At 40.6% G+C, this 144,179-nt stretch overlaps 3 protein-coding genes and 3 non-coding genes across 7 annotated transcripts; 4 read left to right on the forward strand and 2 right to left on the reverse strand.

Moving 5' to 3' along the window:
• The first annotated feature begins 11,926 nt into the window (after positions 1-11,926).
• LOC114913677 (small nucleolar RNA R71) lies at positions 11,927-12,032 on the forward strand. Its single transcript, XR_003799593.1, has one exon. It is a non-coding gene; the product is annotated as a small nucleolar RNA R71 (small nucleolar RNA).
• Positions 12,033-25,475: 13,443 nt separating this feature from the next.
• Positions 25,476-94,696, reverse strand: LOC105045508 (COP9 signalosome complex subunit 2-like). Its single transcript, XM_010923817.1, has 12 exons — positions 94,687-94,696; positions 94,264-94,356; positions 91,442-91,520; positions 90,670-90,910; positions 90,467-90,541; positions 90,247-90,381; positions 27,003-27,190; positions 26,821-26,889; positions 26,631-26,721; positions 26,405-26,538; positions 25,588-25,721; positions 25,476-25,534 (listed from the first exon to the last, which is right to left on the reverse strand). The coding sequence occupies exons 1-12, from the start codon at positions 94,694-94,696 to the stop codon at positions 25,476-25,478; spliced, it is 1,308 nt and encodes a 435-aa protein (XP_010922119.1).
• On the forward strand, positions 56,004-56,109 carry LOC140858316 (small nucleolar RNA R71). The gene has a single exon (XR_012141882.1). It is a non-coding gene; the product is annotated as a small nucleolar RNA R71 (small nucleolar RNA).
• On the reverse strand, positions 64,744-64,849 carry LOC114914254 (small nucleolar RNA R71). Its single transcript, XR_003801041.1, has one exon. It is a non-coding gene; the product is annotated as a small nucleolar RNA R71 (small nucleolar RNA).
• Positions 94,697-98,456: 3,760 nt separating the features above from the next.
• Positions 98,457-105,684, forward strand: LOC105045509 (uncharacterized). 2 transcript variants are annotated; one of them, XM_019850704.3, is made up of 3 exons: positions 98,457-98,615; positions 102,908-105,036; positions 105,194-105,684. In XM_019850704.3, exon 2 carries the CDS (start codon positions 103,045-103,047, stop codon positions 105,025-105,027), a length of 1,983 nt encoding a protein of 660 aa, XP_019706263.1. In that variant the 5' UTR covers positions 98,457-98,615; positions 102,908-103,044; the 3' UTR covers positions 105,028-105,036; positions 105,194-105,684. The 2 variants fall into 2 exon arrangements, with proteins under 2 accessions (XP_019706263.1, XP_073114415.1); XM_073258314.1 differs by having other exon boundaries at positions 98,458-98,615; positions 102,908-105,684.
• Positions 105,685-118,679: 12,995 nt separating this feature from the next.
• On the forward strand, positions 118,680-130,338 carry LOC105045510 (uncharacterized). The gene is made up of 2 exons (XM_010923820.4): positions 118,680-118,922; positions 127,488-130,338. The coding sequence occupies exons 1-2, from the start codon at positions 118,916-118,918 to the stop codon at positions 129,590-129,592; spliced, it is 2,112 nt and encodes a 703-aa protein (XP_010922122.1). The 5' UTR covers positions 118,680-118,915; the 3' UTR covers positions 129,593-130,338.
• The last annotated feature ends 13,841 nt before the right edge of the window (positions 130,339-144,179 follow it).

Raw genomic sequence — 144,179 nt, forward strand, 5'->3', positions numbered from 1 at the left:
TCACAGATCGATAATGATTCATTAATTTCAAGGACATCCTCCTTGATTAACCATCTATCCTGTTCTTATTCACATGATCCTGGCTATAATGCCAAAGGTAGGAATCAATGATATTATCTATCCTAAGGTGTTTGTTTGATGTGTATATTACACCAACAGATTGTAATAATATATATATGTCATATTTTTATTATCAACATATTATTGTAGTATCATTTATAATGATATTACAAAAATTATCTTTTATTAAAAATTTAAAATCAAGTTTGGCCAAAAGACCTACAGAGATGATATTCATAAAAAAAAAGGACAATAATGACACTCATCTAACATGATATTATTAGACTGAAAAATAAGTTACATAGTTTCTAAAGCTAGAACTAGAATAAGGCTTCCATCTCCAACATTCAGGAACCGCTTATCTTCTCTAAATTTTTTACTGATCTACAGTCCCTACAACGAATTACAAATATTAATCAAATTTTCAGTATCCAATACCCAGATAGTAGTATCACAAATAAAAAAATTATAAGAAGTTATCATACAAGTACCTTGTGGAGTAACTGATTACTTGTTTCTCTTGTTCTTTGGTCTTTTTGGATCAAAAGAAGCTATATATACAGGATAATTTTTTTTTCAATGACCTAGCTTCTTACAAAAAAAGCATTCTGTCTAGCTCCTATTGACTTTCAACTTTTTGCTCTGCTTTGACTTTGGATCGATGGTATAATTCTTCTACATCTTTTTCTTCTTTTCTCTCTTAAAGGATTGACAACTTACAGATGAACCCCCCACTACATGCATCGGCTCCTTCTGGAGCTGATAGTCCTTCTCGAATGTCTGCAGTAATCCTTGTTTCTCTTGTTCTTTGGTCTTTTTGGATCAAAAGAAGCTATATATACAGGATAATTTTTTTTTCAATGACCTAGCTTCTTACAAAAAAAGCATTCTGTCTAGCTCCTATTGACTTTCAACTTTTTGCTCTGCTTTGACTTTGGATCGATGGTATAATTCTTCTACATCTTTTTCTTCTTTTCTCTCTTAAAGGATTGACAACTTACAGATGAACCCCCCACTACATGCATCGGCTCCTTCTGGAGCTGATAGTCCTTCTCGAATGTCTGCAGTAATCCTAGCAAATCATAGTAGTTTACTGCAGGATTGATCATTCTATAATGACTCAAAAAGGATAGGTAGGATTTTGATAGTGAGTTTAGGATAGTATCCTTGTCCAACTGTTCATGTAATGAAAAATCAAGTTTGCTTAAGTGTTCAATCTGCTCGATCATGTATAATGCATGATCGATGACTGACATCCCCTATCGTATGTGGGCATTGAATACAGTATAGGAGATTTTATGTCTCTCCACATCCTTAAGGGTGCCGAAGGACTTATTCAATATTTGAATCATATCCCCTGATTGTGCATCCTCAAACTTATGGCTAAGTTCATCATTCATTACTGCCCTCATGATGCAACGCATAATCATGTGGTCACTGAGACACTTCAAATAAGTATCTTTCGCAGCACGAGATGCAGTGGCAGCAGGTTCTTTGGGTGCTAGATTCGTAAGCACGTATAAGATCCTTTTGTGCTCTAGAATGATCTTCAACTTTCGATACCAGCTATTGAAGTTAGATCCGGTAAGCTTGTCACTATCCAGCAACGAATGGAGCGATAGTGTATTAGCCATAGTAGAAAAAAAATATAAACCTATTAGTATATAAATTATTTTAATACTAAATATATTAACATTAGTTTAAAGATTTTTTCACTATTTTATACGAATTGGTAGCCTCTACCTTCAATTCAAAGAATTACATTAATTTCTTAGCAGATACTAAAATCCACACAGATTGTATTTGGACCTGAGTGTGGCTCAACCAACCGTAGTGCACCATGGGTAGGTTTCTAACCAATTGTTTCTCCAAACAACTTTTAGCAAATAAATTTTGCCCCAGGTATCTCTTCAGTAGGTGTGTGGTGCCTCAACTGAAAATTCTGGTTAAGTCCAACTATTAACATGACTACATCAAGCACATCCAATAAATGAATATTCAGATCTGAGTGTGGCTCGATCAACCTGAGCATTGATTTGAAGGATACAACAAGATGGTCATATGATGAATGATAATTCTAATGCCTAATAGACACCAGGCATGTGGCACCTCCAATATCTATTTAGAATATTAAACTCATTATCACGTACCTTAATGGGAGGCTATGAACTAGTAATCTCCATAATTGTATCATTTTAAGAACCTAATAATTTAGAAGATTTAATTTGATGATTTGAGAATGAGAGAAGAAATTGATCTACAAGTCGTAAATCCTCTCGTTGACTTTACCAAGTCATAAAGAAGACTATATACAAGTTGGTCTAAAGATATCTAAATCAGTCACACTGATTTATCTTAATGGCATGGGTCAGTCCGAATCGATTAGTGACCTAATCAAAATATAATATACTATGTCGGCCAGATTATTGAGATCGGTGGGAGGGATATGTCATTAAATCATCATAGACGCCAAACTTAAAACTGTCAAACTTACCTTAGACACCAACTGGTTAATTAGTTTTAATTTGATCCATCAGAAGATTCAGGCTCAACCATTAGGCCATGATCATAGTCCATTTAGTATGGTCAAAAATATTGACTTGATCAAACTACAACTATTGAGGTTGATCTAAAAAAATTCTGATCTAATTTAATTCAACTCTTAATTAGATTCAATCAATTTTTTTATTTAGTCTATATTTGTTTCTAACCCTAGATCTAATCCAGTAGGAGGATCTGATTCATGCTAACTCATTGCCCATCAATTTATGTGGTGTCTTAAAAAATCTTCAATTCTCAAATGTAGATCATTTTAAACTTAATTCTAAATTAAGTATGTAAAATATATATTTCAGTTTGTAGAACTATTCTACTAAGGATTCAAGTGAAGCATACCACATATTTCATATCATGAAAATTAATTTTCATATATATGTTTAACAATTAAATATACATAATTATGATCTAAACTTCATATATACATCATATGTATCATGACTACTTTTAGATCACTATCAATTATATCTAATGTAATATGCTATTCAGATTTTAAAATAATTTTATATTTAAATTTATCTTATTGAAATTGTATTGAGTCATAAATCACTTTAGATCTAATCTAAATATATTCATGATCAAAATAATTTATAAAAATCTGTTTACTATTTTTTTATGAAACAAGATCATAATGACACCTCTACACATCATAAGAGAACACATCGAATGGGCAAGAGAGGGACATTAATCCCTACTTTCTCTTATGATCGGACGGTCAGATGATCTTATCAATCCAAATATTGGGCTACTAGGATCTGAAATCTAATTTCAAATCAAAATCACATCTATATATAATTTTTGAAACAAAGTAGGCATGTACATGATTTTGATCATATCAACCATGTTCTTCATCTAATCTAATCAGATCTAATGCATCATATATATCATATCAAATCTGAAACTTAATTTATAAAGAATATAAAATATTAAATTCAGATCTGAAATCATATAGAAAAATATTTAGATGCATATATGAACATATAAAGATTAAATTTTTGGTTAAATCTATTTCGATGTTGTGTAGAATTTTGTTAAAAATTAGATCTGAAAATCTATCAAAATAGATTCAATTTATATCTGAGATAAGTCTAACTTTTAATCCAAAATAATAACATAAAAATTCTATAAAAATTAGTTTAAAATAGATTTTAAAACAGATTGTTATTCTAATAAAAATCTGCAAAAAAAAATCTGTTATAATAGATTTATAACAAATCTTAACCAACCATTGATTAGGATAATGAAATCTAATCAAAATCAGATCATAAATTTTATTTAAACAGATCTAAATTAGATTTAATATCTAACATAAAATTTCAATTACATATCATATATAAAACTATTAAAAAAAATCAGTTATCCATCCATATATCAAAGTCTGGCTCTGATACCAGTTGAAGTAAAAAAATCTGATTCGGGATCGGATCGCTAGAGAGTATCTCAAAATATTTCTATAATAAGCTAACATAGATTTTGTCTTTTACCTGATACGCAGTAGAACAGGGATCAAATCCCTAAAGAATTCTTAAATCTAAAGCCTCGCAAAGGTTTGAACGTACAAACCCTCTACTTCACACACACGCCAAGCTTCGTAGGAAAGCAGAATGAAACTTCAGATCATCATACTTTCTCAAGACAGTAAGGAGGGGAGGAAGAAGATTTTTGCTGTGATGCCTCACACTTGGAATTGGAATGCTTAGAGCTCTTTACACGTGGAGGAGATCAGCCCCAAAATCCACACGCCAAGGAGAGGAGATGCTTCTCTTCTCTTGGATGCCACCTTTCTCTCTTTCTCACCTTAGCATACAATCTAATTGTTATATTTTGATAGTTAGAGGTCCTTTCTATTTATAGATGATTCCTCATGACCCAATAGACTAAGAGTCCTAATTCAAATCAGCTTTGAATTATTCCATCCCTTATCTAAGGAGTCCTATTTGAGATAGGATAGGCACTAAACTTGGTGCCCCCATGCACCCATGCCTAGACCTAAGAAAGGACGACAAAACTAGCACCCCCACCCTTCTTTGGTCAACCATGAAGAGAGAGAATCTCAGTAAAATTAGACTCTAAGGATCTAATCTAAATATGGATCAAAACGAATCCAATTCGAACCTGATTCAAACCAATTTCGAATATGCCATCAATCCTAAATTGTTTAGGATTTAGGATCAAGTTTAACTTGAATTTTTAATCCAATTAAGTCTAATTAAATCAGATCTAATTTAAAATTAATTAGCACTTAAAACCAATCTCTTATAGACTTCTTGGATCATAGATCAAATCTTATTCATCCCTGAAATTGAACCTAAACCTCATGTCTAGTGCTAGCTAGACATAGTGATACATATCGTAGCACACCAAAATTAACCTACTCACTACTATATAGATAGGGTGAGTCGGATCATATCCGCAGAGATCTTAGTTGATTGTTTTGAAAACATAAAGAAAAAAATAATAAATTATAAAAAAAACTAAGAAAGAAGTAGAAAAATAAAATTACTTTTCATTAATCTAATAAAGAAGTATACATAAAGAAAAGAAATAAAATTATGATATAAGACAACTAAATCAAGTTGATCTTCTTATTGCACCTGATGGTGGATGTGTCTCTTGAATCCTTCATCTTCCTCCATGCAGACAGCGACAGGATGGTTGGAAGGCTTGGTACAGGAACTCCAAAGAAGAAAGATTGATGGAAGCGGATATGTAACAGAGAAAGGGTAGCGGCACTAGGATAAGAACCTCTCTATATTTGATAGGATGTGAAAAGAGATCTATAGAAGAATATGTTGTGCTAGGGTTAGTACCTCCCCTAGACTTATGAAGAAGAGGAAGAGGGAGAGAGAAAGAGAGAAGCTTGAAGAGAACTTAGATTGGCTTCTTGAAAAAGAGGAGGTCTTGGGATTCTATTTATAGAGTGAGGAGGCAGGGTTTCATGAAAAAGAGATGGAGTGTGAATAAAGATCTTGGATCTTCATATTGATTCTCCTCCGTTGATCAATAAGTTGTGTTCACACTTAATTCTATTTATCTTTTAATCTGGGCTTTGATTGGAGAGGTTGCTTTTTGACCATTGATTTTAAGTTGCGTTCACATGAAATAAGAGCTGATTGCTTGGTTCACTCAAATTGAACCAATTTGAGTCCAAATTGAATCGTATGAACCAAACTCTCAATTACTGAAAATAGACTAGATAGCGTTAAATTTTAATAAAATAATATTAATGATTACAATATTTAGTGCCTCTAGCATCTAAATTAAGTATTCATCACATCTCCAATTTGAACTTTATTCGTCCTCGAGTAAAATAGATATATTAGCATTGTACACCAAATTATCCTTGAATTGAAAGTCATCCTAGATATTCCTAACTATAGTTGATATCCGGCTAGATCATTAAAGAGGTACTTCATTGGATTATCTATTCGACCCAATTAATGGTTGAGTATTAGCCATAAAATTTTTAGAGATCTTCTTTCACCGACTTCCCACTCTACTCTTTAAGTCCTCAAACTTGATGTGAGCATGGTTTATTATCTTCTTATAATTTAGTCCCTTATTCTTTTTTTTTAAAAATATTTACATGTATAGTCAGTGTAATGTCCTAACCCCTTAACTTTCTAATTGACTCTTATAGTGAGCTTTAGGCCAATGACTCCCAAACCAGTTGGCTTTAGGACATTAGGTGTAAGGCATCCCTCAGGCTTACTAACTTAAGTCAAAAAGGTACGAGTTAAAACTGACTATACAAAGGTTTCTTCATATTCTCACTTTTGACGTGAACAGCAATGCTTACTTAGGCGAAGGCTGGTACTTAGTGAAATGTTAATTTTTTTTTTTTTATCTCTTTTTTTTATTTTTTTTTTTTTAAATAATATTTTTTTGCATATCTGACTTTCCACCATACCCCATAAAGCAGATTCTTCATTGAGATGGTGGAAAAGGGTTCTAGAATCACTTCAAAATTTAGTCTGGTCTAAATTCTTCCATTAATTAGATGTCCTTAATAATTTTTTCTCGATATCTCTAAAATTATCTAGACGTTAATCATTTATTGATTAGAGTGCCTAGTTAACTTCAAATTGAGATAAAATTTAGATGTACAAAACTAATTTTTTCTGACCATACTCGAAGACTTAATTAGTTATTCTCCCTCCAACTTAATTTTCATTGTCCCCAATAGAAGAAGAGAATCATAACAAAGCAAAAATAAAGTGTAACAAAGAAGGACACCACCTGAGTTCGATGTGTGTAATGTTGATTAAGATGTCATTCATTGCTGGGCTAGTGTGTTCTTGACTCCATTGATCATGGTGCTCTCCCCAACTTGGCTAATTATCCTTTTCAAAAATTTTATAAAATAAAAAGAAACTGGATAGCTGTAAAATAAAATATTGGGTTGCCTTCCAACAAGCACTAAGTTTAAGGTCTTTAGTCAGACCAAGCCAAAGTTCTATTATAAACTGGATCCTGTAATTCAATAGAGTCAACTTGCTCGCCATCTCTAATTTCATCCACATAATGTTTCAATCGTTGGTCATTTACTTTGAAGGTGTTTTCCTATTTAGGATCTTTGATTTTAATTGCTCCATGAGGGAACATCTGAGTTACGATATATGGTCCATCCAACATGAATGGAGTTTTCTAGGAAATAGTCGCAACCTCGAATTATAAAGCCACACCTTTTGATGAGGTTCGAATATTTTTTGTGAAATGTATTTATCATGATAAGCCTTAGTTCGAGCTTTATAAATTCGTGAACTCTCATATGCTTCATTGCATAGCTCTTCTAATTCATTCAATTGTAGTCTCCTATTACTATTCATATTTTTTATATCAAAATTAAATTACTTTATGGCCCAAAATGCACGATATTCTAGCTCTACCGATAGATGACAGGCTTTTCCAAAATAAGTCGGTAAGGAGATATTCCTATCGGGTCCTGTATGCAGTACGGTAGGTCCATAATGCATCGTCTAATCATCCAGATCAATCTTTTCGATCAGACCTAACCGTCTTCTCAAGAATTCGTTTGATCTCTCTGTTGGAGACTTCCACTTGGCCACTAGTTTGAGGGTGATATGGTATGGCAACTTTGTGAGTGATTCCATATTTCTTCATTAAACTTTTAAAGTGACTATTCGTGAAGTATGTACCTCCATCACTAATAATAGCTCTTGGGCAATCAAATCGACTGAAGATATTCTGTTGGATGAATTTGATTATCACCTTGTGATCATTCGTTCTAGTTGCCATAGCCTCAACCCATTTAGATACGTAATCTACCGCAACCAAAATATATTCATATCCATAGGATGGAGGAAAGGGGCCCATAAAATTGATTCTCCAAATATCAAAAACTTTCACGGCTAAAATGGGAGATAGGGGCATTATATTTTTTCTAGAAATATTTTTCGTTTGGTGACAGTGCAAGTACTCAAAGCAAAATTTATATGCATCTTTAAATAATGTCAGCCAGTAAAACTCACTTTGTAACACTTTTGTGGTCGTTTTCTTCCCACTGAAATGGATCCCGCATGCATGAGAGTGACAAAAGGTAAGTATACTTTGATACTCACCCTCAGGGACACAGCGTCGAATCACTTGGTCAGGGCAATGTTTGAACAATTTGGATTCCTCCCAATAATAATGTTTGACCTGTGAGAAGAATCGATCCTTCTCTTGTTTTGTCCAATGGAGAGGAACTTGCCCTGTTGCCAAGTAGTTAATGATGTGGGCAAACCATGGATTTGGTCAGAGAATGTTGCAAAAAGTTGTTTGTCAGAAAATTTTTTCTTGACTTCATCTATACCCATCGTATGATCAACTAAGATTCTAGAAATGTGATCAGCGATCACATTTTTAGAACCCTTCTTGTCTCAGATTTCTAGATCAAATTCTTGAAGCAGAAGGATCCATCTGATCAATCATGGTTTAGTATCTTTCTTTGAGAGCAGATGTTTCAAAACCGCGTGATCAGAATACACTAGAATCTTAGATCCTAACAGATATGAACAAAATTTATCAAGGGCAAATACCACCGCTAGTAGCTCTTTTTCTGTCGTAGTGTAGTTCAATTAAGCATCGGATAGAGTTTTGCTAGCATAATAGATCACATGTGGCTTCTTATTGATTCTTTGACCTAAGATGGCCCCTATTGCAAAATCGAAAGCATCACACACGATTTCAAATGGGAAGGACCAATCAGGAGGTTTTATTATGGGTACTGTTGTCAGGGCTGTTCGTAACGTGTAGAAGGCTTGTAGACATTCTTCATTAAAGACAAATGGTGTATCCTTGGCCAGCAGATTGCACAAGGATCTCGATATTTTGTTAAAATTTTTAATGAAGCATTTGTAAAATCCAGCGTGATCTAAAAAAGATCGTATTTATCGAACCGAAGTGGGGAGTGGTAGTTTTGAGATGACCTCAATTTTTGCTTTATCTACCTCAATCCTCCTTTCGAAAATAATATGTTCCAATATGATTCTTTTCCGAACCATGAAATGGCTCTTTTTCCAACTTAAAATCAAATTTATCTCCGTACAGCGCTTAAGGATTTTGGAGAGGTTATGAAGACAATCCTCAAAAGTGATTTCAAATACGAAAAAATCATCTATAAATACTTCAAGATATTTATCCACCATATCTGAAAAAATGATCAAAATGCACCGTTGAAATATAGCGGATGCATTGCAGAGTCTGAACGGCATACGTCGAAAAGCAAAAGTGCCATAGGGGCAAGTGAAGGTTGTCTTCTCTTGGTCATCCGAAAATATAGGTATCTGATTGTACCTCAAATAACCATCTAGGAAATAAAAAAAATATTGACCTGCTAGCCGTTCTAGGATTTGATCGATGAAGGGTAATGAAAAATGATCCTTTCTAGTAACGACATTGAGTTTCTTATAGTCAATGCACACTCGCCAATCAAATGGTGTGCTAGTGGGAAGCAATTCACCTTCTTCATTTTTCACCATAGTAATACCTGCTTTTTTAGGTACTACTTGAGTAGGACTGACCCATTTACTATCAAATATGGGATAGATAATTTCATTGTCTAACCATTTTACCACATCTTTCTTCACTACTTCCCGCATATTTGGGTTCAGTCTCCTTTGCATGTTTCGATGGGGTTTGGCATCTGCCTCGCAATAAATATGGTGCATACAGATGGAGGGATTAATTCCTTTTAGATCAGCAATGGACCAGCCGATAGTCTCTTTATTTTTCTTCAGAACACCAACCAATTGTGCTTCTTGATCCAGGATCAAGTCTGATGCAATGATCATCGGAAGGGTGTCATTAGGTCCTAGAAATGCATACTTGAGTGTGGCCGAAAGTGGCTTTAATTCTAGAACAGGTGGTGATTCTAATGATGGGGCTGTAGGTGTATTGACTAATGCAGGCAATGGCTCATACTTGATTGTCCAATGGGGAGTAGTTTCATCACTTGATGTATCAACTAAAATGTTTACTTCTTCACTACCTCCCTCTATATCACAATCGTCCACTCCAAAGTACGTCAAATGGGTGTCTCGAAAATCATGTGCAAAAATCATTGATGTTGCTTCCTCTATAATATCCTCGAATGTATCTATCTCGAAGCAACTATCCATTGATGGTCCCTGAGATGTACTAAACACATTTAATCTAAGTTTCTTATTCCCAAATGATACGTTCATGACTCCTGTCCTACAATTGATGCACGCATTTGCCGTAGCTAGGAAGGGTCTGCCTAAGATAATGAAAATTTATCTTAGATTGCCACTCAGTTCCATATCAAGGACTAAAAAATTAACTAAAAAATAGAACTCATCTACCTTGACCAAAACATCCTTGATCATCCCACGTGATGTTTTAATTGATCTATCAGCTAACTGTAAAGTGACCGATGTGGGTTTCAATTCTCCGCATCTAAAAAGTTCATAAATCGAGCTAGATAAAAGGTTCACACTCCCCCCTAGATCTAAGAGAGCTTGTTCGATGTGAAGGTCTCCTATAATGCAAGAAATGGTAGGGGTACTTGGATCTTTAAGCTTTGGAGGGGTAGCGTGTTGGAATACAGAGCTAGCTTATTCGGTGAGGCATACTTTCTTCGAAAGTTGTGATCGAGATTTATATTTCTGAGTGCATAATTCTTTCAAAAATTTTGCATAAGCTGGGACCTATTTGATTGCATCTAGAAGGGAGAGATTAATTTGGACTTGCTTAAATAATTCCAACATCTCATCAAGTCTTCCTCCTTTCTTATCCACAAGAGTGGGGGCTTTTAGGACACTCAGAAATGGGGCTTTAGGCAAGTAAGGTGATTCCGGTGTGGTTGGTCTCTTTTTTACTTTTGTGTCCTCGTTGCTTTTAGGTGATTTGGGCTTAGTCAGAGGTCTAGGATCGGTCTCATTGATTTTACTCGTGTGTTCAATGACCTTTTCACTTTTGAGAGTCATGATTGATTTGGAGTGTTCAGAAAAGATATCTGGAGTATTGGAGCTCTCAACCATGAATTATCCTCTCGGATTGCTCTCAGATTGGCTAGGTAATTTTTCTCCTCTCCTCTAACTGCGGTTGCTAGTTGACCTATTTGAGTCTCTAGCTTAGCAATGGATTGTGTGTGGGAGTTAAGGGTCTGGGTATTGACTTCTAATCGTTCTAGCACTTTTAGAACCTTATCCTCAAAAGCTGAGCTATGACCAGTGATAGATGGTTGAGGAGTATTTTGAAACTGGTGGTATGGTCCATGCCTATATGTCGGATCCTTATAATTTGGTCTAGGTACAGCAGGGCCAACCACTGGCTGTGATCTTTAAAAAAAAATTGGGTGGTTTCTCCAGCCGAGGTTATAAGTGTTCGAATATGGATTATTTTTTGATCTACGAGCTTGTTGGGCTTGAGCTTGCTGGACCTGCTCATGCACAAATTCAAAAAATTGAGGTACGATTGGACATTCACTAACAAAATGAGTCGGGCTTGCACACAATACACAAAGATCTTGCACTGGATTAGGTAGAATTGAAGAGTGTCCGGTATTCAGAAGATGATCTAATTTTTGGGACAACTCATCTACCTTACTGTGGATATCCATAACATTTCCAATCTGATAGATTCCACCTCTTTTCTGTTGAGACATGGGTTGTTCTCTAGAGGTGGCAAACATGTGATGTAGGGAGTTCTCACTAATGTTTCAAAGAGCTGCCAAGCCTCATCCTCACTCTTTAGCATGAATGTCCCACCACACGATGCATCGATCATTTATCAGTGTTTCTTCGATAGACCATCATAGAAACACTAAACAAGTTATCATTTGGGGACAGCATGGTGGGGGCATTTACGATTAAGATCTCTTAACCTTTTCCATGTCTCATGAAAAAGTTCATCATCCAATTGAGAAAAACTAGTGATGGCTTTTCTAATTTGATTCATTTTTTCATTTGAAAAGTATTTCTTGAGGAATTCTCTTTGAAAATGGTCCCAAGTTGAAATGATTATGGAATCTAGGGAGTTTAACCAATGATTGATTTTGTCCTTAAGTGAAAAAGAGAACAGTTTCAACCTGAGGGCATCATCGGAGAAGTTTTGGATTTTTACTGTGGAGCATATCTTAAGAAATTCATCCAAGTGTTTATACGGATCCTCATTCGTCAGTCCATAGAATGATAGAAGCATTTGAATAATGATGGAAGCATTTGAATAATGCTAGACTTGATTTCGTATTATACCACCTCCACAGGAGGAGGTTAGATACATGACGAGTAAGTGTAAGATGAGGGAGTAAAATACTCTCTCAATTATCGTGGTGGATCAGTCTCTTGTTTTGGATCCATGGTTTTGATTTGGTTTATTCAAATCATTTTTTCTAGCTCTAGATCTAATGGGTGTAAATTAGGTTATAATGATCGGCGTCCTAGCATGCACCCAAAAGATCTCACGAGTTTTAATTTCAACAAATTTTTTTTTTGAAAGAGAAGAGGAGAGTAGGAGGAGGGAAAAGAATTTTAAAGAAGAGAACCTAGGAGTTCTAATGCTAAGAAGATAGAGAAGAATTAATTAGATTTGATATTTTTAGTCAATAATCAAGTGATTCAATCAATCCTATCTATGGGTTATTCTAGATCTAGACAGCTCCTAACTATCAAGGTCACCTTCAAGTACTCCAAGTAGCAGACTAGCCGCTCAACTAACCAGGTAAGTATAAGGTTGGTGGGGGTCCCCCCGTTGCTTTCCTTAGACACCAATTGTATTGGCCAGATTAGCGAACGGAACCAATTAATGAACCACCTTCCTTCAGGATGTAATCCCTGAACCACTTTTCTAGACACCAATTAAACTGACTAACTTGAATCCGGTCTAACTTTTAGGGTTCCTTGTCCTACTGAGCTCGAGAATTCTTAAGGGTCAATGTTTAATCGATTTTAAATTAGAAGTTTAGATTAATGTAATTACAATGTGGTGATTTATGGATCAAGAAAGGGTGATGAAATCTCCACCTTATGTTGATTAGGATTTTGCTCTTAAGATTTTTTTTTTTATGAAAATATGCAATGCAAAAGGAAAAGATGTCCAAACATGTTAAGTAGATTTTAAAATTTAATTGATTTATTTATATTAGTCAAATGTTATGTATTATCATTGTATTCCTTTTATATTATGTTATCTTTTAGCAAGAAAAAATAAAAAGTAAGTTTTTAAATTAGGTTAATTAGATATTAGAAAATTAAATGAATCTAACTAAATGAAAAGTAAATCATACTAAGATTAAAAGGCAAGTAGGTATTCTACAAATAAAGCAATAAATCAAATCTACTTTTAGAGTAATAAATTTTTCTAAACTATAGAAAGCAGTAAATCACTAGGAATAATAGGCAATAATAAATAAGATAACTACTTAACTATGCAAATAAGGTAATCTCACAATTAAGAATAAAAAGTAACTACGTAATCCAAATAAAAGACTAAGAGTCTAATCTACTTATGAAGTAGAAAATCACTAATTATATAAAACAGTAAATTATTCTAATCTATAGAAAATAGTAAATTGCTAGATTATAGGAAGTAAAAAATATTTCTATGCATGCAAATAAAGAAATTTAAATATAAAATAGTAAATCTATCATATACGAAGAGTAATATGAGGCAGAAATTTTGAAAAAGAATACATAAAAGAAAATCAAGCAATCTAAAATAAGAAATAAAAATCTAAAAAGTAGTAAAATATTTTTTTTATTTTATAGATTTTTTTTTTCAAAATAATCACACCAAAATCTCCGGCAATGGTGCCAAAATTTGATGCGTATCGTAGCACACCAAAATTAACCCTACTCACTACTATGTAGATAGGGTGAGTCGGGATCGATCCGCAGGAATCTTAGTTGATTGTTTTGAAAATATAAAAAAATAATAAATTATAAAAAAACTAAGAAAGAAAAGAAATATGAAAAATAAAATTATTTTTTATTAATCTAATAAAGAAGTATACATAAAGAAAAGAAATAAAATTACGATACAAGACAAATAAACCAAGTTGATCTTCTTACTGCGCCCCATGATGGATGTGTCTCCTTGAATCTTTTGTCTTTCTCCGTGCAGACAGTGACAGGATGGCTGGAAGGCTAGGTACAGAAACTCCAAGGAAGAAAGGTTGATGGAAGCGGATATGTAATAGAGAAAGGGTAGCGGCACTAGGATTAGAACCTCTCTTAGATTTGATAGGATGTGAAAAAGGGATCTATGGAGGAATATGTTGTGCTAGGGTTAGTACCTCCCTTAGACTTATGAAGAAGAGAAAGAGGGAGAGAGAAAGAGAGAAGCTTGAAGAGAACTTAGGGGTTGGCTTGATTAAAAAAGAGGGAGACCTTGGGGTTCTATTTATAGAGTGAGGAGGCTAGAGTTTCATGAAAAGAGAGATGGGAGTGTGAATAAGGACCCTTGGATCTTCATATTGATTCTGCTCCATTGATCAATAAGTCATATTCACACTTAGTTTCATTTATCTTTTAATCTGAGCCTTTGATTGGAGAGGTTGCTTCTTGACCCTTGATCTTTAAGTTGCGTTCACACTGAAATAAGAGCTGATTGCTTGGTTCACTCAAATCTGAACCAATTTGAGTCCAAATTGAATCGTATGAACCCAAACTCCCAATTACCTGCAAAATAGACTAGATAGCATTAAATTCTTAATAAAATAACATTAGTGATTACAATATTTAGTGCCTCTAGCATCCTAACTTAAGTATTCATCAACGGTCCTACTTCCAGGCCCATTCAATAAAAGTTCTTACCAACCTCCCCTTAAGGTCTATACTTCACAGATCGGATACCTCGAGAAGAATGGCAAAGTGGGCAGTCGAGTTCACCGAGTTTGACCTTTCTTTTATCCCAAGAATGTCAATAAAATCTCAAATTCTCGCCGACTTCATCGTTGAATGTACCCCGACAAACAATGATCAAGTCGAAGGCAACTCCACAGAAAGCACTTAAGAGCCCGTCTAGATTTTGCACGTTGATGGAGCTTCAAACACTCAAGGGTGTGGCACGGGCCTGATCTTGACCAATATTGACAGAATGGTGACCAAATATGCTCTTCGATTCAACTTCAAAGCTTCAAACAACCAAGCGGAGTATGAGGTCCAAATAGTCGGACTCAAGATTGCTAAGGATCTCAGTGTCAAGCACCTACAGATATTCACCAATTTGCAACTCATCGCCAGACAATTCCGAAAAGAATATGCAGCCCGAGACTCTATTTCTCTCTAGATATTTACAAAGGCTTAAGTCTCTACAATCATATTTTGATTATTTTAAAATTTCTCACATCTCTTGCTCTGAGAATGTCCGAGCCAACTCTCTATCCTATCTCGCCACCTCTGATTGTGCAGACCTTGAAAAAATCTTCATCGAGTATTTAAAAAATTCGAGCATTGACTCAGGAAAAAAAATTCATGAGATTGAAATCGGACAAAAATTAAATTGGATTCATCTATTCATCAATTTTTGGACGGATGAGGTTTTGCCGACTGATCCTTCCGAGGCCATGAACCAAATTACATTCTAAAAATATCTCACTTGGTAAAACCGTTGAAGGACATGAGCCACAAGTTGTCCGAGTTCATGGACCTCTGTTTGGCTGTTAGACACTCAAGAAAAGGCACTTGGATTGGGATTTCGGAGTCCTCTAACTTGTCAGGGCTTGTCCTTCACACAAACAGGAGATATGTCTTCAAGGGAAAGAGCATGACAGAGGATTTGTCTGGAGTGGCATGGCGTGTTTCACGGAGGACAAATCATTGCCTATTATACAAGCAATCTGCTTCCCAATGCCATTTACTTCTCTGATCACTGCATCAATCTCCTATAGCATTTGGGGACACACTGGTGCTGTGACCCGGGAAATAAATATTCCTCTGTCCCTGTCGTGTATGGTCTAGATCATGGAGTCTAAATGAGATTTTTCACTTCCTCCATGTGTTCTTCAACACGTGGAGAGCCCAACTGAGGGTCTATCCTTCTAATTGCACTGAAACTCTAGAATACACTTGCTCAATGATTGACCTCATATAAATTTCATTTGATTTTTTACATCTTATTTGATTCACATGATTTGTATTTGATGTATTTAGAGGCTCATTTAGGATTGATAGTGTTGGAGGAGCTTCCCATCACCTATCTGACTACTCTATCTATCCGTCTTTGAACCGACTATAAAAACTGCATCGACTAATCAACAATTAACCCAGCTCGGATATACAAAGTTCTCCCCCAGCAGAGCAGACGTCAAACGCTGTCACTAACATACAGCCGATTGAAGGCTGCTCGTCCCTGGTCGGCACCATCCCGACTAACATGCCTCCCACAGCTGCTCGTTCTATAACCGACCTAATAGTCGGTTGACAGCCGACTACGCCAAACGAAGATAAGGCACCTCGACAATCCCATCATCCCTACTCAGACAATATGGATCTCTACCGACTATGGCCATCATATGACTCGAAGAAGCCACATCAAGGTTATGTCACTCAGATACCATACTCTAACCGGCTCGTTGTACGCCATGATGAAATACTACAATCTCATTAAATGCACCCCAGGGGTCATTTATTACGCCCCACGTCCTATGACGTCCGCCGTCGTGTGCGCACCGAATATAAGGCATGCTCGTCGCCAGCATTTAAAGACGCTCACACGGTACCGTGCAACGTCATACGACATGATATAAATGATATGATCGTCTATCCTATCATCATTCATTTTGCTCCTTCTATAAATAAAGGTAAGCGGAGACCCCTCCAGATATACAAAAACACACTATCTCATAACCCAGAAACTCTGTTACTCTCTCCTCTTAAGCCATTCACTCACTGACTTGAGCATCAGAGGATCTTCGTCGAAGTCATCTCCGATGAGATTTATTTTGTAGGTCTTTTTTTCTTGACATCGAGCGGAGCCCAGCACCACTTCTCCTAAACTCAGTCATCATCCTTTATCTTGATCTTGACTGTGTGCACTTTCTCCGGCGATGATACTTCATCCATCGGCAATCTCCCCATCAATTGACAGGCACAACTCCTAGTCGGCTCCTGACCGACTACCAACTATCCATCGGAGTAAGGCTGCAATAAATAGCACGGTAATTTGACAGCGATCATATTTTTCAGATTAATAAAGTAAATAGAACCGGTACCGACAAATATGCCGGTTGGCAAATCATCATCGTCCGCGGAGTAATGGAATTAGAAGGAGGGAGGGAGAGATTTACCAAGTATGGGGTCAGCTTGCTTACTTTGCTTTAGATTATAAACTTCTTATGTGCTATCAAATATCCTTTCATTGGTTGTAATGATAATCCAGACTGCTATGAAGAAATACATTTTTGTTCATGAATCATTGAGCAGCTCTCCAAGTATAGGAATCATTCGCATGTTCTAACAAAATATTCAGGAAATATTCAAGGACTTTATAAACTAATATATCGATTTGTAGTAGTGATGGTGTTAATAATGTTCTTTTTTGTCCAAGACGTTGTTTTTCTGTGTGTGTGTGTGATTATTCAGATATATAATACCTCTCTTTTCCTACCATTTTAACTCAAACATCTCATTGACTGAACTCTAGATCACTCAATATGTGGTTGCCATTTAGACTATATGACCACAATGACATGGGGCCATTGGAATCGATTCATGAGCCTTGCGGCATGTAGAATGCAATTGTTGTTTAGATTACAGCTGACAACGAGCTTGCAAATGTAGTTTGCTCCAAACTTACTTCTCTCGTTGGTAAACATGATTTGGGATTTTCTATAATATTTTTTAGAAAATTCTTGAATGTATTGAAAAAAAATTGTCAATTCATGGACCAAATATGGATATCAAATGAACTAGAAAACAAAGACAAACCATGGGCCACTGCTGAAGAAGTTCCATATCAAAATAAGTGGAGAGATGCAGCCACAAAATATCCATTTCATGCTTTTAATCCGACATTAAATGCCCTGCCCCAAAACGTACACCTAGCTAACAACAATTCCTGCAAAAGCCTAAAGGTCTTGCAAATATACAAAACCATCATTTTCATAGCTTTTCTTCAACGTTAAATCTTTATAGTTTTGTCTACCACAAAAAAAAATGTGGAGTTTCCAATAATAGATCCATCCTTCCAAAAGAAAAGCATGTGTTAGTAAAGCTAGCCATTCTCATAATTATTGTCTCAAGTTTGACCATGTATTGAAAAGAAAGTTAGATTGGGATTGTATCTTTCACATGATAGATGGATTCACCTTCCTTCATATAATCCACCATTGGATCACCCACCATCCATATCTCAAAAAACTCCAAACTTCGCCAATCATCTGCCTGTAGAGATCTCAAAGTGATTAATGAGTAATCCAAAGGTGGATTCGTCTTCCGTGTGAATGATGCAAACCTTCTCCAAAGGAGCTGAGAGGGGGACAGAAGAAGAGGATTTGAAATAAAGACTGTATTAGTCCAAAATCTGAACGAAAGAAAACAGATATTTGTTTGATAATAAATGACCAAAAAGAAGCTTAAAGTGTAGAATTATAGTGTCTAAGATGCTGTTTTACTAGATTCAAGTGAGCAAGACAAAAATTGTTCAAGCCCGCATGCTATGAGAAATTATTTCTCATGTCCAGTGGAGTCAATTTAAGAACCTCATATTGAGTATAACGTTATGCAATATAAGGTGATGCATGCGCAAAAATAGTTTTCCAAGGGCAGGGATATGGTGTTCAAGTTAAGTTAAAAACAAATCATTAAAGAAGAAGAAGAAGAAGAAGAAGAAGAAGAAGAAGAAGAAGAAGAAGAAGCGCTCATTTCTGTGAATTTGAAAGTAAGGTTGTTGGGTGGATGTCTGGCCAGGACACCACCTCCCAAGATCCTTTCAGTACCACGCGATGCAGCAGGAAGAAAGAAGAAACAAAACAAAAGGAAAAACAATCAAAATACGTGGATCAGCCACAAAAGGGCTCGCCTCCACGGGGCATGCAAACTTCACTATGAAAAGAAAATTTTATAAGAGGAGACCTCACCCTCAACCCTTGTACACCCAATTCTCTCTCACATGAAGTTCCCCTCACAAAAGCTCTCTCTCTCTTGGAGACCCCCTGAACCCCTGAAGAGCCTGGCGACCGCTGTCCAGGAGCCTCCTGCTCCTTCTCTCACAGCGCCTCACGCCTCTCTCTCTCTCCTCGGTTCGTACGGCGGCGAGAAACCAAACCGCTCGTTCTCTGTTGTGTCTCAGGCCTTTTAAAACCTTAAACATAGGTTAGAGGGTGATTAGGAATCCTTAATCAAGCCAAATCACGTCCCAAGCCGTCCGATCAACACCGGGAGCTCTCTGGACCCTTAGATCGCGCTCCGGTCCACGGAATAGGGCCGTGGACCGCGAGAATCGAGTGGGAAACGTCCACGCGGTCCACAGGCCGCGCCGTGGACCACCCGGTCCACGGTGGACCGGGGCAAGGGCCAGCAGGCCGCTGGGTCGCGCGTCCCGCGCGGGCCTGGGCCTGGGTCGCGCGTCCCGCGTGGGCCTGGGCCTGGGACGCGCGTCCCGCGCGGGCCTGGGTCCCGCGTCCCGCCCGGGCCTGGGTCCCGCGTCCCACGCGGGCCAGCGGGCCTGGGACGCGCGTCCCGCGCGCCGCCGCCTGCGGCCGCGCCGCTGCCGCCCGCCGCCGGTCGCCGGCGGTCCTCCGCCGCCTCGGTTTTCGTGCTATCTTCGAAAGCTCGTATCTTCTCCATCCGAGCTCCGATTCAGGTGATCTTGGTCTCGTTGGACTCCGTTTTTCGCCGCGAACCTCACTGTGGGCTCAATGTGGGCTGAATCTCGAGGCGTCAAATCCTAACAATCTCCACCTCGACTCGATATTCGGCCTCCTCCAAACTTCAAGAGCATCTGGATCTCCTCGCCCCCATGCCCTGGGGCAATCGCCTGCTGATCATGGATGGGCAAACATGGGAGTCGAGCCAGGCTGCTCGATCCCATCTCCGTCGTATGCTGTGCTCCTCCTGACCTGAGACCTGCTCGGGGCATCATCCTGCGGCAATAGGAATCTTACCTTGCGACGTCGCCTCTCGTCCTCCCGAGTCTCCTGTCTCGTGCCCGATCCGCCTCCTGGAGCTCCACCTCGCTCTGGGCTCCACCTGGCTCCCGATGCTCCACCTCGCACTGGACTCCCTGCCAGGTAATAATGTCCTCTGCTCCCCTTCTTCCCCTCCAGCACAATCCTATCGCCGCGTAGCACCCTCAGGATTCCTCCACCAGCTACCGTCCTGTAGCCTCTCGAATCCAGTCTGCTAAGTGAGATAAGATTCCGCCTGAAATTGGGTATGTATCGGACCTCCCCCAATCTCCTCACTACACCGTCATGTGTCCTCCAGCTGACCGTCCCAATGCCTCTGATCGCACAGCTCGATCCATCCGGCAGATATACAGTGCTCTCACTGTTCTCCAGGGAGTCAAACTGCTCCTCTCTGCAACACACATGATAGGGGCATGCAGAATCTAATATCCACTGCTGGGAAGAAGTAGATACCTCGTCAGATATCTCCAGGACATCTCCATCTGAATCGCTGCCGGCCGTCGCTACAGCAGCCACCGTCCGATTTTTCAGTTGAGGGCAATCTCTGGCTAGATGCCCCAACTCTTCACACCGGTAACACCTGGTTTTGCTCAAGTCCCTCCTGGACTTAGACCGCCCTCGATGCGATCTCCTGTCGCTCCGTCTACCGCCTCCTGCACCTCCAGAAGCCACCAAAGCTGAGCTATCGCCACCTGAGCTCGAAGCTGGGTTCTCCCTCCTGAGAACCTCGTTCTGGAGTATCGCCGCGGTGACCTCGTCCATCTTGATAGTGCTCTTCCCCACTAGAAGAGCAGTCACCAAGGACTCGTACGAAGAAGGAAGCGACGCCAGCAAAACCAGCGCCCTGGTCTTCTCCTCAACGTTCTCGCCAACGCTGAGAAGGTCGGTGAGGATCTTCTGGAAGTGGCTCAGATGCTCCTGCACGCTCTGTCCCTCAGTCATCCGCAGTTGGTAAAACTGCCTCCAGAGGAAAAGAGTGTTGGTGAGAGACTTCGCCATGTACAACTCCTCGAGCTTCGACCACAGCACCGTCGGGGAAGTCTCGCTCAGCACATGGATCACCACCTCATCCGCCAGGTACATGCGGATGGTACTCACCGCCTGCATCTGTAGCCGTTTCCAATCCCGCACCTCCATGGTGGTCGGTTTCTCATCGCACAAGAGAGCTTCGATCAACCCCTGTTGGATGAGCACGTCCTTCACCCTTGCCTGCCACAAGGAGAAATTGCTCTTACCATCAAACTTGTTGATCTCCATCCTGATTGTTCCTGTTTTCTCCATCTTCAGTCTTGCTCACCACCACTGCAATCTGCGTCCTTGTACCGCCTTGCTCTGATACCACTTGTTGGGTGGATGTCTGGCCAGGACACCACCTCCCAAGATCCTTTCAGTACCACGCGATGCAGCAGGAAGAAAGAAGAAACAAAACAAAAGGAAAAACAATCAAAATACGTGGATCAGCCACAAAAGGGCTCGCCTCCACGGGGCATGCAAACTTCACTATGAAAAGAAAATTTTATAAGAGGAGACCTCACCCTCAACCCTTGTACACCCAATTCTCTCTCACATGAAGTTCCCCTCACAAAAGCTCTCTCTCTCTTGGAGACCCCCTGAACCCCTGAAGAGCCTGGCGACCGCTGTCCAGGAGCCTCCTGCTCCTTCTCTCACAGCGCCTCACGCCTCTCTCTCTCTCCTCGGTTCGTACGGCGGCGAGAAACCAAACCGCTCGTTCTCTGTTGTGTCTCAGGCCTTTTAAAACCTTAAACATAGGTTAGAGGGTGATTAGGAATCCTTAATCAAGCCAAATCACGTCCCAAGCCGTCCGATCAACACCGGGAGCTCTCTGGACCCTTAGATCGCGCTCCGGTCCACGGAATAGGGCCGTGGACCGCGAGAATCGAGTGGGAAACGTCCACGCGGTCCACAGGCCGCGCCGTGGACCACCCGGTCCACGGTGGACCGGGGCAAGGGCCAGCAGGCCGCGCGTTCCGCGCGGGCCTGGGCCTGGGTCGCGCGTCCCGCGTGGGCCTGGGCCTGGGACGCGCGTCCCGCGCGGGCCTGGGTCCCGCGTCCCGCCCGGGCCTGGGTCCCGCGTCCCACGCGGGCCAGCGGGCCTGGGACGCGCGTCCCGCGCGCCGCCGCCTGCGGCTGCGCCGCTGCCGCCCGCCGCCGGTCGCCGGCGGTCCTCCGCCGCCTCGGTTTTCGTGCTATCTTCGAAAGCTCGTATCTTCTCCATCCGAGCTCCGATTCAGGTGATCTTGGTCTCGTTGGACTCCGTTTTTCGCCGCGAACCTCACTGTGGGCTCAATGTGGGCTGAATCTCGAGGCGTCAAATCCTAACAAAGGTGAACCTTGGACCCCAAAAAAAAATTAAAAAAAAAAAAAACAAATCTTTAGTGATTCAAACTGTTGACATTTCTCTACATGTTTTCAAAACGGGCACTCTCGTGGCTGGTCACGTCACTTTTTGCCACCTACACCTAATTATTGCAGCCAACATGGGCATGTCATGAAACAGTTGCCATGTGAAAATGGTGATCGAGGCGATCGGATAATTGGAAATTAATTTTTTTCTGATAAAACAGATAATTAATTAATTAAAATAAGTATATATAAATCCATGAAACTTAAAAAATAAAATATTCAAAAATTAGTACGGAAGGTGGGCCGAAGAATCCTATGGATTAAGTGGGATTGGCCATGGAGCAAAATTGAGAACTGTCTTAAGTGCGTGATAATGACCGTACGTATGGAAGACATTAAATACGTTGTCCTTTTGTACCAATCTGCTCTGGTTTTGTAACTTTTTGACCGAGTTTACTGGACATATCCTCGCATGGCCTGGATTAAAATAAAAGGAATTTGCGGAGGCTGTACTCACGAAGTTGAATTACTAGCTCTAGCTTTTTCTTTTTTTTTTTTTGGTGGGATAATTACTAGCTCTGGTTACTCCAATTAAATACAAGCCTTCTTCAGGGGGCAAGCCGGAAGAAACAACGGCATAATTCACCCCGTAGATTCTCTCTCTGTTGATGAAACCATATCTGTTACTCAAGTTCCACCATGGAATACGTAGCAAATAAAACTAATTATTAATAAAAATATAATTTTGTTTTTATATTATAATCATATTTTATTAGCAAAGAATATGTTGCAAATTTAGGATTTGAGCAAAAATAAATTTTTTTAAAAAATATATAGTGAACTTCAATTTTAGTGATACTCTTGTATATCTCATGTGTTTTTCGTCGCCGACAATTTGATGCATCTGCTTCTAAATAAATGCTTACCTGCAATGTCTGACGACTTTTCATTAGATTGAGTAGCATCTGCTTCTAAATAAATGCTTACCTGCAATGTCTGACGACTTTTCATTAGATTGAGTACAAGTAGTTGTGTGTGTGAACAATTGAGACTGCAGCCCTTTGTTTCTTTTCTCCTTCTTTTCCCCCGTAGCTTAGCTGGCTTTGATGTGAATCCTCAACCAAGCTAAGCTTGCTTGCAAGTATGCCACTCCAGGTCAATCATTTAATGGGGCTTTGAAGCATCATTTTTCCGGCCCACAAAAAGTGGGACATTCTACCAACTTTAGTATTTCAGGATCCTACATCAATCGGTTGGTTTCAAGGTCTACAAAAAAATAAAATAAAACAAAAAATCAGTTGGTCTCAGGGGAAGTTCTCTTGCCCGAATAAATGTACGTTAGGACTGTTTCTAACCATCTCCATTCTATTTTAATTTGGCTTTGACAGCTGCTCTGCTTCGACTTGTGTCCCACAACAATCTCAATTGTATTTTACCTGAACACACACAAATGTAACCTCCGCTTTCATGAGATGAATAAGATTATGGGTTTTGGGAAGGATCAATTGAAATGTGGCAAAGAAATCATATCCGAAGCTGAATGATTCAGGTCCCATAAGAGCCCATAATTACAAATGTCCATGCGAATTTAGACCTACCTTGGACACAGATTTTGAAAATCCAGCTTTAGTTTGGCGAACACGAACCCAGTAGAGCGATTAAACTATGATGATTCAGGCCAGTCACCAAACATATAGTGAATTACTGTGGCTTAAATTAAGTAAACCTGAAACCAACCTTTTTTGGACCTCATTTTTAAAGCTCAGAAGTCATTAGTAAAAGGCCAGTCTCTTAGATTTACACATTCAAACGCATGTCCATTGTGACCTGATGCACCACAGAAAGACTATCTGAACTTATGGATAAATGTGATTCTGACCCAGCCACAAAGCCCTGCAATAAGGATCTGGATTATCCAAACTTGCAGACCTCCAAAAATTTTTCTCTTGACCTGTTTTTGAGACAAGACCAGGCAGAAATTTGCATCCTTTACCACCAATCTGAAGCAAAATGCACTACCAGAAACATTTCAAAATGCATGTGAGACTCTATAATAAGAGTGCAGATCACACCTTAAAGAAATCTAATCAGCCTATGCTGTGTCATTCCATAACAAAATGTGAACCTTAACTAAACAAGAAATGCAGCAGCATGTCGCTCAGACTTTCCAGGAGGATCTTGAGAGCATGCATCATCTTGTTAACATGGTCAAACATGAATGCTATTTAGCCTGCGTGCCTCCAGCATCTCTCAAGGTGGAGTCACTGTCAAGCGGTGGATACATGTGACAAACGAATGCTCCACCACAAATAGGTTCAGCATTATTGGATAGCATCAAGCAAATCAGAGCAACCCCACCTAAGGAAGGAAATGGTTCAGAAGCCAGGCTGGCTGAACATGCACAGAGAACAGGCATCAACCATGTTGGTCGTGTGACCATCAGGCCCAGATGGTTGAATTTGACATGGCATCCAACATCACAAGCCAACAACATGCTGATCAACTTAACCACAAAAATATTTTGAAAAAACAGAGAATAGCCAGTCACCCAAACACTAGATTAAGAAGCTCCAAAACACTTCAACAATACTAGCTAAAAATTGCCGCCATCTCCTTATTACACTCAAAACCAGGAAAAGTAGGGTGGCACTTGAGGAGCGCACACTGTTGAGAATGGCATCATATCACTAGAAAAATGGTGTCTGATAACCATTTAAACAGCTGCACATGAACGTGACAAGAAGCTTTGGATGTGAAAATCTTGCCTGCTATCCACATTTGGTGAACTCAAGAAACCAGAGATGGCAGATAGCATTCGAAGCAAGGTTTCTGCATTGAGAAAATTAAATCCAAGAACGTTAGGCTGCTTTCTTGACATTAAAAACTCCTGGGTCTCGGCCACTCAGTTGCTTATGGTTTGGTACAGGGACTGGAGTTGAGTATTCCATTTGTCCATAGCAGATAATGCATTCGCACAATGTTAAGTTTAAGACTCCATGGATAGGAGTCTAAAATATAGCTACACAATGATGACCTGTCACTACGCTGTAATAGCTTGTTGACTTGGTCAACGTGACCCTGAATACGGTTGTCGAGAATCAAGGAGACCAAGAGCTGCTCAACATCTTTCTCTGGCACATTCAGTTCCGGGACACATTCAAATTTAACGTTAATCTGAGACAACTTTTGTTTGGAGAAAATTTCAGGCATGGTAAAACTCTTAAACCATACCAGAGAACAAACTATGGAAATCGTGCATTAATCATTGAAAGCATTACTGGTGCCTCCTAAGGATTATTAGTAACTCAACAACCTGTCCTATGTCACCCTGGAACACAATCTAAATCCAACACAAGATGGCCTGATCCAACCTTATCATATAACCTGATGGTTCAGCTTCATTTACAAACTTGAATATCTTGGGGGAATGAGGTCGATCAAAGGTGAAAAGCTTCACCATAACCAGTCACAAAAGGAGGAGAGGAAGGATTTTTACCAAGCCAACCAAAACCTTGGAAAACCAGACCCAGTCTGATCTGTGGGTTTGGAATAATATTAAGATGTCTTCAGCTTTATACTCTGTAGATCTAGTTTGATATGTTCCAAGTGACACATAAAAAGAGCAGTATGGCTGGCAGCTCATTGCAAATCTACATCAAGCCTTGCATGTTTTTTGAGGCCCAAAAACAATACAAACTCTATCAGCACATAAACCATCAATTTTTTTCAAAACCAGGAAAGCATATGTATAGTTAGCAGAAAATAACAGAAGGGCGAAATAATTAATTATGCAAGCAAAACGGAGAAATAAAATGGATTAAGAGAATCGCCTTTGAAATGAAAGGGATTCGTATTCTGGTATATGGCTTAATGAGCTTGAGCAGAACTTGAGTTCTGATGTTCTTCAATAGATCCTCAATGTAGTTGTGGATGAAAGGATCATCCATAATAGTTCTTCTATTAGTCTGCAAAACAACAATGGCCATTTGAGGGTACATAAAACATCATAACACTGAAATCTAACTAGTAGAGAACTAAAATTATAATGGATATCAACATTCAAGATCTTTTCAAACTCAAGTATCTCATTTCGCTGATATGCTGCCATGAGATTTGTCATTGCTAAGATTTCAGGGTCATTTTTGTAGCTGTTAAATAGGACAAAGTATTAGTAACAGGGTAAAAGAGCAACTGCTCAGATATTTTTATATAGGCAAAGTAAAACGGCGTACTAGTGGTAGACTTACGGCTTTGCCTCCTGCCCGTCAAATGGATTCACTTCAGATTCCATTAACATCTTGGCTAGAACCAAGTATCTGACATTAGAAGACAAACAGCATACGTGAAAAGAAAGAGAGCAAAGTCCAAACAACTGGTAAATTATATATAATATCAAGTAAATGAAGAAGGGATTTCTGTGTCTACATACTTAAGGCATTGGATACGATGCTGATTCCCAGCCTTATCATAGTTCTTGAATGCATCAAAGAAATCAGTGGCTGCTGCCGCCCACTGTCGTTCAGCCATATGCATTTTCCCACCACATGCATGGATTATGCCCATGATTCGCGGATGTGGCATTGCTGATTTTATTGAAAGGGCGTTCTGGTACAATTGCTGTCATAGACTATAACATGAGCCTAGCTCATATGAACTGGTTGTTTGAAAGTAATATTTAGATAATGAAAAGTCATAAAGAGTACAAAAACAGATTTTTACAATGAACAAATTCCACTTGAGAACAGAGCTATTGACCATTTTTTATATATTTGTCTTTGATCACCTAAGATAAAGCAGCACCCATGCATACCTCCAGCCACCTACATGTCTGCAAGTGGTGTCTGTGCTTACCTATGCACTTTGCAATTATTTTCAACTGAAACATTTGGTTCTAATTGCCATAGAAGGAAATTAGATTTGGGTCCAGGAAACATGCTATCTGTTCTAAATTTCAAATGCATGAAGAAGATAAATGATTGCTACAAATGCTACATATTATAGTCCTGATTGATGTACAAGGAAATTGATTTAGAAGAGTCTAGGAGCTCCTCCAACCGCTCCTTGCTTACCTGTCTCTGATTTCTGGCATGGACGATTCTTGTTCCCTTCCCACTGAAGGATTGGTGGAAGAGATGTCTAAAGACAGCAATGGGTAACGATGTAAACGGGCCAGGCCTGACCAGGTGTTTCAAAAATGTTCCACAAGGTTGGCCCGAGTGAGACTAGGCAGGAGGAGAGGAAGAAGATAAGGGAGAGACTCTGTTTAATGCACAAACATGGCCACCACACCACCCCCCCTCCTCCCCCACTCCCCCCCACCCCCACCCAACACACGCACACAACAACAACAAAAAGAAAGAAAAACCCTTTCTTCACTGAAAGCAAAGATCAGGCATCATTAATTTGATGGTAAATTAGCAATGTAATAATCTTTCTTTTTCTTTAGGAATAAAATAATGTAATAATCTATTGATCGATTGAAATCACTAAAGAAAAGGGAAAACTCCTAGTTTAATTCTTTACAAAGAATATGGATGTGTTGCGGCCAATCCCCTCGTCGCCTGATCGTCGGGAACGAGCGTCTGTAAAAAAAAGTCCACACTGACCGGAGGTGGCTCCGACGGGGACCCTCCGACGGTCAAGTCAGAGAGGAGACTAGGCAACAGTAAAAAGGAGACAAGGAGCTCTACGGGGAGAGGGAGAGAGAGAGAGAAAGAGAGAGAGAGCCTGAGCCTTTTTTCTTCTCTTGAGCCCCCCTAGCACTGTTGCCTTCCCTGATTTATAGTAGGAGGCGGTATGGCCTCGCCGTCGGTGATGTAGACAACTGGAGAGTTGTCAAATCGCCGGAGGTTGTCACGCCGTTGACAAAATTGACAGGTCCTAGAAATTAATTCTCGTCCTTAGCAGGACAGCGCCCCAGGCTTCCTGGCAGGGTAATGCCCCCTGGCGTTCGTACGGCATTTACTTGATGGGACTGCAGCCCACGTCGCTCATCCGGCGTCTAGGAGGGCCTATAGAGGTGGGACGTCAGTCATCCAAACTGACGGCGAGTCGTCGGTGTCCCATCCGATAGGAAGTCGGTGGCGGGGGGTCGGCCCTTAGGCGATCGGAGGCGGTGCGGGGTCGTTAGGCTGATCCGCTCCGGTCGGGCACGATCGGTAGTTACTGTCGATGTTGCCCACCGTCGGTCGGGCGAAGTCGGTTGGTCCATCCTCACATATGGGTGGGCATCAGGACCCGTCGGTGAGTCGGCGTTGCGGACGAGTCGGTGTTGGTGAGTCGGCATTAGGGTCGGTCGGTACATCCCAATAGTTGCCCCCCCCACTCCTGAGCCTGATGTCACATCGGCTCGTGCTTCCACACGGGTGGGGCGTTGGGCGAAAGGCGTGGATTCTTTATTGCATCCTGCCTTGATTTTGCTGATCTCACCAACGGACGATCCGGACAAATCGATGTCAGGTGTTCCGTCGTTCGATGATTCGACGTCAGACGATCCGGTGTCAGACGATCTAATGTCGGACGATCCGGTGTCAGACGACTGGGTGTCGGACGATCCGGTGTCAGACGACGGGGTGTCGGACGATCCGGTGTCAGAGGAGCCGGTGTCCGGCGCCTTCTGGGGAACGCAAATCGCCGCCTGGCGTCTGCTTTGGGAGCGTGGGCCACCGTCAGGCATCCCATCGGGGATGCGAATCGCCGCGGGCGATTTAATTCCGAATCGCGGCCCTTCCACCACGCGTCAGGGGTTGTTGGACCGGCGTCCTTCGCATTTAATGAAGGCGGCGTGGCCCTTCCGGGATGGGTGCGCCGAACCGTCGGACCGAAAGAGGGCCTGGATGCCCCCACGTGTCGCTCATCCAAGCAGTCTTGGTCGGCGCGGCGTCATCTCGACCGTCGAACAGCCCTATATAAATGGGGCTACTTGTGCTTGAAGCTCCATTTCTGCCGGTTTTGCTGCGGAGACTCTGCTCGAGCGGTCTCTCCATCGTCGACGGCAGCTGCGCCCACCCCCACTCTCGCAAGGGTTCGCTCGGGGTTCGTCCCCTCTGTTTTGCTCTAGTTTTCCTTAAAACCCTTTCTTTTCCTTCTCCTTCCTCTTCGGTCTTGTCTTCTTTTTGGTTCTGGTGTTATGGCCAGAACCTCACCTCAGGAGGCTCGGTCGGAAAATCCGACCGATGACCTTCGGTCGACTCCGGAAGTTGAGGCTTCCTCGCTTTCGGGGCCGAATGTCGATCGGCTTCGGGATCAGTATCGTATCCCGGAGCAGTTCCGACTTTCCGCCCCTGGGGCCGGGGGTCGGGTTAACAACCCGTCCGCGGGTCAGGTGGCTTTGTACGTCGAGGACCTCCGGGCTGGTCTTCGGCTTCCGATTTCGGAGTTCGTTCGGAATCTGTTAGATTATTACGGACTTTGTCCGGTGCAGCTGGCGCCGAACTCAGTTCGGCTAATAATCAGCTTCGCCCTGTTGTGTCAGCTCCTGCCGACCAACCCTCGGATCTCTCTCTTCCGGGCATTTTTGGTCCTCCGACCCCACCCTAAGGCCCGAGGGTGGTGGCTCTTCAACCCCCGGAAGGGACTTTCCTTCATCACTGGCCTTCCATCGTCCATCCATGGGTGGAAGAACCGGTTTTTCTTTGTTTCCTCTTCTTCTCCCTGGGGCTTTCCTTCTCATTGGGGCGTGCCTCGAACCGAGGCAAACGAGAACAGCCGAGTGGAGGCGGACGACCGGGAGGACTTCCACCGACTCAAAGACAAGTCGGTCCCGAAGCAGAGGGAGCTTGTTACCGAACAAGCCCTTTATGATGCTGGCCTGAGCCTGGTCCCCCGTCTAGGTACCGCCCGACCCATCGGTTGTCTTTTCATTTTACATCGTCCCCGAACATACATCTTTCTCTTGTCGAAATCGCAGAGACGCCGCCGAGGATGAGGCCGACTGATGCCAAAATCAGACAGTACGCGGCGAGGAAGAGGCCGGCATCCGGAGCCGGACCCTCATGATCGCCGAAGAAACCCTCAACCGCAGCGCCGACCGTCGTCGCATCGGCGGCCGAGCAGTCGGAGCCGGTAATCGCACTTTCGGCTCCGACAGTGCAACAGGAGGAGCTGCCAGCGGAGGAAGCGGCCGAAGGAACATCGGTGATTTCACCGACTGAAGAGGCCGTTCGGGAACCCGAACGTCATCCGTCGGTGCCTGCTACTGCGACGGGGGGTGCTCAGTCAAGCTCGAGCATCCCCTCTTTGCCCGATCTTCGGGCCTGGGCGGCCGATCGGGGGAAAGCCCCGATGGCTCCTGCTGACGACCCAAGGCCGGGAAGTCGCGCTGCAACATCTGATGCTCGGGCCCCTGAAGGAGCGTCAGCCCTGGCCGACCACAACTTGGCCAGGAGGCTATGTCAGGGGATCCTCCTCCCAGCCGATGTGAGGTTCTGAAGGCTCGGCAGGTGACCGAGATGTTGTCTTCATTTTATCCGACCATGGTCGGGGTAAGTTCCGCTCCGTTCCTTTCCTTCTTACTATCTTCATTATTTTCGCCTTCCTGACGGCTAGTCCATGCTTGCAGCTGATTTACACTATGTCCGAACTGGAGGCCGGGTACCGGAGGTTCGGAGATATCCGGGCGGCCTGGAAGGACAGGGCGACGACCGCCGAAGCTGACAAGGCGGCGCTGGTCGAACATCTGAAGCAGTCGACCGACCGGGAGGCAAGGCTGGAGGAAGAAATTTCTCATCTCGGGTCCGAACTTAAGTCGGCCAGGAAGGAAGCCAAGCGCAAGGGTCGGGCCGCGCACCGACTGCGGCGCGAACGAGATGGCGTCGCCACCGAGCTCGAGGCCGAACGCGAGCAGCTCCGGGTCAGCCTGGAGAATCTCGCCAAGGCCGAGGAGGACTTGTCGATTGCCCAAGCTGATGCCGACATAGCGAAGGCGGAGGCAGAGTCGGCGAAGGGCTCCCTTGATCGGGCGGAGGCGGAGGCGAGGTCGGCGAAGGAGTCCCTAAGTCGGGCGGTGGACGACTTCCGCGGCTCGCACAGGTATCGGGAGGAACTGTTAGAGACCGGCTTTGCGTCGTATCGGGTGGGGTACGAAGACGGTCGGGACGCAGTCCAGGCCTTGTACCCGGAGCTGGACCTTAGCGGTGTCATTCCACCAGGAGCCGAGGACCAAGCCACGAAAGAGATGGCCGACCCTTCGTCAGGAGACGCCGTTGCGGTGGAGGAGGCCGTCCCAGAGCAGACCGTCGAAGGAGAGACGGTCCCGACTCCTGACCCGGCTCCGACCACCGACCCAGTGCCGACCTCCGATCTGGCGCCGACCTTCGATCCAGTGGCGACCGTCGATCCAGCGCCGACAGTCGACCCAGTGCCGATCATGGTGGATACACCGGTCATCCCCGAGCATTCATCAGTCGAAGAGATTGACTCCGAAGGATGATCGCAGCCTTATCTTCTTCTGTTTTTTCTTTGCGCACTTGTAACCGGGCTTCGACCCGATTTTGTAGACTTGAATGAACTTAAGGAATTCCTGATTTCCATTTTGACTTCTTTTTCTTGCCTGTCCGAATGTATTTGTAGTCGTAGGGTCATAAGGTCGGAGAGTCGCAGTCCCGACATACCATATTAGGTCATTCAACGACATCCCGAGTTGTTAGTCGAGATAGTCGGTAGCGCGCCGTAGGGTAAGCAAGACGAACTCCGACCATTAATCGCCCGTCCTTAGACCTGGACCGAACGTCCATCGTTAGGTCGTAAACCGAATGCCAGAGTCGAACGTACGTCGTCCTGGCATGAGTCGGGGGTCGACCGTCCTCCGGGCACGAGCCCGCTGAGTCGGGCGCGCCGGCGGGGTCGAAGGTCGTTCGTGGGGACGGAAGTCAACCGACCTTCGGGTGCACCCCGATGAATGTTGTCTGATGCGATCGACCGGACTGCGTCTGGTACATCGTCGTACGCAGTCAACGTGCTAGGTCGGGAAAGCGATGGCAAGTCGAGTTCCCGCCTCCCAGACTTAGGTCGGGCACTTGCGTCGCACCGTGTGATAAACGGTGGTAAGCCGAATACCCTTCGACCGATCTCGCCCCGGTCGGTAAGTCGCGAACGCGACGTCGGTTGCGTTGGCATTTTGCCATTCCCGGCCGGAGTGGGGTCGGCGAGTCGGCCTATCGCTCCACTCGATCGTTTTGGCCGAGAGTTTTAGATGTAGGAGTGTAACTCCCGTCGTCGCAGTTGTGTCGGTCCTTTACGCGCCCGATGCATCGTTGGTGGTCGGTCCACCGGGTCGCAGCGGATTGTCAAATTCGAGTTGTGACACCGGAGACCCGCATCCCTTGGTGAGCACCGGATAACAGTTGAAGAGTTGACATTCTAGACTCCGAAGTTCAAAACCAGGTTCGCATTCCAAGAGAGGGGGGTACAAAGTTCACTGATAGTACATCCTCAGATTGTCGGCGTTCCAAGTCCGTGGGATGGCCGTCCCTTCTAGGGTCTCCAGTCGGTAAGCTCTTGGTCCGCAAGTGTCGGCTACCTTGTAGGGCCCCTCCCAGTTTGGGGACAGCTTTCTCCGGTCCAGGGGTTTCGAGACCTCCGCCTTTCTCAAAACCAAGTCTCCAGGCCGGAAGAGCTTCGGCTTCACCCTGGCGTTGTAATATCGGGCTACCTTTTGTCGGTAGGAAGCCATACGAAGTTGTGCCGCGCATCGGAGCTCGGGTAAGAGGTCCAAGTCGGCTCTCCGACACTCGGAGTTGTCTGGCTCACGGTACTGCTCAACCCTAGTCGATGGCAACCCGATTTCCAGCGGGATCATGGCTTCCATTCCATACGCCAAGCTGAAAGGTGATTCCCCCGTCGGGACCCGGGGTGTCGTCCGGTACGCCCACAGGACGGAGTTCAGCTCCTCGACCTAGAGGCCCTTGGCTTCGTTCAGTCGGGTTTTGAGCCCATGCAGTATAGTTCGGTTGGTCACCTCGACCTCACCGTTGGACTGCGGATGCCCGACCGAGGTTAGTCGGTGCATGATTTGAAACCTTGCACAGAAGTTTCGGAAGTCCTGGTTGTCGAACTGTCGCCTGTTGTCGGTAATGATTGTGTTTGGCAGTCCGAACCTGAAAATGATGGACTTCTGCACGAAGTCCTTCATTTTTCGCTCGGTGATTTGCGCTAGGGGTTCGGCTTCCACCCATTTAGTAAAGTAGTCGATCGCGACGACGATGAACTTCCGTTGCCCGGATGCTGGAGGGAAAGGTCCGAGTATGTCGATTCCCCACTGGGTGAAGGGCCACGGGGCGACGACTGGAGCAAGCCGGCTGGCGGGTCGGTGTTGTATGCTGGCGTACCTTTGGCATGGTTCGCACCTCCGAACCAACTCAGCCGCGTCCTTCTTCATAGTGGGCCAGTAGTAGCCCTGTCGCAGGACTTTGTAAGCCAAGGACTTGCCCCCCAAGTGATCGCCGCAGATCCCTTCATGTACCTCTCTGAGGGCATAGTCCGCGTCGGTCGGCCCTAGGCACTTCAGCAAGGGAAGGAAAAACGACCTTTTGTATAGTCGGCCGTCCATCATCACATATTGGGAAGCCGCCCATCGGAGTCGTTTGGCTTCCACGGGTTCTTCGGGGGTAGATCCGTCGGTCAGGTACTGAGCGATCGGGTCCATCCAGCTCGGCTCCGCCGCCAATTGCAGCACCTCTTCGACCTTGTCGATGCTCGATCGTTCGAGACTTTCCACGAACGTGCGACCCAAGGTGCCGTAGTCGGATGTCGCGAGCCTGGAGAGCGCGTCGGCCCGAGAATTTTCTGCCCTGGGGATGTGGAAGATTTCGAAGTGCTTGAGAGGTGCCACGAGATCTTTTACTTTTTGGTGGTACTTGGTCATGGTCAGATCCCGTGCCTCGAACTCGCCTCGGATTTATCCAACGATCAATTGAGAGTCGGAGAAAACTTTGAGTCGGTCGACCCCGAGCTCCAATGCCAACCTCAAGCCGACGACGAGCGCCTCATATTCGGCCTGATTGTTGGAGGCCTTGAAGTCGAATCGGAGGGCGTGTTCCGTAACCACTCCCTCCGAGTTGGTGAGCAGGAAACCGGCCCCACTCCCTCGAGCGTTGGAGGCTCCGTCGATGTGCAATACCCAGGCCGAATCGGGGTCACAATCGGGAGTCCCGACCTCCGCGGGGGTCCCGACCCCCGACTGCAGGTCGGTCGTCGGGCATTCGGCAATGAAGTCGGCCAGAACCTGAGCTTTGAGAGCAGGTCGCGGCCGGTATTGGATGTCGAATTCGCTCAGTCTCACGGCCCATTTCGCCAGTCGTCCCGACGTGTCAGGACGGTGCAGGATCGCTCTCAGGGATTGGTCGGTGAGGACCACGATAGTATGTGTCTGGAAGTACGGACGAAGCCGCTGTGACGAAATGACAAGAGCGAAAATTATTTTCTCGGCCTTCGAGTACTGAGTCTCAGCTTCGTGAAGCACTTTGCTGACATAATATATCGGTTGGTGAACCCGGTCCTCGTTCTCTCGGACGAGCACCGAACTAACCGCCTCCGGAGAGGTAGCCAGGTAAAGGTACAGGATCTCCCCGATCTCCGATCTTACGAGGAGCGGCGGAGAGGCCAGGTATTTCTTCAGTTCCTCGAAGGCTTGCCGGCACTCGTCCGGCCAAGAGAAATGCTTGGCTTGTCGTAAGGTTTTGAAGAACGGAAGGCATCTCTCAGCCGACCGAGAAATGAATTGGCTGAGCGCGATGATCCTTCCGTTGAGTTGCTGTACCTCCTTCTTGGTGTCCGGATGTCGCATATCGACGATGGCCTTGATCTTCTCGGGGTTAGCCTCGATCCCCCGTTGGGAGATGAGGAATCCGAGGAACTTCCCCGAGGTTACTCCGAAGGCGCACTTGATCGAGTTCAGCTTCATCCGGTGTCGTCGTAGAGTGTGGAAGGTTTCTTCGAGGTCCTGGACATGATCCAAAATTCGTGCACTCTTTACCAGCATGTCGTCGACATACACTTCCATGTTGCGCCCGATCTGGTCTTTAAAGACCTTGTTAACAAGTCGTTGGTAAGTGGCGCCAGCGTTCTTCAGTCCTAATGGCATCACTCTGTAGCAGTAGAGGCCCTTGGCGGTCACGAAGGCAGTGCGTTCCTCGTCTTCGGGCACCATTCGGATCTAGTTGTACCCTGCGAAGGCATCCATGAAACTAAGCAGTCGATAACCGGATGTCGCATCCACCAGCTGGTCGATCTTTGGAAGTGGGAAGCTGTCCTTTGGACAGGCCCGATTCAAGTCGGTGTAGTCGATGCAAATCCTCCACTTTCCGTTGGCTTTCTTCACCATGACAACATTGGCGAGCCAATCGGGGTAGGTGGCCTCTCTGATGAAGCCTGCGTCGAGCAGCTTATCCACCTCCTTGTCGATGGCCTTCTATCTTTCTGGGGCAAAAGACCTCTTCTTCTGCCTTACCGGCCTCACTGCTGGATCGATGTTGAGTCGGTGTGTCATCGTTTCCGACGGAATTCCCGGCATATCCACCGCCGACCAGGCGAATACGTCGGTGTTTGCCTTCAGTAGCTCCGCCAAATGTCGTCGCTCGGGGTCGGGTAATTGAGACCCGACCCATACTTTTCTGTCGGGGTTTTCCGCTATCGTGATGGGAACGAGCTGTTCGACCGGCTCGCTCCGCTCTTCTTCTTCCCTTGGGTCCAGCTTGTCGGCCGTCAGGGGACCCTTTGATTCGTCGCTTCGAGCAGAGATCTGGAAGCATCGTCGAGCGAGGCTTTGATCTCCGCGCATCTCTCCGATGCCGTTTTTGGTCAGAAACCGAACCAGGAGATGATACGTGGAAACTATCGCTTTGAGGGCATTTAGCCTGGGTCTTCCAAGTATGGTGTTGTAGGCCGAGGGCACTTGGACGACTGCAAAAGTCAGATGGACCGTGCTTTGTCGCGGTTCGGCTCCGACCATCACGGGCAGGGTGACCTCTCCTTCCACCGCGACAACGTCTCCAGCAAAGCCTATGAGGGGCGTAGAGACTCTCTTGAGTCGGTCGGCCGATAGTCGCATCCGGGAGAAGGTCGAGTAAAACAAAACGTTCGTTGAACTTTCATTATCTACAAAGATTCTTTTTACATCGTAATTCGCTATTGTTGTCGAGACAACAACAGCGTCATCATGGGGGGTTTGGATGCCCCGAACATCTTCTTCTGTAAAAGTGATTACATCGTCCGGGCGTGGCTTCTTCACCGGCTCCCCTCCAGCGGACGTCCCTGGGCCCATTCATTTGGAAATCATATTGATGACCCCGGCCGTAGGTCGGTTATCAGTCGCTTCTTCGGTCGGCTGGGGTCGTCGGTCGGCAATAGGTTGGGTTGGCGGGTTCCTCCGAAATTTACCGAGATATCCCCGATGGATGAGAGCTTCGATCTCATCCTTAAGTTGGATACATTGTTCGGTATTGTGTCCGTGGCCCCGGTGGAATCGGCAGTATTTTCGCCGGTCGAGGCCCTTTGCCTTCAAAGGCGGAGGCCGTCGCAGGTACTCTTCCCCTTCGATCTCCATCAAAATCTGCGCGCGAGGAGCGGAGAGGGGAGTGTAGGAATCGTACCTGGGGCGTGTCGGCCTCGGGCTCCGCCGTTGGGGCGATCTCTGGTCCCGTCGCGGGGGCGAGACCCGACTGACGGTCGGGGGCCTGCTAGGCACAGCAGGGTCCCGACCCTTCCTCCGCTTCTCCTTCGGGCCTTTGGGCTCGGCCAGACATCGGTCGGAAGCTCCCTAGTCCGCACGCATGTACTTGTACGCGCGCTCCAGCAGCTCAGCATACGTTCGGGGGAGGGTTTTGTCCAGGGAGTAGGTGAACCGGGATGCCCTCAGCCCGCGCTTCATGGCCGAGACGGCCATGTCCTCATTGAGGTCCCGAACCTCGAGCGTGACCGCGTTGAATCGCGCCACGAAGTGTCGGAGCGTCTTATTCTCCCCTTGTTTAAGAGAGAAAAGGCTGTCCGATGTTCGGGGCGGCTTTCGGCTGGTGCTGAAGTGGGCCGCGAAGGAGTGCTCAAGCTGCCCGAAGGAGTGGATACTTTCTGATCGAAGACTGGAGTACCAGGCCCTGGCAGCTTTGCGTAGCGTGACGGGGAAGCCGATGCAAAGGAGAGCGTCGGTTGCCCCCTGGATCGTCATGAGAGCTCTGTAGCTCTCCAGGTGGTCGATCGGATCGGTGGAGCCGTCGTAAGGCTCCACGTGTGGCATTTTGAACCGACTGGGGATCGGTTCGTCCAGAATGAGTCGGGAGAGGGGTTGGGCTGTCTGGAAGTCAACGTCATTTGAAGACTTCTGCCTGTCCACCTGCAGCTGTGCGAGCCGACGGTCGATTTTCTCGAACCTGCGTTCGTAGTCGTCGGTCCGTCGGTGCTGGGAGACCCCCGGAGTGGAGTCTCCCGAGGAGTCCGAGAGAGAGGCGGACGGCATTCACGGTCGCTTCTCCTTCCTTGCTCGTTCCAGCTGGGAAGGGGAGGGCCGTCGAGACCGACGGGCGTCACGCCGTGGGCGCTCCTCCTTCCGGTGGGAGCGGCGTGACAGGGGCTCCGGAGAAGGCGACGGCGATCGGTGCGGGCGTCGGCGACTGCTCCTGGAGGGTATCGGACGTGCCGTCGGTTGCTTGCCCGAGGAAGGCGGCAGCCAGATCGGTTGTTGCTGAAGGCTTTTGACCGCGTCCGTCAGCACGGTCATCTGCCGAACTATTGCAGCGATCTGTGCCTCCGTGGTCACTGCGGGGCGCGGAGAGCTGGGCTCCGCCATGGAGGGTGGAGGGGAGGCCTCTTCCCGGCAGGAAGAGCGCCTCGCCGATCCAGTGACCCTCGATCGTTGAGCTCTTGTCTTTGTCATCCCGAATTTCGTGAGGATAGCGTACCGTTACGAGAACCCGTAGCATCCTGTACGTCGACTTAGTGTACCGCCCCCCTTCCTGGCGCGCCAATCTGTTGCGGCCAATCCCCTCGTCGCCTGGTCGCTGGGAACGAGCGCCTGCAAAAGAAAGTCCATGCTGACCGGAGGCGGCTCCAGCGGGGACCCTCCGATGGTCAAGTCAGAGAGGAGACTAGGCAACAGTAAAAAGGAGGCAAGGAGCTCTATAGGGAGAGGGAGAGAGAGAGCCTGAGCCTTTTTTCTTCTCTTGAGCCCCCTAGCACTGTTGCCTTCCCTGATTTATAGTAGGAGGCGATATGGCCTCGCCATCGGTGATGTAGACAACTGGAGAGTTGTCAAATCGTCGGAGGTTGTCACGCCGTTGACAAAGTTGACAGGTCCTAGGAATTAATTCTCGTCCTTAGCAGGACAGCGCCCCAGAATTCCTGGCAGGGTAATGCCCCCTGGCGTTCGTACGGCGTTTACTTGATGGGACTGCAGCCCACGTCGCTCATCCGGCGTCTAGGAGGGCCTGTAGAGGTGGGACGTCAGTCATCCAAACTGACGGCGAGTCGTCGGTGTCCCATCCGATAGGAAGTCGGTGGCGGGGGGTCGGCCCTTAGGCGATCGGAGGCGGTGCGGGGTCGTTAGGCCGATCCGCTTCGGTCGGGCACGATCGGTAGTTACTGTCAGTGTTGCCCACCGTCGGTCGGGCGAAGTCGGTCGGTCCATCCTCACATATGGGTCAGCATCAGGACCCGTCGGTGAGTCGGCGTTGCGGACGAGTCGGTGTTGGTGAGTCGGCATTAGGGTCGGTCGGTACATTCCAACAGGATGCTTAATACTCATCTTTTTAATTAAGGAAATTGAACGAATGCATGTTATAGTTTTGTGATTAGGGGTGTAGACGAGCTAAACATGAGCAAGCTAGAACTTGAAATCATAAAGAATGGGCTCCAACTTGGCTCGGATATAGTTGAGCCAAGCTCAAGCTTGCTCAACTCATCTAAGTTCATAGCCCACAGTTGCTCCTCCTCGAAAGCACTAAGCATTGCTATGAGGACCTGTGCAGGTATGTATTTAGTCCCACATCAATTATTCGCTGAAAAGATCTTAGGTACTTATACAAGACCAAGGAACCCAAATAATACATTCTGACTAGCCTTTTTGGATGAGATTCTGGGTTGTTACAAATGGTATCAAAGCTAATTCAGCCCATAGCCTATGTGAACTAGGGGATACTGCAGCATGGGTTTATTAGGGTTGACCACAGACCGATCATGGAGTTTATGAATGAATGCATAGATTTAGATCCTTGGCCTAGCGACGACACCAGGGCTTGAAAAAAGGGAGTATGTGAGGACCTATGCAAGTGTGTATTTATTCCCACATCAATTATTTGTTGGAGAAATCTTAGGTACTCATACAAGGCCAAAGAACTAAAATAATATCTTCCAAGTAGCTTCTTTGGGTGAGGTACTGGGTTGTTGCAATTGCACGAAACCACCTTCATTGTGCTTGATGAGGTCTCGTCATGCTTCATAAGGTAAATAGATCTTATGGTCAACGGCATCAAGGAAAAGCTGAAGCCTTGACTAGTGGCAGAGTCCATGAAATAGCATGGGAACAACAGTGGAGGAGAACATAAAATCCATGAAACAGCTTGGGGACAAAGGTAGACAAGAAGCCATAAGGAGATCTCTAGGAGATCCCTCAAGGATACTAATAAACACTTAAATTAAGTCACTAGAAGCACTCAATTTTATTTAATTGCTCTTTATTTATTAAGAATTTGATGCTCCCTAGTTTATTTTGCAGGTAATTGACATATTGGACTTAATTTGATTATGTGATGCGAGCATGGAATGGCATCCAAAATTGTGAAGAAAGAGAGGACACACCAGGAATTTAAGCAAAAGAAAAAGTTGTTTTTGAGATTTTCTTTGGGAGCATTAAATGGGAGTGGGACCCATGGTGTATTTAAAACAAAAGGGTGGTGAGCTGGTGCATTGGCTGGGTGGTGATAAATTAAGAAAGATCAGAGCAAAGAGAGAATAAGAGCCATATGTTCATGGGCCACCCGCTATATATGTAAAGCGATGGGGCCAACGAACATTAAATGCACGAAGGTGATCTTTTTGGCTAAGTTTTTGGCGTGTGGGCTGTGGACTCGATCAAAGCAACAATATGAATTGAATTTTGGATGAGATCATGGGCTTGTCTGGGTGCTGGCATGCACACGGAGGCAAAAACGGCAAGCGGACGCACGTTGCAAGTGGGCTTCTTCATGCGGAAATAAACACGGCATTAGACAGGCATTGAGAATAAAATGAAATAGAGTGTGGGAGCGACGCAGTGCGCAGTTTTGTGAAGGAAAAAAATACAGAAAAGGGAGCGAGTGCGATGGGTTGTTGAGATGCGAAGCAAATGCAATCTGAATGCATGATATGAAGTCTTTAAAAGGAAGGCCGCAGAGAATGAGAAGGGAGTATCGAATATTTTTCTCCTTCCACGCCACAAACAACTAGCCACCCAAATACTCTCCAAGCCGCCTCCTCTTCCTCTCATCCTCACGCCACTTTTCCTCCAAACTCGAGCTGGCCACCATCCTTCTCCACGCCTCCACCATCTTTCTCCACGCCTCTCACCTACCCATTTCTTCCACCTAAAAACCCTAGAACCGTAGTCCTTTCTCTCTAGCGCCATCTTCCCTCCTTCTGCTACTTTCAACCATCTTCCAGTTGCTGCCCAGGAGTCTTCTCAACCCCAGGATGTCAGCGAGCAAAAGTTCCATGGCCGGCTAAGCTTCTCTATCTCGAAAAATTCTTGAAGTGCTTGTAACAGGCAGTGTTGTTCTTGCTTTATCTTTTGTACTTCTTCTTTCTATGAAATAAAAGATCTGCTTTCAATTCTCTATTTTTTATGTCTCATATCCGAAATCATATTTAGAATAGTCTATACTTTTAGGACGAGCCGTGATCTATAGATACGATTCATGCTCTTGGGGTAGATTATCTTTAAGTACGATTCTTTTTTACCTTGTATGCATCTCATCTTGACTAGCCTATACTCCAGAGAGATGGATCGTGATCTAACAAGTACGGGCCGTGCTCTTACCAGATAGGTTATATCTTGATAGGTGGCATATAGATTCATTGCATAGTAGGAGGGTATTAACTGTCTACCAGGTAACCAGGCGAAATCCCAAGATATCTCTCTGATTCTTGAACTACTTTTCCGTTAGCATTCGATTTACTTTGCTTTTGTTAGTATTATTTTAGTCGATCAATCAATTTTAATTCCTCTTTAATTCTAAATACTCGATCATAACTCAACCCACGATCCTCGTGGATACGAACCTGACTCACATTATCTATATAGTTAAAGTCAGTGATTTATTTTTGACCACTTACGACAATGATCAAATTTTGATACCGTTGTCGGGGATCGTTGGTACGGTTGCTTTGAGTTCAAATCAAAAAAGTATTTGCTTTATTTGCTTTCTACCTTTTATTCTGAGTCTATTTTTTGTTTTTAGTGCTTTCTAACTTGCTTGGTCAAACTTACATTCTTGCAAAATCAATAAAAAAATCTCTACATTGACATCTCATAAGCCATTTAGGGAACTAGAGATCTAACCACAAAACCTAAAAATAAAAACAAACTAATCTTGATTGTGTGCTAATTACAAGCTTGGACATCTTGGTTTGCTGCATTGCATAGTCATACTATATCTTAAGGGCTAACCCATTAATCAGATAAGATAGAGATTTCATCACTCTTCCTTAGTCCATAAACCACTATCTTCATCTTGCATATCCAAGTCTAACTTAAAATTAATTAGACATTGACCACTAAGGTATTCGAGCTCACTAGGACAAGGCATCCAGAAGAGTTGGACTGGGTCAGGATTGGCTAGTTGACTGGTGTCTAGGAAAAGGGTTCAGGGACAAGAGCCCGAAGAAAGGTGGTTATTTAATTATGTTAGACGACTGTGTATTAGTTGTCAAGATACACCTAACTAGCTTTCCTCTTCAGTAAGATTTGGATGAGTTGTACATGGGTGTCAAAATACACCTAGCTAGCTTTCCTTTCTAGTAAGATTTGGGTGAGATGTACATAGGTTGTGTATAAGTTGTACATAAGTAGGCATAGGTTGGCACTTGCCTGACTTGGTTTACCGCTTGTGTATATAAGGAGGCATCCTATAACATATTTGTGCATCAAGTAATATAGCAAGTCTATCCCTTCTATCATGGTATCAGAGCATTAGGGCTCACGCCTTAGATCCCTGCTGTGCCGCCGCACCGCACTCACCCCGAGACGTGCCGTTTCGTCCCGACCATGGCTTCTAGTTTCACTACTACGGCTCTTCCGATCGTCAACATCAAAAATTGTCACCATCGAGCTGACTGATAACAACTTCTTACTTTGGAAGAAGATCTTTTCTAATGTTCTTTCTACCTTTAAGGTGTTAGGATATGTGAACAGTACCAACCTCCCACCTCCTGCACTTATTGAAGATGATTCAAAAAAATCATCTTCCTAATCCGGCATTTGAGACCTAGTAGGAGAAGGATAGCACTATTCAGCTATGGCTCGCTGCCACCATGTCCCCTACTATGCTTCAACACATTCTTTCTGGTACTGAGAACACTGCTAGGGACATTTGGCTTGCCATTGAGAAGCACTTTGGTGACAAGACCACCACTATGGAGTTTCAGTTGGAGAGTGAGCTTCGCCTTTTGAAGAAGGGCACCATATATGTCTCTGACTATATCCTAAAAATTAAGGATATTGGTCAGAGTCTTCACTCCATTGGTAGTCATGGGACAGGTCATGAGCTTGTGATGGCTGCTATTCATGGTCTTCCCGAGGAGTACAAAAGTTTCATCACTACTGTTACTATGCGGGTAATCTTCCTAAACTTGAGGAGCTTCGCTTGCTACTTCTTCAAGAGGAACAGCAGGATCAGTGCTTTAGTGCTCTTTGCAATTCCACTCCTCCCACTAGCCATTCTACTGCCTTTGTAGCTGCACACGGTGATGGTCGGCCAGGCAATCAAGGTGGCCATGGAGATCGATCTCGTGGAGGACGACGCCAGAGACTAGGACAGATGACTAACTATCAATATGGTGTTCAGCCCAACTAGTACCAGCAGCAACATCCACACTATTGAGCCACACTACCTCCCAGACCTCCTCCTAACCCTTCCCTCTTTTAGAAGCAATCTGACCCCACATGCCAGATATGTAGTAAATTTAATCACACAGTACTTCAGTGTAGACAGCGCTTTAATCATAATAATATATCCTATGATATATGACAGTCCTTTGCTACCATGAGTATTTCACAGGATGAGTCTGACCAGGAGGTGTGGTACCCTGACACGAGGGTGACGAACCACATGACTGCCCTTCAGGTATACTTTCGCACTCTCAACCTTATCACAGTAGTGATCATGTTCTAGTAGAAAATGGAGAACAAATTGCTATTCATGCTGTTGGTGAATCTAGACTGCATACACCTCATACTAACTTTTTTTTGCATAATATTTTAGTTGTTCCTTCCATTAAGAAAAATTTGTTATTTGTTCGACAATTTTGTCGTAATATAATTGTTCTATGGAATTGGATTCATCTGGTTTTTCCCTGAAGGATCTGAGAACAAGGAGCTTCTTCGATGCAATAGTCCTGGCTCGTCACTTTATCCTATTGCTTCTCAAGTTTCCACTATCGGTGTTAGGCATAAGACAGCATTAGTAGCTATCGAGTTGAGTCCTAAACTTTGGCATAGGAGATTTCATCCTAGTAGTGATGATTTGCTTCATTTCTTGAAAGATATTAATAATGTTTCACATGCATCTGTTAAGTCTGTTCAATTCAATAATTGTAATGCTTGTCATCTTGGAAAGCATGTCAAATTATCATTTAGTGTTTCTCAATCAAAATCTTCTTATCCATTTGAACAAATTTACTCTAATGTTTGGCAATCACCTGTTCTTTCTCCCTCTAGATATTGATATTATGTATTGTTTGTTGATGATTTTTCTTGATATGTCAGGATATATACTCTTAGATTTAAACATGAAGTTTATGATAAATTTATGGAATTTCATGCCATGTTAAAAAATATTTACAAAGTAAATATTTGTTACTTTCATTCTGATGGGGGAAAAGAGAGTTTGTTAATAAGGCTTTTACTGATTTTCTGAGTGCCAATGATATTTTTTATCGATTATCGTGTCCCCATACACCTCAGCAGAATGGCATTGTTGAGCGTAAAAATAGACACATAACAAACGCTATTCGCATTCTTTTATTTCAATCTGCCATGCCAGTGCGGTTTTGGGCTGAAGTCCTACACTATGCTGTATTTCTTTTAAATCGCATTCCATCATTGACTATTTTGAATGGCTGCACTGCTTATCAAAAATTACATGGATATTCTCCTCCTAATATAAATGTTATTAGAGTTTTTGGATGTCTTTGTTATCCGAGCATTCAGGATATTGCATCACATAAGCTCCATCCACAGTCTCTGCCTTGTGTTTTTCTTGGCCCTTCTAAGCATCATAAGGGATTTCGCTGTTTATATCCTCCATCTGGTAAAGTTCTCATTTTCCGTCATGTTGTGTTTGTTGAGTCTGTATTTTCCTACACTTGTTTTTAGTCCTTTTCAAAGCAATCACATGACATGCCTACCGCTGGTGACTTAAATAAACTGAATTTGTTTGTCTGTCTCACATCCACAACATGATTTAGATCCCTTTACTGCTCGCTCCATTTCTGAGCTGGTATTTCACGTCACAGTTTGATATCAGTGACAACATCACTGCATCTACATCTGGTCTAGCCCTAGATTCACCCAGTGCTGATGCTACTTGTTCTCCTACTCCTACTGTGGATACTAACAGTTCTGCATAAGTTCCTGTTGGTAGTCGTGTGGATCGGCCGTCGGTTTGGATTGTGTATCAATGCACTCAGGTACAGACTCCTAAATCTACTCTGATTCCCACACCCCCTAGGTAAATTCTACCCAATCCAATATTGCTGCTGACCCTAAACCTCCTAGAGAACCTCATCCTATTCTACAACATTCGCACCATATAATTCTTAGACATCAGTCCTCTTCTCAGGCTGACCCCTCTGCATTGCTTGTATCTTCTAGTTCTGATTTTCTGCAGGAACCATCGACGTTCAAGGAGGCTTCTCAACACCCTGGTTGGATCGCTGCTATGCAGGAAGAATATGATGCTTTGATATCAAACTATACTTAGGATCTTGTTCCTCCTCCATCCCATACCAACATTATTGGATGCAAATGGGTATATAAAGTCAAAACTCATGCTGATGGTTCACTTGAGCACCTTAAAGCTCGCCTTGTGGCACAAGAATATAAGCAGCAACAAGGTATTGACTTTGAAGAAATCTTCTCTCCTGTTGTTAAGGCCGCTACTGTTCGTACAATTCTCTCTGTGGCATTATCGCAAGGTTGGCCCCTTCGGCAACTTGATGTGAAGAATGCCTTCATGGCATTCTTCAGGAGGAGGTCTATATGAGACAGTCTCCAGGATTTATTGTGCTGCTAATCCGAATTACCTTTGTAGACTCAAGAAAGCCTTATATGGTCTCAAGCAAGCTCCTCGAGCCTAGTTTCAAAGGTTTACCTCATTTCTTGCTGAGCTTGGCTTTCGTTCTAGTGCTGTAGATGCGTCTCTGTTTGTTCATTCCAATACTCATGGCACCTTGATACTACTCTTGTATGTGGATGATATTATAGTCACAAACAGTTCTGGCTCTCTTTTGGCATCTCTCATTGCCACTCTTTAATCTGAGTTTGCTATGAAGGACCTTGGGTCACTTCACTACTTCTTGGGAATTGAAGCTAAGTCTAGTTCCTCAGGTCTTCATCTCTCACAAGGCAAGTATGCTATGGAGTTACTTTCTCGTCATGGTATGAAGGATTGCAAATCTGTCAGCACACCACTCTTGTAGCACACATCTATCCATTCATGAAGGACAACCTCTCTTAGATGCATATGAATATCGTCAAATTGTTGGGAACTTATAGTACCTTACCTTCACCTGGCTTGACTTATCTTATGCTATGAATTTGGTAGCTCAATTTCTTCATGTGCCACGTGAACCACATCTTCAGGCTATGAAGCGGATCCTCCGTTATGTTCATGGTACACTCAGCTATGGATTACATTTCTCTCGATGTCAAAATCCATCGCTTATTCATTGTTCAGAAGCCGATTGGGCTAGGTGTCCTGATACCCGTTCCACTGTTGGATTTTGCCTTTTTCTCGAGCCCAATCTCATTTCTTGATTTGCCAAGAAACAACCCACTATTTTCAGATCCAATTTTGAGGACGAATATCGTGCCATGGCTTTGGCACTTGCTGAAACTGTTTGGGTCCGTCGTCTTCTTTGTGATTTGGGATACTTTCTGTCACGCCCAATCCAGTTATATTATGACAACCTCAGTGCAACCTACCTTATCGCCAACTTTGTTCTCCATGCTCGCACTAAACACGTTGAACTTGATCATCATGTTTTTCGAGAGAAACTGCAGTGTGGCGAGCTGTCCATGTTTCATATTTCCTCTAACAAGCAATTGGCTGATATCTTCACTAAACCACTATCTACATTGCACTTTCATACTCTCTACACCAATCTTCACATCCATCCACCAGATGCTCAGCTTGCAGGGGAATGTTAAACAGCTGTGTATTAGTTGTCAAGATACACCTCGCTAGCTTTCCTCTTCAGTAAGATTGGGGTGAGTTGTACATGAGTGTCAAGATACGCCTAGCTAGCTTTCCTTTCTAGTAAGATTTGGGTGAGATGTACATGGGTTGTGTATAAGTTGTATATGAGTAGGCGTAGGTTGGCACTTGCCTGATTTGATTTATCTCGTGTATACAAGGAGGCATCCTATAACATATTTGTGCATCAAGTAATATAACAAATTTATCCGTTCTATCAAATTAGATCCGTTGTGAAAGCACGGGGAGCCTCCCACCGATCTTACCCTCACCTAGCTAGTTAGCTAGCTAATTTCTGACTTAGAGGACTCCAAGATGATCTTGACAGTTAGGAGCTATCTAGATTTAGGATAACTTGAGTAAGTGTTTGACAAATCAAAAAAAAAAAAAACCTTAACTCTTCTCTCTTCTTGGATTAAGGGCTCTTAGGCTCTTCTCTTTAGACTTCTTTCACTCTTCTCTCACTTCTAACAAAATTTAAAAAAAAATCCTATAAAAACTGAAATTTACTGCGTTTGCTCTAAGGTATAATTGTAAGGTTTATGCTTGGGCGCCATTCATTACGACCTGAGATTCAACCCCTAGATCCTGAAATTGAAAGAATCCTTAGAGCCAACAGACCTAGAAACATGGATCGAAATCAGAAAAATGATCCACCTAGGCAGTTGAAGGAGTACTTTACTCCTTCCACATATACCTACTCTCCTTGCATTCAGGTGCCTCCAATTGAGACAGTTCAATATGAAATCAAGTCTAGTGTCATCCAAATGCTCCCATCTTTCTATGGACTAGCTAATGAGGACCCATACAAACATCTTGATGAATTTCTTGAAATTTGTTCAACAATTAAAATCCAAAATTTTCTTGATGATGCTCTTGGGCTGAAATTGTTTCCCTTTTCATTGAAGGATAGGCCAAATATTGGCTGAACTCCTTAGATACTATAACTATTTCAACCTGGGATCAACTTCAGAGGAAATTTCTCAAAAAGTGATTCCCAATAGGAAAAACTAATCAAATAAGAAAAGCAATAACTAATTTTTTCCAGTTGGATGGGGAGATGTTTCATGAGATCTGGAAGAGGTTGAAAGAATTGATTAGAAAATGCTCCCACCATGCTGTACCCAAATGGCAACTGGTCTAATGCTTCTATGATGGTCTGTCAGAGAAGCACCGACAAATGGTTGATGCCTCCTATGGTGGAACTTCATGCTAAAAAATGAGCATGAAAACTGGCAACTTTTTGAAACCTTGAGTGAAAATTCATTGCACCACATGTCTGCTACCAGGAGAGACCCTCCGATGACTGAACCTAAACGTGGTGGGATTTATGAAATTGAAAGTTTAATGAACATCCATAGTAGAGTGGATGAATTATCTCAAAAATTAGATCGGTTGCTGCAAGTAGTACCCACCAGCACCTCACCCACACCTTTGATAGATGTTTGTTCTATATATTCGAGTTCTGCTCATGCTGTTTTTGATTGTCCTACTGCACCTTAATTTTCTGAGTTTATGCATGAATAAGTAAACCAAGCACAAGCTCAGAATAATTTTAGACCAGGATATAACCCTTACTTCAACACCTATAATCTGGGTTGGAGAAATGATGCGTAGTCGTTGATAGCACCAAAAATAACTCTATTCACTACGTAGGTAGGATGAGTCGAGATCGTATCCTCAGGGACCTTGGGCTAAGTTGAGATTGCAAAATAAAAGAAAGAAGCGTTGTTTTTTATTTAGAAAATAAATTACCTTAAAATTGATGTTATTAGAAAAATAAAGAGCTCAGGAGTTTTGAATTAATTTTGCACTAGCAGAGTTGTATCTCTTTTTTTTAATTAAATAGATACGATTAATCTTAGGAAAAATACCTATCTTTCCTCGACACGCTCCGTATCCGTAGATCACGGCGCGTCTCCGAAAAGTACTAGGTAAACAACTCTTCTTTTCTCGGCACGCCCCGTATCCGTAGATCACGGCGCGTCTCCAGAAAGTAAAAGTTGTTCCTAATATTAATCTAACAAGAAAGCATAAATAAAAGCATATGAAAGGGAGCAAATAAAGAACTCATGACGATTTAAATAAAAAGCATAATCTTTATTGCATATAAAGAAATACAGGAAAGTTTAGAACAATAAACCATCTCTGTGTCGTTACAAAATTTTTTCTCCACTCCCGAGACTGCTAGCCTAGCTGCTCATGAAGTAGTCCCTTTCTATTCCTCTATGCAAGGCTCTAGAAGAATTTCTGGGCTCCCCCTCCAATGGGAGTACAAAAGCCTTTTTATAGGTGTTAGGAGGGAGGAGTTTTACATGATTTTTCGATATGGGACTAAAGAAAATACTAATGACTAAAAAATGGATGGATGAGATGAAAAGATCACAAACAGATAAAGAAAATACCAATTTTTCCACATGAAGCATTTCCAAATAATTTTTTTTTTCCTTTAATTTGCTCGCCGCTGTGTCTGCCATGCCAAATTCTCCTCGCGAACCCGCCGTCCCGCGTGCCCGCTGCCGCGCCCGCCGTGCGCGCGCCTGCTCGCGTCCGCCCGCGCTCACGCCGCGCACTCACCAGCGTGCTCGCCCGCTGTCACGCCGCGTCCAGGAACAGCATGAACTTCACGCTACCTTTTTTATTCCACTTCCAAAAAGAAACTTTTGTTTCTTCACAATGACATCTATATCCTTTTTGGATTCCTTGCATAGTATCTTCATTTTCTATAATACCGGATACATCTTTCTTTTATTTTAATTTTATTTTAAGTCTAATTTTCTTCAAACTTGAGTCTTTTTGATCTATGAATCGGACTCTTTGTATCGACGAGTATCTTTCCTGTAAAACATAAAAAGAAGCATCAAATTCTTAATAAATAAAATAAATTAAATATAATTTTCTGCTTTAAATGACTTAAATTAAGTATTTATCACACCCCCCAACTTGAATTTTGCTCGTCCTCGAGTATAATAGATATATCAGAATTGTGTACCGACTCGGTCTTAAAACAAAAGTTAGGTTAGGCATCCCAAAAGGTAGATGATACCTGATCAGACCATTAAAGAGATATTTCATTGGATTATCAATTTGACCCAATTAGTGGCTGAGTATTAACTAAAGAAATTTCAAGAGCTTTTCTTTCACCAACTCCCCACTTTACTCTTTAAATCATCTAACTTAATGGGAAAGAGGTTTATTATCTTCTTGCAATTTAGTCCCCTTAATATATATATATATATATATATATATATATATATATATTTTTTTTTTTTTTTTTTTTTTTTTAACATTGCCTACCTTTTTATGCGAACCACAACGCTTACCTAGGCGAAAGGGCCCGGTTACTCAGTAGGAAACTAATGTTGTTGTTGTTGTTTTTTTTTTTTAAATAAAATTTTAAGGAGAATTTTTGCATACCTCGACCTTTCCATCCAATTTCTCATGAAGCAGATTCTTTATTGAGATCAGTAAGAAGAGGGTTGTAGAATCACTCCTAAAATTTGGTCTAGTCTAAACCCTACCATTCCTTGGGTTTTCTTAATAATTTATTCCTCAGTATCTCTAAAATTATCTTGACCATTAATCATTCATTGTTTAGGATGCCTAATTGACTCTTAATCAAAATAAAATTTGGATACACAAAACTCATTATTTCTGACCATACTCGAGGATTTGATTAATTTCTTTCCCCCCCAACTTAATCTACATTGTCCTCAATGGAGTAGGAAAGCAAAGAAAATAAAAGGAGAGAGTACACCTGGGATAATTTTGCTTCGGAAGTTGAAGATAGCTTCATTGATTAATAGGCTCTTGTTCTAAATTCCTGCAGCTGCGGTAAAGTAAAAAAATATGAAATCGTTGGGTTGCCTCCCAACAAGCGCTAAGTTTTACGTCTTCAGCCAGACTGAATTGAGTATTATGACGGTTTTGGATCCACTAAATCAACAGATTCAATTAATTCTCCATCACTAATTCCATCTATTTAAGGTTTCAATCGCTAACCGTTCACTTTAAAAGTGTTCCCCTGTTTAGGATTTTTGAGTTCTATAGCTCCATGAGGAAATACCTGAGTTACAATGAAAGGTCCGTCCCAACGTGAGCGAAGTTTTCCAGGAAACAGATGCAACCTAGAATTGAAAAGCCAAACTTTTTGATTGGGCTCGAACATTTTTCGTGCAATAAATTTATTATGGTATGCTTTAGTTCGAGCCTTATAAATTTTGACACTCTCATACGCTTCATTGCGTAGCTCTTCAAGTTCATTTAATTGGAGTCCCCTATTGGAACCTGCATTTTTCATATCAAAGTTAAATTGCCGTACGGCCCAAAATGCACGATGTTCCAATTCCACTGGCAAATGACAAGCTTTTCCGAATACAAATCGATAAGGAGACATTCCTATGGGTGTTTTAAAAGCAGTACGGTAAGCCCATAATGCATCGTCTAAGCGAAGAGACCAATCCTTTCTATCAGGCCTAACCGTCTTTTCTAGGATATGTTTAATCTCCCTATTTGACACCTCTACCTGACCATTAGTTTAGGGGTGATATGGTGTGGCCACTTTGTGTGAAATATTATATTTTTTCATAAGTACTTCAAAATGTTTATTTGTAAAATGAGTCCCCCCATCACTAATGATCACCCTTGGGAAGCCAAATCGACTAATGATGTTTCGTTGGATAAAACTAATTACAATTTTATTATCATTAGTCTGTGTAGCTATTGCCTCCACCCATTTTGATATGTAATCAACTGCCACCAGAATATATTCAAATCCAAATGATGCTGGAAAAGGTTCCATGAAATCAATCCCCCAAACATCGAAGATTTCTACTACTAAAATGGGGGTCAGCGGCATCATATCCTTCTTGAATAAATTTTCTGTTTGCTGACATCGCAGACAACTTCGACCAAATTCATATGCATCCTTGAAAAGCGTTGGCCAATAAAACCCACTCTGTAGCACTTTTGCTGCAGTTTTTCTTCTACTAAAATGTCCCCCACATACCGAAGAATGGCAAAAAGTGAGAATGCTTTGAAATTCACTCTCGGAGACACAACGGCGAATAACTTGGTCAGGACAGTATTTGAATAGTTCAAGTTCTTCCCAAAAATAATGTTTAATTTGCGAGAAAAATTGATCCTTTTCTTGTTTTGTCCAATGAGAAGGTACTTGTCCTGTTGACAAGTAATTGACAATATGGGCAAACCATGGAGGACGGTTAGAGGAGATTGCGAAAAGTTGTTCGTCAGAAAATTTTTCTTTGACCTCATCTATGCCTATCGTGTGTTCAACTAAGATCCTGGAGATGTGATTAGCTACCACATTCTCAGAACCCTTCTATCTCGGATTTCCAGATTAAATTCGTGTAAAAGAAGGATCCATCTGATCAAATGCGATTTAGTATCTTTCTTTGAGAGGAGATGTTTCAGAGCCGCATGATCAGAGTAAACTAGAACCTTAGACCCAAACAGATATGAGCGAAATTTTTCAAGGGCGAACACTACTGCTAGTAGCTCTTTTATTGTTGTGGTGTAGTTTAATTGGGCATCGGAAAGAGTCTTGCTAGCATAATAGATCACATGTGGCTCCTTATTGATTTTTTGGCCTAAGACGGCACCTATTGCAAAGTCAGAGGCATCACACATAATCTCAAATGGAATGGACCAGTCAGGGGGTTTTATTATGGGTGTTGTTGTCAGGACTGTTCGTAATGTGTTGAACGCTTTCAAACAGTCTTCATCAAAGACAAATGGTGTATCCTTGGCCAACAGATTGCACAAGGGTCTTGAAATCTTGCTAAAGTCTTTGATGAAGCGTCTATAAAATCCGGCATGACCTAAGAAGGATCGTATTTGTCGGACCGAAGTAGGGGGTGGTAGTTTTAAAATGACCTCAACTTTGGCTTTATCTACCTCGATCCCTCTTTCAGAAATAATATGTCCTAATACAATTCTTTTCCGCACTATGAAATGGCTCTTTTCCCAACTTAGGACAAGATTTGTCTCCATACACCATTTAAGAACTTTGGAAAGATTATAGAGACAATCCTCAAAGGTGGTTCCAAACACAGAAAAATCATCCATAAAAACTTCAAGACATTTGTCCACCATATCCGAAAAAATGGCCAGTATGCACCGTTGAAATGTAGCGGGTGCATTGCAAAGCCCGAACGGCATACGCCGAAAAGCGAAGGTGCCATAGGGGCAGGTGAAAGTAGTCTTTTCTTGGTCATCCGAAAATACAGGTACTTGATTGTACCCTGAATAACCATCAAGAAAATAGAAAAAACTTTGTCCTGCTAACCGTTCTAAGATTTGGTCGATGAAGGGCAATGGAAAATGGTCTTTCCTAGTAACGGCATTCAGTTTTCTATAATCTATGCATACTTGCCATCCAGATGATATGCGAGTGGGAAGCAGTTCACCTTCTTCGTTCTCAACCACAGTAATACCTGATTTCTTAGGTACTACTTGAGTGGGACTGACCCATTTACTATCGGATATGGGGTAGATGATTCCAGCATCTAACCACTTTACCACCTCTTTCTTTACTACCTCACGCATGTTTGGATTCAATCTCCTCTGCATATCTCGATGGGGTTTGGCATGTTCCTCAAAATGAATATGGTGCATGCAAATGGAGGGGTCAATTCCTTTTAAATCGGCAATGGACCAACCGATAGCCTCTTTGTGTTCCTTCAGAATACCAACCAATTGTGCTTCCTGATTAGGGATCAAGTCTGATGCAATGATTGCCGGGAGGGTGTCATTGAGTCCTAGAAATACATACTTGAGCGTAGCAGGAAGGGGTTTCAATTCTAACGTAGGTGGTGATTCTAAAGATGGGACTATTGGTGTACTGGCTAATGTAGGCAATGGCTCATACTTGATTATCCATGGAGGAGTGGTTTTATCGTGTGGTGTATCCAACAAGATGTTAACTTCTTTCATATATTCCTCAAAGTCACACACTCCAAAGTGAGCCAAGCAAGTATCTAAGGGGTCTGGTGCTAGAATTATGGGTGTTGCATCTTCTATAATATCTTTTAGTGTATCTACTTCGAAGCAACTATCCATCGATGGTCCTTGGGAAGCACCAAACACATTCAGTCTTAGTTTCTTATTCCCAAACGATACGTCCATGACTCCTGTCCTACAATTAATGCATGCATTTGCCGTAGCTAGGAAGGGTTGTCCTAAGATAATGGAAATTTGTCTGGGGTTGCCACTTAATTCCATATCGAGAACCAGAAAATCAACTGAAAAGTAAAACTCATCTACCTTGACCAAGACATCCTCAAGCATTCCACGTGGTTCCTTAATTGATCTGTCGGCTAACTGCAGTGTGACTGATGTGGGTTTCAGTTCTCCGAATCCAAAAAGTTCATACACCGAACTAGGTAAAAGATTCACACTTGCCCCTAAATCCAGAAGAGCTTTTTCAATGTGATAATCTCCTATAACACAGGAAATGATGGGGGCTCCTGGGTCCTTAAGCTTTGGAGGAGTGGCATGCTGGAAGACAGAACTAGCCTGTTCAATGAAACGTACTTTTTTTGGGATTTGTGATCTAGATTTACGTTTTTGGGTGCACAAATCCTTCAAAAATTTGGCATAAGCAGGGACCTGTTTGATTGCGTCTAGAAGGGGAAGATTAATTTGGACTTGCTTAAACAATTCCAACATCTCATCGAGTTTTCCTTCCTTCTTATCTGCATGAATAGGGGCTTTCAGGGCATCCGAAAATGGGGCTTTAGGCAAGTAAGATGATTCCGGTGCAGTTGGTTCCTTCTCTATTTTCAGGTCCTCCTTGTTCTTGGGTGATTTGGATTCGGTTAGAGGTTTAGGGTCGGTCTCATTGGTTTTACTAGTATGTTCAATGACCTTCCCACTTCTCAGAGTCATGATTGATTTGGCATGTTCAGAAAAAGCTTCTGGGATATTAAAACTCTCAATCACAAATTGTCCTCTTGGGTTGCTCTCGGGTTGGCTAGGTAATTTTCCTCCTTTCCTCCTACTGAATGCAGTCACTAGTTGACCTATTTGGGTCTCTAGCTTAGCAATGGATTGTGTGTGGGAGTTAAGGGTCTGAGTGTTGACTTCTAATCGTTCTAGTGCTTTCAGAACTTTTTCCTCAAAAGCTGAGCTTTGACCAGTAGTAGACGATTGAGGAACATTTTGAAATTGATGGTATGGTCCATGCCTATATGTTGGTTCTTGATATTGAGGTCGAGGTGTGGCAGGACCAACCACTGGTTGTGGTCTCCAGAAAAAATTTGGATGGTTTCTCCAGCCGGGGTTATAAGTGTTCGAATATGGATCATTTTCTGGTCTGCGAGCTTGTTGGACTTGAGCTTGCTGAACCTGCTCGTGCATAAACTCAGGAAATTGAGGTGCGGCTGGACATTCACTAACAAAATGGTTCGGACTTGCACACAATGCACAAACTTCTTGGATTGGGTTAGGTGGAATCGGGGATTGTCCAGTATTTAGAAGACGATCTAATTTTTGGGACAGTTCATCTACCTTATGATGAATATCTATGGCATTTCCTACTTCATATATTCTACCTCTCTTTGGGTTTAACATGGGTTTATCTCTAATAGAGGCAGACATATGATGTAATGAATTTTCACTTAAAATTTCAAACAGTTGCCATGCCTCATCCTCATTTTTCAGCATGAATGTCCCACCGCATGATGCATCGACCATTTGTCGATGTCTTTCCGATAGCCCATCATAAAAATATTGGATTAACTGCCACTTGGGTACAGCATGATGGGGATATTTTCTAATAAGGTCCTTTAATCTCTCCCATGTTTCATGAAACATTTCTCCATCTAATTGGGAAAAACTAGTTATGACTTTTCTTATTTGATTAGTTTTTCCTATGGAAAAATATTTTTTGAGAAACTCTCCTTGCAACTGGTCCCAGGTTGATATAGTCATGGAATCCAAAGTATGTAGCCAGTATTTGGCTTTGTCCTTAAGTGAGAAAGGGAATAATTTTAACCTAAGAGCATCATTGGAGAAGTTGTGAATTTTGACAGTTGAGCATATCTCAAGAAATTCTTCAAGATGTTTATAAAGGTCCTCATTACTAAGTCCATAAAATGAAGGTAACATTTGGATTATACTGGACTTAATTTCATATTGAGTGGCCTCCACAGGGGGCACTTGAATACAAGGAGAGTAGGTATATGTGGAAGGAGTAAAGTACTCCTTCAGTTGCTTGGGTGGATCATTCTCCTGATTTCGGTCCATATTTTTACGTCTGTTGGCTCTAAAGGTTCTTTCTATTTCTGGATCAAAAGGTTGGATTTTCGGTCGTAACGATCTACGGCCAAGCATACACCTTACAATTATACTGTAGAGCAAACACAGAAAATTTTTCTTTTTATAATATATATTTTTTTATAATAAAGTGAGAAAAGAATGAAGAAAATCTAAAGAGAAGAACCTAAGAATCTTAAATCTATGAAAAGGAAGAAATTAGTTAATGTTTAGATGTTAATTGCAATCAACTTAAACAAGCATAGACTCTCTATCCTAAGGTTAACTTAGATCTAGACAGCTCCTAACTTTCAAGACTGCCTTTGAGCACTCCAAGCTCAAGACTGACTAACTGACTCGGCCAGGTAAGCGTAAGATGTGGAAGGTTCCCTGCTCGTTGCTTTCCTTAGACACCAACTGAGTTGGCCAGGTCAGTCAACGGAACCAATTAAAAATCACTTTCTTTAACCACTTGCCTTAGACACCAAGCAATTAACCAATCTGCACTCGGTTCAACTCTAGAGCTTTCTTGTCCTATTGAGCTCGAAATTTCTAGGGCTGACGTCTAGTTGATTTTAAAATTAAGGCTTGGTTTAATGCAAAATGAAGGATATAATTTTTGGGCCAAGGAAGGGTGATCAAATCTCCACCTTATCTGGTTAATGGGTTATTGCCCTTAAGATTAATTATGGAGATGCAATGCAAAGAAACAAGGTGTCCAATCAAGTTAGAAATTTTTATATTTGAGGTTACGCTATTTTAATTAAGTGTTATGAAATGTCAGTAGCTTCTCTTTTTTTTTAAAAAAAAAGATTTATAGTTTTATCTTTTTATATATATATATTTTTTTTATTTTTTATTTTTTTTAGTTTTGCAAGAAAATAGTTTAAGTGATTAAGTCTAAAAAGCAATAAATCACTAGGCTATAAAAAGTAGCAAATTATTCTAAGCAGAAAAATTCTTAAGATTAAAAAGTAGTAAATTAGTTATGCAAGGTAATTATGTAATTATGCAAATAAGATTATCTAGCTAGAAAGCACTGAAAAAAAATTAAAGCGAGAAATAAAAACTGAAAAGCATTTTTTTTTTAAAAAAATTTCAATTTTTTAATTCAACCGTGCCAAGATCTCCGACAACGGCGCCAAAATTTGATGCGTAGTCGTTGATAGCACCAAAAATAACTCTACTCACTACGTAGATAGGATGAGTCGAGATCGTATCCTCAGGGATCTTGGGCTAAGTTGAGATTGCAAAATAAAAGAAAGAAGCGTTGTTTTTTATTTAAAAAATAAATTACCTTAAAATTAATGTTATTAGAAAAATAAAGAGCTCAGGAGTTTTGAATTAATTTTGCACTAGCAGAGTTGTATCTCTTTTTTTTAATTAAATAGATACGATTAATCTTAGAAAAAATACCTATCTTTCCTCGGCACACTCCGTATCCGTAGATCATGGCGCGTCTCCGAAAAGTACTAGGTAAACAACTCTTCTTTCCTCGGCACGCCCCGTATCCGTAGATCACGGCGCGTCTCCGGAAAGTAAAAGTTGTTCCTAATATTAATCTAACAAGAAAGCATAAATAAAAGCATATAAAAGGGAGCAAATAAAGAACTCATGACGATTTAAATAAAAAGCATAATCTTTATTGCATATAAAGAAATACAGGAAAGTTTAGAACAATAAACCATCTCTGTGTCGTTACAAAATTTTTTCTCCACTCCCGAGACTGCTAGCCTAGCTGCTCATGAAGTAGTCCCTTTCTATTCCTCTATGCAAGGCTCTAGAAGAATTTCTGGGCTCCTCCTCCAATGGGAGTACAAAAGCCTTTTTATAGGTGTTAGGAGGGAGGAGTTTTACATGATTTTCCGATGTGGGACTAAAGAAAATACTAATGACTAAAAAATGGATGGATGAGATGAAAAGATCACAAACAGATAAAGAAAATACAAATTTTTCCACTTGAAGCATTTCCAAATAATTTTTTTTTTCCTTTAATTTGCTCGCCGCTGTGTCTGCCATGCCAAATTCTCCTCGCGAACCCGCCGTCCCGCGTGCCCGCTGCCGCGCCCGCCGTGCGCGCGCCTGCTCGCATCCGCCCGCTGTGTGTCCGCCCGCGCTCACGCCGCGTCCGCGCCGCGCACTCACCCGCGCGCTTGCCCGCGCGCTCGCCCACTGTCACGCCGCGTCCAGGAACAGCATGAACTTCACGCTACCTTTTTTATTCCACTTCCAAAAAGAAACTTTTGTTTCTTCACAATGACATCTATATCTTTTTTGGATTCCTTGCATAGTATCTTCATTTTCTATAATACCGGATGCGTCTTTCTTTTATTTTAATTTTATTTTAAGTCCAATTTTCTTCAAACTTTAGTCTTTTTGATCTATGAATCAGACTCTTTGTATCGACGAGTATCTTTCCTGTAAAACATAAAAAGAAGCATCAAATTCTTAATAAATAAAATAAATTAAATATAATTTTCTGCTTTAAATGACTTAAATTAAGTATTTATCAAGAAACCATCCTAATTTTTTTTGGGCCCAACAACCTGCTGCTAGGCTCCTAATGCCAAGACCAAGTTATTCTGAGGGAGCCTATAAACCGGCTCCATACCCACAATATGCATAGAACCCACAACCTTCGTCAAACAATACCTTTGGGGAGAAGGTTCTGCAAGCACTACAGATTTTGCACTCCCACACACAGTCAATTACAAAGCTAAAAACCCAGATAAGTCAGCTAGCAACAGCCTTTAGTAGAAGTGAGAAAGGCAAATTACCTCATTAGCTCGTCAGTAACCCAAAAGGACAATATATGGCTGAGAGCTCTACTGGCCCAGAGACTTTCCGAACATGTCAAGTCTGTCATTACCCTTAGAAGTGGAAAAATCATAAATCAGCCTGAGATAACCCAACAACTAGAACAACTAATGCAGGCCAAGCCAGAAAAGAAAAAATCTATAGAGAGAGAAAAACCTACTGACCCAGCACCTGCATCTAAGGCCCCATTCCCATGTACTTTAGAATCCCCTCTACCTCTCAACAAGGACATAAAAATGAATGAAATGCTTGAACTGTTCAAACAAGTCCAAATAAATTTATCCCTTCTTGATGCTATTAAACAAGTCCCAACCTATGCCAAATTCCTAAAAAATCTGTGCACACAGAAATGAAGAACTAAGGCACACACACCAAAGAAGGTCCACTTGACTAAACAAGTCAGCTCAATCTTTCAACAAATAATCCCACCCAAACTTAAGGATCCTGATACCCAATAATATCCTGTGTCATAAGAGACCTAACGATTAAGAAAGTATTGTTAGATTTAGGTGCGAGTGTTAACCTTCTCTCGAGCTCTGTCTATGATCTATTCAGATTTGGAGAGTTGAAACCTATGACAGTAACCTTAAAATTAGCAGACCGATCAATTAAAGTACCCCATGGAATGTTGGAAGATGTGTTGGTAAAAGTAGATGAATTTTACTTCCCTGTAGATTTTCTAGTGTTAGATAAGGAACCTGGTAGCAACCCTAGCCAAATACCAATCATCCTAGGTAGACCCTTCCTAGCAACCGCTAATGCTTGCATAAACTATAGGATTGGGGTCATGGATGTGTCTTTCGGAAACAAGACGCTGAGATTGAATATTTTTAATGCAGCACAGAAACCACCTACTTTCGACCATAGTGAAATCAACCTGCTAAAGGAAATTGTAGAAGATAAAATCCCTACCTTGCTCAACTCAGACCCTTTACAGGCATGCTTAGCACACTTTGGAGTGGATGATTTTGACATTGATGGGTATACCAGAGAAGTAAATGCACTATTAGAACCACCAAATTTTAGCACCACCCCCTTTTGGACTATAAAATATGAACAATTACTGACCCAATCGAGCCCTCTAGTACCATCTCTAAAAGCGCCACCTATCCTAGAGTTAAAGCCTCTTCCTGACACAATGAAATATTCATTTCTCGGATCCAATGAGACTCTTCCAATAATCATTTCCTCTGACCTAACCACTGATCAGGAAGACCAACTTGTAGGTGTGCTCAAAGAGCACAAAGAGGCCATAGGATGGACAATTGCTGATTTGAAAGGCATAGATCCTTCCATTTGCATGCATCACATTCATTGCAAGGCCAAGGCCAAACCACATAGGGACATGTAACGTAAATTGAATCCAAACATGCGGGAGGTAGTAAAGAAAGTGATAGTAAAATGGCTAGATATAGGTATTATCTATCCAATTTTTGACAGCAAATGGATCAGCCCGACCCAAGTAGTACCGAAGAAGTCAGAAATCACCATTGTAGAAAATGAGAAAGGTGAGCTATTACCTACTCGCACAGCAACCGATTGGTGAGTATATGTGGACGATAAGCAACTTAATGCCGTAACTAAGAAAGACCACTTCCCATTGCCTCTTATTGACCAAATCCTATAACGGTTAGCGGATCAAAGTTACTTCTACTTCTTGGATAGATATTCAGGATATAATCAAGTACCTGTATTCCTAGAAGACCAAGAGAAAACCGCCTTTATCTGTCTTTATGGTACTTTTGCCTTTCGTAGGATGCCTTTTGGACTATACAATGCACCGACCACTTTTCAGCGGTGCATTATAGCTATTTTTTCTGATATGGTCGATAAATTTTTGACAATTTTCATGCATGATTTTTCTATTTTTGGCCCTACCTTTGATGACTGTCTCCAAAATTTAACTAATGTACTTAAATGATGTGTGAAGACAAATCTGGTGTTGAGTTGGAAAAAGAACCATTTTATGGTTCGCAAGAGAATCATGCTCGGACATATTGTATCCAAGTGGAGGATCGAAGTAGATAAAGTAACAGTTGAAGTAATCTTGAAACTAACCACCCCCAACCTCAGTTAAGCAAGTATGATCCTTCCTAGGACACGCAGGATTTTATAGGTGCTTTATTAAGGACTTTAGCAAAATTTCACGACCTTTGTGTTATCCTCTAGCTAAAGAAAATTCTTTTGATTTTAATGAAGACTGTCTAGCCGCCTATAATACACTTAAAATAGCCTTGACTACTGCACCAATTATTAAACCTTCAGATTGGACCCTACCATTTAAAATTATGTGTGACGCTTCTGATTATGCTGTAGGGACAGTTTTAGGGTAAAAATTTAATAAGGAACCACATGTGATTTACTATGCAAGAAACTCGGATGCTCAATTGAACTACACCATGATCGAAAAAGAATTGCTTGCAGTTGTGTTTGCCCTAGATAAATTTAGGTCATACCTTTTGGGCTTCAAGGTCTTAGTTTATTCTGATCATGCAGCATTGAAATATCTGCTATCCAAGAAGGATACAAAGCTTGGGCTGATTAGATGGATCCTTTTGCTATAAGAATTTGATTTAAAAATTTTAGATAAGGATTCCCAAAATGCGGTAGCAGATCATATCTCTAGGATCTTGATAGAACACAATAATTGATCAATACATGAATTATAATGTTGGAAGTATTAAATATTATATTATTTAATCTTTATTAGTCGGTATTTAATGCTTCTTAATCTCTTTTGCAGGTAATTAGGAGATTGAGTCCAAACCCAAGAAATGCTCAAAATCAAGCCTAACTCAAGCTCAGAATAAAATTCAAAAGCCCAAAATGATGGAAGGCCCAAAACCTCTTCATGCAGCCCACACAATGTACATAAGCTTTGGTATACAAGAGTTGGTTGCATGGTCTAGTCCACAGCACATGAAGTTTGAAAAGGGAATAGTTTAAAAAGTCAACAACAAGTTTCACGTAATGGGTGATTTAAAGTAGAGACCTACACGGGAATATTAAATGAAGAAGATATTGGCTGGGCTTGGCGTGTGATCACTAAGGCATTTAAAAAGTATGTGGGATCCAGCAACTTGAATGCATGGGATGGACGTGCATTGGCAAACGGTGAGCGTGGTTTAAATTTCGTGGAAGCTATCAGAGAAAGAATGGCTAAACAGAAAATAAACATGGAAAGACGCACGATTTTATGAAAAAAATATGGATAAGAAGAGGCTGTTGAGATGCGAAACAAATACGGCTTGAACGCATAAAATAAAGTCTATAAAAAGAAGATCGCAGAAGACGTCGTGGGATTGACACCTTCATCATTCTTCTCCACATCAAAATCCATGTCTCTCCCTCTGTTGCCATCAAACATTTTCCAGCTGTTGTCCAAGAGTCTCCTCAGCAATAGAATGTCAGTGCGTAAGAGGTCCATAAAAGGCTAGATTTCTCCAACTCAGGAAGACGATGAAGCCGGCAACATAAATTTATTTTCTTTTTCTTGTATTTATTTTTCTTTGCAATGAAATAAAGAATTATTTTGTGCTTCATGTTTATTTGATATTCTTTCTTCTTTAGAGGTTTGGATTCAGCGTGCACAACCTATACTCTTCACAGGCACACCGTGATCTACAAGTACGGTGCGTACTTAAGAGAGATAAATTATTGTATTTTTAATTCAAATTTTTAACTTGTAGTTGAGATAAGGTAATCTATACTCTAGACGGATGAGCTACAATCCAAGGATATGGTTCATACCTATCCGAGGTAAATTACACTCCATCTCAATTACATCTCAATTACAAATCTCATCATTGCTACATAAAATATATATATATATATATATAATCTATTTTGCATGGTGGATTCTGAATTTTTGAGACTTCTTTCCTATTTGATTTTCTTTTGTGAATTAAATTAAAATTACTGCTTTCTTAATAATTAATTAAAATTTATCTTCTCTTTTTCTTCTAATAATTATTAAACAATTGTCCGAGATCCCTGTGGATATGATCCCAATTCACCCTAGCTATGTGATAAGTTAGAATTGGGTTTTTTTTTTTGATGCCCTGATGACATGCATCAAATTTTGACGCCATTGCTGGGGATCTTGGCACAGTTAATTTGAAAAAAAAAACATATATTTTTCAGCTTTTCAGTTTTTATTTCTTACTTTAACTTTTTTTATTGCTTCCTAACTAGATTACCTTATTTGCATAATTAATTTAATGCCTTTTAATTTTAGAGATTTTTTTTTATAACTTAGTGATTTATTGCTTAATTATTTAAATTTATTTTTTTTGCAAAACCCAAAAATATATATATATATATATATATAAATATCTATAAAAAAAAGATAAAACCATAAATCCTAAAAAAAAAAAGAGACATTTCATAACACTTAATTAATGTAGCGTAATCGAAAATATAAAAATTTTAACTCGATTGGACACCTTATTTGTTTTGCATTGTATATCCATAATTAACTTTAAGGGCACTTAACCCATTAATCAAATAAGATGGAGATTTGATCACCCTTCCTTAGCCCACAAACCATAATCTTCATTTTGCATATCTAAGCCTAACTTAAAATTAATTAGACGTTGACCACTTAGGTGTTCGAGCTCACTAGGACAAGGCACTCGACAGAGTTGGACCGGATCAGGATTGATTAGTTGACTGGTGTCTAGGAAAGGGGTTCAAGGACAAGAGCCCGAAGAAAGGTGGTTCTCTAATTAGGTCCGTTATGAAAGCACAGGGAGCCTCCCACCGATCTTACCCTTACCTGGCTAGTTACTTAGTCAGTTTCTGACTTGGAGGGCTCCAAGATAGCTTTGGCAGTTAGGAGTTGTCTAGATTTAAGATAACCTAGGATAGAAATAAATTATTTGAGTAAGTGTTTGAAAATTTTAAAATTAAAAAAAAAATCCTATAAAAATTGAAAAATTTTTATTTTAAGGTGTATGCTTGGTCGTAGATCGTTACGACCAGAAATCCTACCTTTTGATCCAGAAATAGAAAGAACCTTTAGAGCTAACAAACGAGAAATATGGACCGAAATCAGGAGAATGATCTGCCTAGACAATTGAAGGAGTATTTTACTCCTTCCACATATACCTACTCTCCTTGTATTCAAGTGCCCTCTGTAGATCCAATATGAAATTAAGTCCAGTATAATCCAAATATTACCCTCATTTTATTAACTTAGTAACAAGGATCCTTATAAGCATCTTGACGAATTTCTTGAGACATGCTCAACAGTCAAGATTCACAAATTCTCCGATGATGCCCTTATGTTGAAATTATTTTCTTTCTCACTCAAGGACAAAACCAAATATTGGCTACATACTTTGGATTCCTTGACTATATCAACCTAGGACCAGCTCCAAAGAGAATTTCTTAAGAAAATTTCTCATAGGAAAAACTAATCAAATAAGAAAAGCCATAACTAATTTTTTCCAACTAGATGGAGAAATGTTTCATGAAACATGGGAGAGGTTAAAGGAACTTATTAGAAAATATCCCCATCATGTTGTACCCAAGTGGCAGTTAGTCCAATGTTTTTATGATGGACTATCTGAAAGACACCGACAAATGGTTGATGCATCATGCGGTGGGACATTCATGCTCAAAAGTGAAGATGAGGCATGGCAACTGTTTGAAACTTTAAGTGAAAATTCATTACATCATATGTCTGCCTCTGTTAGAGACAAACCCATGTTAAACCCAAAGAGGGGTGGAATCTATGAAGTAGGAAATGCCATAGATATCCATCATAAGATAGATGAATTATCCCAAAAATTATATCGATTATTAAGTATAGGACATTCCCCTTCTCCATCTAATCAGAAGCAAGATATATGTGCACTACGTTCAAGCCGCACTCACTTTGTGAGTGAGTGTCCAACTGCACCACAGTTTCCTGAATATATACAAGAGCAAGTCCATCAAACCCAAACCACTCATAGACTAGGGAACAATCTTTATTCTAGCACGAACAATCCCTATTCTAGTACATACAACCCAGGATGGAAGAACCATCCGAATTTTTTATGAAAATCACAACCAATGATTCCTCCGATACAACAAGGATCAGGTTATCTGGGTACGACTTCTAGGCATCCACCCCAGTCACAATACCAGAACCCTCCTCAATCCACCCCAAATACCCATAGCTCAGCTTTTGAAGAAAAGGTGCTGCAAGTACTTAAAGGACTAGAAATGAACACCCAACTCCACTCCCATACACAATCAATAGCAAAGCTAGAAACCCAAATAGGATAGTTAGCAACAGCTTTTAGTAGAAGGGAGGAAGGTAAATTACCAAGTCAGCCCATCAATAACCCAAAAGGACAATACATGGCTGAGAGCTCCACCAGTCTCGAAATTTTTTTCGAACATGCCCAATCGATTATGACCCTTAGAAGTGGAAAAATCTTAAATCAATCTGAAGTAACCTAGCAACCGGAGCCACCAATACCGACCACACCAAAAAAGAAGAAACCAAAAGAGAGGGAAGAATCTGTTAACCTAGCACCTGCACTTAAGGCTCCATTTCCCAGTGCTTTAGAATCTCCTCTGTTTTTCGACAAAAAGGGTATTAAGATGAATGAAATGTTAAAACTTTTCAAACAGGTTCAAATAAACTTACCACTTCTTGATGCTATTAAGCAAGTTCCTGCATACGCCAAATTCTTTAAGGATCTGTTCACACAAAAACGAAAATTTAAGGCACAGATACCAAGAAAAATACACCTAATTGAGCAGGCCAGCTCAATTTTTCAACAAAGTACCCCATCCAAACTAAAGGATCCAGGTACCCCAATTATATCCTGTGTCATAAGGGATCTCACGATTAAAAAGGCATTATTAGATTTGGGTGCAAGTGTCAACCTTCTCCCAAGCTCTATTTATGACCTATTTGGATTTGGAGAGTTAAAACCTACAACGGTAACTTTACAACTAGCAGATCGATCTATTAAGGTATCCATGAAATACTAGAAGATGTGTTGGTGAAAGTAGATGAATTTTACTTTCCTGTTGACTTTCTTGTGCTGGATATGAAATCTGGCAGCAATCCCAGCCAAATACCAATCATTCTAGGAAGACCCTTCCTAGCAACCGCTAATGCTTGTATAAATTGTAGGATGGGGGTTATGGATGCATCTTTCGAAAACAAGAAGCTGAGATTAAATATTTTCAATGCATTTCAAGGACCACCCACATACGACCATAACGAGATCAACATGCTAGAGGAAGTTGTAGAAGATAACGCCCTTGCCTTGCTCAACTCAGATCCTTTACGGGCATGCCTAACATATCTTAGAGTAGATAATTTGGATATTGATGGGTACACTGAAGAAGTACATGCTTTGCTAGAACCTCTCAAGTTTGATACCATTCTCCCTTGGACTGTAAAATATGAGCAATTACCGACTCAATCAAGTCCTCTAGTACCATCCTTAGAAGCACCACCTATCCTAGAGCTAAAATCTCTTCCTGTCATGCTGAAATATTCTTTTCTCGGACCAATGATACTCTACCAGTGATCATTGCATCCGACCTAACCACTGACTAGGAGAAACAACTTGTAAGGGTGCTCAAAAAGCATAAAGAAGTCATAGGATGGACAATTGCTGATCTAAAGGGTATAGGTCCTCCTGTTTGCATGCATCGCATTCACTGTGAGGCTGAGGCCAAACCACATAGGGACATGCAACGAAGATTGAATCCGAATATGCGAAAAGTTGTGAAAAAGAAAGTAGTAAAATGGCTTGATGCTGGTATCATCTATCCGATTTCGGATAGCCAATGGGTTAGTCCAACCCAGGTAGTACCTAAGAAATCAGGTATTACTGTAGTAGAGAACGACAAGGGTGAGTTAATTCCTACTCGTACAACAACTGATTGGCGAGTATGTGTGGACTACCGCAAGCTGAATGCCGTCACTAGAAAAGATCATTTTCCTTTGCATTTTATTGACCAAATCTTAGAATGGCTAGCAGGACAAAGTTTCTTCTATTTTCTAGATGGATATTCAGGATATAATCAGGTTCCGGTGTTCCCTATCGATCAAGAAAAAATCACCTTCACATACCCATTTGGAATGTTCGCATTCAGACGTATGCCGTTCGATCTCTGTAATGCACCAGCCACTTTTCAATGATGTATTTTGGCCATCTTTTCTGATATGGTTGACAAATTCCTAGAGGTCTTCATGGATGATTTTTTGATATTCGGCCCTACTTTTGATGACTATCTTTAGAACCTAACCAAGATCCTTCAACAATGTGTGGAAACAAATCTGATTTTAAGTTGGGAGAAGAGCTATTTTATGGTTCGTGAGGAAATCGTGCTCGGACATATTGTATCCGAGCGAAGGATCGAAGTAGATAAAGCCAAGATTGAAGTAATTTCGAAATTACCTCCCCTAACCTCGATTAAACAAGTACGATCCTTTTTAGGCCATGCGGGTTTCTATAGGCATTTCATTAAAAATTTTAGCAAAATCACATGACCCTTGTGCAATCTCCTAGCCAAGAAAAATTCTTTCGATTTTAATGAAGATTGCATGGCTGCTTACAATACGCTCAGAACTGCCTTAACCACTGCACCAATCATAAAACCTCCAGATTGGATCCTACCGTTCGAAATTATGTGTGATGCTTCTGATAATGCTATAGGGGCAGTATTAGGGCAAAGATTTAATCGAGAACCATATGTAATATATTATGCAAGCAAAACTCTTTCAGATACCCAATTGAACTATACCACGATCGAAAAAGAGTTGCTCGCAGTTGTGTTTGCCTTAGAAAAATTTAGATCATATCTTCTGGGCTCCAAGGTCCTGGTATACTCTGATCATGCAGCACTGAAACATCTGCTATCAAAAAGGGATACAAAACCAAGGCTGATTAGATGGATCCTTCTATTAGAAGAATTTGATTTAGAAATTTAGACAAAAAGGGTTCCGAAAACTTGGTAGCAGATCATATTTCTAAGATCTTGATAGAACACAATAAAGAAGCGATCAAAGATAGGTTTCCGGACGAACAACTCTTTTCAATCTCTTCCACTGTTCTTCTTTGGTTTGCTCATATAATCAATTACTTGGCAGTGGGATAGATCCCATCTCACTGGACCCAACAAGAGAAAAAAAGATTTCTTTCCCAAGTAAAATACTATTTCTGGGAAGAACCAGAGTTGTTCAAATATTGCTCAGATCAAGTGATCCAACGTTGTGTCCCCGAGTGTGAAGTCCAAAATATTCTTACCTTCTGTCACTCGCTGGCATGTGGGGGACATTTTAGTGGAAGAAAAACTGCAGCAAAGGTGTTGCAGAGTAAATTTTACTGGCCGACACTATTCAGAGATGCACATGAATTCAGCCATAATTGCATGCGATGCCAACAAACAGGAAATATTTCAAGAAAAGATATGATGCCCCTGTCCCCTATTCTTATCGTAGAAATTTTCGATGTTTGGGAGATTGATTTCATGGGACCCTTTCCTTCCTCATTTGGATTTGAGTATATTTTGGTCGCAGTAGACTATGTTTCAAAATGGATAAAGGCAATAGCAACCAGAACCAATGATCATAAAGTTGTAATCAAGTTCATTCAACATAACATCTTTAGTCGGTTTGGATGCCCAAGAGCCATCATAAGTGACGGGGGTACACACTTCATGAATAAGCACTTTGAAAATTTAATGAAAAAATATGGAATAACCCATAAAGTTGCCACACCTTATCACCCCCTGACAAGTGGCCAAATTGAAGTCTCCAATAGGGAGATCAAACATATTCTTGAAAAAATGGTAAGACCTGATGGAAAGGATTGGTCAGCATGCTTGGATGATGCGCTATGGGCTTACCGTACGGCTTTTAAAACACCCATAGGAATGTCTTCGTATCGACTTGTCTTTGGAAAGGCTTGTCACTTACCAGTCAAATTAGAACATCGTACATTTTGGGCCATACAGAAATTTAATTTTGATATGAAAACTACAGGTTCTAATAGAAGACTCCAATTGAATGAGTTAGAAGAGCTACGCAATGAAGCGTAAGAAAGTGCTAAAATTTATAAAGCCCAAACTAAAACATACCATGATAAATTCATTGCACGAAAAACATTTGAGCCCAATCAGAAAGTATGGCTCTTCAATTCTAGGTTGCATCTTTTTCCTGAAAAACTTCGCTCATGCTGGGATGGACCCTTCATCGTGACCCAAGTATTTTCCCATGGAGCTGTAGAACTCAGAGAACCTAAACAGGGAAACACTTTTAAGGTAAATGGCCAGCGTCTGAAATCATATCTGGAAGGAATCAATGATGGACAGCTAATTGAATCTGTTGATCTAGTGGATCCAATAGAATGATACTAAGCACAATCTGACTGAAGATTTTAAACTTAACGCTCCTAGGAGGCAACCCAGCTTATGCATTTCATCTATTTTCTTTTCTTTTGCTAAGAAAACCTGAGAACGACAATCAAACAAGTTGGAGGGAGCATCCCATCTAAAACCCAAATGGAGTCACGAACAAACCACACCCGCAAAGGAAGAACCTCTTATCCGATAATAAACGAGCACATCGAACTCAGGTGGTATCTTTCCTTATAATTTTTTTTTCTATTCTATTTTTTTTCTTTTCTTCCATTAAGGACAATAGAAATAAAGACAGGGGGAAGAGAATAATTAAATTAATCAAGTCCTCAAAATATGATTATAATCAGTTTTGTGTACCAGATTTTGTCTCGAATTAAGTTAATCGGGCATTCTAATTAATGAATGATTAATGGTTTAGATAATTTTAGAAATATTAAGGGATAAATTATTAATAAAGCCCAATAAATGGTAGAGTTTGGACCAGAATACCAGAATGAATTTTGGAGTAATTCTAGAACCTTCTGCCCAATGATCTCAATAAGGAATCTACTTCATGAGGGTATAAGTGAAAAAATCGAAGTTTGCAAAAAAAAAATAAGTCCACCTTGAAGTTAAAGTTTATCCAGTTAATAAAATAGGTTTTTAGCATTTTTCACTGAGTAACCGAGCCCCTTCTCCTAAGTAAGCATTGTTATTCGCATCAAAAAGTGAGCATACAAAGAAACCTCTTGTAGAGTCAGTCTTAACTCATAGTCTTTTTGACTCGAGTAAGCCTAAGGGGTGCTCTGCACCTAATGTCCTAAAGCCAATTGGTTTGGGAGTCATTGGCCTAAAGCTCGTTACATGGATCAACTAGAAAGCTTAAGGAGTTAGGACATTGCACTGACTATACATTCAAAAAAAAAGAATAAATAGACTAAATTGCAAAAAGACACTACACTAAGCCCACAACAAGTTAGAAGACTTAAAGAATGAAGTGGAAAGTTGGTGAAAGAAAAAAACTCTAAAAATTCTATGGACTTCACTCAACCATTGATGGGTAGAATTGATAATCCGCTGAAATATTACTTTAATGGTCTAGTCGGGTATCATCTGATCTTAGAACTGTCAAGATAACTTTTAATTCAAGGACGAGTCTATACACACTACTGATTTATCTATTTTACTCAAGGATGAGTAAAAGTTCGAGTTGGGGAGTGTGATCAATACAAATTATAATGTTAGAAGCATTAAATATTATATTATTTAATCATTATTAGTCGGTATTTAATGCTTCTTAATCTCTTTTGCAGGTAATTAGGAGATTGAGTCCAAATCTAAGAAATGCTCAAAATCAAGCCTAACTCAAGTTCAGAATAAAATTCAAAAGCCCAAAATGATGGAAGGCCCAAAACCTCTTCATGCAGCCCACACAATGTACAGAAGCTTTGGTATACAAGAGTTGGTTGCATGGTCTGGTCCACAGCACATGAAGTTTGAAAAGGGAATAGTTTAAAAAGTCAACAACAAGTTTCATGTAATGGGTGATTTAAAGTAGAGACCCACATGAAAATATTAAATAAAGAAGATGTTGGCTGGGCTTGGCGTATGATCACTAAGGCATTTAAAAAGTATGTGGGACCCAGCAACTTGAATGCATGGGATGGACGTGCATTGGCAAATAGAGAGCGTGGTTTAAATTTCGTGGAAGCTATCGTAGAGAGAATGGCTAAACAAAAAATAAACACGAAAAGACACACGATTTTATGAAAAAAATACGGATAAGAAGAGGCTGTTGAGATGCGAAACAAATACGGCTTGAATGCGCAAAATAAAGTCTATAAAAAGAAGATCACAGAAGACATCATGGGGTTGACACCTTCATCATTCTTCTCCACATCAAAACCCATGTCTCTCCCTCTGTTGCCATCAAACATTTTCCAGCTGTTGTCCAAGAGTCTCCTCAGCAACAAGATGTCAGTGCGTAAGAGTTCCATGGAAGGCTAGATTTCTCCAACTCGGGAAGATGATGAAGCTGGCAACATAAATTTATTTTTTTTCTTGTATTTATTTTTCGTTGCAATGAAATAAAGAAGTATTTTATGTTTCATGTTTATTTGATATTCTTTCTTCTTTAGAGGTTTGGATTCAGCGTGCACAACCTATACTCTTCACAGACACGTCGTGATCTACAGGTACGGTGCGTACTTAAGAGAGATAAATTATTGTATTTTTAATTCAAATCTTTAACTTGTAGTTGAGATAAGGTAATCTATACTCTGGACAGATGAGCCATAATCTAAGGATATGGTTCATACCTATCCGAGATAAATTACACTCCATCTCAATTACAAATCTCATCATTGCTACATAAATATATATATATATATATAATATATTTTGCATAGTGGATTCTGAATTTTCGAGGCTTCTTTCCTATTTGATTTTCTTTCGTGAATTAAATTAAAATTACTGCTTTCTTAATTATTAATTAAAATTTATCTTCTCTTTTTCTTCTAATAATTATTAAATAATTATCCGAGATCCCTGTGGATACGATCCTGATTCACCTTAGCTACGTGATAAGTTAGAATTGGGCTTATTTTTTTTGATGCCCTGACGACGTACATCAATAATGAAACCATCAGAGATAGGTTCCCTGACGAACAACTCTTCTTAACCTCTTCTAATAATCTTTTCTAGTTTGCACACATAGTTAACTACTTGGCAGTAGGACAAATTCCGTCCCACTGGACCCAACAAGAGAAAAATAGATTCTTTTCTCAAGTAAAGTACTATTTTTGGGAAGAACCAGAATTGTTTAAAATTTGCCCAGATCAAATTATCCAGCATTGTGTCCCTGAGCATGAAGTTCAAAGTATCCTGACCTTTTGCCACTCATTAACTTGTGGGGGACATTTTAGTGGAAGAAAAACTGCAGCAAAGGTGTTGCAGAGTGGCTTTTACTGGCTGACATTGTTTAAGAATGCCTATGATTTCAGCCGTAATTGCTTGAGATGTCAACAAATAGAAAATATTTCAAAGAAAGATATGATGCCCCTATCCCCTATTTTAGTAGCAGAAGTCTTTGATGTCTGGAGAAGTGACTTTATGGGCCCATTTCTTTCCTTTTGTGGTTACAAGTATATTTTTGGTGGCAGTAGATTATGTATCTAAGTGGGTAGAAGCCATAGCAACACGAACCAATGATCATAAGATGGTAATCAGGTTTATTCAATGGAATATTATAAGCCGGTTCGATTGTCCTAGGGCTATAATTAGTGATGGGGGTATGCACTTCATAAATAGGCATTTTGAAGCATTAATGATAAAATACGGAATAACACATAGGATGGCCCAAGGTTCACCGTCTCGATACCGACAGTCGTTTCGACTGACCGATAGTATGGTTCGATATCATTCCATACCATACTGAACCGACAGCGAACCGACGAAGGCACTGGATCCGAATCGGGAGAAGAAAAAGAGAGAGAGAGAGAGAGGAAGAAAGAAAAGAAAGGAGGGGAAGGAGACAGGGCCATCAAACGGCCTCCGACTGGCCGCCGTGGTCATTGGACGGCGCAGTCCGCACGCGCAGCGTCCCTATTTTATGATTTTTTTTTAAAAAATCGAAACTTAAGTGAAGCCACTAAATGATTTTTCGACTTTATTGATTTTAATTTTTTTAAAAAAAAATTTAAATAGTGAAGTCGGTAAATAGTTTGCTGACTTCACTATTAATCTTCATTTTTAAAAAAGGAGATCGCATGAACATGGGCGATAGTCCCTGTTCCGCGACCGCGATGTCGCCCGCACCGCTTCCGCCACCCCCCTCCCCCGACATCGATGAAGCCCACATCCACGACCGCGACGCCGCCCGCTCCCATTTTCGATGATCTCTTCCCTTCTCTCTCTCTCTTTCTCGCTCATTTCAAAGCTCTATCAGACGAACCGACGAGCCGCAGATGCTTTTGCGGCCCTCCGATGGTCGCAGCGGGCCACCGCCGACCTCCAGCAGCTCCCGCCTCCCTCCCTCTCCTCCTCTCTCTTTCTCACTTTTTCTCTTTTTCCCTCCCTCCTCCGTCGGTATACCATTTGAACTAGCCGAACTGTGCCGATTCCCTACCGGTCCGGCTTAGTACGGGGTGTACCGACTGATTCGGCACAGTTCAGCATTCCATAGGATGGCCACTCCATATCACCCCCAGACCAGTGAACAGGTAGAAATCTTCAATAGGAAAATAAAGAAGATCTTACAAAAAATGATTAAGCCCGAACAAAAAGATTGACCTGAGAGATTAGATGATGCACTATGGGCTTATCGTATGCTTACAAGACCCCCATAGGAATGTCCCCTTACCGGCTTGTTTTTGAAAAACCTTGTCATCTACCGGTAGAATTAGAACATCGCGCATATTGGGAAATAAGAAAATTTTAATTTAATATAAAAAATACGGGGTCAAATAGGAGACTTCAATTGAATAAATTAGAGAAACTATGTAATGAGGCTTATGAAAGTGCTAAAATATATAAGGCTCAAACTAAAACTTACCATGATAAATTTATTTCAAGAAAAATATTCGAACCTAATCAAAAGGTATGGCTCCTTAATTTAAGTTTAAGATTTTTTTCTGGTAAACTTCGCTCGCGTTAGGATGGACTATTCATTATGATCTAAGTTTTTCCCCATAGAGCCATAGAACTTAGAGATCCAAAACAGAGAAATACTTTTAAGATAAATGGCCATTGAGTTAAACCCTATATGGATGGTATAAGAGATGGAGAGTAAATTGAAGCTGTGGAGCTGGTTGATCCGATCTATGAACCACCATAAGAAAATCGACATAGTTTGGCTAAAGGCTCTAAACTTAGCGTTTGTTGAGAGGCAACCCAGCATTTTTTTTCAAATTATCCAATTTTTATTTTATAGAAATTTAATAAGGACGACTAGCCAAGTTGGGGAAGCATCCCATCTAAGGCCCAAATGAAGTCACGAACAAATCATGCCCATAAAGGAAGAATCTGGAAATAAAGTTAGAGAGAGAATAATTAAATTAATCAAGTCCTCAAGTATGACCATAATAAGTTTTGTGTACTAGATTTTATCTCGATTTGAAGTTAATTGGACATTCTAATTGATGAGTGATTAATGATTTAGATAATTTTAGAGATATTGAGGGGCAAAGCCCAATAAATGGTAGGATTTAGATCAGAACAAGTTTTGGAGTGATTCCAGAACCTTCTACCCAATGATCTCAATGAAGAATCTACTTCATGAGGGGTATAAGTGAAAAGGTCAAAGTATGTATAAAGTCCATCTTAAAGTCTATTTAGATTAATAAAATAAATTTTTAGTATTTTTCACTTAGTAATCGGATCCCTTCGCCTAAGCAAGCGTTATGGTTTGCATCAAAAGCTGAGAATGTGAAGGAACTTTTTATAAAGTCAGTCTTAACTCGTAGTTTTTTTGACTCGAGTCAGTAAGTTTGAGAGATGTTCTACACCTAATGTCCTAAAGCCAACTGATTTGAGAGTCATTGGCTTAAAGCTCATTATAAGGGTCAACAAAAAAACTTAAGGGGTTAGGATATTGCACTAACTATACACTAAATATTAAAAAAAAAAAAGAAGAGAGAGAATAAGAGAACTAAATTGCAAGAACATACTACACCAAACCCATAGCACGTTAGAGGACTTAAAGAGTGGGGTGGAAAGTTGGCGAAAGAAAAACTCTAGAAATTTTTATGGACTTCACTCGACTACTGAATGGGTAGCATTGATAATCCGATGAAGTACCTCTTTGATGATCTAGTCGGAGATCAATTGACTTCAGAACTGCCTAGGATAACTTTTAATTCAAGGACAAGTCGGTAAACATTGCTAATTTATCTACTTTATTCAAGGACGAACAAAGTTCAAGTTGGAGGGTGTGACAAATACTTAAATTAAATCACTAAAAGTACTCAATTTTGTTTAATTGCTTCTTATTTATTAAAAATTGGATGCTCTTTAGTTTATTTTGTAGATAATTAACAGATTGGACTTAATTTGATTATGTGATGTGAGCACGGAACGGCATCCAAAATTATGAAGAAAGAGAGGACACACCAGGAATTTAAGCAAAAGTTGTTTTTGAGATTTCTTTTGGGAGCATTAAATGGGAGTGGGACCCATGGTGTATTTAAAATAAAAGGGTGGTGAGCTGGTGCATCGGCTTGGTGGTGATAAATTAAGAAACATCAAAGCAAAGAGAGAATAGGAGCCGTATGTTCATGGGCCACCTGCTATACATGTAAAGCGGTGGGGCCAACGAACATTAAATGCGCTTAGGTGATTTCTTTTGGATAAGTTTTTGGTGCATGGGCTGTGGACTCAAAGCAGCAATATGAATTGAATTTTGGATGAGACTGTGCGCTTGTGTGGGTGCTACCACGCACGCAGAGGCAAAAACAGCAAGCAGACGCATGTTGCAAGTGGGCTTCTTCACGCGAAAATAGACACGGCATCAGGCAGGCATTGAGAATAAAACGGAACAGAGCATGAGAGCGACGCGGTGCGCGATTTTGCAAAGAAAAAAAATGCAAAAAATGGAGCGAGCGCGATGGGTTGTTGGGATGCGAAGCAAATGCGATCTGAACGCATGATATGAAGTTTTTAAAAGAAAGGCCACAGAGAATGAAAGGGGAGCACTGAATATTTTTCTCCTTCCACGCCACAAACAACCAGCTACCTAAATACTCTCCAAGCCACCCCCTTTTCCTCTCATCCTCACAGCACTTTTCCTCCAAACCCAAGCCGACCACCATCCTTCTCGATGCCTCCACCATCTTTCTCCACGCCTCTCACCTACCCCTTTCTTCCACCTAAAAATCCTAAAATCACAGTCCTTTCTCTCTAGCACCATCATCCCTCCTTTTACTTTCAACCATCTTCCAGCTACTGTCCAAGAGTCTTCTCAACCCCAAGATGTCAGCAAGCAAAAATTCCATGACCGGCTAAGCTTTCCTATCTCGAAAAATCCCTCAAGTACTTGTAACAGGCAGTGTTGTTCTTGCTTTATCTTTTGTACTTCTCCTTTCTATGAAATAAAAGATATGCTTTCAATTCTCTATTTTGTATGTGTCTCTTATCTTAAATCATATTTAGAATAGTCTACACTCTTGGGACAAGCCGTGATCTACGGATACGGTTCGTGCTCTTAGAGTAGATTATCTTTAAGTACGATTCCTTTTTACCTTGTATGCATCTCATCTTGACTAGCCTATACTCCAGAGAGATGGGTCGTGATCCAACGGATACAGGTCATGCTCTCACTAGATAGGTTATATCTTGATAGATGGCATATAGATTCATTGCATAGTAGGAAGGTATTAATTGTCTGCCAGGTAACCAGGCAAAATCCCGAGATATCTCTTTGATTCTTGAACTACTTTTCCATTAGCATTTGATTTACTTCGCTTTTGTTAGTATTATTTTAGTCGATCAATCAATTTTAGTTCCTCTTTAATTCTAGTACTTGAACGTAACTCAGCCCACGATCTTCGTGGATACGAACCTGACTCGTACTATCTATATAATTAAAGTTAATGATTTATTTTTGACCACTTGCGACAGCGATCAGATGCCAACTTGTAAAGTCTATACAACCCTCAGATTCATGACCAAAATCTCTCCTAGGTCAGAGACCTAATGGAAGACAAGTAGTTTATGCCATTGGATAGCATGGAATCTCATACTAGAATCTCAACCAAGAACGAAGATCTAATCAGAGAGGAAAGGGGGAGAGGACAGCATTGGAGGAAGGATGTAGAGGTGGTGAAAAATTAAAAAAAGAGAGTGATTAAGTGAATTGCTTGCAGGAGTAAGAGAGCCTTAAGGATTTCTTGATTATTTTGAATATTAAACCCACTATAAAGATCAACAGTTGGATTTGATCCAAAAACTAAATAATAAATAAGTGATTCAACCAATAGATTAAAATCTAACAGTAAATAATCGTTTCATAGCATGACATCTATAATATATATTATTTGTTCCCATCATTTTATATATTCAATTTTTATATAATTTTATTATACAAAAAAGAATTTCAAACTATATCCAACCCAAACTAAGAGAGCGAAACCTATCCAACTCGAATAAGTGATTTTATTTACATAATTTTATTATATAAAATAAGTGATTCAACTCGAACCTGACTATTTTGCTGACCAAGCAAGTTAATTCCAAGCTAAATTTCAAGCAGACACAAGCTAGTTTGCAAATAACTCTTTTTTTTTTCTGACACCTCTACGTGCAATATGAAGATTTATTCTCATTTGCCCAAGTCAAAGGCAAAACCCTTTGCATCTTGACAATTTGATGTATCCAAATTTAATACAAAAAGAAACCCTCAAATGGTTTGGAAAGTGCTAGTTAATTAGATACTCCAATTAAAGCATTATATCCTTGTGCTCAAATTAGGGATTCCATTATTGCATGTATACCTTTGATCTTTCACCCTCATCTTTGAGATTCACTTGTTATCTTGATTTAAGTCATAGGTTATGTAGAGTTTCTTTCTTTATGCGGCATCTCAATTATAGATGAAAAAGACAGTGATATTATATAATATTAATTTTAAAAATAACAAGTTAATTTGTCTTTATTATATCCAAATCAGTGTTCAGAAGCCATTGACCTAGATAGACCCGTTTTAATTGATCGGTCACCCATCAACAATTCAACCATAGGTTGAACTAGATCATTCCATTAACCTATGACATTACAAATAGAAAAATAGAAAATAAGCAAATATTAACAAATAGTAAAAATCATAAATTTTCTAGAGAAAAAAAAGAAAAAACAAAGAAAAAGATGAAAAATTTATAATAATTATCCAATCATCTAAGTTTAAGGAAAACAACGCTCTCAAAAAACTTTTATTAAAAATGGCAAGAAAAATTTTATATGATATAAGAAAATATGATGAACTAATTGTGTTGACCCAAAGAATGATCTTGATGAATACAAAACATTGGACTATATGATGGAATTAATGGTTTGTTGAAGAGTATGTTGAGAAAATTTCAGGAAGCTCAACTCAATCTAGGAATGTCAAAGTAATTGCAAAAATTTAAGGCCAAGGAAAGCAAGTTTAAGAAGCCATGTTATAAGAAAAGTGATGGTTAAAGCCAAGGGTCGACTCCAAATTTCGAAGAGATGACTCTGACATGCAAGATCTCTAGTGACACAGAACTATGAGTCGACACCAAGTTCTGCAAGTCGACTCTCTCAGGAAAAAACGGAAAGCTACATTTTTTGGTATAATTCTCGAGCTGACTCCTTCAGACTATGAGTCAAACCCTAGTGAACTTCAAGTCAACCCCAAGTTAGTCCAAGTCAACTCCACTATGTCTGACGGCCCTAACAGCTAATTCTATAAAAGCTGCAGAAATATGCAAAAAGCTCCCAACTACTAATTTCAGCCTTCTAACGGGCAAAAACCCATTTTTGTGCCTTCTAATAGCTTTAAATGCCTACCAAACACATTGAAGAAGAAAGAGAACACAAAAACAAAGAGAAAACCTAAGATACATTGAGTGTTCATTCAAGAAAGAGTACACTTCCTAGCCACCAAACTCTTAAGATTTCAGAGAGTTCTAAGAAGAAGAAAAAGAGCATCTATTGTCAAGCTTCCTCAATAATATTCTCTCGAGCTTCAACAACTTTTTCATTTGCTCTTTAGGAGCTCTTTCTTGTGTTCCTTGATGCTTGCTCACTTTTTGCTGTAACAAGTTTTAATTGGGATTGAGGGTGCAATCGAGCCAAACCGAGTCAAGTAGTTGGAAGCTCAAGCTCGACTCAATGCAAAATACTCGGACTGAACACTCGATTCAAGATCGATCAAGCTTTAATATCCTAAGCTCAATCTTGGCTCAACAAATAATAGGCAAAACTCGAGATCGACTCAATTCGAATATCAATCGAGCCATACTCGAGCTCGAAATCGAACCTTAACCTACTAATAATATATGTTAGAAATTTTTACCAAAATAATGCTAATTTTAAAATAAATTATCAAAATAACGCTGTTTTCAAATTATTTACCAAAGTACTGCCTTCAAGCAAAATCGCCCTTATCATAAGGCGACTTTCTGTGCCGACTCAACCATCCAACGCCAACTTGAGGGGATGCGTGGACCACAAAGTTGCCCTATGATAGGACGACTATATGGGCCGCCCTATCATAAAGCGACTCATAGAGTCGCTTTAGCGTAAGGGGACTATATAAGTCGCCCTACCATCGGGCAATTCACTTATAGGGCCTGCTCCCTTCAAAACCTGAGAGCGTATTTCCTTGCGTGCATCCCTCTCCCTTCAAATCGAGACCTCTCTCCCTCTCCCTCTCGTGCATGCGGCCGAGCGGCTCTCCATCTCCCCCTCTCTCTTTCTTTCTCCCTCTCCCTCTCCTTCTCGTGCGTGCAGGCAGGCGACTCTCCCTCTCGCTCAGCTCCTCTCCATCGGTTGATTAGAAGGTAAGACGTTTATTTTGTTTTTTTTTGCTTGTTATTTTTTTTATTTCATCTTTTTTTGGTAGAGTGTGGGGAAGGAGAGCACCTAAAGGAGATTGGAGGGGTTTATTAGGTTTCGATTAGGGTTTTCTCTCAAAGCATTTGGTGCCTGTTGGTTCCTTGAGGTTTTGAGAGCTTAATCTTGCTAGAAACATGATATAATATAGTTTTTGGGTTTGGAGATTTTTTATTGAAAGGATTCTTCTTTGTGGACAAAAATTTTCAATTTATGGGTTCTGTTCTCATGATTATATGAATGATACCAAATCTATGGTCTACATTTCAATCTTAGCACTTGCACTATAGTTTTTAGGTTGGATCCCTTCATTGCTAAAGGTCTGCCTTTCAAACTTAGGGACTCAAGTTTGAAATGCATCTGCATTTCAAACTTAAGGATTCATTTTAAAAAATATGAGATGATGTTACTATATAAGGAATCTATAAATAGTGCATCATAATTTCACATATTTATGCAATTAGTTCTCACAATATTTTTTGAAAAATGGATCCAAGACTTATCACTGTAACCTTCCATTGGGATGGGAGGATCAATCGTGACGCTAACGGTGCATATTATGATGGTGGAAGGACCCAGATGGCCATGGTAGACCGTAATGCAACATACCAAGAACTTGTGCGGGTCTACTATGCTGTCAATAGATGGGACCCCAATCAATGTGGAGTTTTCTTAATGTGCAAATTTTTGATTCATATGGCTGGACAATATTTGGCTGTACCTATTAAAGATGATCAGACAATGTATACCGCCTTGGACATCCCATCATAGGAGATTTTTATGGCAGTTAAAACTTTTATCGAACCGACAGCGATAAGAGTTTCGAATGGTGGTGAACAACATGCGAGTGTGTCTCAGCCTGTATCTGCTCCACTTGCGCAGTCAGGCATGCGGGGATCTCTACTTGATGCATCTCCAATGGCCGATGAAACTGAATATGAGTATGAAGGTATCTCTGCATGTATGGTTAGTAGACCAGCAGCATTCATAACTGATAGTCCTCAATACATGATAGGGGCAAAGGCAGCATATCAACATTGGAGTAACGCCGCATTTGATGATGCGGGGGTCGATCCTAGTTATGTGGCAGCTATCATGAGCATGTGGAGCATGAATCTAACGATCCTGTATCACTTAATCAGCCACATGCATGCCATGCTCGGATTGGAGGATTGGGAACCGCAGCGGTCGATACAATTTTATTCGAAAATGAAGCCGCTACCAATTATGATGCTAATCCTACTGATGATGAAGATAAGGATGATGATGCGAAGCCTGATGGCAGTGATAGTGGGGAGTTCAGTGCAGAAGAGGATGTCCCATCACACGAGGCGCCCCATTTTCTAAATTTGGACTGGTTGATGCATCCAACGACGATGAGGCCACATCTCATGGAGCATTGTCAAAACATCCATTCTTTGATGGAAATGAAGAGTTAAGAAAGGGAATGGTATTCGGGTCGAAAGAATAGATCCAGCGCATCATGAAACAGTATGCCATTCGCACCCACCATCCTTTCAAAGTCGTCGATTCAGATAGAATTAAATGAAGCGTCATGTATAAATAGTCTGATATTTGCAGTTGGCATCTTCATGCATTTCTTCGGACCAAGATGCAGTGATGAGAGATTACGGTATATAAAGGACCACACACATGTTTGAATACAGATAAAATACGGATCATCCACAGCTTAATGTACACATGATTGCCGATATTATTAGATGATCGGTTAGGACAGAGATATCCATATCCATATCAGCCTGCCAAGCTTATGTACATGATACATGACAGTGCGAGGCATCTTACAGAAAGATGTGGATAACTAAACAACTTGTTATTGACGAGCTGTTTGAAGATTGGATGAAGTCCTATAACACATTAGATCCTTGGCTAGCTGCAGTTTGTCGTGCCAATGAGGGAACCGTGATAGATTTTTGGACATTCGATCCATGCATTTAGGGCGTCCAGTTCTACCGCCCACAGATTAGTATCGACGCAACGTATCTATACGGCCGATATAAGGATACTCTTATGATAGCTGTGAAGAGGGATGGAAATGGGAGTATCTATCCTCTGACCTTTGTCATTTGTGAAGACAAGAGCCGTAGTAGTTGGTCATGATTTTTATGACGTTTGTGCCATGACGTGGCACGTGACCGTATAGAGATTGGCATAATTTCACATCGGCACAAAAAAATATTATCTGTTATTCCAAATGAATCTATTGGATGGACAGCACTATATGAGTATCACAAATTATGTCTTAGATATATTGAGACAAACCTAAACGGTCGATTCCATGATACGATGTTTTTTACTTATTTCCATCAAACTGCGAAGCAAAATCAGCCCTGAAAGTTTGATCGAAGCATGCAATACATTGAGAGAACATGATCCAATTGCTTTCAATACCTCAAATCATTTCCATTTGACGATCCAAGTAAATGGTCACTGGAGCATGACATGGGTAGATATACGTATAAAATAATGAATACAAATCTATCTGAAAGTTTTAATAAGACATTGAAGGGGGCTCGCTCATGGCCCATTACCGCTCTTGTTTGTCTTTCTTTCGAATGCTTATCAAAGTGGTTTAGCATCAGATGTGCAATAGCAATATGGAGAAGGGAGGCCGGCAAGATGTTCACGGATAAGATTAGACAAAACCTAAATAGACGCCAGCTGAAGTCTAGGGAGCATAGTATGGTCAAGTACAATAACTAATCAGATTTGTATGAGATGCGGTTGAGACGAAGGTATTATAGCCCTGATGAACCTGATTATACACAAACAATCGATTTAGGAGGGCGCATATGCACATATCAAAAGTGGCAGTTACTGCACTACCATTGCTTCCGTTTGTTCGTTGTATGTGTCAGTGAGAACTTGGACTGAAAGCAATTCATTCACAACTGTTATACTATTGCATATTATGAGCAGTCATATGTACCTACCTTCCATCCCTCAGAAAGTCCTCGTTATTGGCCTGAGTGGACTGCACCTAGACTCATACTGCACCCGTCCACAAGACATGAAAAGGGGAGTTTATAATCGAGGAGGATCCGAAATGATATGGATGCAATGAAAAGCCAAAATATTGTACGATGTGGATTGTGAAAGGAGATAGGGCACGACCTGCGCAAATGCCCCCAACAGCACTGATTTATGTATTTGTTCATATTATGTAGACTGTCTTTATGTATCATTTATGTTCCTTTTAAAATATTTTGGTTATGTAATCATGTCATGTAAATATTTGAAAAAAATTATGAAATTATCCTATGTATCATTTATGTTGCTTATCATCTTTGATATTTCTTAGTAAGATTGTCTTTTCATTTTGTGCCCTAGACATGATAGATTCAGACTCCAACATTCACCCGAGCCCGATAGACCCTACCATGCTGTATCTCTAGATCCAACATCGCAGTGATTGTATATATTTTGGAGAGGACATGGGGCCTCTATGCTATAGACACAGAGGCTCGACTGCCACACTTGCCTAACGGCCACATAAGAGGATCCAAGAGTATCTTCATATCATTAATTTTTATGGAGTATTTAAAGTATGCGATATACAACTAGATTGGGCTCTCATCACAACCATGATAGAGCGATGGTGTCAAGAGACTCATACTTTCCACCTGCGCATCAGAGAGGTGACAATCACGTTGCAGACATTGCTGTTCTTCTCGAATTACAAATGCATGACCTGCCATCACGATACTTCGCACATCATCTAGTCGGATCTATGTGAGGAGTTATTTAGGATTAGACCACCAGAGTCGATGTTGTCAAGATCTTCGCTGAGATTTTACTAGCTTCGTGACACGTTCCACCACTTATCGGATGATACGGATGATGAGACCATGTAGAGGCATATTCAAGCATTTATTCTTTATCTTATCGATGGCCATCTGTTCACCGATAAGTTCGATTTTCACGTGCAGTTATTATACTTAACCCTGCTACGTGTCTCTACGCATGTGGGCAGTTGAGTTGAGGCGGCACTATCTTAGCCTTCTTGTATCGCGAGCTCTGCAGGGCCACCAAATCAGATGCACGTGAGATAGCTGGGTCATTGGTGTTGTTGTAGCTTTGGATATGAGAGCATTTACACATCGGATAGTTAGATAGGGTGCTCCTCGAGATAGGAGCCCACCAGCCGACGGTGGAAGGTGATGCAGTAGGGCGTGGTCCGTTAGATGAGGATGATGCTAGTTTTGAGAGCCCATTTAGTGGGATACAGCATGACCAGACTGATCCACCAAGATGCAGGTATGTGACTAGTAGCACTGATTTTATATGATAAATGACTACACATTTTTACACAATAACATATTGACTTTATTTTGGACAGATGGAGGACTCGACTGACTGGTGTTAGCAATCCGGTGCCGCACACAGTTATATACTATAGGGATCAACTTGACCAGCAGTGCGACGATCAGATGTAGGTACCTTACACATCGGAGATATTGACTGCATTGCCTGAGATATGCCAATCAGATCAGCATGTATGGAGGACATGCGCACCTCTCATTTACTTCGACATCATGAAGATCTATTGTCCGGAGTGCGTGATGCAATCGTTTGGCATGCATCAGGGCGTCCCCCCATCATGCGACACTCATGATGATTTCCACAATTTTGATTGATGAGGATGGCATCACCACGATTGGGTTCAAGAGCATCGGTAGTATATTGATGCATGGGAGCGGTGGGAGGATTTGATTGTGGTTGATCCACCCATGCTCCCTATGATGGATTATTATGATCCATATCTGAAGAGGTACAGGAGCATCACTAGACAATTCATATCGCCATTGATGAGTGAGCGGCCCGAGATAAGATTCCATCCTTTGGATAGCATGATGGATATTATGATAAGTACATTTTACTTTTGTCTCATTTTGTTATGTTGTTATTGTTATACTTATGAATAATATTTATTTTTCTTTTGATACTAACAGTTTCAGAAGATCACGTCGCTATACCATCGAGCAAGGAGCGGCTTCTATTCGATCACTATTGGATGCATGGACCAAGCACTTGCCAATGTTATGGACAGTCTTGTCGACACTATGCAAGTCATCTCTGAGAACTTTACGCTATGCCATCGATGGATGATCCAAGTACCTCATCATATGCCCAGCACACCTCATATTCTGACTTCTCGGACTTCGATCTCTCTGTAAATGATGCATCTATATCACAGAGGATGAGTGAGCCATAAGACACCTCGTACCGACCCGATGAGCAGCACGTCGATCATACGTATGAGAGGGCTAGAGGCAAGGATAGACTGAGGATTTTTTGAGGTAGACATCAGGCACATTGATAGGCCAAGCACGCCAGCACCTCCCTCCCCACTAGTCGATACCATGCCTGAACTATCACAACAGCGGCCAGAGGTGACACGCATTTATGAGAGACGGATGTAGAGGAGGCCCCAGTATCTTGATATATACGCCTCTCGATAGTTATAATACTTGTACATATTTTTTTTGCTAACAAACTTTGTAATGATCAACTATTGGTTTACATTATTTTGAAATTAATGTTACAAAATTTTTTTAATCTGAATGCGCATGCTAGAATTTTTGTTGGTTGCACAAAAAAATAATTATTGAGCTTGATACAGATTATATGGTTGGAGTTTGGGATTATCCATCATTCCTAAGATATCTTGCAATGTTAATTGTAAACATGGTTGGAGAAGTTTGAATTTGTATCTCAAGAAAGTCGAGAATTTTTGAATATATAAATATGCTTGGAGAAGGCCAAAATTGAAAATTCATCAAGTTGGAGATGCAAACAATTTTTTTTGGAAGTTTCAAAAATTAAAATTGAGAGAGTCAGTTTCGAATTTGAAGGGGCGACCCCTAGGTTGTCTCCTTTTGGATGGGACGTTGGCACAGACATTCTGGGGTTGGCACACAAAAGAGGGCGACCCATGGCACGACCCCTGTGCTAGGGGACGATCCATGGGTCAACCCTTGCTATACTTATAAAAACAGGCTTTCTATGTTGGCCTGTGAAACAATGGGGTCGACCCCTGTGCCAGGTCACCGCTGTGCCACAAGCTAGAAGAGAAATTTGAAGAACGTTTCACAGTCGCCTTATAATGGGGCAACTTATAAATTGCCCTACAGTAGGGGCCGTAGGGCGACCCATAGAGGTGCCCTATGATAGGCCGACTCATAGTGTCGACCACCTATACTTTCAGCTGGCGTTAACAATAATGAGTTAGCATAGAAAGTCATCCTGAGATAAAACGATTTTATTTTGGACTGTACTTTGGTAAATAGTTTTAAAAGAACATTATTTCGGTAATTTCTTTTAAAATGGGTATTATTTCAGTGAAAATTCTTATATATTATAATAAAAATAATATTATTAAAAATAAATATAAACTCGAATAGGCTTGCGAGCTTTCGAGTCAAGTATCCTACTGCTAGAGCTCAACTCGAGCTCAATAATAACCAAGTCAAGCTCGAGTAGCTCACAAGTAGCTCAATTCGTTTGCATGGTTGATGGGATTACAACTTAAGGAAAAAGCCAATTCAAGTCTTGAATTGGATTATATCTTTGTACAAGCCTAGAAGTGGTTTAGGAGAGTGGTTTTGGTTGATTTCCATTAATAAAATCAATTGGATTTGATTGTGAGTCCAAGTAAAAAAATCGAGCTATAATCTTGAAGGGATTATAGTGGAATTCCTAAGAGAGTACTTGCGGAGTAAACATAGGTACTGAGTTTGGCATCGAAGTACTATAAAATTATGTTTGCATGTGCTCTTGTTTACTTCTATCCTGCTCTCATTTGCATCTACATACTTATAGTTTTAATTTACTGCTTTCACTGTATCTTCATTTTATACACTTTAGATTAAGCATATACTTGCTTTAATTTTTTTTTAAAAAAATCAATTCACCCTCCCTCTTGGGTTATCTATCTTGGCAACATATTGATATTTATTGATTATTGTAAATAAAAAAAATATCAAAAATAATAAATAATTCCCATTTTCTATTACAAAGAAAAGTAACATATCTTTTATCAAAAGAATTGATTATTCAAATATCATAATTTATTTAATATTGTTTCATCCAAGAACATAAATTTATTATAAGCATAATAAAAGATGATAATAAAACCACAACAAAGCCATTTTGGTGATTCCATGATTGTTGCGTGAGCTCAAAATATTTTTGATAGTTGGTTTCTTCACCTGACTTAGACAAGCGGAGTCCAAGTTGACTTGCTCGGATCAACCAATTCAACCATTCAACCACGTCAAACAAATCTATTAGAATCTCGAATCTCAAGTGACCTGGCCCATTAGGGCTCATAAAAGACGAGTCTACAACCTACTTGACCCTTCTAAGTCACCAAACAACAATCTAAACGCAAATTAGGATTAAAGACAGCTGGTTTTCTCTCCCATGGGATGAAAATCTGGATTACCCTTTTCAATCAAACAAGATATAAAGTATAATCACCCAACAAGAACTTAAATATTCTAGAATTCAAGTTTCATCATATTGGTGCATAAGTACGTACTATCTGTATCAAATGTACCATACCACACCAATACTAAACCTATACCAGTATGAGGGTGTATAGAGTGTTAATACATTGAACCTGCTCATACCGACACTATACCAACATGGAATCAATACAAGTACCAAAACTAGTATTGTGAACCTTGCTAGAAATTGTCTAAAACTAGAAAAGACAGAAAATACCAAAAAAATAGTGAATTCACTATAACTGAGAAATTGCATATGCAAGAATGAAGGCCGGATGCGTATTGATTATTTAAGAATCAATACATAACAAACTAAGAATTTTTAGCATCATTCTATAACGTCAAGGATTAAGGGTCAATCATAATCACACCATGCCATAAAATGTGTGCTTTGACATAGTTATCATCATTTTACATTACAAGAAGAACTTATCATGTACCATATTATATAGGTGACCAGCCAGCGCATCACCTTATGTTGCATCAGAATAGCCACAATACAAGTCAATGCAACTTGGTATCATATATGATGAGACTTGTGTTCAACTAAGATCTTCCAGAACTACATTATTTCACTTGGACAGGTTAGATTTCCAATTATTTCACTTGGACAAATTAGATTTCCAATTCTTGTCCAAAATTTTACTCAAGATTTGAAGTGGCTAGCCTTTTTGGGTAAGGTTCTAGGTCATTGCAAATGGTATCAAAACGGGCCCAACCCAAGGCCCATTTGGACTAAGGGACATTGCAGCATGAGCCCATTTGGAGCCCACGACAAGCTGATCATGGTGTTTGTGATTAGATCTAGCGATAACAAGCAGGCACCAAGGGGGAGTATGCAAGAACCTAAGCAAGTGCAGGTTTAGTCCCACATCCATTACATACTTAGAAGATCTTGATTCTTGGGTTTTGATACAGAGCCAAGGAACCCAAAATAATACCTTTTGGCTCACCTTTTTGGTAGCATCCTAGGTTGTGCTAGTTCAAAAAAGATTGGAGGTGGAAAAGAATTTAAATCGGCATTTAATCTAAGAGTCATGCCCAATTACTCTCTCAGAACAAAGATGCTCAAAACTATTAGTGCTCCATGAGACGAGCAAGTCTCAAATTAATCCATGTAAAACCCCTATTGGCATTCGATATTAGATCTTGTACTTATCATAATTTGCATCATTTATCTTATATCTTACCCTCTATCAAAATCATAGCATTTAGAGCAACTTCAATTTTATGGCATTAGCTTTGGAATTGAGTTAACTGTCGGTCATCAACTACTCAATTTTATGCTAGTTCAGTAATGAGCAGACTATTTAGATAGTGGATTGCACATATACAAGTTTGTAACTAACGCCCACTTGGCATTGCTCTTGGTTTATATTTTTGTCTCTAAAACTCAAGAAGAAAAATGAACTAGACTGAACAACATGCATGATGAAACCATTATGTTATTTTTTTTTCAAATTTTTGTAAAATATTTAGAGTGAAAATCTATTGATTTCAAAAAAGAGTGAGAATATAAATAAGGGATAGAAGAAGTTTCATGCAAATGCTATCCTGAACATCAATCTCCATGCAATAGTCTAATTTGCAGAAATAACATACAAACAACAACAATCCCAAATAGGTCCTAAGATGCTAGATTTGCACTGGAGCAAAGGTCCTGCTTTGAAACAATTAAAGTTTGTTTGTCACTATAATGCAATCAGAAGAGGTCTTGAGTTCAAAAATGGGTGTTCCTGATGTATCTTAGACTTTCCTGATGTATCTTAGATACTAGAATTTCTTTGAGCATATATTTCTACACTTTGTGCTTGTTGGTTTCCAATAAAATATGTCATATTTTGTCAGCATTTGGTTGCATGCATACTATTTGGAGACCATCATGCTTGCTCCAAATGCAATGCATTAGGTACTTTTCTGCACAATGAGTCATATTAGAAGGATTTGAATTTCATTAGTGCTGGCATTCTCACTGCAACTCTCCCATCATTACATGAAAGAGTCAAGGAGCTACCAAATCATTTTTTCTCAAAAAATGTATCTAAACTAACATAATGAACATTCCAGATAAAAACGTAATGGTATCTAATGATGAAGTTGAATTTATTAAAAGAAAAATTTTGTTAAAATATCAAATTGCTGTGCCAAATTTCAGAAGTGATCCTATGATGAAATTTCATTACTTCAATTCCGAAGAAATCGAAATCTTATATGACTCAGTGGTTCAGACTATTTAGCTAAGATACCAAGAACAAGATTTAGTATAGCATCTTCTATTCAAGCTCATATCTAGCAATTAAAAGTTACATCTCATAGAGAAGACATCATGAAACAAAAGATACTCTAGGCATTATGAAACAATCGCAGTCTAGAACGGTAATAACCAAGGGATATGATCTTTAAGTGAATTACAAAATTAAAGGAAAAAATGAGAAACTTGAGTGGCACTAAAGTGCTATCTTACCTTGAGTTTTTTATTGTTCTTTGTTTCAGTGTACATCTGAATCTCAATAGCATAGACTTCCAGAAGCTGAGTGCCTTTCTTCTGATCATCAGTGCCATCCTCTTTTTGACAAGATTTGTGAAGTTCTTTCAATAACTGGGAGTTCCCAAGTGACAATTACTCCAACTTAAACTATGGAACACTGAGAAAGATACTGAAGATATTAAATCTATATTAGTACCTTGTTCATCCGTCCACATTCACCCATATCAAACCAAATGTTGCAAAGTTTCAGATTCATCTTAAACCATAATCTCTGCACAGAATTCAGGTGCAAACAAGAAACACAATAAACCTTGGTAGGAGATGTGCATAAAAGAAGCTCTCTGTATGCGTTTGTGTGAGAGGTAAAAGGTTTTGGAAACTACCAGTATGGCTCCTAACCTCATTCTTTGCCTCTTCAAGTGCATTCAGTGTAGTTTGATAGAACTCCTGTAGAAGACTGAAATTCCAGCTTGCAGAGCCAGAAATGAAATCCATTATGTTGTTTATGCGTTTTTCACTGTAGTTACATGTAACAGCTGATTTGATGTATGTTAGCATGACCCTATATGCTTCCATCATCTCTTTATACCTCCCCAATCGATAGTGGAGCTTAACAGTCTGCTTTAGAGCTTTGAATCCCCTGGTTAATAAGGGTAAAACAGTTGTAAACAAAGCAAACAACAATGCTACTAATGCATTGAAATTTTGCTGAGCAAAGAAAAAAAGATTTTTGCAACATCAACATTTTATTACCAAAAAAGAAGTAACAGTGTTAATCTCAACCATAAAATCACCAGCATACTATCGACAAAAGCAAGATGCCACATGGATCAGTTTTTAAAGTAGCAGAATGTGAACCCAGTCAGAATGTATATTTCTAGATGAAATGCAAGAGAAGTACATATCCAAATAGAGGCAAATTTATAAACAAAAGAAAGCTGTACTTCACGTAAAGCTTGTGCTGCACCAAAGTGCACTGCTTTTTATATGCACACATGCATGCAAATGCGACGATAAGAATTTTTGATTCATATAAAGGCATAGTAAATATGCCATTACTGAAGCAAGATGGGTAAGTCCAAATAAGATCTTAAGCATACTTCCATCTTTGCAGTTGATATTATATCAATTAAAAATATGGAGTTCAGGAATAACATTCTACAATGCTTACCATTCTGCTTTATCAGGTTCCATCCGAACTACTTCACCAAAACCAGCAAGTGCTTCCTCTGGATCTGTTTCTACTAAACCTGTAGAAAAATTGTTAGATATGTCAGATCGACAAAGATAAATGTGGACACAAAAATCTGACATTATTTAAAAAAGGCCAAATGTGCAAATAATTAAGCACTACATCAAATTTTATGTAATCCATTCCATAATCTTTAGATGCACTTCATCCATTATACAAAAATAAAATGGCAAAATGATTTTGTGATAAATATGTAATGTCAAGAGGCATCAGATATGCCTACAGAAGCAACAACAATGAAAATCACTTAGCTTCATCTATAACACTTAGAGGTAAAGGACAAGAAACCAACATATGGCCAAGATAGATGGAAGGAAACTTATTGTTTTAAAGTAATGAAAATACAAGTCAATGGAACCAACAAAAGATGTATGCTGGCATGAGACTACATATAACCATTCACCTAGAAAATTAAGTCTTATGCAATCAGTCAATTCTCAGAAATTTTTGATAGGGGATTAGACTTGGTCACACGAAACAGCAATGACTGCACCTTAGTTGCCTTCTTGTTGTTCATGATAAAATGAACCACTCAACAAAATCTGAATGTTGATTAATTCCACAACTCAAAGCAACCTGGATCAACCCCTTTATGTTATATTTGAAAGAAGTCCCCATAAATTATGAATTGTTATGGAATCTCAGCTGAGAACTAAGTTCAAAGCTGAAAAACAAAATCCTTCCAAGATATTGGAGTTGGCAGCAAGGGACCATATTACTGTGAGCTTACAACACCTTTTGCAAGGGAGACGAGAATGAATTTCTCTGGTGTAACCTATGAGAGCTTCCAAAAAGAAAACATTTGCTCGCTATTGATCAACAACCTGCTCATTGTTGAACATAACCCTCACCATCATATATTAAAACAAATTCAAATCAGCAAAAACCAATGCCGAATTGCATCCATCTCACCAACTAGCCCTATAGATTAAACCTTTGCATGGCATGTATCAACACACCAATTTATAGTTCCCTCACAAACTTCCCCTGGAAGAGAGATACAATTGGAAGAAAGAGGGTTCTTGCAAAGATTTCGACAAGAAATAAGAACAGCTAGTTGGAGCATTCATATCTTCATTGGTTATCTTAGGAAAGATAGTGATGAATGCATTATTAATTCTTTTGATATGAATCAAATCAGAGGAAGTTCCATGTAAGGGTCTCAGAGGTGCATTCTAATATTTGAATTTGGATATTTTGAATATGCCTGTAGAGGTACAAAAGCCAAATTCAAACTCATGATAGTTATAAAGGAATTATTTTGCAAGTCATATAATGATGTACGCAAGGAACAAACCCCAAGAAGCAAAAGGTATAGCCCATGTAAATCACCCTTCAAAAAATAAATAATCCACGGTGCTTTAACAAGCTCAAATGTAACTTACAACAAAACCATATGCAACCTTCCATGTTTTTGAATTTTTTTGGAAATATATTGTCTACTTATTGGTTTCAGCACTGTAATCTGTTTTCACTTCATTCATCTTATTCTTTCTAACTTATAATTAGCTTGAGTCAGTTAACTGCACCTAAAACAGAAGACCAATAGAGGTAAAGACACTAAGGAAGGCAAGTATGCTGAAAAGCAAGTTTATTAATAAAAGTGAACTTCGCTGCATGATGAAAACATCCAGCAGCCCAAGTATGGATGAATATGGAGACCAATGTCTGTAAATAAATAATAAATCCCCTGAATTTCAGTACATGGTACTACACAGCAAGACAAAAATTTGTGTCATAACAGAAGAGACAAGTTCATCATGTTAAATTTATGAAATTGATTTTAAAAATATAATTGAAACATTGGAAACATCTTTCTAAGCTTTAATTTCTGATTTTTCCCCCTCAAACATGCAGCACATATTACTACTCTGGTGACACCACCACCAGAGTTTGAACCCTAGACCTCTCCCTGTGGATAGGAGTGCCGACTTGCTGAAATAAGGATGCATATCACCCACCTGCCCAATGTATTAGAAAACTAGATTGCACCATAACATTTAAGCATGTGAACATATCAAAATCATGTGTGCATACTCATTTTGTATTCCACTAAGAGCAAGTAAAAATTACTAGCTTTTGGGTATTCGAGGGAAACTAAAAGAAGCAGACTCAAGATGATGATCAAACAGGAGAGTCAATTTCAGACTTTAGGGTGGATCCACCAAGGGCAAAACTTCCACTCAAAGTATCAATAGTCAAGCAAAATGAATGAAAATATTAAAAAGAAAGAACAAAAACAAATTAAAAAATATCAACATGTTGGTGAAAGAGAAGTATTCAACAAAATGCATAACCAGTTTCAAGGAAACCAATCACCAAATACTTCAAAAGTTATCAATGCATTAAGCTGTAACTATAATCAGGAGAAAAAAGAGGGGGGACATTTATAATAGAAAGCAGGAGTAGGTGCACTTGGAGGGATTTTGGCTATTCAGATATTTCACAGAATGCGGACAACCACATTAAACACCGTCAATGAAACTTTAATTTAAAAAAATAAAAAAATAAATTTAAAAAAAAAAGGAGGGAAAAAACTTCCTAAAAACCTTCTCTGGAAAAAATAACAATGTAACAACTCTCCAGCAAGAAAAACAGAGGGAAAACGAAGATGGTCTCGGAATGGAAAGCCGTCAAACATCAGAGGACCGAGGCAATAATAAAAATATAATGTGGCACAGGGAACAAGGTCGAAGTGAAAAAGGAAGCATGGACACCATGATAACCACTGATATAACGACCTTTAGAGTTGTAATACTGGTTCTCTATATCGACGTCCTGCTCCTCGGTTTCATCATCTGAGTACTCGAACCCATAGTCCTCCATGTCCGCGTCTACAATCACAAACAACACAAAAGGTCACAGCAACCACCACATTAAATTTCCAAAAAAAAGGGAAAAATTCTTTTTGCAAGAACAACTGTCACTGAGATAATAGGGTTTTACATAAACGCAGGTATAATTATAAGCGTCGAATTCTCTAATAAAAACTACAAGAAAAAAATTTTGAAAGAAAACACTAGAAAATCACTAACCAACGAAAAAAATGGAATCGAGAGAGATTTCTACTTAACGAATGGATTGCGAGTGATACGAGGAGGATCGAAGACCATAGTGTTTCGAGAGATGACCGTGGAGATGTTAACGAGGATAAGATCGCTTACCAGAACCCATGATAGGCTAGGGATTTGGGAAGGACCGATATCAAGAACTTTGGCGTTCTCTGGAATATGGAGACGCGAGAGCGAGCGAGCGAGCGAGCGAGAGAGAGAGGTCAGAGCGTTAAAGGGTGAGCGGAGAGGTGGAGCAAAGGCCGGAGACGCAAAGGTGTTGTGAAGGCGGGGGGAGACGTGCGTGAGTCAAGCTTTAAATGTTGTGATATCTGCCGCCTCCCTATAAAACTTGTAAACCTGGAGCTCGAAGCCTTGAATCAGAAGTAGCATGCATGTTGTGGAACAAAAGTCAAATGGCGCGGGCACTATAAAATATCATACGGGTGGACTTCTTCATTTTTCACGTTTCTCTCGATATTAATTTTAAAAAATAAATAAATAAATAAATAATTTATTTTACCAACAGTATTATTAATTTTGTAATTAAAACATTCTCTTTCCTCTTCATTTTCAGCGCATACTTTTCAACGATACATATTATATGGCTATATAATAATTCATTTTCAGCACATACTTTTTAAAGATACATACTATATGACTATATAATAATACACACAGTAAATTTTTTTGATATACATCCAGCAATGATTCAATACATACCTATAGCTAAATTGATGTATAGTTTACCAAATTTAGTATTCACTATTACATAGTATATGAGTAGTTGATATATATCTAGCAAAATATTCATCCAATATCTTGATACACACCTCTAAATAAAATGATAAATAATTTTCAAAATATAGTACTTATTAGTACATAATACCTGAGTCAATGATATACACTAGATGGCTTACTGATACATCAGCAATGATTCAATATATACCTACAGATATACTGATATATAATTTACTATACTTAATATCCACCAATACATAGTATATAATCAATTAATACACACGTAGCAAAATATTTATCCAATATCCTAATACGTACCTCTAGATAAAATGATATACAGTTTTCGTGAACTTTTTGATACAAAAATTTTAGAAAAGAAAAGAAATTTGGAAGAGGATAAAGGAACTCGAGAAAGATCTCATAGATAGAAGAGATGGTGCATAGGATTTATAAGAAGAGAAAGAGACTCGAGAAAAAGATCTTATGGATGGAAAAAATGGTTTGATAAGAAAGATAATGAATGGAGAGACTTGATGAGAAAGCAAGAGGATATGGACAGCCACAAAGATCTCTCTTAGGTGTGCATTTATTTTTATTATTTCAGTTATGAAATTAACAGACTCTATTAGCAGGAGAAATCCAATCCCTATTTGACTTCTAGATTTTTTATTCAAGATGCAAAAAAATGAAAACATAATATAAAAGTAGATTCGCCCCATATGATTTTTGTTCCATGTTGTGCATTATTTCTTCTGAATAGAATAAATTTATAAAAGAGACATTTTGTCAACCAACTTGGTTGAACATTTTGTTTTATTTATTTTTTTTTTATTTTGTTTTGTTTTATTTTATTTTATTTTATTTTATTTTTACAAATGAATGTTAGAATACGTTGACAACTATCTGAACTTAACTTGCCCTAGTTTATGCCATGAGTTACCAATCCGAGCTCAAACCATGCATAATGGTTGCTATCAACCATGGTTAGGATTTTAACCTTGCCCTTTGTAATGCAAAGATAGCTTGAATTCATTTTAATTTTTAATTCAATAGATAATGCACACTATTACATTTTTATGGGATGTAGTTTTGCTCCCCCGAGAGGATACATCATTTTATGAAGTGTTTATATACTTGATGAGTGCTGCCAGCAAATGCTAGTAATCAATTGATTTGTTGAGAGATTGTATGATATGGCTTCTAAAACTCCAAAAAAAGATAACTTTCAATTTATAATAGATAGAAATTATTTTTAAATAATAAAAAATTATTTCATTGAAAAAATTAAAATACACAAGAATAAATGTCTTTGGTTATAGAGATATTTTAAAAGGCACACTAGTTTTTTTTTTTTGCTAAAAAAAAAAAAAAGAAGTTGGAGGGGGGCGATCTGGCGCATCTATCTCTTTTGGGTGTGACCATAAGACTCCAATCCCTACTGAAAAATATTCGATTCGGAGTCGAGTTTAGATGAATAGGCAGCCTCCTTCCCATCATATGGACAAGCCCAACGGATGAATACATCATCTCAGTATTATCGAGGGTCAACGAACCAAATGTCGTTTTCAGATGCCGTATCCGGACCGTCAGGATACATTTCATTCGACAGTCATCCGTATCCTGGTATTTAATCACAATCCGATATCCGCTGTGGCTCGAACCCTACACACTAGTTAAAAACATAAACCTCATAATAGATTATACCTGAATTCAAGAAATTATTTTTAGTTCACAATTCCATGTGTGGTAACAACGCATGTCTCCACTTCTCAAGGCATATTTGAGCGGCTCGATTGAGAATATATGTTGGATAGTATCTAAGTCCTCTACTCTTTGAGGTTCATATTGGATTCAAAATTTTAAGCTTATGATCTCCATAATCATAGCACCGAGTTGCTTGGTGATGAATTCTAGTGATTGTTTCCCTACTCGCCAAGGGATTGGTATGGCTCCAATATTAAATTAGCTGGTACCAAAAGCTTGAATCAAGAGCTCCGCTAACATTCTGAAAGGCAAAGCATAACAAAACAAACGAAGAAGCATACGTTATCCCCCAAAAAAACTTTTGGTGAATTAAAAAAAAAAATCCCTTTTTTAATAAAGGGAAACTTTGATAGTGTTGTGTATGTGTGTTCTCTTCTAATATGATCTTCAATTTCTTACAATGTATCTTTTGTATTGCACAGGGAGTGTATGTTTAGATCGTTGCCATACTGGCTATTTCAACAACGGAAAGCTATCATATACTTTCTCTATCCTGCATCTTTGATAATTGCCATGCTGTGAATAGTGTTCTCTATTTACTATGGGAATACCGCTAGTAATGAAACGACAGTTTCTACTCAAATCATCATTAAACACTATCGGTTACTATATAACAAAAGTCTGGCTATTAAATTATTATTTACTGTGCAACAAAAAATTTGGTCATTGAATTCTTCTATTTATTATAATTTATTATATCTCTACAATATATATTAAAAATAGTTTAAAAAATTATATTCGATGACACAGGTTAGATGCTAACACCATTTAATAGGTCATTAAGCTCACGTTGCTTGCCATATGATTACGGTGCATCAACCATGCTTTGGACAGTCAAAAGAGAGCTAAATGCTTGGCAACCTGCACGCCACAAGATTGCCTCTTTAGGCATTTATTGCGCCGGGAAATGTACAGGTGGAAAACGCACCATCAAGGCGACTCGGTGCCAGGAAACAGGTAGGTGGAAAGAAGCAACATGCAAAAGGTTTTTTTTTAAAAAAAATTTGGAGATGCATGAAATATGGCCATACGAGTAGAGGTCACAGGAGTGTTTCTAATGGTACAGATGTCGCAGCTCTTTTGCAAAGTTTTTGAAATTAAAAGGAAGGTGAAGATCTTAAATTATTCCAATGGTCGGCAATAGGTGCATAAATTCTAATGCTTATGAGGTCACAGTGTCACGCTGTATCATAATTTTTTCTTTTTTCAAAACTCATTCTTAGCCTCGACAATCGGACGGTGAATAATGCTCCCAGCGCGAATCGTTAACTAATGGCTAATACGACCCGACGCGACGTCCAACCTCACCGACTTACCTTACGGAAAAGCGCTCGCCAATCCGACGAATCCCAACCTTCTCACTCGCCGAACCGCTTCGACACGGAACCCACGTGATACAAGCCGCCTCCTGCCTCCGCTGATAAAATGCTCTCCACACCTCTTTCTCTCTCCCTCTCTCGCTTTCTCTCTCCGCCTCCACCTCCTTCTTCTCCTCTCTTCTCGCTCTTCTGATCCGTGATTCTTCGATCATCTTGCAGGTATGCGCTTTATTCTTCTCTCTCGCTCTTCGATTTTGTTTCCCTTCCGGCTTCTGTGGAGTTCTATGCTTTTTTTTCCTTTCTACTTTCCGATCTTATCATATGGGTGCTTTTTTTTTTTTTTTTTGATACGTTTTTAGGATGTGTTGCGGGGATTTAATGGTTCTGCTGGTTGTTAGATGGAGACGTAAATGGGATTTTTCTAAAGATTTGGATTCATGGCTAGTATCCGGGGCACTGGGATTAGGGTTTTATCTTTCTAATCAATAGATGTAGTTGTTTGTGAGGTTTTTTTTGTTTTTTTATTTGAATTAGATATCTATAATTATGATATTGAAGCGATTAAAGAGTTCGATTCCATGATTCAGTGTTTAAAATAACTGAAATATTTTTATGGATTCAACCATGTATTCTTTTTTAATATCAGTTGTGTTCGTCTCTCTCTGTGTAATTGTACATGCCTCCCCCCACTTTTTTTTTTTTTTTGATCGGCTTTGGGTGGTACCTCTGCTTAGGAAAGTGCAGGCAAATGGTCGTTATACTTTTTTTTCCCTAAATTGTTGCCAAAGAGTTTGTTTCTTGATTATGATGCTCCTTGTTTAATTTTTTTTGGGTGCTATTGGATATTGATCAGCATGATCAAAGAGAAATTACAGTCAGGATAAATCTCATACCATACTTCACGGTTGAATTTAGGGTATGAACTATATTTCCTGTTAGAAAATTGCCGTAAAGATGTTGATTTTAGAATAATGATTGCTGCGGTGTTCCTTCACATTCACGAGCGGAGATGCACCAATTTGTGTCTCTTCTTTCTCAAAACAAGATGTTCATTTGCGATAGATGTTATATTCATTTTTATTGCTTATTCACTTGTCTGTTATGGGCTACCTTTAATGTTGCCTTTTTGATTAAGTCTTTATTTGTTTTTGTTGTCTTGCAATTCTTTTGCAGTTTAAAACCCTGAGCTATTTACAGAAAAGAAAAAAGTTGGGAATCTTTGTGTTATTGAGGTTTATATGATACCAAGATTCGCTGTCTTAGTACTGAACCCCGTATCGGTACTACATTGGTACGGTATTGGTACTCCTGGTACAGGGGTCAGCTCATTCTCTCTACCCCTGTATGGAGTCTTGGTTGGTACCAATATGCTATGGTATGCCCAGAACAGAACAATATGGTGAACCATGTGTGGTACTGTGATGTACCTTTCAGTTATGTAATTAGATGACAGTTTTTCATTTTGTCATGTAGGAATAGTTTTAGAAATTGGCAGTGTAAATTGCTTGGGCAAAGATTCCATGCTCCAAGCAGTTTGAAAGGCCAAATAAGTTATCTAGATAGAATAACGTCCTAGTTAGACTCATTGCCATTTATTTTTCATGGATGGCGGACATTCTTCATCAAGTGTCTGCCATCATTATAGAGTCTATCACGTAATGAAATGTGAGCATTATATTTTACTTATGCTTCTTTGAACTGCAGCAAGGACAAGTGTGATGATTAAGGCAAGTGACAGTGATTCATGTTGTTTTGCTGATCATCACCTGAGCATTTGGTGTTTTGTAAACCTTGACATTTCATTGTTGAGTTAGGGGCTGCAATACAGGATAGAGAAAGTGTAATAAATTTTGCCACTTTCAAGATAAATGATCCAGTAAGGTTCAAAATTTTGGTCTCTTAGCTCGTCTTTAATGCAATATTCAAATTTCAGCTGGAGACCAACCAAACCACTCTTCTAGAAAAATTTCAGGTTTTGGCTGGTTTTCTTTGATGTTTTATTGGAAAAGTTCATGCTCAGTCCCTGCTAACTTCTTCCAAATTGGAGTCAACTACTCCCAGTTTCCATGTGTTTTCCTTGATGACACTCCTGTGTTAAGCTGCAAGGTTGTGGCAGATAATAAAGTGATTTGGAACCTCTCTTTGTTCTACCCCCTCTTCTCTTTCCTTCTTTAGGGTTTTTGTTCTTGGCAGCTATTATGCTGTTTGGCTTTTGTCCAAGATAAATTTGAATTTTTCAGCAAAGCTTAAAAATGAGAGGATGGTTCTATGTTGGGATATAGCTATTGCATTTAGATCATTGAAGGGTATCAACAGCCTTGTTGGGGGCTTATTGGCCTTAACAGCAATCAGGGAATTGGCCTAAATAGATATAAGGGATGCCAGAGTTAAATGTCAATTTGATTCAGCATATGTATGGAGAGGTTTTGGGTGGTGGACATATACATGGGGAACTGCATGACGTTTACCCTCTTTGTTTTATGCTCTGATATGTAACAAAGATATGTGATCTCAGGCTATTATCCTCCTTTAAATGTTAAATTCTTCCTTCAAACCTCGTTCCCCTGCCTCTCCTATTCAATTATGCAAGGCTTGCAATTAATTATTACTATAAATTTGGCAAGTCTAATTCACATTACTGACACATTGCCAAGATCCCATATCTTGAGGAGGCCATCCACTCCAAAGATTGAGGAGTGATCCATGGTTTGGAATTTAGGAGAGATTTAGGAAAAGTAGCATGAGGCTAGAAAACTAAAATTGATTGAGAAATCCGCCACTTGTAATAGATTTTGATGTTAAAAATCCAGAAAAATGGGAATTATTGCATGCAAGAGAGCTTACCATTTTGTTTCCACATCAAAATCCTAGAAGTGATTCATTGTTTGGGATATATGAGGAAAAGGCCTTGTCCATGAATGCCTTGGGAGCACTTGTTAAATCTATGTCCTTATTATCTTAAATGGCATGTCAACATTCATTTGGAGGTTAAGTTTTCTGTGACAATCTACGTTTCCTAGTATAAACTGCTCATAATAATGTTTCTTTAATGTCAACAACTTCAAATCTATGTGGGTTTAACAACCCATGCAAAGACAACAAGAAATGAGTGCACTAGACCGGTGGGTTGGTGATTAAGATGGAGATATATCAGGAAACTTTAAAGAGAATTATTGAGAAGATGGCTGATGACTAAAATAGTATATTTAGTTGTAATTAACTAACAAACGATGACAGGATAGGTTATCAGTGGTAAGTGGGGCAAGACACCTAATAAGGTGTACACTAATGTTTCCATGAGTTAGGAAGCTGTGTGAAAGGCAAGGAAAACAGGAATGATTTTGAAGAGCTTATTTCTTCCCTTTTAATGATTCCAAAAGCGGAAAAATATTCATTTTGAAAATTAGGAGTGATTCAGAGGTCTGAAATATAATAGTGGGTAAACATAGAAAAGTTGGAAATGAAGCATGTAAGGCTAGTTTCTCTCCTTTTTCTCTGTTACATGAAAAAGGAAAAGAAGTCTGGTTGAATATGGGTAATTTATGGATTGTGATTTTAAGAGAAGTTTAGGGCAACTTAGGAGAGCGAAGTAAGCAAACAAATTAGGAAGGACCAAGTTAATGAGTTCACAGTTTGGGATGAATATGGTCAATCAGTAAGAGTAATGCTAGGAGGCAGCTGTTTCATGCACATAAAAAGTCCCTTCCACCAGATAGGAGTGGTGTGACCCACAAGAATTCATGTTATACACAGGGAGTGGTTGAATTTTGAGTTGCCACCATGGAACTTTTTGTGTCCATTAGCAGGCACCTCTAATCATTTTCGTATTAAAGAACATAGGAAAGCATGAAAACTTGCAAGAAAGAGTGAATGACAATTTTGGAATAAAATTTGCATGAGATCTCTTAAGAGTATCATGGGGATAACCGGGATCTTTATGGAGTATTTTATGGATAAAAGTTGACAGATGGGACCTTTGAAGGAATATGCTAAAATTCAAAGCTCCTTTGTTTTTTTTAAAGAAAAAACTATAGTATAGATTTTGACTTGGCAACTAATAAGTTGACTTTTGTTGAGAAGAGAAAAAGGCCATATGCAATTAGAATAGCTTTTGCATGAATGCCTGCTTAAATGTTCTTGTTTCTTCTTAGTGCTAGAGACTTAGAACTTTTGTAATGGTTACTTGAGGCCACTCTGGAATTATTATGTTAATGATGTGACATCCAGATTTCGGGGAAACTTAATTAACCTACAAAATATTGATTGAATTCTTTGTATACGAACTTAAACCATGCATTTTGGATAAGCCATGCTAACATATGATTTTAATAAAAGTTAAAAACTGAAAATTTTGCATTATAATTTAACTTAATATCTTGCAAAGATTAGTTCATATGTTTTGTTCTTTTTCTTTTTCCCCCCTTCTTCCTTTTACTCTTTGCACTTTCACTTCATACTTCAACGAATCATTTCTAATTTGATTGCTTTTCCTAATTGGGAACAATATGCAGTTGGAGGCCTGAGGAGCATTGGTTAAGTCCTTCGTTCAGGGTAAATCATCAGAGGGTGTTTTTGTTATCATTGAGACTTTTTTTCAAGCCACTCGGTCTCAATCTTGAAGGTCAGCACCCATCCTTCTTTGAGTGCTATGGATGCCCGTGAGAGCCCTCTGCTGATTACCTATTTGCCTGAGATTCTTAATGGAGAGCCAATTTTCATCTCTTCAAATTGCCTTCCTGTGAAAGCCTTCAATTTTGAACCTGCGGGGCATGCCTTCCATTCTGCTGCACTTAAATTTTTTGGTTTTTGTGAGGAAGAAGACACAGATACAGATGATCAAAGCGTGTTGTCGGATGATAGAGGTCAAGCCTATATTCCATCTTCTGATTTCTATAGCAGTAGAGGAAAAAAGAAGTCTGTGGCTGGAAGCAAACAGCAAGACCATTATGCGCTGTTAGGTTTGGGCCATCTGCGGTTTCTAGCCACTGAAGAACAGATAAGAAAGAGTTACCGTGAGACAGCCTTGAAGCATCATCCTGACAAGCAGGCTGCTCTTATTCTTGCTGAAGAAACAGAAGAAGCAAAGCAAGCAAAAAAAGATGAGATCGAAAGCCATTTTAAAGCAATTCAAGAAGCATATGAGGTTCTGATAGATCCTGTGAAGAGAAGGATTTATGACTCCACTGATGAGTTTGATGATGATATACCAACAGACTGTGCCCCACAAGACTTCTTTAAGGTCTTTGGTCCAGCATTTATGAGAAATGGGAGATGGTCCACGAATCAGCCAATTCCTTCTTTAGGAGATGAGAATACTCCTTTGAATGAAGTGGACAGTTTCTATAACTTTTGGTATACTTTTAAAAGTTGGAGAGAGTTCCCGCATGCAGATGAATTTGATCTTGAACAAGCTGAGTCTCGTGATCATAAGAGATGGATGGAGAGGCAAAATGCAAAGCTAAGGGAGAAGGCCAGGAAGGAAGAATATGCTCGGATTCGGGCTCTTGTCGACAATGCTTATAAGAGAGATCCAAGAATCCTTAAGAGGAAGGAAGAGGAAAAGGCTGAAAAGAGGAGGAAAAAGGAGGCAAAGTTTCTGGCTAGAAAGTTACAGGAGGAAGAGGCAGCTAGGGCTGCAGAAGAGGAAAGAAGACTGAAAGAGGAAGAGGAGAAAAGAGCTTCAGAAGCTGCTCTAAACCAAAAAAAGTTGAAGGAAAAGGAGAAGAAGCTGTTGCGCAAAGAAAGGACTCGTTTGCGCACTCTTTCTGCAGCAGTGGTGTCAAAGAATCTGCTTGATCTGGCAGAAGACGATGTGGAAAAAGTGTGCATGACGCTTGAAATGGATCAGCTTAGGCATCTGTGTGATGATATGGAAAGGAAGGAGGGAAGTAAGAGGGCTCAGCTGCTAAAAGACGCACTGAGTGGAGACAGTTCCAATGCTATGAAACAAGAAGCAAAGAACATGCAGCCCAATGGCTCTCAAGACTTGGGTACAAAAACCAACGGGGTTGCAGCACAAGTAAGGTTGGACAATCCGTTAAGCAATTATGAGAAGAAAGAGAAACCTTGGGAAAAGGAAGAAATTGAGATGCTTAGAAAAGGCATGCAGAAGTATCCCAAGGGGACATCTCGGCGGTGGGAGGTTATTTCAGACTATATTGGCACTGGGAGATCGGTTGAAGAGATTCTCAAGGCAACAAAGACTATCCTGCTTCAGAAGCCTGACTCTTTCAAAGCTTTTGACTCGTTCCTCGAGAAAAGAAAGCCAGCCCAAGCCATTTCTTCACCTCTGACCACAAGAATTGAATCAGAAGGGCTGCCTGTTGAGGGAACTCAGGATTCATCACCTAAAATAGCAGCAAAGCAGCCAACAAATACTACAAATAACCAGAAGCCTGTAGATGGAGTTGTTTCGGCTTTTAATGGAGTTCCTTCTGGTACAGAACACGATACTTGGTCCGAAACTCAAGAAAGAGCTCTTATTCAGGCTCTGAAAACATTCCCAAAGGACATAAACCAACGCTGGGAGCGTGTTGCTGCAGCAGTTCCTGGGAAAACCGTGATACAGTGCAGAAAGAAATTTGCTCTGATGAAGGAGAGCTTCAGAAGCAAGAAAAATGCAGAGCAGTAGTTTCCAGTTGTAAGGCTATCATTCTCTTTGGCAGTAAACTTTAGCTACATTCATAAAAGAGAGAACTGTTTTCATATGACGGCTTTCAGAGATGCTGCTACAGTAAAAAGAGGGCTTAATTTTTGTTTGATTAGCTGATGCAGTGGTTACTTTACTCCACTTGCAGTTAAGGCATCTTGTTTATTTTCTTGGAATTGCTTCATCGTGCTGAGGGACATTGAAGCAGCTGGTGCATTCTTGTAAATGGAGATATATTTGCTGGCTTTATACAAGCGACAGCGACATAGATCTCTTTTTAGCTAAAGCTTTCAAGATATGATATCATGGCGTCAAAGTTCTGAACATTCTGCTTCTTTCTGGCAAAAATGAGCAAGGTCTAGAATGGAATATAAATTTCATGCCAGACTAATCAACTTTTCAAGATTTATGTTTTGGTTAACTCAGGTACATGGCATCTGGTTCAGTGTTGGCTTGACAGAGGTCTTATTTTACTTCTGAACTCTGTCACAATTATGGTAGTGACATCAGCACTAAAAATTCTGTTCTGGTTGATTATTAGCACTTTATTGAGGTACATGTCTATGATATTTCTGTTATGCATTGAACAAATATTTCACAGGTAACCAGTTGTGTGATAAGTGAATCACATTATCAGTATCTTGGGGCCACATGACAATTTGCTGACCTTGTGGCATTTTCTTCAGTGCTGGCTTGGCATGGTTCCTATTTTACTGCCGAACTCCATAACAGATATGGTTGTGTCATCAGTACTAAAAGTCATCTTTTCTGACTGACTATTGGCATTATATTGAGGTGCATATATACAATGTTTTACACATCACACTAATGTATTTCACAGGTAACTTGTTTTGCAGCATCAACAAGGCATGCTAATCTTCTTGACTTCATTTTCTCTTGCACAATAATTGATGCCCAGGGCAGGTTGAATAATGAATTCTGATGGTTGCTTCAGTCTGCATAGCCTTAATGTTTTGATATTTTTACACCCCAGATACATAACCTTGATTATTTTTGGTGAACTGATTTGTTCTATTGTAGGTTATGTATTACTCTTACGTATGTTATGGGTAATCTGCTGTACGGGGCCAGGACAGGTTGAATAATTGTGACAGTCACTTCAGTCTGCATAACATAATAGTTTTGATATTTTATACCCGTAACATGTAAGCTTGATTATTTTAGGTGGGCCGGTTTGTTCTATTGTATGCGATGCATTGCTTGTGTAAATCACAAGTAAAATTATTGGGTGGGATTAGCAAGTCATGATGATCCTATTGACTTCCTTTGCACAACGATTGATATTGAGGGGCCAGGACGGGCTGAATAATGAGTTGTGATCATCACTTAGCCTGCATAACCTGAATGTTTTGATATTTTTATACCCCTGGTATGCAACCTTGATTATTTTAGGCGGACTGGTTTGTTTATTGTAGGTTATCCGTTACTCTTTATGTATTTTGTGGGTCAATTGGTGGGTGGGATTAGCAAGTCATGATAGCGTATTCACTTCATTTAATACCTTGGGGCCATGACAGGTTGAATTATGAGTTGTGATCGTTACGTCAGTCTGCATTGCCTGAATTTTTTGATAATTTTTTGTGCCCCTGATTTGTAACCTTGATTGTTTTAGATAGATTGGTTTGTTATGCGTTACTCCTGCATGTTTCACAGGTGAACTGTTGTGTGGGGTTTGCAGGTCATGATAATCCTATTGACTTCTCTTGCACAATGACTGATACCCGAGGGCAACATAGGTTGAATAATGAGTTGTGATTGTCACTCTGGTTTGCATAGCCTGAATGTTTGATAATTTTATACCCCTAATATGCGACCTTGGTTATTTTAGGTGGATTGGTTGTTCATTGTAGGTTATGCATTACTCTTACATATTTTGCGGTTAAATTGCTACGTGGGATTAGCCAGTCATGATAGTCCTCCCATGTACCTCATTCTCTCGCACACAACAATTGATATACAGGAGCCAGGACAAGTTGATTGATGAGTTGTGAAGTTGTGATCGTCACTTCAATCTACATAGCCAGAAGGTATTGATATTTTTATCTGATACGGAAGCTTGATTATCTAACAGAACATTTTTTTCTGTTGTAGAAAATGCAAAATTAAGTTTGGAAGCTCATGAAACTTCGCTTGTCTACCAGCATGTTCAGTGCACGTTGGTTATGAAAATAGGGATATGGTAATTGAGTCGCTCGTGCTGGACACACGTGCGTGAACACCTGCTTATAAGTCGCCCATGTAACTACTTAACTACTCCCTTAATTCAAATGCTCATTATGAAAATTATTTTGATGCGTGGAATACATTGATTTCGACCGACTTCATCATTTCCTACCGCTAGCATCCGGCACGTACATGTTTCATCCGGGAACGAATTTAATAGCGTTACGGCGTTGCAGATCCGCAAGGCTTGGCATGCGTGGGCATCGATTTGGTGGACGGTACGTCTTGACCAGCTGGCGAGGAGGAGGGCTACGTGGCATCTTGTTATTCCATCTACTCGGGGGACCTCAAGCCATGCTGTCCACAGAATCCGCATCCAGAGAAAATTATCAACCAAAGCACGAATCTCTAATTCCATTTGAATGTGTTTAGCATCCTCAGCCAAAGCGCGAATCTCATGCAGTGGATACGGAACGTGAACTTGATCCCATCTTCCAAATTCCAGGCACCCAACACTCCCACGCTCACCAACCGTTCCACACTTGTCTTGGTGCGTAACAGCGTACAACGAGCAAGGCCTACTCTCCCCTCCCTTTCTTCCTCATCCGTTTGGCCGACACCCTGTATTGAATTGTTAACTTCTTGTTGTCTAATCATTTACATCTTTCTGACTTTTCCTGTCTGTAAGTAGAATCTGCTGTAACTACAATAGCAATGGATGTTTTAGTGGTCCGCTTCTTTCTTTTCTCTTTCTTCTTGTATAAGCTTTCTCATTTTATTTGGACAAATCCTAGGTCCATGTAACACCACACATAATGTTGATGTAGATAAGTACCAAGGAGTCTATATCCTTTTCTAAGATCTATATGCTTTTGGTATAGAAACAATGGTGTTTCCAAAAGATGAGGAAAATTTTCTCTAGTAATTCAACCTCGGTAGCATCAGCTAAGAAGTTAAATATCTAGCTTATAGTTGTAGTACTTGCAATCCGATTTGCACAACCATATGGAATTCCACTTGGGACAGGACGACGTCAAGAATTGTGCGCCACGGAATTAGCAAATAATAGGTCAGCTTGATGGTTAACTTTTCACATACCCGGCAACTGTTGGCAAGGGGGCAAACTCCAAGAAATGTGTTTGCTAAACTTGTGACTTCATGAAGATTCAAAGTATAAACACATCTTTATCCCATGATTGTGTTTCCTGCTTCCACTTCATGTTCTTCATTCGTACTTCCTTTTTTCAAATGTATGAGGAATTGGCTGGCATAGGTCATCATGCATAATAAAAAAAAATTTGAGCAATATGCAAGTCTGATGACCAAATCAATCAAGACTACTTGGCATTGTTGATTAGGTCAACATTCTAGCAATATTTTACTTAATCCTTGGTTCAGACAAAAAGGAAATACACATGGTCTATGTAAATCCTAGCAGCATATGATGCAATGAGAATCTGTAAGATATTAAGATCAATTTACGTTATCTTGTAACATTTTTTCTAGCTAGTAAATTTGATGAGCTAAACTTAGAGGTGCCCTGTGAAAACTAGGCAAAGAGATGTAGTGTGACATTTTCATCTGCACGCTTCTTAAGTCTTAATCCTGATGTTGAGATGGAAGAAGAAAAATTCTTGATATTCTCCTTGTTGAAGCTTATAATTTTCCAGGCTTCTCTGAAATTGTTTGAATTCCGATGATGATTGGGGATTTCTTTTCAAATTCAGGAATCAGTCAGGCTATATATGTTATTTATTGCTAGAAATTTGTTAATATCTCCTTCTAATTATCAACAGATTATCCAAACTACATCTCCAAAGCATGACAGAGACATCTCAATCTTGTAGTGGAGGGATGCATTCGGTTGCAAAATTTCTTGATGAAAGTTGAGGCTTCAGTTCCTTTAGGAAGTAACCATATTTTTAGAAGTTGAACCAAATTCATTTATGTATGAATTAAAGGTGGCAATTTATAATCCGACTCACAAACAACCTGCTTTAAATAGGTTTGAATTTGGTATAAATAGGTTTGGATCATAAATGAATCAACTTGTTTAGACTTGTTTAATAAATGGATTGGGTGCAGATCTCAACTTTAACCTGTTTTAGTCAATTTAATAATTGAATCAGGTTGTTATAATCCATTTAACCTGTTTAAAATCTGTTTAGAACCTACTTCATTTGTTTTTCACCGATTTAACATATTTAACCAACTTAACTTGACCTATTTAATAAATGAATTATGTGGGTCAGGTTGGGTTACTTATTTAATAAACAAGTCGGATTTAGATTTGAGTTTTTGATCCATTTAGTAAATAGATCAGGTTCGAGTTAACACATTTGATCCGATCTGCATTCAACTGGACCCGCTCGATTGTCACCCCTAGTATGAGCTCACAAACGTATCAACTTGTGCTCTTAACATAGGCCTCTTGAATATTCATCTTCTTCCTAGCCCCTTAATTTTGACAGTGCAATATGCTTATCATCTACTTCTTTCTTCCCATATCAACTGATTTTAGCTCTTTGCTCTAAAAATATTTGATTATGCAACTTGTATAGAAATTAATTTTGTACTTGTTGTGGACTCTAAATCATTATATCCTCTTACATAAGACAACATATGGTATCTGCAGCTATTCACCGTGTGCAAGAACTTTCCAAAGCAATCAAATTATCTAACCATTCCCCTCATTGTAGATCTGGTGATCCAGAAAATTGTTCTGAAATTCACCTTATGTTGTCCATCACTCAGAACAATTGAAACATAGAAGCTTACTGCCTTGTTTACTGGAAAGAAAAGGCTAAATGTGCAAGAAGTTGTTTGATTTAATGAAAGAAAAGCAACTCTTTCTCCATAGCTGTATTAGACCTTACTACATTCTCTTCCTCCTTAATATGATCTCTTGGCTTGTGTGAATTTTGCTACAATACTGTCTACATGTTTCATAAATTGCTGAAATGACAATCTAGCATCTGCCCATCATCAATCAGGCTGGTCGATTTAAATGTAATCTCATACTAAAAAAATCTAAATGTTACACAAAATAACCAACTATTGTTAGCCTTATTTGTTGGGTCCATCAATTTGCTGCTCTATTGAGCACTCTCCTAATTGATGTCCTTTTTCACTGATTCTTCTCTGTTACATACTGGTGGAGGGAATGAAATTCTTCTATAGATTTACTTATTATGATTGACAATTATCTGATATTCCTCTATTAAAGCTCTTCGGCATAGAGTATTTCTCCTTGTACCATTTCAGATGTACTAGCACATAATAACAGCTGCCTCCATAGCCTACCTTAATGAAACATCCACCAATTTCATTTTGGAACTGCCATCAGCCAGTACTTCACAGTCAAATTAGGTTATATTATATATTTTTAGCAGATTCCAAAACAATTTATATTGCTTGCTTTGCGAGGAATACAATGATACACAATTACACATACTATAAACCTAAAAAATACATGCACTAAAGAGGTTATTTCAAATGCTTCTGAGACAAAGCATTTCAGCTTTAGAAGTGTCAATCAGGTCTCCTTACAGTTTTTTCTACTGCCATTGCCTCCACATAAGAAAACATAACATAGGACTAGTATGCAATTTCTCTTCTTCTTAAAGCTGCAAGTAACATAGACTAAAGAGTAAATTTGAATTAGCGTTGAACTCTTATGGCTCTTTACTCAGAAGAGGTCCTTGTAAATCCCAATCGACCCGAGGGAAAGATTGAAAAAAGAGAAGATTGGGTTTGAAAATCTGGTAAATCTATCATAATGAAGGAATTAGCCACTTTGGTGGTATTTTTGACAACCATCAAACTTAAGCCAGTCTTTCCAACTAAAGTCAATCCCCATTTTTCTCTCACATCTTGCTGAGTTTGGCTTCTGCTTTTGAAAAATCAAGTCCTTATAAAGAATTCCATTAGAAATCCATGGAAATTGAGAGAGAATTTTTTTATCTAGTCTAAATGTCTAATGGTTGGCATTCTCAAAAACAATTTTTTTCCATGGTCCTTTTCTTCTTCGAACACCTTTTTTGGTGGTTTGAACTGCCTAATGCAAGCTTTTGTGGGGTTGGCTGGCTACCATCATATCTAGCAAGCAAGTAAAATTATGAGGGATTAGTCAGTCTTCTTAGGGAAAAAAAACCTTGTAACTGTCAAAACTTTTGCCAATTGTCAAAAGAAAAATCTTAAGAACCAAATGAAATCTCATTCATTAGTCTTATGCTCTTGATTCTCTTCCGATAGAGCTAAAGGAAAGGGCCAAAACATCTTTTTTTTTTTTTGTTTCTGGTCAAACTTTCAACAAGATCCTGTCTCAATCTAACAACTCTTAAGATGACTTCTTTTCTAACCCTCGAGATTTTTGCATTGTTAGAAATGCGGTCCATGAACTTTGATGAGTTGTCTGTTTTCTTGTTTCTATCCTTGAGGCATCGAGTACTTCAAAAAAAGTCTTCGACTCATCGGTCAAATTTGCTTTTGCAGCTGATTTCCATTCTGGTTATCCATGTACCATGACTTCTTCATTCAATAATTTTACTTCCATCTAGATGGTTGGCCTTTCAATGTTAAGGTAGTTCATCAAAGTTGATCACTTTTACTGTTGGTCTAATGCCAAGTTTACCTTTAAATAGTTGTCATCAATAAGATTTGGGTCCATTGGTTGGCTTCCTCTCCTTGGTGCATGTGAATGTATTGAAGAAAAATTCGAGTTCAAACCCAAAAGGTGGCATTCCGGCAATCTTTCTAAAATAATCCCCTAGAAATAAACATTGCTTAAATTATATGAAACAAGACATTTCTTGCTTTTGTTTCATCCACAGCTATTCAAATACAGCTTCTCTTCTGAGGCCCATGGTTTAAACTTCGAATAATGCCCTTTCTCTAGTGTTAATTAGCACAACACATGCGAATTACTTAATCCAGCACTGCCTACTCACACATCTCAAACATCATTTCATCTTGACCTCCCAAGACCAGCATAATTGAAATCTTCGAGTGCTTCGAGTACTCGGAGATGTGTTGCATTTTGGATTAATACTGACATAAAGAAGTCATTACCTGTATCTTTATTTCGATGTTTCTTCTTATGTAATGCTTAAGGGGTCCAGTCCAATTTGATATGAATGGCATGTATGAGAACTTCTAGGCAACTAATCCACTTTTCTCTTTCTAAATGGGTCTTGCATCAGACAATGCCCCAAGAAAGTAAAACATATGCAATGTTGCCACACTGAAATGGACAGCTAGCTTCATGTGGTTGTGTCTATAAAATATTAAAGTGTGTCTTATCTTTCTTTAGATTTGGGGGTCATCAAACTTGTTCTCTCTTGCACGCAAATAAACCTCTTTTCCCCTCCATCACCGGAGGAGCACATGATATGATAATAACCCTCTGGCAATATGATTGGACTAACAAGGAGGACGATAGGTGGAACAGAGGCCTCTCTGATCTCATAATGGTCCCAACAACATGAAATGAATCTGTTGTTCATGGATGTCTCATAGCTTTTTGGAGGATCCCCACATTACCTACTCTAAAGCATGGCAAGCATTACATGTCCTTCAACTTTCTTTATGGGGTGGCATGCAGAAGATATAAAGCTTCTTCCTCTCCATGCATCTGAGTTTGGACTAATGTTTTTGAATAAAATAGTTGAAGGCCAAGCAAAAGTAATGACCCATTTACTTCTATCAATTGGAATATCTTGGTGAGCTTGGTTGAGCAATGAACAAGAAAGAATTTTTTTTTTCGATATGATGGCTATAAAATTCCTCCACAGCTACTACTTTCTTTTTCCATGTGCTCATTCCTTCCTTCAGCTTCTTGCTTTGTTGGGGCTAATAAATATAGGACTAAAATTTGGTGACCAAAAACTTGAATCTATCAAATGTCCAGTAGGAGATGGCTAGGTGCAACCAGGTCAGCAGCATTGCTTAGTGGCATCATTTGTTAAATTCACAACTTGTGGACAATTCTTCATCAACATCATAGGTAATTACATTGTAACAATTGAACTCCAACCACTCACAAGCTTGATGAGGCTGACATCAATATTTTGTTTAAGCTTGGTTTGGCAACTAATTGAGCTTGTAATAAAAAATTGAGCTTAGCTTTCTTCTAATTATTCAACTAGATTTAAAAAATTAACTTAGACTAAGTATGCAAATTGGCCTAAGTTTGAAAAAAATTATATTCTATACTGTATGCATCATATGCTGATACATGCCACCGGTCATAAACGCCCATAGGAATGGTGTATGCAGTGTAAAGTATAATTTCTTCGAGGCTTGGTCAAAAAATTTGGCTCCAGTGGACTTGCACTGATCTGGCGTGACTTGCACCGGATGCAGGTGACCAGTTCGCATCAACCATGAATGTTTTTGATTCTACATTTCTTAGCCTAATGATTTGTCATGACCCACTGATGGCCGAATTAATAGAAGATGTTTGGAAGAACGAAGCAATCGATACATTCCAGCTTTGAATTCATTTGGTCGTTCCCCACTGGGTATTTGATGATTTGACCGTTATTAAATATTCAAAATTATTGCCATTTCCTACGGAGGGCCAAGATCTCCTGACGGAACTATTAAAGAGATGCTTGTGAACGTATAATTTCCCAAACGAGAGAGAGAGAGAGGGCGCGGGGGCGGGGGAGGAGGGGGAGAGAATGGCAATAATGAGGAGAGCATAAGAAGAATTTTTGAAAAAAGAACGTTGAGTTTTTCTTTAAATAAAATAAAATTGGAGTCGTTGTCGGCGTTGTTGCGGTGTTTAATTTCTCGCGTTCTTTTGAAATTATATCACGTAATAGCGATATTACATAGATGAGTCTTCGCAGCAGGCTGATAGAGATGGACGGCCGTGATGGGAATCATTCGCACGCCCAATAAAAGTGGGGCCCACAAGCAAAACTCTAAGGACCACCTCATCGGTGGCTTCTTGGCATAATTTGGGGAAGTGTGAGATAAATATTACTGATGCTTATATCACCGGCATAATTTCATCTTTTTCCTACCTTGGAGGAGTACCAATGCCAACTAGGTGTAATTCCAACTTCTTTTCAGATCTAGCGAAGTATTAGCCAAGTTATAATAGCTGTGGTATCAACAAAGTATAATTTTAAAAAAATTATTGGTTATAACTTTTCGATCACGAAAATTTTGGATCATTCAATAAAATATCATTATTTTATTTAATAAAATAAAAAAATTAATTAAAATTGAATTCGAAATGGCTAACCATTGGTAACTGTATGCTTTATTTTCATTCATATTTTTCAATCGAGTGAAAAGATTCAAAATTTTTAACCATCAAATGTTATGATGATATTTTATCGGGTGGTCCAAAACTTATTTGGTAGAACAGTTTTAACCAATAATTCCTTCTAGTTCTGTGCTTGGATAAATTAATGAGTTTGAGCAAAGCTTCAATTAATATTGAAATTGGTTGGATATTTTTTTATCTTTTTCTTAATTGAGTATTAGCAACGCTTTGGTGATATCAATGCCGTTTGTTAATTTGTGCTTTCCAAAATATTACGTGACAGTAAGAGTAACCACTATTAATTATTTGGATATGTGAATAAAATTATTATCAGCCACTATGCTGATAAGTAACTGTGAGAACTGATCCCTTTCAATGTGGTTCGCACTGAAGCCGGCATCCTTCGTCGATTTCAATATAAATCGAAAAAAAAATCTCGGAGAAAGGGAGAGACAAAGCCGTATTCAACTAGAATAGGAGATCCTTATTCTAAGTCGATCCATGGCCGGTGAAGGGGGAAGAATTGAGATGGGACACGCTGGTGAGGCCCGATGTTAGCCGAGGGAGATTGGATCAATCTCACCCTTTTTCTTCTTCTTCTTCTTTCCCATCTCCGACGGCCACCATGTGATCGTGCCGAGTGTCACCACCCCTCTAGAAACCCTAGCTCTTCTTCCCAAGCCCTAACATACCTGTGCTGAGGGACTTTGGATAGGAGAACCGCTGGAAGTCCACCTCATCGGCTGCTACTGTCATCGTCATCGTCTCCGGTAAGTTCTCTCTTCTCTCTTTTTTTCTTTTTGGCCCTAGGGTAGAGCCTCTTCTTTTTTTTCGATGCAGTCCCCGATCATCTTTGGCCGACTGCCGTCTCCGGCTATCGTCGCGCTGCCGCCCTCAGTCGGTTTGACTACTTCAATGTTGAAATCCCCATCTCCAGTTGACCTCCATGAAAACCCCAGAGGTTTTGGTTTTGATAAAGAGAGAGAGAGAAACAGAGAAAGGAAAGAAAGAAATAGAGAAGAGAAAGAGAGAGAGAGAGAGAGAGGGAGAGAGATGGGTTTAATCGGGCCTTTTTGTTTGGACCCAACTCAGTTGAGTCTGGATCAACTCGAATTGTATAGATTCATTTCAGAAATTTAACTTAAATCTAGACTTAGACCCGGACCAGATTGAGAGTATCTTTCTATTTCATCTCAATTTTCTTCGATTTGAAAATTAATTAAACCTAGTATTTATTTATGCTAGAGCCTTTATCATTGGAAGAACATCAGATCTAGAGATCGGACTAAGAATATTATAGAATTTTGGATCTGATCAATTATATTTTTTTTTTATCTCTGAGTTATTTTGTGCATATTCATGTGTTTAAAATTAGATTCTATAAATAAAAATTATTTTAATATTTAAAAATTTAGAAATATTTGAAAGTATGTATTTATGTATGAAAAGTAATTTAAAATGTTGGATCAAGTATGGCATCATTTTTGCATGATTTCGAACTTGGAAAGAGATGAGTTCTTGATTTTAATAATTGCATGATCTTTAAATTATACATATTTTTTGTACAATTCTTGGATAAAATTATTCTTTTATTTTCTGAAAATGAGGTGTGAAAAGCTTGGTTTGACATTATTATGAAAAACTGGTACGATGATATATGAGAGAAATTGATTACTATGAAAATTATAAAAAAACCTCTCTCATTGACTATAATTCGGATCTAGCCAACGGGACTGATTGTTGGCAACATGTCAGAAATATGTTTCTTTCGGACTTAGCCAGTCGGGACTGATTGCTGGCAGAGCTAGTTCTTTCGGGCCTAACCAGTCGGGGCTGATCACTGATATACGTTGATACGTTGCATGTATATTTCAGAACTAGTCTCTTTGTCTTGTCATGGGGTTAATCGTGGCCGTGTGAATCAGAACTAGTTCTTTTCAGAATTAGCCAGTCGGGGCTGATCACTAGCATACGGTGATGCATCACGTGTTTATTATTCAGGGGCTAGTCTCTCTCGAGGAGTTTATCATGGTCGTAGTCACCAAAGACTGAGAGGAGATTTTTGGATATTTATTAAATTGCACGGCATGTTTCAAAAAAAAATATCTTGTTACATATTATTGTTATATGGTAAACTGAGAGGAGATTTTTGGATATTTATTAAATTGCATGGCATGTTTCAAAAAAAAATATCTTGTTACATATTATTGTTATATGGTTATCTTTCTGATAATTAGTTATGCTTCAGAGATGTTGGTAATTTACTGAGTCCATAAAACTCATATATTTTTTTATTTTTTTAGATACAGAAGAATTTTATTGGACTTGGGATCGAACAGTGAGGTGCATAGCAGGCCTGTCATATTCTTTAGAATCTTGTCTTAAGAAGTATGCAGCCATTACATGTCCGATCTGAATGTTGGATTTGAGACGTGACAGTAATAAATAATAAAATGTTATCAAGTTATTCAATTTTTTTTTTACTAGGTGAATATGTGAAATTGAAATGAGGAAGCCATTTGGTTTTAGTGGTCCGTGAGTGCGAGTTTTCACAAAATGTTGGTGCTGTTCATTGATCTTAAGTCGAAGCCAAGCATCTTGAAATGTGCATTGGTTACGATATGGTGAACATGTTGCTCGGAAGCAAGTTTATTGATGCTTGTGGCCAATGAAAATTTCTTCTTCTCAGCGAGATTATCTTGAATTTCAGTCTTTAAAAAAAAAAAAAATCAAACACTAGACATCATTTTACCATGCCCATCTTTATAGGGCTAGCAAAAAGCATTCATTTGTATGTTAATTAATAGGAGAGGAAGTATGGATTGTAATGGTCTTGTCTATTTTATGTACTTGCACATTTAATTGGTGCACTTTCCATGTATCCACTACTTTAGGATGCTTTGATTAGTAAGGACATCTATTAAAAGAAGATGAAAACGGGGCATCTCATAAACAAGAAGTATTTTTATTAATAAAAATATATTACTGGAGCATCCAACAAATAAAAGTCCTAGAAATTGTGAACACATGATTGAAATAATTTATACTATAATAATAGAGAGAGAAAGAAAGAGAGCGTAATAACACTTAAATTGCTGTTTTACATAAAGAGAGACCTTAAAAAGGTCATTAGTTTGATATTGCAAAAGTAATGCCTAAGAGGATGATTTTTATGTGTTATGTCATGCATGGGGGATTGGTATAACTTATGAAAATTGATGTATTATACTAAAATATAATTAAATATTGAGTTGGCAAGTTAGCATTTAGCGAACCTAACAAATTTTTCATATATATTTAACTATCACTCTAAAGAGCCTTCAAGCTGCAAATTTGTTGCCTTACTACTGCATTCTACATCTCAAGCAGCAACTAAAGTTTGGCTGTTTACAGAGCACCATATTTGATGATTATGACAGTATATATCAAGATGCAAAATATCATGCAAGATTTTGATGAACTTTTCAATTCATATACACTTGGTGCATATCTAGGGGAAGTGTTTGTAGTTTTAGCATCCCCAAACAGTTCTTTAATAAGAGCGATTATTGGTTGGATCAGATCTACTGTTCAACTGATGAACTGGTCCAATTGTGAAGCAGCATGCAGAAAATCAGATCAATTGGTGGATTAGTTCAATCACGAAGTAGCATATACAAAATTAGACAAAATGAAAAAGCAAGTAATACATATCTGTTTGTGAATGCTCTCTTATATAGATTGGTCCATCACTTGAGCAGCGAATCTGATTCAACCAATAATTAGTACCTCAATAAGCTTTGGAAGGAGTTTTTATTCCATGTGGCAGATGGAGATTGGCATAATAGATAAGGCTAGGCAAAGTGCCATGTTTAAGATCGGCCATTCATTTAGCGCCATGGAAGATGGGGTGGGAGAGGTGGAGAGAGAGAGCATGGGGGCAAGAATTCTTTATGCTGCGAAGGAAACGCGCGGTCCGTCTTCCTTATCCTTCATTGCTGTGGCCGGATAGTGGATATTGGATACTGGATACGATCGGATAGCAGTAACCAGCAGCGTGTCTCTGTCTACGTGTACCCGTTGGGACGCGAGAAGGAGGAAAAAAACATAAATCTCGAATATCGCGAGAAATTATTAAATGAGAACAATCTCGTGGCAGGTACGTAATATCTCTCTCTGTGGCTCTCGCTGCATTAAATAAGCCGTCACGGGGGAGCGAGAAAGGAGGGCAAAAGGCGGAACAAGAGAGTGAGGGAGCGCGCTCCAAAAGGAGAACGAGTCCACGGTAGAAGACGAAATAGAGTTGAGCCGTTTACTGATTACAACAAATAAGAATTCCCACCGAGGAATATTTGCGGGCGAGGAGGGACGGATGTTCTTCCTCGAACCACGATCTCCACCTCCAAAGCACCACAAACCCTAGCCCCGATGGAAGGTAAGTCCTTCTCCTCTCAAATCCTCTCTCTCTCTCTACCCGTCTCGCTCTCTCTCTCTCTCTCTCTCTCTGTGTCTTTCTTTGTTTTGTGTTTTTGCTTCAGCGAGAACGTATTGGTTACTGATGGAAAAATTGGAGCTTTGGTCTTCTTTTGTGCTTTTCTAATGATTTTTGGGGTTTTTTTTAATGTTAAAAATGGTTTTCCTTTTTTTTTTTTTTTTTTTTTTTTTTTTTTTGCGATCTGCCATTCTTTCCTGGGTTTTGTGTTTTTTGGCGAGAATTCGAAGTCAAGGGTGTGAATTTGTTGACTTGAGCAGTGGGAATCAGAGGTTGGGTGGGGAAAGGTGGTGTTTTGGGATATGAGATGGGGTTCCGGTGTCGTCGATTTCATCGGATTGGGAACTAGGATTTTAGATTTTGAGGGTGTTTTGTTGGTGGAAAATGTGATATGGATTCGTAAAGATACTTACTTTTTGAGATTTTCGAGGATTTCGTAGTCGGAAATTCGGTGTGTTGCGGAATTTAGTGGAGATGTTTTGCTTTGGGGAATTCTATTGGCTGAATTGATGTATGGGTACGTGCCGTGGAAATGTTTTTTGTTTTGATCACGTGTATAATCAGTAAATTGTGGCTGTCATGTTATAATCAATGGCCTCCAGCTCAACTTGTCACAACTCACAAGTATGAGGTGTCTTACCATTGACAGTTTCTGGTTCTAGATCAGGCAGCTGTGTTGGAAGATAACTATGATTTTTGTTGTGGCGGAGCAGTATCAGAGGCTAGTGACTGGGTACTTCTTTTATTTCTTTTTTCTTTTGTTTTCCTTTTTTTTTTTTCTTTTTTGGATAAGTTGGTTGGTCTGTTGTATTGTTGTCAACCAACTGAATAATTGGTCTGAAGTCTAAATGATGCTGCAGACAAAAGATTTTCTTTATAGATACCTTACATAGAAACACTTATCAATGAACCAGAAGTAGAGTAATGCTGATTCTTGGAAGTGGTGTCTTAATATCAGCTGAATTGAGTGCTTACATGAACAAATTTTGATTATCTGCTCCTACATGGCGACAATTCAAAACATCACCCAAAAAAACTAGCTACAAGGTATTATTCTGGGTTCCTTGGCATTGTATATGTACCCAAGATCTCCCCAACGCACAATCGAAATGGGACAAAATACATGCCCTTGGAGCCTTACATACTTCCCTATGTTCAATCTCTAGCGTTCTCACTTGGCTATAGATCCAAATCTAATTACAAAACCAATCAAATTTATTCACAAACACTGCGATCAGCCCGTGGTCAGTCCCAAATGGACTTGTATTGTCATGTCTCCTAATCCACATTGGTCATAAGATGGATCCGCTTTGATACCATATGCAATAACCCAAAATCTCATCCAAAAATGCTTGCCAAAAGGTGGGCCTGTATAAATTCATGCTTGCATAGGGTTTATATGAGGACACTAAGGTTTAAACGGGGGGAGTGTATGAGGATCCATGCCAGCATATGTTCAGACTTGTCAAATATTCCTTGGTTGAAGTGGAGCTCTAGGCTTGCAATTTTTGGTTTTGACTCTAGGCTGGGAGCTCCAGGGCCTCATTAGCCACACCAACCTTGTAAGCCACACTGGCCTTATTAGCCACACTATGAAATCAAATTAGAAAAGTAAAAATATTCTTATGGTGGTTAGACCTGGGTGAGATCATTTCTATGATGATTTTAGGTCTCAAGGGTCCACCTTGTGAAGAAAATGGACAATGATGATGATAATATCAAATTGGCTCTTTTGTTTCATTGTTCTTGATTGCCTGTCATGTTTCTTGTTACTCCTCCAAGTTAACTTGATTTTCTCAGCTATTCCGCTTGCTTGATCACCACATCTCATTTCTAGATTTGAGTGATCGAGTGGATGAGGAATTGTTTGAACTTTTATCTTTCTTGATGCGAGTTGTTACAAACCTTATTCTCAGAAAAGATGTTACGAATCTGGCATAGTTTGGCATGTTATTTGTGACTCTATTTATGCTGAAGCAGCAACGTAGGTTTATTTTTGGATTGTTGATTCACACTTAATAGGAAGGAAAATGAAGATGTGGACCATGATTAGGTGGTGTGTTGTGGTGGTGATAGGTTCAAACTTCAAAGTCTATGACGTGTATTCTGGTAGTTTTTTTGGATTGTCCTAAGATCACATCGTTTGTGTACATTATAAATTTTTGTGATTCATGCTATTATGGGGATTTCTAACCAATTAAGGGATTGGTTTTGGCTAATAGGGTCACTAAGTGTAGAGAAAGGGGGCATATGGTGATAAATTAAGATGTAGAAGGAATGAAGGATCATTCTAGATCGAGGCTAATGAAATTGTTGTAGACTCTAAATTCCTGGTGTTCTTATGCTACTTGATAACTTTGTTATAAGTAATGCAGTTGCTAAGGAGGCCATAGAAAGTCCCAAATATTGTTGAGTACTAAGATGCGGAAACCTAAGATCTTAGTAGCTAGAATCTTCTATTTTGGGTAAAGCCCACTTTGGAATTTTTTAAGAATCTCGAACTCACCATTTGCTTTGCTAAATACTTCCTTACCAAAAGTATTTTTAAAATATCCACTTCCTTGCACCTGCACTTGCACATCCTCTTAATTTTGGCAACCAAGCCTAAGATTCAAGGTTTACAAAACTAGTACTAGTACCTGTAGCCATTAAGTGCATGGTTTGTACAATACGTATTATATTGACATACTTATGCACGTTGATGCTGATTAGGTATCAGCAAGAATGAACGAGCAAGAAAGAGAGAAGGTGGGGGGGGGGGGGCAAGGACCTACCAAATATGGGGAGGTGGATTGGAAGATGAAGATCATCAATTGGGTGTCGAAGGTCATTGGTTGGGGGTTGGAGGTCATCAATCAGGCCCCAAAGTTTGTCGATTGGGTGCTGGAGGTCATCAATCGAGGTTTGGGGGTCGATGATCGGGGTTGGAAGTTGTCAGTTGGGGCCAAAGTCATTGGCGAGGTCCCCATGGCATGATCGAGGAAAATGAGGGGATTAAGAGGAGGGTGAGGTCGAGGGATTGGAAGGGGGAAGAGAGGGTGAGAGAGAGCCGATGGTTAATATTTCTAAGAGGAGAGAGAAGAGAGAGAAATAGATCAACCATGGTGTGGGTTCAAGGTTTCATAAAAGGGTTTGGTTCGGCTAGAGCAAATTGGGTCAGAATCATCTGGAACTATATAGAACTGGTTGGTTCAGCCCAGTTTAGATTGGTTCTAGTTCATTCTAAGCTTGTTTCCTTTGGGTGGCTGAACCATCTAGGTTCCTAGTCAGTTCAGTACACCTCGACCCAATTGGTTTGGGATGGTTTGGTGGACCTTGCTAAGATTCATAGTTGGTCATTGTCTCATATCAACCGATTATTGATCTAGGGTAATCAATCAAGGAAATATTAGAATTTCCACTTGAACCTTCAAGAAAAAATTGGTTATTGGGGAAGAAACAAGTTCTATTTTCATTCAATTAACTAGTGCAGCTTAGGTCCTGTCTAATCTTCGGTTGACTTTGTACTAATCAAATATATTGGCCAGCCCTCATAATGAAACATGTTTGTTTTGTTGTACACGAGCAATGCTAACTTATGTTTTAATATTTTATTAGAGCTGCACCGATTCATCTGAAGAAATGAATCTAGTTTCTTATCCACATGAGACAACTTTGCAGGACCAACTCGTGTTGAAAGTGGTTCATATCACTTGTTAGTCAACCGAACCCACTTACACAATCCATGCTTGAAGTCCTTAAGTTTTACCTTTTCCAGGTAATCCTGATATAATAACTATCAATCATTTACATAGAGATTGATCTCCTTAATAAATCAGATATCAGATTTAGAAGAGTTACAATCGAAAGATGTCAAACAAAGGTTGTGGAATTTATGGCTGAATGTTGCTTTTGATGCTTATAAAGGTTGAAAATCTTCATAATCGCTCCTCCAACCATCTAGACATGCTCCAACTTATTTCTTTTCATCTTGCATGGTACTGTTTTGCAACACATACAGTTGTTGAATTTTGCTGGTCATCAAGGATTATGGTTTTGTTCAATACCTGCTGTATTGACAGGGTACCAGCACTTGGCACCCTTAGCACTAATACCATGTCAAATCACTCACAAGCCATAAGGTGTGCAAACACCTTCCCCCACGCCACTTTTATTTTCACACTCTAAGCATATTAGGAGGGGATTTTTTAAGATTGAAGCCAAGGTTTTAAATCCCGTGGGATGGGGTTGACCCGATTTTTTTCATGTAATGGGATGCACCGCCGTCCTGTTCCGCATCGATACGGGACAGAGGATATCCCAAGGCGTCTTGATTGGGATGCTGGAACGCTAGTGGGACGGCCCTAGCCCGACACATAGAATGGTCCCCTGTATCGGTGTCCCGCGGGACGTCTTGTTGGGACTTGAATTCTTGATTGGAGCCCAATGGACTGCATGAAAGTGAAGGTGTGTCTTCTTGAAGCTTGAAAGCCATATGCCATTAAATTTCAATAAAAATGTGTCTTCAAATGGTGCTTGATTTCAAATTTTTTCCATATTTCTTCTATATTCTTCAATGCACAGACAGCATATATATTGATTTTATGGTGGATGACTGCCTTAGAATATTATTTTAATACATCAAATATGGTCCACCTAATTAGAAATAGGTTTAAAACAGCAAAAATAATTTTGAAAAAGACAAAATCCTCATGCAAAGCCAAAATTGGCCATGCCACAGCATGTGCTGTACCAACCCATATTAGGGTGGGTGCTGGCACTGGCTTTTAAGACCTTGCTTGTTATCTTCAGGTTTTCCAACATCAATTGATTCTGCTTTTTGTCATGATATTAGAAAAATAGAGTTTGTTTTTTGCATTATGAGCCATCAGCATCCTTGTAAAAATATGAAAAACTGATGTACATGTTACACTTCATATGAACTCTCTTAAACATAATGTTTCTTGCTAGAGAAATTGATCATGAACCGGTACTTAGCCCTTGTTGCCATTTGGGTTTTTGGATTCAGCCTGATGTGTATCAGGGTATGGGATTGATTTTGTTGGATTTGATTTTACATGGACCGGATAGCTTATAAGGTATATGATGCATAGTCTTATTTTGTACACCGCACTAGTGAAATTTTTGAGGACATGAAGGAAATTGTGCTTAATATATTTTTTACTAGATTGGGACTTTGACCCAGATCTGATAATACATGATTGAAATTTGTTGGATGTGGGGTAGGCGAGGGTCTTGACGGAAGACCTGATTTATAGCCCTGATGTATTTTTTTGATATCTGTACTGCTGCCCAGACCTGGACCAGAACCGATCTTTGGATGTGTGGGTCCTGATTTTTGGATTAGTAAGGTTGGCAAAATTTAAACCCAAATCCCCACTTACAGTTCTGGGTCAAGATGGAAGTACCTGAACCCGACCTGACCTAATATCACCCCTAATCGCGAAACACCACAATTAATGTGAAGATGCAATTTATTTCTTCACACATTGCGACAGTTGAAGACAATCTAACTTCTGATCACTCTTAGCTTTTAACCTACGTGGCCTTCCTTGTTGATCTGGCATATATTTGTCATTATCTTTGTCTACAAAATGCAATTGTTTATTGAAAAAAAGATTTACTCGTGGATATTAAGTAGGGGAGAATGAAGCTACCTTATTGGAAGATTTGAGCTTTTGCTCTTTAACCTTCTTTTTCTACTGTCTTAAGGCTTGCATTAGTTGACGAATAGGCATGTGACTGAGAAATTGGAACACAAACAAAATGAAATATAAATACATAAGCGTAGAAGCTAAGTGATCTCAAGACTTAACCAAAGCTATACTATATTACTCTGGACCAATTTTGTCAAAGGCACTCGAGGCACTTAGTTGAGGCAACGAAACCATTAAAGGTCTCAATAATCCTCGGGCTAGGTGGGTTTGCTTAGGTGATGCGTCGGTGAGAGCCTGGGATAAAGTGAGATGCATTCAGGAGAGCGCCTCTCCAATGTCCAGAACTATTTTTTCTAATCCCCTTCCATCCATTCTTTTAGAGCTCTTTCGCTTTTTTTTGATGTTCATTTTTCTCTATGGAGCCCTTATAAATATAAAGATCTACTCTAGGGTATTCAGCATTTTACATTTTTATGTTATGGGTTGTTTAGAAATTAGAATCATGAAACATGTTCTAGACGGTGGTGTTTTGTTGGCATATTTGAACTTTGAAGTTATTTTCGGATGTTTAGTGGTTTATTTTTGCCGACTGCCGTTTAAAACACGTTATAGAAAGGAATATGTTGATTTGATGATTTAAAAGATGTTAGGCATGTTATCTAATGTTTAAGATGATCATGACTTAGAATGCCAAAACATGAATAATTAATCTTATGATGGTTTTAGTCTTTGTCAATGTAGATGTATTTAATTTTAATGCAAATATTGAACTGTTAATATATTAATACCTCCCTTTCCTCAAGTGACCACCTTTTTGGTGCCAGCACCATTGGTGATATGGGAGTCTTGTTGCCTTAGGGGCACCTTTTGCTTTTGACAACCTTGCTCTAGACTGTACAGCCTTAGTTACCATCATCTTAAACTTGGATTTTAAAATTGCAATAGGATTAATAGAATATTTTTCCCGGACTCTTTGTTTTGATACAAAGTTTTTGATTTTTGTGTGGTTGATGTTTCAAGATTTTGGTCAAGAGAAGGTAAATTTATGGACCATCTGGATTTTGGACGGATGGAAGTTTGCTGTCAAGAAAGATGTTCTGGGACAAAGTTAGGAAAGGAAATAAACAATAAAGGAAATGGAACGGGGTAAATTTATCAACCATGTGGGCCAAGAGAGAATAGTGCATTTATACCCCATTTGGGTTTTCAAACTAATGGTAATTTGCTGTCAAGAAATATGTCTTGGAACAAAATTAAGAAAGGAAATAAAGGATAAAGGAAATAGAACCAGGTAGGTTGGGGTTTTAGGTTTCTTAGGTTCAAGGCTATTTTTATGAGCCTTATCTTAAGGTTCTAATGAGAAAAGAGAGATTCAGTGTCGGTAATACTGATTTTGTTGAATTTTTGAAAGTTAAAAGATAAGAGAGATATATGAAGGAATATGTGGGTAGGGTTTTCTAGAGGATGGGGATTAGTTTCATTCTGTGGCTGAAAAGGTGTGCTGATGAACTGTAGCCAATGAATGACTCATGTGCACCCTTAGATCTTAATTTTGGGATATAATTATCTGAAATCTTGTATGTGGTTGATTTTAATTTGCTGCAACATTTTCTCCAAATGCTTGGAACATTGAGATGAGACTTACTGTAGGTAGATTAATATGACGATGGAGCATGTTTTTCATAGTAGCAGTTATTCAAGACTTTTTAGTCTCTCAATGCAATTGGTTGATATGTTCAAGATTATTTGTTGTGCCAAATGTTCGTACGGAGCTTCATTTTCATCTGACACTTAATAGGAATTGTTGGTGTACAAGGATCTGAAAGTCCGATCCCATTTTGTTGGATGAATGTTGACACTTGTGCTTTTACGATATGGTTCTCAATGTAATCAGGTTTAATGCTGATTTTTAATGATGCAAATGTGCTGCCTCACTTAAATTTGATCCTTGTAATCCTAGGGCAGTAACAAGCGAATGTGGCGGAGCATTTATTCTGAGTATCAATTATAAGAACTGTCTCCAGGATCATCTTTATATTGAGAAACCAAATGTAGGCATCTGTAAATCAGTTTGACCTTAGTATCAGAATATAATCACAAGTTATTGTAGCATGTTATATTTCCATATCTTAATGGCCACATGTGGATGCTTTTTGATGCATATTTTTCTCATTTACCGATTGATGGGAGAAAAAAAAATATTTTCAGAAGCATCTTTCCATCAATCAATGAAAAATACAATGGATGAAGATAGTGTGATGGAAGCTCAATCTAGATAAAGGAACACTACGAGGATTTTATCATAGAAACCATATATTCACTTGATACGACAGGATGATGTCTCAAATAACCAGGAGAGTGCAAGGGTGTGGAAGAGGGAGAGGAAGCGATGGAGGCTTCAGAGTCTCACTGATCAATGGAACATGTTACAAAGGATAACAAAAGCAGTTTTAGATGGGCAAATGACATGAGAGTAATGTGTTTAGTGCATGTCAGATTTAGTGGATCCCATGGTCACATATTTGTAATGATAGCTGTTACCGATACTTTTTAAGTTGTTTCTTTCTGTCAATATCTAGTTTGAACCCGCAACAAATACTTTGAGATTTTTGCGGTTGGATTAACTTTTGCAAGCTCTCTTTTTCTCAGAGTTGTTGGTTATTCCCTGTTTATGCACCTTTAATCATCTGGGAAGTTTATAAGCTCCCACAATGTGGGCATGATCACTGCTTCTTGAAATTTGGAATTTCAATTTCATAATTTCAGTCATGTTCAATTCAAGTTGTTGATGCACTACTGGTGCATTACATCAAGAGCTTAAGTAATTTTTCAATGCTTCATCTTTTGCTAGGTGGGTCCCCGGAATGTGCTTCAGTTGGCTCTGGGCCAAAACGGTCGAGTGCATCATCACATGGTAGGCCCCGGGGTTCATCATCTTCCAGCTGCAAGAATTTTCTTCAGAAATTTGTGGATAGTGAGATTTTGACAGCAAACCTTGAAGATTGGTTTTCAGGAATATCCAAAGAATCCGGATTCAGGAAGCCTGCCTTTGATGTTCCTTTTGAGCTCACAGAACTTCAGAATTTTGATTATGCTCTAGAAGGTGTTTCTTTTCACCAGTTTATACGAATGCCAAACACTTTCTATGCATCAACATCTGATGCTGTTGAAGCAACAGCACATCTTGCTATTGAAGATTTTCTACATGCTAGTGTTAAAGGCTTGTGGGAGACCTTTTGGAGTCCTGATGAACCTGTACCTTTTTCAGTTGCCTGTATACACAGTACAAGTTCCAAATTCTATCCAGCAGAGAAGGCCATTGCCAATGGAAAGCTTGAAGGTCTTTGTGCAACAGCCATATTGCTCAAGAATAGTTGGCATTCTCATGGGAAATGGGACCACATTGTTGAATTAGCTCTGTTGAGGCCTGATATTGGGAGTCTTTCAATGCAGAGTGACTGGCGGCCTTCCCATGCCATTCTGGGGGAAGCGCTGTTTTTTGCTCTCCGTGTTCTATTATCACGAAGCCTCAGCAGATCATCAACTGTTCTTCGCAATTCAAATTGTGTTTTTGTGCTTCTTGTTGATTCACAATATGGTGGGGTGGTAAAAGTTGAAGGTGATGTGAGTAAGTTGGACTTTGATGTTAATAGTGTATATGAATGTGCGGCTGAATGGATAAAAGAACATGCCAGAATTACTGTTTCTCCCATTGATCGAATTTGGAACAAGCTTGGGAATGCCAATTGGGGTGATATCGGAACTCTACAGGTTCTTCTCGCAACTTTCCACTGTATCATTCAGTTTTGTGGAATGCCAAAGTATTCACTTGAAGATTTAGCTACAGAACATAGTTCCCGTCTACAGAGTCGAAGAACAGAAAGGCGTTTGGTAGATACACGTACAAATGGAAATGGGTTGTTCCGTTTCCAGCAACACAACCATTCCTCTGAAATTGTCGAGGTCCAAGAAGAATCTGTAAAATTTGAATCTGAAGGAACTCTGAAGCTAGAAAAAGGCTCAGTTTTGTGGATGGAAGACACAAACTGGCAGAAGGGTTTCCAGATTAATGAAGTGTTAGCTGATGGTGAACTTCCAATTTATGTTGCGACTCCTGTGGAAGAACAAGGAAAGGCACTTCTATTATATGTTGGTTCTAGTCCAACTCATTTGGAACCTGCATGGGAGGATATGAATTTGTGGTACCAGGTTCAGAGGCAGTCTAAAGTGTTGACTTCAATGAAACAGAGGGGATTGTGCAGCAAGTACGTTCCCCAAATGGTTGCATCTGGACGCATAATTCATCCTGGTGAATGTAACAAACCAAGCTCTGGTGGAAACTGCGGTCATCCATGGTGTGGTACCCCCATCCTGGTCACCTCTCCTGTGGGTGAGACAGTTTCCAATTTGATAAGAAATGGTTTATTTGGTTCTGAGGAAGCTCTCAGGTGCTGCCATGACTGCTTATCCGCCCTGGCAACTGCATCCTCTGCTGGAATCAGGCATGGGGACATCCGTCCAGAGAATGTGATCCGTGCGAGTAATGGCGTCAGGCATCCCTTTTTTGTACTGATTGGGTGGGGTCATGCAGTTCTTGAAGAAAGGGATCGCCCATCAATGAATCTTTTCTTCTCTTCTACATATGCTCTCCAGGAAGGAAAACTATGTGCAGCATCAGATGCCGAGAGTCTTATCTATCTGCTATATTTTTCATGTGGTGGCGTATTCCCAGAGTTGGATTCAGTTGAAGGGGCACTTCAGTGGAGGGAAGTGTCATGGTCAAGAAGGGTTATACAGCAGAAGCTTGGGGATGTGTCAGCAGTGCTGAAAGCCTTTGCTGATTATGTGGACAGCCTCTGTGGGACTCCATATCCAATGGATTACGAGATATGGTTGAGAAGGTTGGGAAGAACAATTAATGAAGATCATGGGAAGGAGATTGATGCGTCAAATTAGACTGTTAAGTGCAACTGGATGGTTGTCCCCTTTTAAATATGCATGACATTATCACTGCCTGCATCCTTGGATTGTTCATTTGAAGGCCTTCAAAATGTCTGAGCTTTAGTGGTCAATTTTTGATCGTTCAGAAGTTTGAAAGGGATCGAAATATATAGCGACCACAGGTCATCAATCCAAGAAAGGGCTTCCAGGATTCCAGATGATCCGTTAATCGAGTCTCTAAAGGACTATCACACGAATCCACTGGAATCTGCATTTCATGGAATTTTTTTAGTTCCAAGCATCTTGATGAGATTTCTGGTCGATTAGTTAGAAAGCTGCGGGATAAGGTTCCTGAGCTAATGCCATGCATGAACTACTTTATCGAGGCCAGTGGCTACTGTTTTCTGAGTTTTTGGATGATTCGTTACTTTTTAGTTCAGGCATTCTCATATTATCTTCATGAACCATTTTGAGTTGTTTGGATCAGCACTGAAGACGAGCCCCAGTTCCATCTTCAGCTGACTTCTATCCGTACTCCGAATGGCCTTTGGTTTAGGCAAAGTTTTTTGTGATTAAATTTATTTTCACTATTTATTTGTCTTGGGAAAGAGTAGCTGGAGTGATTTGTGGATGAGGTATAATTTTTTGAGATACTTATCATTCAATGGGTGTGTCATTCAGTACTAACCACACCCCATTTCTGTAAATGGTTATCTTGTTTAATTAAAGTTTCCACTCTGTGGCTAGCATTGTTTGGATCAGCAGGAGTAATCACTTGGAGCGAGTTTTCTTGTACCATGTGGATGATAGCACCTATTTTGTTGCCACATCTAAAAGCAATTCCACATGTTAGAAGCTAGCCAATAGCTTCTCCCATCTGATCCTTTCGGTGATGGTGATGAAGTCACTTCCATTTCGTTAGGAAGATGAAATGATGAGAAGAAAGAAAAAAAAAAAAAAAAGAAAGAGAGAGAAAAAAAAAGGGTCAAATTTTAAAATTTTTATTAAAATAATATTTATTTAAAAAAAATTATTCAAATAATATTTTTTTAAAATTATTTATGAAAATACTGTGTATAATAAAATTGTTCTATCATAGGATAATTTTCTATGCTGATTTATCATTGTTAATGCCAGCTTAGGGGTACAGGTGGGTGTCGTCCTACAATGAGATGATTTTATAAATCGCTCTACTGTAGGGTGATTGTGAAATGATTTTATAAGTCGCTCTACTGTAGGATGATTGTGAAATGCCCTCAGCTTTCTTCTATGGCACAGTAGCAATCTAACACAGGGACGACCCTTGTTGTGCCATAAGCCAACACAAAAAGTCTTTTTTTATAACTACAGCAAGGATCGACCCATGGATTATCCCTCGACACAAGGGTCGTGCCATGGGTCGCCTCTTTTTGCATGTCAATCTCAGAACGTCCGTGCCAACGTCCTATCCAAAAGGAGACAACCTAGGGGTCGCCCTTTCAAATCAGGAACTGACTTTCTCTCAATTTTAATTTTTAAAATTTTTAAAAAATATTGTTTGCATCTCCAACTTGATGAATTTATAATTTTGGTCTTCTCCAAATATCTTTATCTATTCAAAAATTTTTGATGGACAATCTCAAATTCTATCATATAACTTGTATCAAGCTCAACAATTATTTTTTTATGCAACTAACAAAAATTCTAATAGATGCATTCAGATTAAAAAAAAATTATAACATTGATTTTAAAATAATAATATCCAATAGTTGATCATTACAAAGTTTGTTAGCAAAAAAAATATACAAGTATTACAGCTATTGAGAGGTGTATATATCAAGATACTGGAGCCTCCTCCGCATCCACCTCTCGTAAATGGGTGTCACCTCTGGCCGCTGTCTTGATGGCTCAAGCATGGTATCGATCGGTGGGGATGGAGGTGATAGCATGCTCGATCTATCAACATGTGCCTAATGTCTACCTCAAAAAATCCTCAATCTATCCGTCTCTGGCCCTCCTATACGTAGGATCGACGTGCTACTCATCGGGTCGGTTCGATGATATAGATGCATCATCTAGGGAGAGGTCGAAGTCCGAAAATTCAGGATATGAGATGTGCTGGGTATATGATGAGGTACTCGGATTATCTGTCGATGGTACAGTGTGAAGTCATCTATCCTCAAAGATGACTCGCATAGTATTGACAAGACCATCCATACCACCGGCAAGTGCTCGGTCCTTGCACCGAACAGTGACCGAATGAAAGTTGCTTCTTATCTGGTGGTATAGCGATGTGATCCTCTGAAACTATCAGTATGAAAAGAAAAATAAATATTATTTATAAGTATAATTATAATAACATAATAAAATGAGATAAAAGCAAAATATACTTGCCACAACATTCATCACGCTGCCTGAAGGACAGAACCTCATCTTGGGCTGCTCACTCATCAATGGCGAGATGAATCGTCTAATGATGCTTCTGTACTACTCCAGATATGGATCATAATAATCCATCATGGGGAGGATGGGTAGACCAGCCATAATCAAATCCTTCTGCCGCTCCCATGCATCAATATGCTTTCGATGCTCTTAAACCCAATCATAATGATGCTGTTCTCATCGATCAAAACTATGGAGACTGTCATGAGTGTCGCATAGTGGGGGATGCCCTGATGCATGCCAAATTATCGTATCACGCGCTTTAGACAATAGATCTTCACGATATCAAAGCAAATGAGAGGTACGTATGTCCTCCATACATGCTGATCTGATCGGCATACCTCAGATAATGCAGCTAAGGCACCCACACTATTTGATCGTTGCACTGCTGGTCAAGCGATCCTTATAGTATATGACTGTATGCGATATCGCATTGCTAGCACCAGTCAACTGAGTCCTCCACCTGTCCAAAACAAAGTCAATATGTTGTTGTATAAAAATATGTAATTATTTATCATATAAAATCAATGCTATTGGTTACATACCTGTATCCCAATGGATCAGCAAGGTCATATTGTATGCTGCCAAATGGGCTCTCAAAACCAGCATCATTCTCATCTAATGGGCCATGTCCTACTACATCATCTCTTGCCGCTGGCTGATGGGCTCCTACCCTGAGGAGAACTCTATCTGGCCATCCGATGTATAAATACTCCCATACCCAAAATTATAGCAACACCAATGGCCTATCTATCTCACGTGCATTTGGTCTGACGGCCCTATTGAGCTCGCAATATAAGAAGACTAAGGTAGCCTACCTTAACTCAACTGTCAACATTCATGAAGATCATGTAGCAAGGATAAGTACAACAACTGTATGTGAAAATCAGATTTATCGATGAACAGATGGCCATCAAAGAATAAATGCTCGAGTATGCCTTTGTACGGTCTCATCATCCACATCATTCGATAAGTGGTGGAACGTGTCGCGAAGCCAGTGAAATCTCAGCGAAGATCCCAACAATATCGACTCTGATGGTCTAATCCCAAATAACTCTTTACATAAATCTGACCAGATGATCTGTGCAGTACCGATGATGGTAGGCCTGTGCATCCATAATCCGAGAAGAACAGTAACGTCCTATAATGTGATCGTCGCCTTCCCGATGCACAGGTAGAAAGTATGAGTCTCCTAACACCATCGCTCTACCATGGCTATGATGAGGGTCCAATTCAGCTATATATCGCATACTCTAAATACTCCATAAAAACTAGCGATATGAAGATACTCTCAGATCCTCTTATGTGGCTGCCAGGCATGCATGGCGGTCGAGACTCTGTGTCTACAGCATAGGGGCCCCGTATCCTCCCTAGAATATATACGATCACTATGATTTGGACATGGAGATACAGCATGGTAGGGTCTATCGGCTCTGGATGAACATCGGAGTCTGAACCTACCATGTCTAAGACATAAAATGAAAAACAATCTTACTACCAAGAAATATCAAAGATGATAAGCAACACAAATGATACATAAGATAATTTCATAAATTTTTTCAAATATTTACATGACATAATTACATAACCAAAATATTTTAAAAAGAACACAAATGATACATAAAGACAGTTTGCTCAGGTATGAGTCTAGGTGCAGTTTACTCAAACCAATAAAGAAGACTCTTTAAAGGATGGAATGTAGGTGCACATGACTGCTCATAATGTGTAATAGTATAACAATTGTCAACAAATTACTTTCTGTCCAAGTTCTCACGAGCACATACAGCGAACAAACGGGAGCACGGATAGTGCAGTAATTGCCACTTTCAACATGTGCATATATGCATTCCTAAATCGACTGTTTGTATATAATGTATGCGCACGCATAAGAGGGAGAGGGAGAGAGAGAGAAGAAGAGCGAGAGGGAGAGGTGCTCGTCTGTGAGGGATGCACAAGAAGGAAAGAGAGCGGGAGACGGACACATGAGAGGGAGTGGGAGAGGATCTTATTTTGAAGGGAGAGAGGGAGAGGGAGAGGGTCTCGAAAAGGGACGCATGAGAGGGAGAGGGTGTCATTTTGAAGGGAGAGGGAGGCTTGAGTGAATCGTCAAAGAGGCTCTCAGGTTTTGAAGGACGTCCGAGTAAATCATCTTAGGGTAGGACAACTCATGTAGTCACCATACGGTAAAGCGATTCATAGAGTCGCCTAATGATAGGGCAACCCATATGATCGTCCTATCACAGCACGACTGTGTGGTTCACGCATCCCCCCACCTGAGTTGGATGGCTGAATCAGCACAAAAAATGATCCTATGATAGGATGATTTTGTCTCGAGGCAGTACTTTAATAAATAGTTTGAAAATAATATTATTTTGATAATTTATTTTAAAATTAATATTATTTTGATAAAAATTTTCTAAATTTTATTAAAAAAATCTACACTTTAAATAATAAAAGTTTCAATTAAAAAATATTTAATTTTGATTCTATGTGTTATTCTTCCCCCAAAAAATGCTCTCCCACCTCTTTTGCAATATATAAGTAAATTTTATTTAAATAAATTTAATTTTAAAAAATAAATTTCTAACCTTGAATGATGAAAAAAATAATGAGATTCCCATCAGTATTGTTGGGATATACCGACCGACCCTGATGCCGACTCACCGACACCGACTCACCGATGGGTCACGACGCCGACCCATCCTCGACGCTGACTTACCGACTGGTCCCGATGCCGACCCATCTTCGAGGATGGACCGACCGACTTTGCCCATCCGACGATGGGCAACACCAACGGTAACTACCGATCATGCCCGACCGAAACGTGTCGGCCTAACAGGCCAACACAGCCTCCGATTGCTTGAAAGCCGATCTCGCATCGCCGACTCCCCGTCGGTTTGGACAACCGACGTCCGATCTCTACAGGCCTTCCTGGATGCCGAACGAGTGGCATGGGCTGCAGTCCTATCAAGGACATGCTGTGCAACCGCCAGGGAGCGTTGTCCTGCCAGAAAATCTGAGGCACTGTCCTGCCAAGGATGCGAATTAATTCCTAGGACCTGTCAGCTCGTCAACGACGTGACAACCCTCGATGATTTGATAACTCTTCAGTTGTCTACATCACCGACGGCGGGACCATACCACCTCTTACTATAAGACGAGGTAAGGCAGCAGCTTGAAGGGAGTCCTTTCTCTCTCTGTCGCTCTCTCCATCGCTGAGTCCCCTGGTTCCTCTCTACGGTTGCCTAGTCTCCTCTCTGACTTGACCGTCGGAGGGTCCCCGTTGGAGGCTGTTGGGAATAGTGTCCCAAAGCCAATCGTCAGCCTGTTGACGGTTGTGCTCCTTTTGTATTAGTACATGAATTATAAATAAATAAAAGTTATTTTGATATTTTTTTATCACAAATATTTCATCTTCTAATAAACTCTTGTGTTGTGGTGAAGTCCTTAGGACTATTTAGACTCGACAAAGGAGGATTTGTCGCTTAGTCCTTAAACTTGTTCGCGACCTAATAATACGTTGTTACCAAGGACGACAACGTTTATCAAGCATAGGTCGTTGTGTGCCATATGGGTTGGTTGTCCTCATAACTAAGGAGTGTGGAGACACTGGTATGGCATACAGGTGATATGTAATGGTACATCTGCACTGAACGTGACCGACTCTGGAGCTATTTCTGCTGTCAAGATTTGCTCCGATGGGATATGGGTATAAATATCCCTCCGACCTGAGACCGCCACGGTGACTTACAAGCAACTCACTGCACTTAGGCACTGGACTACCTGAATTTCTAATTAAGTGACGGAAGGCTGCTGGGTGTAGTCAAGTACTTGACTTGTCAGTGCGTGTGTCAAGATGGGATTGACCACTCCAGTTTAGGAGCTGTGTACAATCATATTTCAATTTAGCAAAATCTTGACCAGGATAGTCCTAGTGAGGAGTCACAGGACTAATTGAGTTAAGCACGATTCGGATGATCTCATCAGGGTTGACAGTTTAATCCTGAGTCATCCTAAACACAGGGGTCAAAAGGGATGAATTATACGGTAACCATATTCACGTAGGTTCTGAATGTTGCGATTGCGACTATTCGATCTATCCGATCGTCGGGTACCATTGCTAGATGGTCACTTCGATTAGTACAGGAATTGGTTCCTGTGCTACCGGCTTAGGTTCGAACCTGCGGGGTCACACCATTAGAGGTTCCTTTCTGATCTGATGGCTGATTATGAGTCTTATGTGTTTGGGACTCTATGATTGAGAATTAGGATTCTCTGATCATGAGTTCCACACATTTTGGATACCAGAGTCAAAATTTTGAATTTCAAATTTTGAATTTGAAATTTGAACTCTTTGATCAGGGTTTCATATCGATGGTCTCTGATGCCTAATTGCCCATCGGATTTGGACTCAATATTTATGAGAGATTTAATTAGTGATTTGATCGTTAATTAACTCAATTTGATTGAATAATTATTTTTAGATCAAGTCTAATTGAATTGGATTCAGTTTGGATTGACCTGATTAGGTTAAGTGTTGATCTAATCGCTAAGGTGGCTTAGTCCCTGATTTGATCAGGGATTAGGTTTAGTTAATTTCTGATTTGATTAGGATTTTATTGAGCCTAATTAAGCCTAATTGTGTTGGGTTTAATCTGGTCTAATTGTGCTTAACCTATTTTAATTAGGTTGGCTTAATTTGAATCAAACCATCTTGTTTTAAATTCCCTGCGCCACCCAACTTCCTTGCGCCCATTTGAATTCACGAGAAGAAATTTTCTCGTAAATTTTCTCCCACGCAAAGCTCTCTCACGCCCATGTTTCTGTGCATCAATTATTTGGATTAACTTGGTTTGTTATCCATCCAAATTCAAAGGGGTTTTGAATTTGAATAGATAACCAAATAACCATGCACCAGCTTATCCTTTTTTGTGCGTCCCATATTCCACACGAGAAATGGTTTCTCGTGAAAGTCTCCACGCACAAAAAAAAGACCACGCCATCTCTTCTTTCTCGCACAAATAGATGAGGATAAGATTGGTTGACACTTGAATTCAAATTTGATTTGACTTTAAGTGAGCAACCACATCTTCTTATCCACTCACATGCTTTCAACATCTCTTGCGATGTTTTATAAAATGAGAAAGGGAGGGGGTGTGGGCAATAAAAAAAAAAAGAAAGAAGAGATAAGGGGTGTGGGAAAGTTCTGAAAAAATTTTGAAGTGTTCAAAATTTATCGAGAGGAGAGAAAAAGGAGAGAGAAGTGGGCGCAGGGTTTTTGGTGTGTATCCTAGGGTTTCTACCTAGAGTTCGGGAAGTGAGATTGGTGTGCCACGAGTATCGTGAGTCCATCAAATTTTAGGGAGAGATCCATCAGCCTCTCAACCAATCATGCAGATGATCCAGAGCATCCGAGGAGTCGGCACACATCGATCGAAGGAGTTCGATCAACATCAGCCATCAAAAGGGTGAAATCACGAACTAGCATTCGTGAGGAACCGATCAGATGGAAGCTTCATGTGGATGATCCGTAGAGGTCAGACACTAGTGTGGCTACGATATGATGATCAGAGCCTTCCGACGGTGATCAAATTACGGTGATCGACTACCCGCAAAAGATGATGTGTTCTGAACACAGTACAGTAAAAAGTTTACTGTTTCAAATTTGAATTTCAAATTTAAATGCATGCTGTTGTATCATATTTAGATCCTAGTGTAGGATTAATTAATATTAATTAATAAAATTAATTAATAATTCCACTGTAAAATAGTAATTTTGAAAAATTTTTAAAATTACTATTTTGCCCCTGCACTGAATTTTCGCTTCAGAGGCTTCTTCGGTCAGTGTGGACTTTCTTTTGCAGGTGCTCGTTTCTGACGACCAGGCGATGAGGGTATTAGCCGCAACAGGTTTGGCATGCCAGGAAGGAGGGTACGACCGACATACGACCTCCATAGAGTTCGAAGAACCTTTTCGAGATGACGAGGACAAGGGCTCAGCGGTCGAGAGCCACCGGATCGGCAAGATGATCTTTCCGTCAGGGAGAGGCTTCTCCACCACCTCCCACAGCAGAGCCTAGCTCTCCCCATTCTGCGGTGATCACAGAGGTGTAGATCGCGGCGATCGTGCGGCAGATGACCGTGCTGACGAATGCGGTCAAAAGCCTTCAACCCACTCGGTTGCCGCGCTCGCCGGTGGAGCAATCGGCGGTGCGTCCGATGCCTTCCAGGAGCAGCCGCCAACGCCCGCGTTGGTCTCCATCTCCTCCTCGGGAGCGGCTGTCGCAGCACTCCCACCGAGAGGAAGAGAGGCGGCCAGGGCATGATGCCCGCCGATCTCGATGGCTGACCCCTTCCCAGCTGGAACGAGCAAGGAAGGAGAAGCGACCATGAACACCGTCCGTCTCCCTCTTGGATTCATCAGGAGACTCCACCCCCGGGGTCTCTCAGCATCGACGGGCCGACGACTACGAATGCAGGTTCGAAGAAATCGACCGTCGGCTTGTCCAGTTGCAGGTGGACGGATAGAAATCCTCGAATGACGTCGACTTTCAGACCGCCCAACCTCTCTCCTGACTCATCCTCGACGAACCGATCTTCGATCGGTTCAAGATGCCACACGTGGAGCCTTACGACGGCTCCACCGATCCAGTCGACCACTTGGAGAGCTACAAGGCTCTCATGACAATCCAAGGGGCGACCGATGCCCTTCTTTGCATCGGCTTCCCCGTCACACTTCGCAAAGCTGTCAGGATCTGGTACTTCAATCTTCACCCAAGAAGTATCCACTCTTTTGGACAGCTCGAGCACTCCTTCGTGGCCCACTTCAGCACCAGTCGGAAGCCACCACGAACCTCGGACAGCCTTTTCTCCCTCAAACAGGGAGAAAATGAGATGCTCCGACACTTCGTGGCGCAAGTTAACATGGCCATGCTGGAGGTTTGGGATCTCAACGAGGATATGGCTATCTCGACCATGAAGCGAGGGCTGAGGGCATCCCGATTCACATACTCCTTGGATAAGACCCTCCCCCGGACGTATGCCGAACTGCTGGAGCGCGCGTACAAGTACATGCACACAGACGAAGGAGCTTCCGATCGATGTCTGACCGAGTCCAAGGGTCCGAAGGAGAAGCGAAGGAAGGGTCGGGCCCCTGCCGAGCCTAGTAGGCCCCCGACCGACAGTCGGGCCTCATCCCCATGACGGAACCAGAGGTCGCCTCGATGGTGGAGTCCGAGGCCGACGTGCCCCAGGTATGACTCCTATACTCCTCTCTCTGCTCCTCGTGCACAGATTTTAATGGAGATCGAAGGGGAAGAATATCTGTGACGGCCTCCGCCTTTGAAGGCAAAGGGCCTCGACCGATGAAAGTACTGCCGATTTCATCGGGGCCATGGCCACAACACCGAGCAGTACATCCAACTCAAGGATGAGATCGAGGCTCTCATATGTCGGAGATATCTCGGCAAACTTCGGAAGAACCTGCCGGCTCGGTCCGTCACCAACCGACAACCCCAGCCGACTGAAGAAGCAACGACTAACCAGCCTACGGCCGGGGTCATCAATATGATCTCCAAACGACTGGGCCCAGGGACGATTGCTGGTGGGGAGTCGACCAAGAAGCTGCACCCAGATGATGTAATTACTTTTACGGATGATAATGTTTGGGGCATCCAAACTCTCCATGACGATGCTGTTGTTGTCTCGACGACAATAGCAAATTATGATGTAAAGAGAATCTTTGTAGATAATGGAAGTTCAACGAACGTTTTATTTTACTCAGCCTTCTCCCGAATACGACTGTTGGCTGACCGACTCAAGAGAGTCTCTACACCCCTGATAGGCTTCGCTGGAGATACTGTCACGGTGGAAGGGGAAGTTACTTTGCCTGTGATGGTTGGAACCGAACCACGATAAAGCACAGTTCACTTGACCTTTGCGGTCGTCCGAGTGCCTTCGGCCTACAATGCCATACTTAGAAGACCCGGACTAAACACCCTCAGGGCGGTAGTTTCGACGTATCATCTCCTGGTTCGGTTCCCGATCAAAAATGGAGTCGGAGAGATGCACGGGGATCAACAGCTCGCCCGACGATGCTTTCAGATCTCTGCTCAAAGCGACGAACCAAAGGGCTCCCTAGTGGTTGACAAGCTGGACCAACGGGAAGGAGAAGAACGGGGTGAACCGACTGAACAACTTGTTCCCATCCCGATAACAGAGAATTTCGAACGAGTGGTATGGGTCGGGTCTCAATTACCCGACCCTGAGCGACGACAGCTAGTGGAGCTGCTGAAGGCCAATGCCGATGTATTCGCTTGGTCGGCAGCAGACATGTCGGGCATCCCTCAGGAGACGATGACACACCGACTCAACATCGACCCAGCAATGAGGCCAGTGAGGCAGAAGAAGCGGTCTTTTGCTCTTGAAAGACAGAAGGCCATTGACGAGGAAGTGGATAAGCTACTCGAAGCGAACTTCATTAGAGAAACCACCTATCCCGATTGGCTCGTTAATATCGTTGAAGAAAGCCAACGAAAAGTGAAGGATCTGCATCGACTACACCGACTTGAATCGGGCCTGTCCGAAGGACAGCTTTCCACTTTCGAAGATCGACCAGCTGATGGATGCGACGTCCGATTATCGACTGCTCAGCTTCATGGACGCCTTCATCGGGTACAATCAGATCCAGATGGCGCCCGAGAACGAGGAGCATACAGCTTTCGTGATCGCCAAGGGCCTTTACTATTACAAAGTAATGCCCTTCGGTCTGAAAAACATCGGGGCTACTTACCAGCGACTTGTCAACAAGGTCTTCAAAGATCAAATCGGGCGCAACATGGAGGTATACGTGAACGACATGCTAGTGAAGAGTGCACAAACATCGGACCACGTGCAAGATCTTGAAGAAATCTTCCGCACCCTACGACGACACCGGATGAAGCTGAACCCGACTAAGTGCGCCTTCGGAGTGACCTCGGAGAAGTTCCTCGGGTTCCTTATTTCGCAACGAGGAATCGAGGCCAACCCTGAGAAGATTAAAGCAATCGTCGACATCCGACATCCGGACACTAAAAAGGAGGTGCAGCAACTCAATGGAAGGATCATCGCGCTCAGTCGATTCATTTCTCGGTCGGCCGAGAGATGCCTCCCATTTTTCAAAACCTTGAGACAGGTAAAGCACTTCTCTTGATCGGATGAGTGCCGACGAGCCTTCGAGGAACTGAAGAAATATCTGACTTCTCCGCCCCTACTCGTGAGGCCGGAGGTCGGGGAGGTACTGTATCTTTACTTGGCTATCTCCCCTGAGGCAGTTAGCTCGGTGCTCGTCCGAGAGGACGAGAGCCGAGTTCACCAACCGATATATTACGTCAGCAAAGTACTTCACGAAGCCGAGACTCGATACTCGAAGGTAGAGAAAATGATATTTGCTCTGGTCATTTCGGCACAGCGGCTTCATCCATACTTCCAAGCGCACACTATCGTGGTCCTCACCGACCAACCCCTAAGAGCAATCCTGCGCCACCCTGACACATCAGGATGGCTGGCGAAGTGGGCTGTGAGACTGAGCGAGTTCGACATTCAATACCGACCGCGATCTGCTCTGAAAGCCCAGGTTCTGACCGACTTTGTCGTGGAATGTCCGACGACCGACCGAGCGTCGGGAGAGGGGAGCCCCGAAGAGGTTGGGACCTCCGAATGTGACCCCGATTCAACCTGGGTGTTGCACATCGATGGAGCCTCCAATGTTCGAGGGAGCGGGGCTGGGTTCCTGCTCACCAACTCGGAGGGAGTGGTTACCGAGCATGCCCTCCGGTTCGACTTCAAGGCCTCTAACAATCAAGCCGAATATGAGGCGCTCATCGCGGGCTTGAGGTTGGCACGGGAGCTCGAGGTCGACTGCCTCAAAGTCTTCACCGACTCTCAACTGATCGTTGGATAGGTCAAAGGCAAGTTCGAAGTGCAGGATCCGGCCATGGCCAAATACCATCAAAAAGTAAAAGATCTCGTAGCACCCTTCAAGTACTTCGAGATCTTCCACATCTCCAGAGTGGAAAATGCTCGGGCCGACGCACTCTCCAGGCTCGCGACGTCCGACTATGGCACCTTGGGCCGGACATTCATAGAAAGTCTTGAACAACCAAGCATCGACAAGATCGAAGAGGTGCTACAGTTAGCGACAAAGCCGAACTGGATGGATCCGATCGCTCAGTACCTGACCGACGGAACTAGCCCCGAAGATCCTGCGGAAGCCAAACGACTCTGGTGGGCGGCTTCCCAGTATGTGATGGTGGACGAACGACTATACAAAAGGTCGTTCTCTCTTCCTTTGCTGAAGTGCCTGGGGCCGACCGACGTGGACTATGCCCTCAGAGAAGTACACGAAGGGATCTGCGATAATCACTTGGGGGGCAAGTCCTTGGCTTACAAACTCCTGCGACAGGGTTACTACTGGCCCACCTTGAAGAAGGATGCGGCTGAGTTGGTTCGGAGGTGCGAACCGTGCCAAAGGTATGCCAACATACAACACCGGTCCGTCGGCCAGCTCACTTCCGTCATCGCTCCGTGGTCCTTCGCCCAATGGGGAATAGACATACTCGGACCTTTTCCTCCGACATCCGATCAACGAAGGTTCATAGTCGTCGTGATCGACTACTTCACTAAGTGGGTGGAAGCCAAATCTTTGGCACAAATCACTGAGCGAAAAATGAAAGACTTTATCCAGAAGTCCATCATCTTTAGGTTCGGATTATCGAACACCATTATCACCGACAACGGATGACAGTTCGACAACCAGGACTTCAGAGACTTCTGTGAGAGGTTTCACATCACGCACCGACTGACCTCGGTCGGGCATCCACAATCCAATGGTGAGGTCGAGGTGACCAACCGGACCATTCTGCATGGACTAAAAACCCGACTGAATGAAGCCAAAGGCCTCTGGGTCGAGGAGTTGAACTCCATCCTGTGGGCGTACCGGACGACACCCCGTGTCCCGATCGGGGAGTCACCTTTTAGTTTGACCTATGGGACGGAAGTGATGATACCGCTCGAGATCGGGCTACCATCGACTAGAGTCGAGCAGTATCGAGAGCCGGATAACTCTGAGTGTCGGAGGGCCGATCTGGACCTCCTCCCCGAACTTCGGAGTGAGGCTCAACTCCGTATGGCTTCTTACCAACAGAAAGTGGCCCGATACTACAATGCCAAGGTCAAACCGAAGCTTTTCAGGTCCGGAGATCTAGTCCTAAGAAAGGCAGAAGTCTCGAAGCCTCTAGACCGAGGGAAGCTAGCTCCGAACTGGGAAGGACCCTACAAGGTGGCGGACGCCTACGGGTCGAAAGCTTACCGACTGGAGACTTTAGAAGGGAACGCCCTTCCCCGGACCTGGAATGCCAACAACCTAAAGTTGTCCTACCAATGAACTTTGTGACCCCTTACTCGGAATACAAATTCAGTTTCAAAACTTCAGAGTCTGGAATCTTGACTTTTTGACTGTGGATCGGCGCTCGCTAAGAAGTACGAGCCCCGACGTCCCGACTTGAGCCTAACGTTCCACTAGGGACCAACGGCCCGATCGTCGACGATGCATCGGATGCTTGAAGGGATCGATATATCTACGATGACGGGAGTTACTCTCCTTCTACAGTTAAAATGATCGGGCAAAATGATCGGCTGACTTGCCGACTCGACCCCGGCCAAGAAAGGCAAAGCGCCAACGAGACCAACGTCGCGTTCGCAACTTACCGACCAGGTCACGACCGGTCGAAAGATATTCGGCTTACCATCGTTTATCACATGGCGCAACGTAAGTACCCGACCTAGGTCTGGGTAATGGGAACTCAACTTGTCATCATTTCTCCGACTAAACGCATCGGACGCCATCCGACTGATCACATCGGACAACATTCGACCCTACGCAATGATCGGGTCATCGGGGTGTGCCTGAAGGACGGTCGACCTTCGATCCAACAAATGAACCTGACTCATGTCGGGGCGGCACACACTCGACTTTGACTCTCGACGTGACGAACATGCCCGACTTACCACCGGGCGACGGGTGTCCGACTCAAACCTCCGCCGGTACGGACGGTCTGTGATCGGGATCCGCCTCGCCTTTTCCATAGGCGCATGCTACCGACTATCTCGACTAACGACTTGGGATGCTACTGAGTGACCGAAT

The sequence above is a fragment of the Elaeis guineensis genome, chromosome 5, assembly GCF_000442705.2.
Source record: "Elaeis guineensis isolate ETL-2024a chromosome 5, EG11, whole genome shotgun sequence".
Classification (NCBI taxonomy): domain Eukaryota; kingdom Viridiplantae; phylum Streptophyta; class Magnoliopsida; order Arecales; family Arecaceae; genus Elaeis; species Elaeis guineensis.

Bases quoted from the DNA above. Each gene is read 5' to 3' on its own strand.
- LOC105045508 (XM_010923817.1), bottom strand. The intron at 27,191-90,246 runs GTAAGATAGCAC...AGTCTATGACAG, and splicing joins AGAACAATAAAAAACTCAAG to CAATTGTACCAGAACGCCCT. The intron at 26,722-26,820 runs GTAAGTCTACCA...CCTATTTAACAG, and splicing joins GACGGGCAGGAGGCAAAGCC to CTACAAAAATGACCCTGAAA.
- LOC105045509 (XM_019850704.3), top strand. From the start codon at position 103,045: ATGGATGCCCGTGAGAGCCCTCTGCTGATTACCTATTTGCCTGAGATT.